Source organism: Streptopelia decaocto (assembly GCF_964273445.1).
Source record: "Streptopelia decaocto genome assembly, chromosome: 2".
NCBI classification, from domain to species: Eukaryota; Metazoa; Chordata; class Aves; order Columbiformes; family Columbidae; genus Streptopelia; species Streptopelia decaocto.
Genome location: NC_138655.1, coordinates 87,616,401 through 87,739,567, shown reverse-complemented (window position 1 = coordinate 87,739,567; position 123,167 = coordinate 87,616,401). Strand labels below are relative to the sequence as shown.

At 40.9% G+C, this 123,167-nt stretch overlaps 4 protein-coding genes and 1 long non-coding RNA gene across 6 annotated transcripts; 1 reads left to right on the top strand and 4 right to left on the bottom strand.

Moving 5' to 3' along the window:
• Nucleotides 1-21,539: 21,539 nt before the first annotated feature.
• Nucleotides 21,540-47,663, top strand: WRNIP1 (WRN helicase interacting protein 1). The gene is made up of 7 exons (XM_082044164.1): nt 21,540-22,152; nt 31,692-31,883; nt 32,856-33,100; nt 39,670-39,899; nt 45,051-45,206; nt 46,010-46,089; nt 47,008-47,663. The coding sequence occupies exons 1-7, from the start codon at nt 21,619-21,621 to the stop codon at nt 47,281-47,283; spliced, it is 1,713 nt and encodes a 570-aa protein (XP_081900290.1). The 5' UTR covers nt 21,540-21,618; the 3' UTR covers nt 47,284-47,663.
• A 271-nt stretch (nt 47,664-47,934) lies between these two features.
• On the bottom strand, nt 47,935-54,969 carry LOC309435662. Its single transcript, XR_014183207.1, has 3 exons — nt 54,573-54,969; nt 52,967-53,057; nt 47,935-50,642 (listed from the first exon to the last, which is right to left on the bottom strand). It is a non-coding gene; the product is annotated as an uncharacterized lncRNA (long non-coding RNA).
• A 1,120-nt stretch (nt 54,970-56,089) lies between these two features.
• Nucleotides 56,090-76,442, bottom strand: LOC309435836 (uncharacterized protein). Its single transcript, XM_082044578.1, has 16 exons — nt 76,257-76,442; nt 76,073-76,152; nt 73,723-73,828; nt 73,100-73,277; nt 71,874-72,011; nt 70,706-70,823; nt 70,328-70,470; nt 68,091-68,258; nt 66,683-67,082; nt 64,885-65,073; nt 63,143-63,318; nt 61,016-61,153; nt 60,047-60,164; nt 59,316-59,458; nt 58,405-58,572; nt 56,090-57,694 (listed from the first exon to the last, which is right to left on the bottom strand). The coding sequence occupies exons 4-16, from the start codon at nt 73,265-73,267 to the stop codon at nt 57,293-57,295; spliced, it is 2,469 nt and encodes an 822-aa protein (XP_081900704.1). The 5' UTR covers nt 73,268-73,277; nt 73,723-73,828; nt 76,073-76,152; nt 76,257-76,442; the 3' UTR covers nt 56,090-57,292.
• Nucleotides 76,443-77,409: 967 nt separating this feature from the next.
• LOC309435835 (uncharacterized protein) lies at nt 77,410-104,882 on the bottom strand. Its single transcript, XM_082044577.1, has 15 exons — nt 104,727-104,882; nt 103,233-103,409; nt 102,238-102,324; nt 101,712-101,849; nt 101,019-101,136; nt 100,207-100,352; nt 98,960-99,127; nt 97,511-97,918; nt 86,863-87,039; nt 85,696-85,779; nt 84,150-84,287; nt 82,049-82,166; nt 81,331-81,473; nt 78,663-78,830; nt 77,410-77,924 (listed from the first exon to the last, which is right to left on the bottom strand). The coding sequence occupies exons 2-15, from the start codon at nt 103,398-103,400 to the stop codon at nt 77,523-77,525; spliced, it is 2,463 nt and encodes an 820-aa protein (XP_081900703.1). The 5' UTR covers nt 103,401-103,409; nt 104,727-104,882; the 3' UTR covers nt 77,410-77,522.
• Nucleotides 104,883-107,058: 2,176 nt separating this feature from the next.
• Nucleotides 107,059-115,318, bottom strand: LOC309435657 (serpin B10-like). 2 transcript variants are annotated; one of them, XM_082044165.1, is made up of 8 exons: nt 115,239-115,318; nt 113,985-114,162; nt 112,555-112,668; nt 110,767-110,901; nt 110,286-110,403; nt 109,766-109,908; nt 109,031-109,186; nt 107,059-108,103 (listed from the first exon to the last, which is right to left on the bottom strand). In XM_082044165.1, the coding sequence occupies exons 2-8, from the start codon at nt 114,150-114,152 to the stop codon at nt 107,699-107,701; spliced, it is 1,239 nt and encodes a 412-aa protein (XP_081900291.1). In that variant the 5' UTR covers nt 114,153-114,162; nt 115,239-115,318; the 3' UTR covers nt 107,059-107,698. The 2 variants fall into 2 exon arrangements, with proteins under 2 accessions (XP_081900291.1, XP_081900292.1); XM_082044166.1 differs by having other exon boundaries at nt 114,101-114,162; nt 115,239-115,280.
• Nucleotides 115,319-123,167: the final 7,849 nt, after the last annotated feature.

Below are 123,167 nucleotides of genomic sequence, written 5' to 3'. Positions count from 1 at the left end.
ATAAGGAAAGCAGAAATGTGGTCAAGAAGCACAACACTCCCGTTTCTTTTACAAGGACAACAGGGTCTTTCACTCCCAGACACTGTAGTTGTGGCAAACATGTAGAAAGCCTTTCTAAAGGAAATTCAATAGCAGCCAACTGATCTCTTTGGGAAGGATTTATGACAAAGCCAGGCAAGCACAGTTTGCAGAAGAATGTCTCATGCCTTATGTTTCAGCAGGCTGCTCTGCTGTGTTGTTTAATTGCTTAGTTTGTTTTCCAAATTTTAGCCCATCTCAAGCAAGACAAGGTACTCCGTTCTGACAATTTCTCAAATACCATCCCAAAGAAAGTCAATGAGAATTAAAGACCCATCGCAATATGCAAAACCTGGTTCAGAAAGTCAGCAAACTAGACTTTTGCAAATTCTGAAACCTGATCTTCATACCTGTTTTTTCTTCTCTCTTTATCTGGATATTCCCAGAAAAGGACAACTCCCACTATAAGCTCACTGGCAATCCAGAATATGTCCACTCAAGTCACGCACATGTGAATTAACATTCACAGCAGCTGGCTGGAGTCTGATGATTTCTGATCCCTTGCATGTCTACCACAGAGCACATTTACTTGGTATATGATGTGTAAAAGAATGAAAATCATCTGGAAAAGGCAAGTGACTCCTGTATCATATTAATCCCCCAAAATTTCCTCCCCATCCCTATAAAAACCACAAATGACCTAACGTCTTGACTGCTCCTTGTAGAATCCAGCTCCATTTTCATTTCTGAAGATAGGTCTCTGTTTTCTACAGAGAAAGATCAGTAATGCTAAGACGTGGAAGTAAAGAATGCAATCACTTGACAGCAATGAGGTTAATCTGTGCTGCCCACAATACAGAAGTGAGTGTGGGAAAGACAAGTGTTCTTCTAGTAAAAATTGCTGTGAAGGACTCTAAAACATAAAGATATATTCTGTCTTGTAGAACATGCAAATATCTTCCCTCCATCCCGAATGCCATATTCCAGCACCACTAATCTCAAAAATCAGCTCTTTCATACTACTTGTGTGGTGTGAGCTAGCCAGAGCACTAAACCATTGCAGAATGAACCCTTAACAGAGAACAGTGAAGAAGCCAGTTTAAGTGAAATGGAAAAAGTCTTCAATGAACAACATATGAGAGACTTTGTAAATCTATGGGAAAGCCAGAAAGGCAGATGTAGAAGGAGCTGAAAGAAATTGTGAACATTGAGGAGACTACAGAAAATCGGATTTCTGTGGGGAGGGAGACCAGAACTGATTTCACACTGTTACACCAGGAAATACATAATCAGCAAAGCTTCATAAAGCTCAGAAACCATATTGCTCCAGGGTGACTATTGTCAATCATTTTCAATCCAAAAATCAAGAAGATCCTGAGAGGACAAAGAGCGGGGGAAGGGGGGTTGGGGGGGGAGGGAAGGCAGCAACAAAAACAAGGCTTAAAACATGACAAATAAATTTGAATGTAATAAGCTTTACAGGACTGAAACATGCATCACCTAAACCCTTCGAGGAAGGACTTTCAGACAAAAATTGAGATTTTAGCTACATCATTCTTTCAGAAAGGTTTTTCACCACTGGAGGTCACTGTAAACTGCAGTTGCTCTTCCTCAGTCCCTCAAAAGAAAAAAAAATACACTATATGCAAGGTATGCAAGATCCACATTTTGGGGTGAGACAGAACTGAAATATCTCTTGCAGAGTATTTGAAAAATACATGTACCTAATCACTGAGAATCTCTCAGACTTACTTTTGTTCCAACTTATTCCAAGCAGAGCAATTGGCAGACTGTTGAGAGCTCAAACATGCCTGCATAAACACATGGACCAGTTTTGCATCTGTCAGCCTTTCTTACCGGTCTTGCAGACACTTCCTGAAAGCCAGCAAGCTAACAACAGGGAAAGATGGGGACACAATGGGAGACCTACTATTGCAGCTCATAAGAATCACAGGGCTCTTTTTAGAGAACTAATGCAGGATTATCTGCATTAGGATCTCTAAAAAAGGACAAATATTTGGCAACAGTTCCTAATAAAAACAAAAGCCCGCTAGTTTTGGAAGTTTACATCCTATGTAATCCATAGATCATAGTTCATCTGAATGCAATTTTCTTTTTTCATTGCATTCAGATGACCATTACTGGGAACAACCTTTCAAACAATTCCTAGCCCACCCCATTCAATCAGATAGCAGTGCATATATATATATACACATTACAGATTTTAAGCTGATGCTCAGACAGTAAAGAGATATTAATCCAAGTTCCTGTCTCACATATGGTAGGAGTTCTACTGATACAAATATCAAAAAGAAGAGCTGATGTTCACAAAATGCTGGGTCACTTTCAGGGGAAAAAAGTATGAAATCACTGGAATAAAGATAAATGAGCCCAGCTAGATCCCAATGGCTTAAAAATAAAAATCCAGCTTCATAAAGCAAAGATTTTATACTTCAGGGATACAACTGAAACTCCCATTTGACCACAATTCTGACAATGAATCAGAGGCAGCTGGGCAACTTTTATCTGAAATGCACATGTTATTTAGTGAAATTCCACTTTTTGGTGGGAAGAGGGAATCATCCTAATGCAGGTTTCTTTATTTTCTGCTCTGTGAAACACAGCAGACCAATTCTTGGCTTTTGTCAGTCAGAATAACTCCAAAGAAGTTTGGCCTGGTTTGTTCTAAATGGAGAACTTCTATAAAAGAGGAACAATCTGGATCTCCGACAATTTAAAATTAAATTTAAATGAGGCCAGCTTTTCTTCGCTCCTCTGATCTATCTTTTAGATTTCCCTCTATTCTTTTACACTTTAACCTATTTCAAGGAATCAGCAACAGAAGACTTATCACACAATCCACAGTACGGCATAATCCTAACAAAGACCAACCAAGCAAAAAACAACAAAACACAAACGAACAAAAAATTGCAGAATGAAACTTGAAAAAAATCCTTAAATGTGATTAAATCATTATAGTGACTAAGCAAAGGCTAGCTACAATGACAAGTTGACTGAACAATAACTTCATTGCTTTGCTGTGTCATTCTCATTTTGCTTTTGTTCACACATAGAATATGAGCCCCTTGAAACAGTAATTGCCTTTTTACTGGCTGTATGCTTAGACAGCCTCAGTGTAAATAAATACATAATACCTAACAACCTTGATTTAACAAAACATTGCAGCACATGCTTCACTCACTGTAAACAATGTGTAATCCAAGACCACCCACATGGTGAATCATCTCCAGCCATATCCTTTAACATGTCATTTTAGCTCACTGGAAGGTAGAAAATCTCAGCTTTCCACTGGAACAAACAGTACATGCTTGTTTGCAATTATAATTGACTAACAGATAGCAGTACTTGAAATGTGTTATATAGTTCAGAGAGCTATGCTTTAGTTTCATCTAGTTCTTTCTAATACTGAATGGTTCTCTTGGACTACAGTGGAGTACCACAAAGACCAAAGGAAACATGCCTTTATAGGCTGAGAAGAAAAAAAAACAGGACAGATGCTGGGCAATGGATAAACAGATGCTCCAAATAAATGCTTTGTTTTGTTTTTCCATAAAATGTTTATTTTGAATAAATCTCAATATTTCATTTTCCATTCCAAATTCATGCTGATAAAACATATCTAACGCTAGAGACATGCACTTCTTTTCTTCCTGATCTTCATTGCATTGATGGGTCCCTACAAATTATTATTTCCAAGCTAAACCACAAAATGTAGTTTCTAAAGTCAAATGTAAGTGAAAGATAATGTGGAGGGTTTTTTTATTTACTTCTAAGAGTCTGATTTTTTCTTTGGTGAAGATTTTGGAAAACCTTCCATAGCTCCAGACACTCCATACATTAAGAGTATGATTCCAGCTGTAGGAGATCCTGGGAACTATGGGAGACTTGGCAGATCTACAAATAGAGCTTAAATCATTATTGCCCACCCACATTCTTTCAATTAAACATTCCACTGATTTTGGAACCCAGAGATAGCTACGAAGCCAATTTTCTCTACCACAGTCACAGGATGCTCAAATGGAGATGAGTGAAGAATTTGTGGAAACAGAAAAAAATAAATCTCCCGAACATTTGGCAAATGCTAGCTAATAACATGAAGGCTTTCATACAATGTGTGTCAGAGAATACTATTCCAGACATAAGAGATAGGTGTGACAAGGCAGACATTTCTTTCATTGCAAGGGAGTCACGCTGCAGCAGCAGTATACCTCAGGCTCTGGCCTGGAAGTCAGAAAGTCTGGCTTATAGCCCTGCTTTTGTCACAGATCTGCTGGGTGACCTTGGGTGCATCTTTCTGTCCCTCTGAGGCCCCTGCTTCTCCACACAGTTCTTTAACAGCCTGCCTACTTAGACTGTCAAGTCACTGATGTGACAACTGTCACAGACAGCATCCATAAATAATCTCCAGTGCAGCAAAACTTTGGATTGCCTGAGGATGTAAGGAGCAAATGCTCATTCTGAGCTGGTCTCCTGAACTATCTAACCATGTAAGAAATTACCACTAATGAAGCAGAAGGACCACATACAGCATAGGCATCAGCCAGGAATCGTGCAAAGAGGCATTATATAAGCTGTCTTTACAAGTCCCATACTAGTCTTCACAAACATTTTGAATCAAACTGTTGACAACTGGTGGCAGCCGGAAAATAATTCAGAGAGATTCTTCAAGAAGATCATTAAATAAAATCTGTTTGATTTGTTCGGAATTCCAGCCACAAGTTCCTAGCTACAGATGTTCATGCTTGTTCTCTGGAGTAACTACCTGATAAACAGTTGTTAATAAGTGACTTACAGTTGAATTTACAACTTATATTTGTTGTACAACTTTATTATAAAGATTTGTAGTACATATCTAATTACTCAGCATGATGTGTACAAGGTGTTCTCCTTACAGCAAGGAAAGTGTTATGAATACTGTGTTTAATGAAGTTGGTAACTAAAAGGATAGGAGAGGCAGTAGTTGTATGTGGAATCAGGACAATGAAGAGAAAATGCCTTCAAAAACCTTGAAAATTTAAGTATTTGGATAAATTCATACCTATGCATGTGTCTCTATTTTAACAGACAGCAAGTTATTCTACAACTGAAAATGAAGCACACACACAATGGAGTTTAAAGATACAGATCTTGGATGCAGCACTGGAAAGGCAGAAAACAGGGAGACAGATCTGCCTTTTAGCAGCTAGAATATTATCTTGAAAGAAGGACAGTATAGAGGAATAGAAGTGACTAAAATAAAAATACCTCTTTATAGAAACAGAAGTTAGTATCTTTAGTCAATTTGTATGATTCATTTGTCCTAATCTTCTGAATTTAGTTCATTTTTCCATTTTAGTGCTGCTATATGGACTTATGGTTTAAGAGTTTCCAATTCTTTAGACGCCCTCACAAGCAAGCTACCTTTCCATATTGTCCATTTTTATTCCTACAAAACAGGTTTCCTACGAAAACATAGTAAAGCCCTGTTAACACACAAATTGGAAGAAATACATAGGGTAGGTATAAATAAGAGACCTAGGATATCTCTGGGATAGTCTATAACATTCAAGACCAAGAGACTTTAGGCAATTTCTCCAAATTAAGAGCTACCAAACATAGGTCTACCATGAATTTCAGAAAGACAGCAGAAAGTGTCAAAGGTCAACAGAAAATCATCCTGCACCTTGTTGTCTCCCTGCCAATGGTTAAGATAAAGGTTCTAATTTTCTCCTATCATCTTCAACTACAGTCACTATTTAAGATATGAGGTCAACTAGACAGGCTCATAACTAGAAAGGGCCCTAGCTGAAATTAAAGCTATCTGCCCATGCAGCTGCTCCATCACTGTTTAGTCCAGGCGTGGAGTTAGGGAGATCTTGTGTATCAGCATGTCTGCTTAGTTAGCCTTGAAGACATGGAAAAATACTCTCTCCTCTCCTTTTAGTATCAATAACAAATTCCTTTACACATGTATTATAACAACATCCTGCAAGCTTTCTTTGGCATAAGGTCATATTATAGAGCCGCATTTTCATTTCTCTCAGGAATTTCATTTGTAAATGTCAATCAAGCACTTAAAAGTACTTGACTACATAGTACTTTAAAAAAATCCTCCCTTATATACTACACAATGCATGCCTATCGAACAGTTATGTTTTCAATATAAGCAATTAAGGGATTTATTTAACTCGCGAGTGAAAAATAAGCCATTTTCAACAAACACAGAAAGACCAAACACCAGGAATTACATTGGATTGTCCATATAAGGGGAAAAACAAGGGTCCTCAGCTCATCAAAATGGTCATTACACGTGAGGTTTCTGTTTGAGGTGACAGAAATGTGACCTCTCCTATGCAAGGGCCCTTGTTTGGAACCCTCACGCTGTACTCCGCACTGGAAAGTCACTTTTACGGCACCGTGACTTCTGCTAAACGTGTCCACTAGACATTGCACAAGGGTGCCAGAAGAGAAAGGTCACAGGAACGGTCTGGATGTATCTCCCTGCACCTCCGTGTACATTACAAATTGGCTGGGCACGTAACCTGTAACGAGACACCTTTGAATGATCGTGGCCAAAAGAATTCTTTGCTAAGCTGTGCATCTAAGGTCAAAGAGGAGTTTTTAAAGGAAGGAAGTATTTTTCAAAACAGACAAGATTCCCCATCTTTGACACTGAAATAAATACCTGTGCCTTTGCTGTACCGAAACTGATCTGATTTTTATATGTTTTACCAGTCACATGACTTACAACAAACATGCCATTATGGTATTCATAGGATCTAAATAAAAAACAAGGAGGATGAACTGGGGGAGGAGGGAGTCAGTTTCATGTAAATAAACACCAGAAAAATAAAGAAAACATCTAGAAGCTGCAATAGATTTTTGACATTTTAGATCCTGGGCCAAATGGTGTGCAGGACCTTTGCAAAATAATCAGCATTCATGAAATGGCTGGGATCCCGAAGGCTGAGGGTTCAGAGGCATGCCTCCCGTCAGATCTTGGCATATAGCTCTGTAAAGAGGATACTAGACAGATAGTCAGCAATTTTCATTTCCATATTACAGATATCTCTACACAGATGTCACTGGTTGAGAGCATGACCTGAGGAGACTCTTCATCCATTTCTGTACCTGCTTCTCATTTTACTTCTCCCTTATTCATCTGCTTAGACAATGAATTCCATGGAGGGGGTCCAACCTGTAATGTGCCTCACACAATCTCCGTTAGGGTCTCTGCTTGCTCATAATAACACATATAATTATTAACAAATGCCCTTTACAACCCCTTGAAGAGACACAGGCTTACCAGGCTTACTGCCACTGGCAGTAGTATTCTGCTGTAGTATCACATACAGAAAGAAAAAGGATTTACTAAAAGTTACTTGTTATAGTTCTGAATTTTCTTTTTTATTAATGCTGCTTTGAGGATGGAGCATCACAACCAACGGGTAGCACTATTCCCTCATATTCCCCTAGGAAGCCACTCACATTTTCTACAGAATCACAAAAAAGTGAGCAAGACCCATAGAATTTTCAGATCACATCCCGCTTCTCTCCTCACTTTGGGAGTTCAAGGAGCGTACCATTCTCAAATATGAACTCTGGTTCATATCACTAGCCCTTCTGATCACACCAGCCATGTGTCCAAGCCAGGTCTGAGAGCCCCAGGACACATATCATCATGGAGAGGAACAAGGGAGCTCTAGGAACAGTTTACTTGCAGTTGACAATAATACTTCTCTAGAAAGAGAGGGAGAGAAGGATGAATCTGGAATGGACATGCCATGGGGTCCTGAGATGACACAGCAATCTTGGTCTCTGGCTGCTGTTGGCTCATTTCCTCCCAAAGACAAGGGTTCAGATTATCTAGGAGTCCCTGCATGAGCACGGCCCTACTACCAGTCCCTGGCAAGGACACTTGCCCTGCTCTGGAAATACTTCTGACTCCACGCCACCTTTCAATGTGTGAGGACTTACGAGATAGCCTGGGAAACCTGCACTTCATGAGAGACCTCTCAGCACAAAAGAACAAATATAACTTACATAGAGAGCAATCAAAAGATAAATGTCTGACAGATGTCACCATTCCAAACTTCAAAAGTGGGTTCAAGATGTGTGCAACAAAAGTGGCAAAGAGATCTGACAGCCACTGGTTTATGTAAAATTCAGGGAAAAAATACTTCAGTGCAGAAAAGGACTAGAAAGCAATCCTTGGTAGTCTTAACACAGACTATTTTAAAATCCATGTTCTTTGCAATGCAATGGATATAGTTCTCTTGCTAATAAACACCATTTAATACACTGACCTTGGGTCCTAAAAACTGGAAAATAAATTAACAGTAGCAAAGCAGTAGAAGTGCAATAAAAATAGGACAGTGGAATGAAATGAACTTATTTTTCCTTTCAAACTACAATTCACCCAAGAAAAAAATGCAAAATCTTAGTGAGCCAGGCATGAACAAACAAGTGGATCTTTTTTTCAAGCTCATCTGTGAGTGCAGTAACTGCAGAGACAAAATGCAAACCACCAACTACAGACTTGACTTTTTTTTTACTTGCCAGTGAATCTACAGAAACCACTTCCTATAAAGTAGAAAGCACTAGTATGTTTTTTACATGTCTATTAATTATCTTCTCTCTACCACTCGTTTTACTCAGTAACTGAATGTAACTGAACTTTAGATTCAACGGAGCTGTGTACCAGGGACAACATTCTCTTTGACAGTATGGTACTGAACAGCTAGTTCTTCATCTTCTATCAAATTGGTTAAATAATGGACTTAAAGACCATTACTTAAAGTGATCTTCTTTACAAAAAATATCATCATTCAGTAACTGACACTACCAAATTCTTTAACAGCATGGATAAAGAAATGTCTAACATGTCTTTAATTTCTGAGTGACCCCTTAGTTTTTCCTTTCTTTCTATTTATCCATGCATGTATGTCATAGAAGCAGAACAAGGATACACTAAAACAGCATTAAAAACCTTGATAAAATCTGGCTGGTTTGCTTTTACTAGAAAACTATTAGTACAGATTTCTGAGAGAACAATTTCTCTCATGGATTAGAAGACATTCATACAATGAGTTTCTTAGGTCATCATGGACGAGTATAAAATGATTTTTTTATTTTTGTTTTTTTTTTCTTCAATTTCTTTATCAATCTTGTTAATCCTGACTGCTGATGCATGTAGTGATATTTCAGTTATTCTCCTTATTAATGTCCTGTGAGCTCCTCACACAATGTGTGAAAAACTCTTATATATTCACATTAGGTCATGACCCTTTTGGCTAATAGTACTAGAAGAATATGCAAGTGTGAGATTGCAGACTTTTTAGGTCTCAAACCTTTGACATTAAATCAGTTTTGAGATTCTGCAGATGGATCTCTTTGCAGAAATAGAGGAGAATTTTGTTTCCAGCAGACTAAGTAAAATCCTAAGCATTCTGGCAAGCTATATCCTTGGACCTATTTTAGAACAAGTGTCTTCCTTTTTGCCTTTCTAAACTCATAATTCTTCTGTTTAAACAATGTCTCTTTTTAAGAATTATTCTAAAAGCTCTTGAGTTAAAACATAATGGGTCATCACTTCACTATATTACTTTCTGGGAAATCACTGCAAACGTACATACTATCTTTGACTGCAACACTCAGTACATACTAACCAGTGATGCTGCTTCTTTGGGGAGATAATGCTACGTTCATTTAACGAGGACAGGAGAATAACAGGCATGAGCCTTATTGGGGATTTCCAAGTCCCACACCACGGGCTCCCAGCGTGGCCAAAAAGGGTAACCTTGGGGCAGTCCCTTGTTCTGCACCCGGTAGAGGTCACTAGAGGATACCTCATGTTTTAATGGCAAGACAAAGCACTCCAACAGCAAGGGTAAAGATGCACCTTCCTGAAAAGCACATCAGCAACTGTCTAGGATTTACTGCCAGAGAGACTTTCTCTTAAAAGAGAGGAATATGTGTTGCTCCACGAAAGAACAGGTTTAACTGGCTACGTCTGAACACAAGCAGCATTCATCCAGTTAAACAATATCAATACTGATAAGTGAAATATATCTAACTTATTAGAAGTATATCTACTACCTGTGCATTTCCAGATGCAGGGATCTGTTTCTTTCTTCCACAGCTTAACACAGTCCACAAGGTGTGCCAGATATATGAAGCCAAAAGGCAGAAACTATCTGCAATCCAGGCAGCATTTCTTTGCACGGGTAGATCCATCCCTTTATTTTTAATCAACTGATTAACTTGGTTCTCCTGCTCTAGCAAATGCAATTTGGCAGGCACCCTCAAAACCCTCCCCAGCTCTGCAAGTACCACCTAGCTAGACAAGGCTTGGACATGCAGCAGGATCCCATCTCACACTTCAACACATTCCCTGAACCTATAAGGAAAAGAAGTGATGGCCCACTGACAAGTGAGAAACAGGTGCAGGGATCTACACATGAGATGTGTATTGCATGGACTTGAAACGTAATTACTCTGACACCCCAGAAATTCTCAAACGAAAGTGAACTCTTAGCATAATCCCTTTGCAGTTAGCAGTTCAGGCCACTGGTCATCTTTTTTTCCCTTTTATTAAGCAAGAAATGGGAAAAAAATACCCAAAGAGCAAAATTCAGGACAGTCACTTAAACTGTGTCATGGTGCACATGCATAGGAAGGTCAGTTTGAAATGGCCATGGCTCTCCTGTCTGCAGTCCCTTCTGTTCCTGTCCTTGCAGTTTATCTACATTGCTCTCATATCCAAACTACCACCATGCAGAACGCAGGTCTTAGCTGTACCCCATCTCATATCCAGCATCTTCTCACCTGTCAGCCATCAAGTCCTTGATCCAAAGGATGGAAGTGCTGGGTCATTTCAGCTATATGGATGTGGGACTTTCAATGCCATCAAGGTAACTTCTTTCCCCTAAAATTTCAAGAAACAGACTGCTTCTGCTGAATTTTCCCACGCAATCCAATGTGATGCAAATCCTGCATGGAAAATTTTGACTTGAGGAGCCAAAACCTGGGAAATTTTTAAACAACTGAAAACTGGATCTTAAAATGGGAAATGGTAAGCAACTTTAATAAAAAAAAATCCTGCTACCAACTCTATTATAAACCTTGTGAAGCTGTTTTACTTCTAGAGGTAGAAAACTAAATATCTGAGGAACAAAACATGTCACGGTTTATTGTCTTACATATAAGGATTGTAAAAGACCATTAAATAAGGTCTTAGGTCTATACAGAAGGAAGGAATCGTCATACATAAGAATTATACATGTCCTGTGCAATAGGCGCTCATAATTACAGAGCACTAACAGACATTGTAGAATATGAAGCAGTAAGATGAAACAGTGTTATTTCCCCTCTGCTTGTGTATTTATCTGATCAGAGGTGAATAAGTAAAGAATTTTAAACACTACCTCTGGCTGTGAAGAAATGTGAGCAGCGGAAATGTCAAGTACTAAAACTTCACAAATCAAACTGAAATTATGACATCACTTGACAACTGTCAAGACATTTATAAGTTATAATGACTCTTGTCCTTTCCTTAGACAACTTCTGGCTTCTGAGACTTCAGAGCATTCTCAAGTCACATTTTGCATTATTATGTAGTTGTTATATTGTGGAGGGTTTAGTTGTGGGGTTTTTCAGTTGGGAAACCTTGATACTCCTCTCTTTCTTTCTGAGAAGGACAGACATACACTCTCACAAGTACAGAAATTGGGAGCATTAAGTAAAACAAAGCTGCCTGAAATAATGGAATTGCACACGTTGCCACACAGAATGTCACGGACTTGGGACCTGAAGAGTGCACTGCAGAAAGGATATTCTGCAAAGCTGTGCCAGGCTGAGTTTGGCAACATGATGCCTGATGACAGCATTCCAAGCAAGCTGAAATGAAAAGGAGGTTGGTAAAAAAACTGGGCCCAAACTTGGCTGAAGTCCACTTCCACTTTTCTAACCATACTGAGCCAAGCTTTAGATGGGGTGCTTTATTTCAAGGCTGAAGTAAGCCTTGAGGGTTTTGATCTCTTCCTCACCAGTTAAGAAGTCTCACTGGAAATGTACATAATCCCTTGCAGGATTTTGCTAAAGAGTCCTTGATTAAAATTGTAAAATAAGAAATAGGTTTCAGTCAAAATATTTAGATCAATATTTTGAACAGTGTTCAAGGGCAGAGAAAAGTTATTTTGGGCTAATTATGCAACAGTGATCATTTTGTTCCATGTTTGAAATACTGCCATGACTCTGGCCTTGCCTGGAAGAATGAACAGTTGTTTCCAACACAGAGGCTGCAAAGACAGTAACTGCTAGAGAAACTGTGGTCATGGTCAAGAGGGAGAAAAAAGGCTAAAAGGAGACAAGGCTGATGACATTCTGACTGGAGACAAGGAATTAGAGGACAATTAGCCATCCCAAGGCCTAGCTTAGCTGAACACCAAATATTCAGTCTATCCAACAGTTCCAGCTGGCCTAAAGATTTAAAAGTTAGTCCTTAAACTGTTTTTGGAATATTATCAAAAGGATACTTTTGCAAGGAAAATTGTATTGGAGGGAAAAAATAAAAAAAGAAAACAAACACCTGTACTGAACTGAAAGTACTCAAATGTCTCCAGAACTTTAAAATGAACTGGCATAGCAACTATCTATTCAAATAAAAGTAGCTAGTATGATGTTTAATACTTGTTAAGTTATTTTTTCCTTAAAAGATCAGGACTAAGAAGGCCTGAAATATGGAAGTAAGGAAAGAGCAGCTCTGCTTCCTGCCACGTCCATTCTTTCAAGGAGGACAGCAAGGGCAATAGAGCTACTAGAGGTTATTGCTTATACAACAGTAAGTTGCAGATGACGAAGTCACATTTTTTACCAAAAGTTAGGATTCACATTTTTGTTTACTAAGTACGGGAGAAATTCTATTCTGGAACATAAGACTCTGGTATAACTAATTAAATGCATCTCAGCATAGGAACTGAACTGCAGTAAATGACGACAATACAATTCTGCAAATGTAAGGTAAAATCACAGTAAAAGAAACATTTAAATTAATGAGATTCACTAATGCCTTTTCTTTGCATTTTGCAGTAGACTGTAAGTTTGCAAACAGTCACCACCACTCAGTGGACAGCAAGTAATGTACCACCCATACTAGTTCAGCTGTATCTGAGCTCTAGATAAAGGTCCTTCGCAATGCTCACACCTCCAAGGGAAAGCTTGCTCATGTACACGCATGTGGAGTATCTCTACTGTCACAGGATATTGCTCAAATGAATGTACTAGCACCACATAGCAAATAAGCAAAAGAGATGGATGGTAAGTCAAGGCAATGGCCAAGACTTGTAGATGCAAATTGATCAGACAATCACAGGAACTGCAATCGTAGCTGTAGCAAGAACTTTAAGAGTAGCAGCATTACGCTTGCTGAGAGAACCTGAATTTCAAATCTCTTTCCCTGGGTGGTCTGCCAGAGTTCAGAAAGCTTTGAAGCTTAGCTTAGGACTACATTTAGCTTTTGTTGAATGTTTATTTAATATCACTCTCCTGAAAAAGCAGTCATGTAATAATTATCTGATGTGGGTGAGTTACTTTTGTTATTAACTTGGTAAACGTGAGCCTAGGAGCTTCTGTGGTTCTGAACATTACTAATGAAAAAGAATCAAGTTGCACACATCTGAATCATGGAGCCAGGGTCTAAAAACAAGTCCCTGACCCTGAAGAGGATAATTTTACAGTATTTAAAACTCAACAGTCATTGGGCTGAGGGGGTTAGTGCCCTAATTTCAGATCGTTATTCAAAATTAAACAGTTCGAATTACATTCTCACACACATCATTGACTAGTCCACTGAACAACGGTGTGCAGCTTTGGCTGGGCCATCAGAAGCAGTCTAGGTGAGGAACCTGAAGCTCACTGGGAGCTAATGCTGGTGGGTAAATTGTGCAGTAGTTTCTCAATCAATTTACCTTTGCATAAGCTGGTGCTATTGTCAAAAGAGGTGGTTTTACCTGCTCTCAGCTGCTTGCTCCTACACTGTGCCACCCCATGCCTTGGACCAGCACAACCCTTGGTGTGGCTGTTCAGTGCAATGGGTCAAGAACAGACCTGGGTATTTATGCTTATTTTTAATCTAGTTCTCACGCATGAAACCTGCTTTTATAAAACAACATGTCTTTCACTTGTTAATGTATAACCTGAAGCAAAACTTCATTCCTGAATACAGAACTTAGCCAAGATACAAAGATATGGGCTGCCAACAGTACAAATCAAGGTGGCAAGAGGACATTCTGCATAATACACATGTAAAACAGGTAGAGGGCAGTTCTGCCATGAGTTATTTAGAGCCATCCTCCCCAAAAGCAAATGGTCCAGGTGGAGAGCTGGTGTGGCAGAGAGTGCCATCTAGAGGACTGCAACACCACAGCTTGTTCACAGCTCCACGGACGTACATTGCACTGTGAAGTCATTATTCATAATTGATGGTCAGCAATTGCTGGGTTTGCTTTCTGTAGTAGTACTTTAATGGCCCTGAAAGTTTTTTTTTTATTATTATTAGGTTTTAGTTTTTACAAGAAAATACTGCACTGAAAGATAAAAATTGTGTTTGCTTATTTTATTAAAAAATATATCTAGAAAAATAGCTGTTTTGAGGAAGGGGATAATTTTCTTCTCTAATTATAATCAATCAGTTTCAGACAGCATTATGTTTTCCAGCAAGTACACACTTTCACCACTCTCTTCTAGGTGGTCTCTTGAGTTGTAACTCACTCCCATTGAAGCAAATAGATGTTTCATCACTGCTTTCAAAGTGAGCAGGACTTGACCCACAGAAATTGCATACAAATGCCCACAAGCATACACACGTAAATGCATATATCTGAGCAAAGTTTACTGTATTTCCTGCCAGCACAGTCTTCTTCCTTCCTTTCATGATCAGTATAATAAAACTGTTCATCAGGCAAGCAGACCAAGCTAAGACCTTTCAAAGGAAGGTCTTTGTTTTCCTTTAATCAACATTAACAGCATAGCCAGGGCCCAATTCTCTACCCCTTGAGAAATTCTTAAAAAAAAAAAAAAAAAAAAAAAGTGTGAAAGTTAAGTTTTGCAATTAACTTATAAGCTTGTAAAAGCTTAGGAGAAATACAACTAATGTTTATGTATCTGGAAACCTCACTCCAGTGAGGTATATTACCAGAGTTCAGTTGGACTGCCTTTCACCTTTGAAGTCTTGTCCCCAGGAGACTGATGAGCTAAAATGGGAATACAGAGCTATTTCTCCAGCTTGCAACTAGCCACCAGCTGTTCATCTTCTAAACGTATTCCTTTCTGCCCTACCGCACCTCCAAACACTCCCTGCCTTCTCCTACAGCACTCCTAACAAAGAGCCAGTTCCAAGCATTAGATTGAAGAAGCAAGCATCAAGCATTTTTGCAGCAAAAAGTGGGGGAAAATCCCCCTACCCCAGCTACTATCTGAAATTTGTCATCAAACTAAGATACATTAACATCAGCAAAGCAGCTCACATAGCCTTTTTCTTGACCCTAAAGGGACAAAACTAAAGGAAGAGCTAAATGGCAACAACAGGAATTTTCTCACCTGTGCAAGTTGTGATTTTCATACAGGAAGAAACCTTTCTTAAAAGAGATACTATCCCCCAAGTCCCAACCACTCACTTTATTTTTTTAATTCTCATTTTCTCTGTAACACTAAATGAAATCCTCTAAAATAAACACAGACCACATCTGAGACATGCTTTGTTTTTTTTAATATATAGATAATTTTCTCCCTTACAATGTAAATATTGTAGTAGCTTACTGAAGACTGCAATAATTTTGTATGAAGGTGACCCAGCAGATTAAGAAATATCAAAAATTCAGCTTCTTGAGTTGTGAACACAAACACAATCATCATGACATTTACTTTACATCAGTGCTCCGGGGTATCATATGAATGAAAACATATTCAGAATACTTGAAAACCGCTCTATCATATCAGCACAATCAATACACAAAGAGCCACAGAACAAATTTTTCAAGTCTTATCACAAACTAGTGTGTAAAATCAATTTCTTATTGCCCTATTCCAAGTACATTTTCATAGTTCTTTTCTAAATGACATAACAATAAAAATACTGGTTCCTCCGAACTCTCCCATAGAAGGATAATAAAATCACAAGGAAATGTGTTGCTATTTCTAAACACATTTTGGCTGATCACAGGGTCATTTTCCTGCCAGAGACCCCATGCTGTGATGCCCAGCACCGTTCTTACAGGAGACAGGTGCAGCGCAGAGCTAGGCTGGATGATACTCAGCCTTGCAAGCACAGCACGCAGCATGTAACCATGCTCTGCTCCCCCAGTCCTAATGGGGAGCAAAGGACAAAGCTGCCTTGGTTCCTCTGGGAAATCTGCTCTTCCAATGGGATTCATTCAGTCTCCACTAACTCCAAAGCTGTGAGATAGGACAAATGCTTTTGAAACACAAATCCAACAAAATACATATTTACCTTCTGATTCTGAATAGCTGCGGAACCACACAACTTCTTTACAGCTTCTGAATAGAAGTCCAGCTGTAAATGAACCCCAGAATAAAAACACACATGCTTGCTTCTGTGAATCCAAAAGATTAAAAGATGCTGACCAGTCTCTCACAGCTGCAACACATTTTCACAAATGGTAATGAAAAATTCAGCTCTACTGGGAAACACCATAGTAAACTCTTTAACTAGCTGAAAGAAGAAAGGGAGAGTGCTTTGGAAAGATAAAACTAATTATGCAGTTAGTTACCTTTTCATCTTCTCTTTCAGGATCTGATTCACTGAATGTTTCTTCCTGAAAGCTTCTAGTTCTTTCCACTTTTTCCATGTTCTGAAAAAAGGCTGTTTTTTCCAGTTTGTTGCTGTTTTGTCGTGTGTTGATCTCTTCCAGCCTGTTAATCTTAATTAGCTTCATACTATGCCCCGTTAATTTACTCTCTGTTTTCCTCTCCACCTTAGATTCATAAACCAGGGAACACTCATAGCTTCTGATTTCTCCACCTTCTTGGCTGTAAAAAAGAAAGACAAATAAGAAACATCAGTGTCATTCATGCATTTTAGCTTAGAAAACTGACATTGTTGCAGTATTTTATGTTACAACTCTCATACTTTCTGAACCAATACACAAATACAGCACTAGCTGTTCAGAGATGTCATTCTACCTACTCATCTACATGCAACACCAAATAATTCAAGCAGGCTACAAGACCAATGTAATTCGATTTGTTCACAGAAAATATTTAGCTCTATCAAATCAAAACGTATTGCTGTTGCTTGCAAGACCTTGCTTATGGGTTACTCCCCAGTTTTTAAACACTTCAGTGGTTCCCTGTTGCTCAATGTGTTCTCCTTCTCTCTGCTGTAGTTTCAGAGAGTTGACAGTTGAGGACTCTGTCATAAAGTCCATTAAGATTTCAGATATTAAACAAAGTGGTTTAGGCCTGAACACAGTCTTCTCTTTCCACTATCCTATACCGCAGAAATAGGTAATTGCCAAAATGGTGGTGATTTTGGGCCTTATGTTGAAGGCTGCAGAAGAGATAAGTCCTCAGCTGGGTTCCTTCCCGCTGTAGGCCCTCACTATGTGCCTAGTACTTGTGCGATGTAGGATCATTGAGGCTTGTCTAGTGGCAAGATTGGCTGGAAAGTTATTGCAAGTCAAGCTGTTAGTTTAGATTAATTCTCTATAGAAGGGCTTTTATTTCACAGCAAGGTGGTGGGTTCTCCCTTCCAAGTAATCACTCGGTTACACTTAGAAAAGGTGTCTTTTTGCACACTGATTTTAAAAGAGTAAGAGAAACTACTCTAAAATTTCACTTAGCAAATCCATGTAGACCCAGGAAACAGAGGACAAAAACATTTTCATTGTTATTATTGCAACCCTTCCTTCACTGTACTGGAAACCTGGCTACAAAAGCATAGTGCTAATGCTTTCACTCTAGAAACCTGAATCTGGTCAATCTCGTCACACAGCTCATGGTTTTCATTTTAACTTGCATAAATACCATAAACTATGTGGTGTAATTAAGAATGTATATACAACCTTACAGTCATGAGCAGCACAGAACAGCTTTCACTATACAACAAGAGACCCAATTAAATTAGTTATTTTTACTTGAACGCCTTCCAACAGAAAATGTTCCTCACTGTGTTTTGACCCTACATCTGCACATGCAACAGATTAGATGTATACCTACACTGACTAACTGCACTGCCCATGGCTAGTCTTCCAAACTCTTCCCAGATGAGAAAGATGCCATATGCTATCATGTGTGACACAGGAGGTGGCTTGCCAGTGGTGACATTTATAGATGATGGACAGCAAAGGACAGTGCAAGCATGCAGCTTGCAAATCTGCCTTCCAGAGAGCTTCCTACCACCATGGTGTTGCAGCCCTAGAGCGTGCTGTTAATATGTGAGATGCAGGGACACAAGCATGGGATTCCCAAGACATTCATCATTCAAAGAAGTTGTGCACCCAGTATGTCAAAATCCCAAGTCTGCTCCTTCTAGGCTCTATCACCAGTGCTCTTGTCTCTGATATCCTTTTTCATCCCCTTCAGGCAAAAGGGCACTTCATGAGATTTTCTTCCCCTTTTTCTCAAGAGCAGGGTTCTTGAGTTTTCCTAAACACACTGACAACTGCAGTTGACATACCACAAGGGATCAGTCTAATCTTCAAGCCTTTATATACATATCCTTTGATCTGCTCCACACCAAGAGGTGATGCAACATACTCCAAAGCTGTCAGAAAAACAAGCAGGTAATGCCCTCTGCTCCCTCCATGTCTCCAGCAACTCAAATCCCACAGCGTTTTAGAGCGACCTGGCTGTGAAGACTACGTCTGGCCTGACATATCTGCAACCAGGGAAAGATGATTCAGGTTCTCCATAGCTCTTCAAAGAGCACATCATCCTCTAGGTTAAGATCACCAAATGCGGCCATCCATCTCAAGAGAATGACATGTCCTACTGAAAGGACATGTTGTTCCTTCAAGCTGACAAATGGGTCAGTTATCTGAGAAAATATTAACAGGATGGCAAGCCCAAAGGTATTACTGGGCTCTGTTACCAAGCAGAGACAAGGACTGAGTCCAAATGTGATTGCCCTCTCCCCCATTATGACCTTAATGTATCCCCAAAACAAGGGGATATATCCACAGCTAAACAACAGAAAGTTTCTGAGGAGCACACAGTGAGATTTGTTTGCAAGTGCCCCCTTCACAGTCCCAGAGAAGCCATCCCACCTGGTCATGTGCCACTGAGCAATGGGAGGCTATGGCCTCCCACCTTACTAAGAAAGAAAGAAAAAAAAAGTTCAAGTGGGTATTGAGCTCCGTTTCCCCCAAAGGACCACGAAAACCTCCGCCCCATCATTGACATTCCCCAACTTTGGCCTGGAAGATGCTTTCTTCTGGGTCACCTTCAGCAAGCCAATCTTTCACTTCAAGTAAAATAGCTTGCTTCATGAACCACACCTTCACTTACACTCTCAGAAACCACACAGGTCATAAAAACACAGAAACTAGTCTAGCTGTATGCACAGGGGTTATATATATATACAGTCCTACTGCTTTTACTGCCCAAACACGGAAAATAAATATATTTGCACAATAACAATTTAAACAATAAAGTACAAAAAAATTACATAATACAAATATAAACAATACAGTAAATATTTATAAAACTGGTCAGAAATAGAAATGGGCAGGCAAATAGGTATCAGCCAAAAAGAACCCACAAAAAACCCTTTTTCATTTATCATGTTTTTAGATTGTAACCTCTTCAGCCATAACTAGGTTTGCATGACAGGCCGTAAAGCACTTTTCTCGAAACTCAGTCCATTGGTCTCCATCTTCAGTTCAAATAAAAATCTTTATTTCTGACCCATTGGCCTTTTGCAAAACAGTCATTTTCAAAATCTAAGCCTGGGGACAGGTACCATTAGCCAGTAGCCAGACTTGTTTACCTCCCAGTACATCTTGACATTAGACTGACCTGAATTTTACAAGCTGGGAATGATTACGTAACAGTATATAATTAAACCTAAATATATAATTTAAGAAAGAAAACAAGATGTAATGTGGAAAGAATTATGAGTGGGTCAAGTTCAGGTGGTAGATTAGGATGCAAACAGTACCGCTTACCATGTTTTTCTTTCAAATAGAACCTGCCCTGCATTCTGCATAATACAAGAGATGTTTTTTGTCAAAAGAAAAAAAAAAAATTATTGGCAGCACTTCAACTGACCATGAATCACAGAATCACAGAATGTTAGGGATTGGAAGGGAGCTCAAAAGATCATCCAGTCCAATCCCCCTGCTGGAGCAGGAACACTTAAATGAGGCTACACAGGAAGGCATCCAGGTGGGTTTTGAATGTCTCCAGAGAAGGAGACTCCACAACCCCCCTGGGCAGCCTGTTCCAGTGTTCTGTCACCTTCACTGTGAAGAACTTTCTTCTCAAATTCAAGTGGAACCTCTTGTGTTCCAGTTTGAACCCATTGCCCCTTGTCCTAGCATTGGTTGTGACCAAGAAGAGCCTGGCTCCATCCTCGTGATACTCACCCTTTATATATTTATAAACATTAATAAGGTCACCCCTCAGTCTCCTCCAAGCTAAAGAGCCCCAGCTCCCTCAGCCTTTCCTCATAAGGGAGATGCTCCACTCCCTTAATCATCTTTGTTGCCCTGCGCTGGACTCTCTCCAGCATTTCCCTGTCCTTCTGGAACTGAGGGGCCCAGAACTGGACAAATATTCCAAATGCGGTCTCACCAGGGCAGAGTAGAGGGGAAGGAGAACCTCTCTTGACCTACTAACCACTCCCTTCTAATGCACCCCGGGTACCATTGGCCTTCCTGGCCACAAGGGCACAGTGCTGGCTCATGGCCACCCTGCTGTCCATCAGGATCCCCAGGTCCCTTTCACACATTTCAATGAACAACCAGGTGGACCCCCAAATACACACACTTTAACAATATTGATCAGCATGACGTCAAAGTAGCTCCATAGTGCTTCAGGACATTAGAATGGGGCTGGTGTGGCCTTGCTCTTCTCCCACCCCTTCCCCAAGCCAGGCTGCACAACCCCACTGAGGCAGCATCTGCACACCACAAAGCCAGCAGTGACAACCCCGCACTGTCCTGGAACGAGGGACCACAGAGATACTGCACATAGAAACACAAAATGGTTTGGGTTGGAAGGGACCTCCATAGCTCATCTAGTCCAACTTCCCTGCCATAAGCAGGGACATCTTCAACTACATCGGGTTGCTCAGAGCCCCGTCCAGCCTGGCCTTGGATGTCTCCAGGGATGGGGCATCCCAAATAGATTTTTCAACATCTTATGTCAAGGTAGAAAAACGGTAGCACGGGTTACAGACACAACTAAGAGCGGATGAGCCGCTGCCCCTGAGGAATCTGCCCCGCGATGCCCTGGGCTCGGGGCGGGGAGCGGGGCCGGGCGGACTACAGCTCCCGAAGGGCTGCGGGCGCCGAGGGCCGGCGGCCTCGCTTCCTGCCGCAGCCGCCGGTCGCTTCACGGGGCCGTCCGCGGCGGGAGCCGATGGAGGAGCCGCTGGTGCAGTGCCCCGTGTGCCTGCGGGAGCTGCCGGGCGCGGACATCAACTCGCACCTGGACCGGTGCTTGCAGGCCGCGGAGGGCGAGGCCGAACCGGGCTCGTCGCCCCCCTGCAAGCGGCCGCGTCTCGCCGCCGCCCCGCCGGGGAGCCAGCCGCAGGGGGAGCCGGAGGAGGCCCGCCCGGCCGCCGCAACCCCTGTCTTCTCCCTCTTCCACAAGGGCTGCGGCGGCGGGCAGAGCCCGGGAGCCCCCGGCAGGAGGAGCGGGGCGGGGCGGGAGGAGGCCGCCGTGAAGCCGGAGGATGGAGTCTCAGCAGCGGGCAGCGGGACGGCGCTGCGCCGGGCCAGCCTGGAGGAGAAGCTGGGCGGGAAGCCCCTGGCCGAGCGGCTGCGGCCGGACACGCTGGGGGATTACGTGGGTCAGGAGCGGGTGCTGGGAGCGCAGACCCTGCTGCGGTCGCTGCTGGAGTCACACGAAATCCCTTCCCTCATCCTCTGGGGGCCGCCGGGCTGCGGGAAGGTGAGTGGCGCTGCCGGGCCCCGCCGCCGCTGCTCCCGCCCTGCCCCGGGCCCGCCGGGGCGGCGATTCGCGACCGGACACAAGTTCGCACCGTCCACCTCGGGCTGGATGGTCGGGCCCTCTCTGTTCCATGCAGCTTTCGAGGCTGATGAACTTCAAGGTTTATTTTTCAGAGCGCACTCTTTTTTCCTGCCTTCTTCACTCCTTCTCTAATGGCTTTATGTTGGCCGATGCCTGCAAGTGTTTTCTTGTATTACGAAAACCACAACTTTCCTCCTGAATAAAATAGAAGTGGCTCATCACCACCAACTCTGCTTGCTGCAGCTTGCACTTGTTACTCACAAACTTGTTGATTTCACGTAATTTAGATTGGGTAAACTCCAAAGCCTTTAATTAAAACACAGAAGCTGAGAAGCTTAAAAACGGCAACAAAACAGAATCAGTAAAACTGTCTAGGAAACAAGGTGAAATACTGGCAGATTACTAGTGTAGGGTTTGCTTTAGCTCATAAATTCTGGCCCTTGAGAATGCAGCTCAGGTGTGGAAGGGAGCTGACACTGTGGTCAGGCACTCATCCACCCATATGCAAACCCTCTGAAACTAATGTCTTTGAAGGATCTGGCTGCTCTGCAATCTTGTTCTGCCTCTTTGAAGATACTGGGAGCTGACCATGTTGAATCCCAAAAGACACTGCAATTGCAGCACAGCAGTGAAGGGATCCACATCTGCAGTGAGGGGAGACCAAATGAACGCCTCAGGTGTGATCAAGAGCAAGCACTGAAAGATCTCACCTTCATTTTGTCCTTTTTCTGTGTTCCAGATTTGTGGAGGGGTGAAGCTAAGCAGGCAAAATATATAGGTATCTCTGTCAGTCTAATGTGAGCACATCACTAAGTTTGGCATATTAGATAGATGTCTTGATTATGTGTGAGAGTATGTATGGGAAATCTGGGATAGGGAAAATAATGACCAATTAATTAATGCTAGCAGAAGAGTTCAGGACAGAGCAGCAGCTTGTTCCTCTCAGCATACTTCTTTGAAGATAAACTTTCTATGTATGATATTTGAATAATTATACCAGTTAATCATAATTAATAAGGAGCAGGTATAAGAATAATTCATAGATGAATGCTATTAGTAATGATGCAACAGGTTGCTTAGGCTAGATAACATACACCTGAAAAGAAGCAGCTGGTGAACTTGCTGGTGAATTGCCACTTTCTTTAAAATAGCAAGGTAATTCAGAAAGAGATCTGAGGAGATGAGGTAAATAAGGGTTGTTTCTAAAAACTCATTAAAGGGAAGGTGGATTGACAGAAGTAAGGTGGCCAGAGAGAGAAGTGAAATTGAACTCTTTAATAAATAGGAATCTAGCTTATTGAATAACATGTTCAGGCACCTGCTTCTGTATTTATTCCTACTCTTTTGCCTTTCGTTGCTTGTGATCTGTGTCAACAGTGGCTGCTTGTTCTTTCTTGAAGCTCTTTTTCCTTAGAAAAAATGTCTGTCAGAAATACAGTGGTAAGAAAGCAAAGGCCACATACACTCCGAACAGAATTCAGACTAAATACACAACTGAATTCGGTGACCTTTGGGATGTGGTCTAATGAACCACTTTTTTGGCTGTGGAAATGTTTTTTTGTGAGCTTGTGACAGCTTACGCTTGTGTTTCAGGTCTTCTTTGGGAACCTCCTACGGTACTAAGACTGTCTTTGAATAACAGGTGATCTGTTTCATGCCTTCACTCTCTCATGACCTGTCCTCCTCACCCATATGCCTTATGCAGAGTTGTATTTAGTAAGGCTGCTCATCAGTCATCCAGCTTGCTTCCCCTCAAGACTGTGCCTTTTGCCTCATCAAGGAACGGTTCCATCTGTTACATTTTCTCTCTTCGAGTACTTAAGCTGTTGGGTAGCTTATCTCCTTTCTGCATTACTCTTTTTGAACAAACAGTTTTGAGGCTACATGTGGTCAGCTAGCTCTTGATGGACCATCCATTCCTGGCTGAACCAGATATTCCTACTGCAAAAAGTTGACCTTTTCCCTTCACCTATGCTTATCAATATTTCTAGGGTGGTGCTAGAGTATGGTTTCATCTCAGGCCTTCTTGTATGGTATTGTCTGTCTCAGGTAAATGACTGAAAGTTCCATCCTTTACTTGGAAATTTTTTAATTCAATTCCTGTCCTTACATATTTAGTGTGCAAGGCAAAATAGTTGCCCTAAGGATGGAAACAGAAGTCTGTGGTTGCCTGCCTGTCTCATTCACTTACTATTTGGGCTGTACATGTGTAATAAGTCTTAAGTAAACATTTCATTAAGAAGTAACCTGAAACAGGTGGAGATCGGACAGATGAAGCCTATTTCTCTTTTTATATGAAGAATCACGTAATATAGTGTTTGCAACTTGAAAGATCTTGTGAAGGAGTAGTAAGTATTCTCGCTGCCTCCAGACTGATTGGACTAATAATCAAAAACTTCTTCTGTTAAGTATGGTCTTTTTCAGTGAGAAAAATATTAAGAAACGACTGTGTGTTATGTAGCTTCAAATGTAACAAGCCCATGTGCTAAGCTCTGCCCATAAGCAACTAGCCTTACATTAGAGGGTAGGTGCTAAAATAGCAGTATAATTAGATATGTTGGTCTAAATTCAGAAGTGCTGTGTAAGATGGTAGTAGACTCCTTAAACCTCTTCACACTCCTGCTGCCCTTGGAATCTGGTTGTTGCAGCTCATCTATACTTTCTTCCATTTCTACAGCCACATACAACACTAACCAGTACTTATTTTGAAAAGGGTAGAGCTGGACTAAGTAAAAAAAACAACCAAACAAAAAAACCTGGAGATGGAATTAATCCTTGGAGCCAAATTTCAAATTAATTTACATATTATTTATCAGTCTGGACTTTTATGAAAAGTAGTAGCTCAACAGACTTTCTCTAAGCAAGAAGAGAATAATCTTGGCCATTCAACTGCTATAAATGCAGTATTTCATATTGTACGTCAAGAGTACTTCTGGAGAATTTTTATCATGAAAGTGGTAAAGCTAGGTACCTGAGTAAAAACACATGTGCTTTGTACTGCTCTGCCCAAGTTGATTTCAGCCTCAGCTGCACTTGAATATTCAAAGAAGCACAATCAAAACTGAAAAACAAAATCAGCGTATATCTATTGTGAGTATTTTCTTTTGAGTTTCCGTCTGTATTGCACCTGTATTGCGTGATCTTTGTACTTTTGTCATCCTAGTTTCTTAGGAAGCCATGATGCTCTGGGTGAAAAGGATTTGACTCTGTTTTTGGTTTTACTTTTACAAGAACATGTTTTTAAGAAGCTGACCAGACACAGGCTAGAAGAAGAAACACTGCCTCGAAGAGATGCCATGGTTATTAACTTAGAAACAGTTAGCTTGTTCATCCTGACTATGCAAATTTTTAAAAGCGTGTATGAATCCTCGTGTAATCTGAGTAAGTTGTACTGTGATTTCTGACACCTTAATGCAGGGATTTAGATTTTTGCTCGTCTGCCATGAGGCACCAATTTTAGTAAAGAGTTAGTGGAGGGTCACAGCGTAACTTGAGCACTGAATAATTTTGCTGCCACAGATATAGTTTAAGCCTTATAAACCTGAACATTCTGTAGTTAAATACGGTAAACATTCCCTCTTAGGTTTGCTGTTTAACAAGAACAAAGTAGGCAGCATCTGGAACCTGCTCCCTACGGAAGATAAGACAAAGAACATTGATATGTGATTTTCTGGGGTCCATATCTGCAATCTAGTGCTAAGATAAAATATACTGTGTTGATATGAGTACAAAACATAAAAAAAACCCAGTAAGTGGTCTTTAAAGTTTCTATCAAATCTCAACTGAGTTTATGTTTTATTTCTAGGACTCCTTGTATTTCTTTCCTATTTTTTTATTCAAGACTTTGCTCTATGACACATTGAAACACCAACAGCAAGCCCAACTTACATATTTTGCTCCCTGCATATTTATGATCTCTTCCCTCCAGCTTTTTCTATTTTGCTAATTCAAGTGATTAACCAAATGGCTATTTGATTACTTGAGTGTGTTTCATCTTCTCTTATTCATACTGCTTGGGGCACTAGAATGGGCTCCCCAGTGAGGTAGTCATGACCTCAAGCCTGACAGTGTACAAGAAGCAATTGGACAACTCCCTATGACACATGGTGTGAATTTTGGGGTTGTCCTATGCAGGGACAGGAGGTGGACACAATGATCCATGTGGGTCCCTTCCAACTCAGGACATTCTACGGTTCTGTGATTCTAAGTCTTTGAATGCAGTGTGCTTGGTTTTGCTTATGCCAGCCTAAATCAGGAATAACTTAAGGTAGCTCTCTAGGAAGAAGAAAACTGGAAGAGAAAATACTATTGTATTTGTAATGCAGATGTAATATGAGGAGACAAATCTAAATGCAGCAAACGGAGGCACAGCTCCATTTCAGTAAACATTATGCAATGACCTTGCCTCTGTTTATGTTTGGTCAGACTTGGATTCTGGAAGTGCTGTAAACCACATGCTGTGGCTGTTGTTCCATGACGTCTTACTCCTCCAGTAGTCTCACAGGGGGGCTATTTGGGGTGTGAGGAACCAAACAAGATGGGTAAGAATAGCATCTGCCCTTATATAAATGCCAGCTGCTGCCACTTCTGATTGCGTTTATCTCTACAGACAGTGTCCCTGGGCCATGTTCATCTGCTGTCCTGCCAGTTTCCTTTAGACACAGCCTGGTTCATCTACTGTGATGCAGTGTGGTAGCTTGGGGTCAGCGCACCAGTGTTGTGTAGGACAGACCCCAGCTTTTTAAGCTGTGTCCCAGGGAACTGCGCCCCTGGCTGACATCCAAGCATGCTGGCGCTACTGGTGTCTCATTCAGGACAGCAAAACAGTGTGGCCTTTCGTGACTGGTTGTCAACCACAGTATGGCCCTGCTGCAATCAAAGGGAGAGCTGAGGGTGAGGAGAGGCTGTTGGTGGCAACACCATGTAAGCAAAGATATGGAAATCCTGGCCATAATGAAGGAAGAAGAAAAAATACATGGAAAGTCATAGTCAGAGGTCAGCAGAAAAAAGCAGGATGCCAGTTCAGAACTCTGATAACATTGTTTAGACACTACAAGTCTATCAGTGTAGTTAGTCTGTTGGGCTCTTGTTTTGTACTAAGCTGTCAGTCTCTTGCCATCCCTGCCACAAACATAATTTACACTGTGGTTTGCTCTGGAACAAGCCAGCAAAGTCATTTGGTGGGGAAGCCTAGATGCCAACTAGATTATCCCTGCTCAGGAATAATCCAGGCTGTGCTGCAGTTTATACCCTAGTGTAGATGTGTGCCAGATCTGCTTGGGTCACCTAAACATGGCCTAGCAGACCATACAACCTTTCAGACTTGTTGGAAGGGCCCATCCAGGTGCAAGAAAAGCTCTTGCACCAGTGTGCTTCTGTAAGGTGTAGTGTGAATGTCACCTCCTCATGAAAAGGCTGTGAGAAATGAAAATGACTCGGAGGCTGGAACAGAATGTCTGTGAGCTGTTCTGTACCCCTTGCAGGAGCTCTCTGACATGACTGCTGAACACAGTGTAGATGTAAACTGAGAGACCATGGGTTTTCTGTGATTGACATCTACAACAGCTGTTTTGATGAATTTATGTGATTTAAGAATCAGTAAGGAAAGTCACTGTGAACAGGCAACCATAAACAGATCCCTAAATGAGGTCTACCTGTTCTTCCATAAGACTGAGGTACGAATGACCTTAGTTTTCAGAGTCAACTTCTTGACTGGAGCCTTTGTGACTATGATCTGACCATATACGCTAATCTCTTCCCATTTTTTTCAGTTCTACTTTCTGAAGAGAGCTAGGCAGTACCACTCTTTATTCCTGGAAGGGACTTTGGTGAGCTAGTGCAGTGGGTGTAGTTTAATGGCCTGGTAAGGAGATGCAAAAATGAAAAGACCACATTGCTTCTGAGTGGGTAATGTTAGTCATTGAACTAGGACAGGCTTAATTTGTACTTGATTTTTACTGTTCTCTTCCAGCCTTGGGTGTGAGGTTGCACTGACTGGTGGCAGCACAGAGAACAGGGCAACAGGTTACACTCAAAGAGGGTTGCCCAGTCAATGAGACATGTGGACATACAGATAATTCTTGTCTCCTGGTACAAACATCCAACTAACCAAAAAGAGCAAATCTGATTGACTTATCTGCTCTGACAGTGAGAGGTGTGTGGAGCCAAGCACACTTTGTGGGCTGCTTTTATTTCATCCATAACTCATATCAAAACCTTGAAGAACTGGTAGCATAGTTGCTGGAAGTGAGCTTGCTAGGCTATTTTTTTTGTTAGGTTGGTGAGGTTTTTTTAAAATCTCAGTTAGCTGCAGCCTTTGGGAAAAGATATTCTCATTTGGGCTGACATGAAGAAATTTGCAGGACAGTGGAGGAGCGTTTCAGTCATTTAGTATTTGTTTTGTGTGCAATGGATCTGCAAATCAGTGACCACAGGCTCAAGTTGAAAATGTTATTCATTGGTGAGTAATGGTTCATTAGTTCCTTGGTAGATATGTTTCAAAATGGCTCTTGACAATGGCACTTCTTTAGCCTGTCTAAACAGGTAAGTCAGTATGGTCTTACAATTTTCAGCATAAAACTTGAGATGATAGGTGTGGGTTTGGACAGTTTGGTGGGATAATAGAAGAGAATTGAGATTGATTTCTGAAAGGGGCAAGGTTATTGCACTGCAAGCTTTGGAAGGTATAGTTTTTAGTGAAGTTAACAAAAGGTTAATTTGCAGGATCACTCCTATCCTCATTGCTATAAATACTACTTAATTTACGGGAAACAATATTTCTGCTCCTCCTCATGTGGAAAAAAACACAATGTAAAGGAGGAACACCTGTCTAATAAAAGAAGCACAATATCTACTTGTTTAGATTTCCTCTTCCTGCTTGTTTTGCTGGTTCCGATACAGATGTATTCATTCATATTAAATTGCAACATTAGTGTCACTATTTTAAAATACTTTTTTTCTAATGTAACAATCACATCTACTTCAAAATTCATTTCAGATGATGAAGGATATTCAGTGTGTATTTTTCTGCTCATTCCATATCAGATTTCTAATTTTCTTCTTGTCTTTCAAATACATTGCACCTGAGTTTAGTCAGAGAATCTAGAGGTTTAGCGTACCAGTTGCAATTCTTCTGTGCTAGTGCCTTCATACTCAGCCTACCCTGCTTATATTAAGTCTCCACTGGGTTATATGTTCCTTAGGTTGTAACCTGATAGTAACAAAGAGGGAGAGAAGAGTGTAGCATGTTACTGACTTTTGCTTGGCATGGTAGGAGAAAAGGCAGCAGAAAAAAATTGAGCTCTTGGGAAATAATAAGCTTTCAGACAAATGAGGAAAGTTTGACCGGAGCGTGATGGGCAGTTTGACTTGCCGTATGATTGATTGTGCAGAACAGAGGGAAGAGGCCATGAACATGCCTGTCCATGTTAAGCATTGCTTTTGAAAGGCCATATATGTTATTCTTATTACAACCTTTCTTGACCGAGAAGTTGGCAGGGAGGGAGAGAGGCATGCTGGCTGAAAGCTGTGCAGCAGTTCTCAAGTAGGTTCTTGGTCTAATAGTAACTTTCAAACAAATATCTTTGTAATTTTTTTCCTGAATTAGGGGTAGAAATATGGATGACTGTGCATGCGTTTCAAAACAATTCCTTGCTGTTTGTTTGTTTAAACAACAAAACTATCTGTGACCTGGTGAACACGGGCCAGGATGAAGTATGAGCTACCAGTTCAAATGGAGGTACAAGAATAGCTACTTGATTCCCTCCCCCTCACCTCCTTCGTACCCCTCCCACTTTCAGAGAAGGAAGAGTTACATTTTTGCTTTTTCATCCTCAAATTTGATATATTAGGGGTTTCCATGCTTTCAGTGATTCTTCAAGGCATGGATGCATCCTCTGAAAGTACATTCTGAAGGAAGGGCCTTTTGTAAGGAAACACTAACTTTGGTTTTATTTTGTTAGCTTAGTTTCAAAGATAGTTTCACTTTTGTTCTTTGGTTTCCTAGATCTTCCTGATATCTGTAGGCTTTGCTGCAAGCACTTTCCAGCGTGTCTTCCCAGTCTTGTCTTCTCCAGCAATATAGGGAGGGGAGCGGCAGGGGCAGGTGCTTTGAGCTTTGGGAGTGAGAGAGGATCTGACACGGAATGCGAGTCTTGTATCAGGACGTGAAATGACACCTCTTCTGAGGACAATCAGGAAGCCCTTACTAAACATAAAACAAGAATAAATAGTGATACATCCTCCCCTTTCCCATCTGGGGCTGGTTGCCATTTCAGGGATGAGGAGATCCATTAAAGAGGCAGAGCAGTGCTGTTAGGGCAGTGAATGAGGTCTTGCCAACCTCACTGGTGGCTGCGTGGTAGATGGTTGCTTCTGGAGTCTCCCTGCAAGAGGATCAGGTTGGCAGCACCTGCTGCTTTAACCTCAGTACTTGGAACATCTTCTGAAGCGGTTTTGTTGGCACCTGTCTCGCTCCTCATCTGCTGAGGCTTTCCTGTCTTCAGTCTCCTTGAGCTCATTCTTTAATAAGCAATCACCTGTTTTTCTCTAGCAGTGCTTTCAAACAGATACATGCTCTGCTTGGGACGTGCAGATAATGCTGCCTTTACTAAGTGTTGCCAAGGAAGATCTGAAACTTATGCCTGTGGTGTGTTCAGGTGTAGTGAATCTCTCTGGGAGGTAGTACCAGAACTTGCTTCTGTGCTTTGCTAGGCTAAGTGAAATTCCCTATGAACAAATTCTGCTCTAAAGGAGTTGTCTATAAGGAAAAACAAAACAAAACAAAAAACATAGCTGCTTAGTAAAACGACAGTTTGTCCAGTTAGCTGTCCTTTACTTCCCTGGGCCAGCATTCGATTACTGTTGACTGTTTATATTTAAAGAGTTACATTTTCTTAAGTATACATTTATTTTTTCAGTACTAACATTCTCTTGCTTTTGTAGAGAACTACTTTCTGATCAATTTCATTTTTATGTACAGTGGAAATAGTAAAGGCTTTAATTAACAACATTGTAGGTTTTTATTTCTTAAATGTGGTTGCAGGTGTCTCAGGGTAGTCCAGCTCTTTATCCATTAACATATGCTCCAAAATAACTGCACAGCGAATTGCAGTCAGCACGTCTTCTGTGACACAAATATATTTGGTGAAGAGTTTTTCTTCTGTGGTAGAGGAGACAGCTGTCATTGCTGGCCTTTTCAGTATTGTGACTGAAGAGGTTTGGTTCGTGAAAGTGCAGGCATTCGAAATGCAGTGGTGGAATTGACAGCTACCTCTAGCAGGAAGTTTTCAAGTCTTCTGTGTGCTAGAATAGCATGAACTAAAATACCTTACTCTATAAACTGTCAACACTGTCCCTATGTCCAGAACATATAGCATTGTTCTTTGCATATTTCCTTTTAAAAAGTATTTTCTGTGTCCAAAACAATTTTTACAAATTTTTTCCTATTGCTGTTTCAGACTACACTGGCACATATCATAGCCAACAGCAGCAAAAAGAATGGCACGAGGTTTGTGACACTGTCAGCCACAAGTGCCAAGACAAATGATGTTCGAGATGTCATCAGCCAAGCCCAGAATGAAAAAAGACTCTTCAAGAGAAAAACCATCCTCTTTATTGACGAGATCCATCGTTTCAATAAATCTCAGCAGGTATTACACCACACCACGTTTTGGAAAAAGCCTTTGTCATCACTTTTGTCAAATTTCCTGCTTTGCCTTAAAAGGATAGCTTACTTTGGGCTTTTGATTTTAATGTTAATGCTTTTAGTAGATGAAATGGGAAAAACGTAAAAATTAAATTCCTTAACTAACTTCTAATCAATGTTTAATTATTGTGATTCACCGTTATAAATAAAAACTGTGCTATACTTGTAGTTAACTTATGTGCTGGCCTGCATATGACATTTTTCTGAAATTTAATTTCTGCAAAGTCACGTTAGTAATGTTTGCCGTACAGATCTTGATTTCCACCCCCTCCACAGGGGTAGCATTCTGCATTACCTTTAAAAAGGTGTGATTTGTGGATGTGCCTAGAGTGTTTGGTTTCATGTTTTCCCCTCTTCTCTGCAAGAAAAGAGACCATAGTACCACTAAAAAAAAAAGCAAACCAGACCATAGTCATACCATGGAAAGCTTGAATTCTGTACTACAGATTGCAGTTCCTATATAAAACCATATTCCAATCTTTCTACAGATTTCTGAGCCATCTTGTGTAGAGAACTGTAGCCCTAAAGATTGGTTCAAAGAGTTTTTAGGAGTAGCCTCACTATTCGTTATATTTCACAAGGAAATTTCATTATATCCTATGTTCGCCAAGCAATGAACCAAAGCCACAGAAATAAAAATATGCAGACTTTTGACACTGTTTCTTGTGAACTGGTAGGGCCATTCTCATTGCAAACATAAGTTATTAAGGTGAACAGCCCATAACGTGCTGTGTGTGTGTGCAATTAAATCATTTAGATAGTTAAGCAGATGAGCTGCCCTGTCAGTGAGGTTATTTGTCATATCAACAGGGAACCCAAAGACTCACAAGACATGAAAAATGTAGCCTACTCACATGGAATGTTTCAGGCTGTCATTAATCGAGATCAGCTTTTTCTGCTTCCCTCCCATCCTCAGGACACTTTCCTTCCTCACGTCGAGTGCGGGATGGTGACTCTGATAGGAGCGACCACAGAAAACCCTTCCTTCCAAGTCAACGCTGCTCTTCTGAGCCGGTGCCGGGTGATCGTCCTGGAGAAGCTCTCGGTTGAAGCAATGGAGGCAATTCTGATGCGGGCCGTCAGGTCCCTAGGGGTCCAGGTTTTGGGCCAGGGTGACCAGCACAGCAGCTCTGCGACTGGCAGCAGCAGCGGGAGCTCAGAGTGAGTACTTTATGGGCTGCAGGGTGTTAACGCACACAGCCTGAGGAATTGACTGCCTGCCAGGGAGAGAATGAAGCAGTTGGGGGTGGGAAGAGAAACCCTAGCCACTTCTGACAGTAAAGAAAAGAAGTGACAGCATATGGCAGGGGCAGGGGGTGACAAGAGAGAAAGAATTCAAAGCACTGGCTCTCTCCATCCAAAACATAATCTCGCTGTCTGGATTAGGAAAGAGTTTTATACTTGGATCTGTAGCTCCTGACTCACCCTCCCAGGATATTTAAATCCATCCTGCTGCTGAGGATTTGCTGTGGAAGCCTTCAACTGGGGCTCTGTCATGTCCTAATGTGTGTTACTTCTTGCTACTGGTTGTAAAAGCATCACATTACTATTAAGTGGTGTATGGGGCATCCCCTCTTAAATTGATTTGGAAGTGCCTGACTGAAGTTTGTTGGTTTTTTTTTTAATAAGATCAGGGAGGATCTTTAGTTGCAGGATAAGTGCTACGGTATATTTTATCGTATGCTGTGGGGAGAGGGATCTGTTGCCGTGAGGTGTTAATAGATTGTTTTAAGAGTCTTTGTTTTGCACTGTTCCTTGTTGTCCAAGCCAGATAAAGTCATGTGAAACATTTGGGAGAGTTTTGGAAAAACTCCAGATTTGTCCATAAGGGATGTTATTTGCCTTCTGAAATGGCTAGCTGGCAATTAAGGCTTGGTACTGTGCTACTTTCACGCAAGTTATTACACTTCCTTCCTGTTGATGCTTGTCTACACTTCTAGTAATCTACAGTGTATTGACATAGTGGTAATTGGGCAGGTACTCCATATAAAATACATGAGAGGGAATCCTCTTTGTCCTTCAGCTTTATCACAGAATGTAAGTACTAGGAATTGCTAACCTGAACACTAAGGTCAGGGCAGGGGAGGAAAGCTATTCCCTTTTTATTTTTAGGGTACTGTGCCTCATGCTTTACTCATTTGTAGTAATGTGAATTTGTAGTAATGTGAATTTTAGAAGAGCGGCAGTACTGCATGTCAGCCTTAATGTAATGGCACAGCTGTGGTTGTGGCTACACCCTGATTGGGGTTCAGAGACTTTCGTTTCTGTGCAGGATTAAAGTACAAGGCATAGTTTCAGCTGCAGTTGTTTGGGTTTGGGTTTCACGAGACTCTCCATATCTGTAACCTTCCGTTAGCTGTGGATGATTTAAACAGCCTGGTGTGGTGCTTCATCAAACTGAAGGAAGTCTGGCAGGCAGACTGTCAGACCAGCACAGTTTCAGAAATCTGTCCATGGAGAGAGAGGACCCCACTCCAATGGCTAACATGGGAACCAAGAAGTTAAACATAAAAATGCGGTTCAGAATTTAGAAGCATTGTTTGCAGTTGTGTGTTAAGTCTTTCTTGTCTTTTCTGCCACTATCTGGTTCTGGTCTGTACATGATACATACTGTTGCTGATGCATTTGTCTATTTATAAGCCATCCTGTCCCTTACTGTGGTTCTGGTTTTGGTCTCCTTGTTAATTCCTTCTTCTTCCTTCTCTGTCCATACCATTTCTGCTTGTTCATTTTCTCTCCACCTGCCACCCTGCAGGAACAGCTGTAGTTCATCTTTTACCTCTTCACCTCCCTGCCTCTATGAAGCAGGGCTGTCGTTAGATGCAGGCAGATAACAGCGTTCGTGTTGTTTCCTGAGGAACAAATCAAAGTCACCGATTACAGTTTAATAGGTCATTCACTGTGCTTATCTTTGTTCCAGAGTTGGAAAAGGAGCTGTAAGGCACCATGTCACCAAATGTGGGGCATGCCCACTTTGCAAATGCTGCAGAGATCTAGAGATACGTACGTCGAATGTTGGATTTCATTCCCCACATGAGCCTCCCTTCCCAAACATGGAAGTGTAGTATGAAGTCCTGCATGTGCAATTTGCCCTCAGTTTATCAAACTGTCTTGGTATCACATCACTTGTCTGACACCGTGGCTGACCTAAATGAGATTTTGAAGAAGAGGATGATTCTTTGTGGTCTCTCCTATTACCTTGAGGAATACGGTGAGGGTAAATCTTCCTCAGTCTACAGGCATCTTTTGTGCCCAGTGAGAATGTAGCCATCACTGAGTGATTCAATTGGTTTCGTTGTCTCTGCACTCTGTGCATATGCAGCAGTTATCAAAAGGAAAGTGTGATCTACTCAAATCTGTTTCCTTGAATTTTCTTGGTGGCTTTTCTTATCTTGCTTCCACCATTTCTGCAGGTTTCTGATAAGGTTAGGTCATCTGGCTTCCCTTTCATCCCACTGTGGCCTTTTCTTGCTGTAAAGCTGAAATAGAACTAGCAGGAGGTGTTACGTACTTTAGTATCTTTCTTTGTTATGTCATCATGCTCCTAAAGCATCTTTGACAGTTTTCATATTAGTTACTGGATTTATTTAAGGTAAGATGTGCTTTGTGTTATATTTCCATCAACTTTCCTGCCATCAAATTGTGCCTCTTAAAGCCTGCAGTAGATTAAGCTGAAAGATGGAGGAATATGAAAGGAAGAAAGATACTTGTGAAGAAGAAAAGTAAGGAGATGTCAATGTTAAAGACACTTTATATTGCTGAAAATTTGCTTGTGCTTTCTGCAATTCACAGTGTCTCAGTAATAGCACAAACTATTCCAGGTGTTCACTGATACACTACACTTGCACTATGTCAGTGATGGAGGAAATCAAATTATTCTTTTCTTGGCTTTTTATTTTTATCATTCAAGTTCTGCCCTCGGAGTGGTATCTCTAATTGAAGTTGGACAGTAAACTGGATGGTGGATTAATGTGTTTGAAGTTAGACAGCACAGGAGGCTCACAGCTGAGGGAAATGAAAGGATCTCCAGTTTCCCGTTGGCAAGCCCAGACCTCAGGCAGTTCAGTTTGTTAGTGGCTGTATTACAAGTCCTGACAGGTTTCCAGTTCACTGGTTTGTAAATCACAGTGTTGAAGATGGGCTTCTTTTGGGTGTTCAGTGTTTGATACCTTTTTGAAAATTATTCCCTTTTGGAACATCCATCCAATTTCTTTGCAGGAAAGAGAGTTGCGGGGATGAGAGGCAACATTCAAAGACAACGCTGTAAAGCAGTAAGCAATACATGTCATAGTGCAGTATTTCAGATGAAGAACTGTGTTTTCCTGAAAAAGTGTTGCAATCTGTCAAGGAGTGGATGTAGTGAGAATAATTGACACTGAGAAAGTTAAGAAAATACTAATTTATATGTGAAAGAAGCAATGGGTTCTTCAGCTCGCTTTCTGCTCAGATATTTAAAAATCTTTCATCATAAAGGTTCTCATTGCTTGGACTTCCTTATATTTACTCTCTGATATTGCTTACACCCTCTTGTCATTGGATCAAACGGCTGCGGTGTTGTACAGGTTTTTTGGGTAGTTCATCATAGGTTTCATGTTGGTTCTTGGCACAAACTGTCTTGAGGGTATGGAGATAAGAAGGAATTGGAAGAAGGATTTATTATCCTGTAGTGGTAGTTTTCCATTCCTTAAGCTAGTATATCAGCTTATGCTCAGTGAGTAATGGATCCTAGGGTGTCCCTTCTTGTTTATGTTTTTGTCTCCAAGTATCATCAGTTACAAGGTACCAACATTGAGCACTGGCATCCAGTGGGTGCTCAGTGTTAATTTTGGAGAGTGAAAAAAACCACGAGATTGCCCATCTGCAAAGGGATCGGGAGCTTTGGAAGAGGCCAGAAGGCATGGGAGTTATTCTGCCTTGCAGTTGTAGGGTGTGCCAGAAGTCAGGTAAAGTGGGAGAGTGTAGGGCGCGTAAGCTTCTGAAGACAGAATGGGCTTAAAAATGTAAAATACAGTATGTGTCTTTTGGAAACCAAGGTATTGAAATAATTGTCATCCTGATTTCAAAATTGGGCTCCTGTCTAGTGAAGTTAAATCATCAAAAAAATTGAATTTAATATTTTAATTCCTCAGGAAAAATAACTCAGTTCAGCGATTCTGATTATAAAATGTTTTATTTTGAAACACTGAGTGTGAATGGAACTGAGATTATGGAACAGGGAAGCATTATGTTATTTTCAATCAGTGAATTTCATCAATATGCTGTGCAAATAGCTCGTCTGTGGAAATTTTCTCAATTTATTCTCATTCTTTATCATGTCCTGTATGTAATGCTATTATTGTAGACATGGACTGGGTCAGCCTAATACGTAAGACATAATTAGGAGTGGAATTTCTGCTATCAGTATGTTGTAACTTGGATTTCACCATGGAAGTGAACAAGGCCTTTCCTTATAACAAGGTTTTCCATACTTCTCGTGCATATTTGTTTCAATTCCTGCAATACTAATTGCTTGCATTGAGTCAACAGGCCACTTAGAGTCCTGTAGAGAAACTGAAGAGGTGGAAATACAACTTTACTTTTTTTCCCAGCTTCCAATTAGCAAATAAATGGCAAAAGTGCTCTGAGGCCTCAGCTTTGTTTGGGACAGACTGCTTGTAGCTTCTTGCAAGCGTAATACCTGCCTTTCAGTGCTCTCAGCACTCCTCTTCCACTTGCAGTCGCTGAGTGCAGTTGTGGGTATCGGTATGAGGAGGCCTCAAGCACACGGTGTTCTTCTCTGCAAACAGGAGGCAAAAAGCTTACTCCTTGCAGATGAAACCTTCTCTTCACTCTGCCCTGCTGGTGTATGTGAAGTGTTCTCTCAGCGTGCAGCAGATTTGGTTTTGTTGCCTGTTGGTGGAGGTATTAGCAGCAGGCTGTCTGTTTGTAGTGCTTGCTGGGATTTTAAAAATTGGGTTTGCTTTCTTGGCTGGTTTCTTTTGTGGCACATAGAAAAATCTGGTGACCATCTGTATTGCTGAGGGGTCAATTTTGCTCCCTGATTTTCAAGGAATTTGATACATGAGATACTTGACCAATCGCTGCACTGTTATATTCTTCTGCTTCCCTGTTCAAACACGAAAGTGTTTGAAACACCTTGGAGATAGTGCAGTTATTTTGGAGTGCCACTGTGTATGCATGTAACATTTTTTTCCAGCTTTATCAAATACGTGAAAAATAAAGAGACGGAAATAAAATATGACAACATGTATATGTGTATATAGATAGATTTATTTTTCCCACGGGATGTGATTCCTGCTGCCTACTCTCTGTAGTGTTGAATTATGGCCCTAGAAGATATTTGTTGGCCTTCACTTACAGTGACGTGGATTAAGATTGAAGCCTAATGAGCTTTTCCCTCTCACATTTGGGCATGAGAGGGCTCAAACACTGACTGTTGAAGTTTTTCCAGCACCTACCATCTTGTGCTTGTCACAGAAAAGAATAACATGGGCTTGCAAGGAGGAAGAGGAGGCAATTAATGAAGATTAGTGGATACATGTGTCCAGGAGCCCTGGCGTTGCCTTTTTGTACACCACTGGTAATAACACTAATAAATCTTTCCGGAGAATAAAGTGCAGGGCTGTTGTGAATCCTTAATTATTTGGCACACAAGAGCTTCATAAGAATTGCCTCTCACACCAAGCTCTGTGCGTTAATTTCCGCTGATACGTGTCTCTCTTAATTTTCAGTGCAGCTACTAGAAACAGCTAAGTTAGGGCCATTACCCAGTGCCGTGCTTTAACTCCAGTAGCTGCTGTTCCCAAATCAAATCAGTGGTACCCTCTGCCTGGTGAAAACCTTGGCCATTACCTTGTCTACGTCACTAAAGTTTGAGGGCCAGATGCTCAGCAGTATGCATTTCCCATGCAGAGAGGAGAGCTGGTTTACATGTGCCCCAGCAGTGGCGACTGCACCCCGGCAGGTGAAAACCTGGAGAAGGAGCTTGGGAACTTTGTTATTTTCCCAGATTTTTCATAGATCCACTGTGAGATCTCAGGAGAATCTTTACCTGTTGCTGCATTTCTCAGCTCTTTCTGTCTTTTTCAATCAAATGGAGTGTTCAGTGGAGTTTGGCCTTTTTCATGTGTTTGTATAGTCCTGGCACGCTTTGAGTAGTAGATGGCAAGAACACTGACAATGTAAACAATCCTTCCAACTCTTGCTTTTTAAAGAACCATACGATAGCAGCTCTTGCTGTTGGTAGTTGGTTCAAAACATTATGTGAATTACTTTATATCTCACTGTATTCCCTCATGTGCATTTGGATAGCTTCCTACCTTTTAATTGTCCCTCCAGCAAGGAATTTGAAGTGCTAGCTATGAAATGCTGATGGAGTAAACTTTGTGAAGTTCAACTGACTGTGCCAGAATTGTACTCTGGCAAAATCATAACCCTAGTTTCCATTTAATGAAATGAGTAAAAATAGGGACGTTAAATAGATGAGAACTCCTGCCATACCTTTTTGATGTGCAGTTGTATTTAACATGCATACGGGCAGAAGGAAGAGGGGTCGGCTCCCACGGCGTTCTCCCAGGCTCTGCAATGCTTAATCGTGACAGAATGGGTTAAGAACAAAACTTAAACACAGCTGCCTCTCAACAAACCTTGTGAAGAAGTGCCACCTCCAGCACAGTGTGCAAGGAGAGGAGCGTGATGGGGGCTGACAACATGTGGTTGTTCTGTTGCAGATTCCCAGTGTACATAGAGGAGAAAGCTCTCAACGCCCTGGCCTACCTCTGTGATGGTGATGCAAGGACTGGACTGAATGGACTCCAGTTAGCAGTTCAGGCCAGACTAGCAGTGGGGAAAACCACTCCTTTGCATGGGACCACAGGTGGCTCTGCGGATGGCATTCTGATAACAGAAGAGCATGTAAAGGAAGGGCTACAGCGATCGCACATCTTGTACGACCGAGCAGGTGAGTACCTGAGACAGTTTCTGAGATGCAGCATTCTCAAGAGCTGATAGCCTTTATATGTTCTGTTTCTTCTCCCCTCTTTGTACCAGCTGCTCTGGTAAAAGTGTTTGAGCTGAAATTTGGCCTCAAAACTACTTTTCCTTTACAGTATTGCAGGCTCACCCAGAAATTCCTCCTAAACAGGCATTCCTCTTGCCACTTAGGAAGTGTAGGTTAGCTGAAAGACATATTTGCTGCCCTTCAAACAGTTCTATTGTGAAATTATTTGTTCTTTAAGGTTATTAGAATATTGTCTTTTAAGAGGGTTGCAATGGAAAGAGAGAGAAGTAATTTAATGAGGAGGTTTGTTCTTGAAGGGCTTTAAAGCTCCCATTGCACTTCTACTCCTTTGAAAGACTTGGAAGTGCTCACATTCACAACAATGTGTTATGTGAAAACTTGAGCAATTTACTTTGTTTTTAGAGTGGCTCTTTGAGGTAGTGACTTTTATAGCTTACCTAGGGCAGGTCCCATAAACCTAATTACATTTTAGGCTTTCTAATGTGATAAACGCTCTTGCTAAATCTGTGACTTAGCAATGTTAGGCATCACAATATTGACCACTATACCATTTTATGTGAGAGGGTTAAAAATCAAAGAGTGAGTATTAAAAGATGGGGTGAATCCCCTTGAATGTGTACAGTAGTTCCTCAGCAATACTTCCATCATAGAATCACAGAATCATTTCAGTTGAAAGAGACCCTCAAGATCGTCTATTCCAACCATAACCCAGCTCTAGCACTAAACCATGTCCCTAAGAAACTCGTCTAAACGTCTTTTAAACACCTCCAGGGATGATGACTCCACCACTTCCCTGGGCAGCCTGTTCCAGTGCCTGACAGCCTGTGCAGTTTAGTATCAAATGATTATGCCAAGCAGTATTTGGAGAACTGATTGATTTTTGTTTTGTCACTGTATCCGTTATACTCAATTAACTGTCACTACTCAAAACTTGTGATGAGAGGTTTCTCGAGGTAGTTTGTAACATACATGCCTGCTTGCAGCATTCTTGCTGCAAAGAGGAAATGATGGCTCATTGTCAGGAAAAAGTCAGCTGGGCAGATATTGATATGGTGGCAGCTGAACAGTGGAGGGTAGGGGGGGGGGGGGGGGAGAAGAAAAATTGTATGGGGTCAGTGGCAGGAAGAAGTCATGATTAGGAGAGAGCAGAAAACCTGACCAGTTTACTGGTGGGAGTCTCTCGCATTGTGTGATTCCCTTGTGCATTTGCTGTCGCCCTGTGGCTGCTGCCATGCAGAACGCTTGCCGTGGTCATTGCTCCGGGCCCTCCTACGCATGTGTGCTCCCTTGGAGGTGGCTGCAGTGCCTCTTTCTGAGGCTTGCGGAATAGCACACGTCAGCCCCTTCTCCATGGCAGAAATCCTTCGAGCTCTGTGTAGAGGTTTGGGTTTTTTAGTTAAGAGATTTTCAGAGGGGAAAATGCTGTTTTTCTTGATTGTATGAATGCCAAAGAACCTGCCACAGATACTGTCACAATAGCAGGTTACCTGAGTATGTGCCTTTACAAAATTTCTCTCTTCTGCAGAGTAGTCTGCATCTTGGTTGATCATTTTTATCTGTAGTAGAGATACCTAGTTGTCTTTTTATGTACAAAGGGCTTCTGGATAGAGGCTGCTGTATAAATAGAGACATTTTTGTAGCATGTTTTAGTAAAAACTTTTTGAATCCCATTTCTTGAGTGGAATCTGCAATCTTCTAATAAAGTGCTTCAGCCTTATAAAATGAGGGGACATACATGGTGCTGTCTAATCATGACAGCAGCCAGCTATGACTTGAGTAGTGCTCAGAGTTATGTAAATATGGAATTTTGATTTTACATAATTATTTTTGCTCACCTTCAGCAAAATTTGGCAAATATATGTAGTTGGGCATTCTTTTTTGTACTTTCACCAAGTAGTCTAGGAAGGAAATTATTCTTAATCCAGTCATTAGGCTGTTGTTCTGATCTGTGTGCAGGCATGTAAAGGCAAGATCTTTGGGCAGATAGTCTGTGCATTTTAGCTGGAAGGACAAAGAAACAGCTCTAGTCAAGTTTCACAGCCAGCAGCCGCCCTTGCAGTGCGAGCGGAAACAAACTGTTCAGTCAGATTATAGCTTTCAGTTGCATTTTTTAAATTTTTGATTTTTTGAGAAAATGGTGCAGCAACCAAATTAATTAAAATTAACTGCAAATGGACAAAGACTAGATATTTAAGATAGAGTTGTATTGTCTCTTCTTCCTCTTATGTATTGTGTCTCACTGCTGACAGTGATTTACTGGCAAATACCAAAGATGTAGATCAGAATAATTGCAGGATTTTAACTCATTATCTTTGTGGTAACGTAGCTTCACTCATGGTAAAGACTGGGAATGCGTTAAGATGGAGATAATTTATTCTGTAATCTGTAACAGGGTTGTTCCTTCCTTTTCTGTGGAGAAGGTGTCTCGTGCCATCATGTTTTTTGCCAGCTTAACTGTTTTCTTCTGGGCCAGAATGAGAAGTCTTTTCACCCATGCTGTCTTCTAGTCTTTCATCTAAGGCTTTCTTCTCTCTTTTATTGGTGAGCAGTTGATGTTTACCTCTGGCTAAGACTGACAGGAATGTGAGATGGGGACTGTTATTTTACTTTTGCCTTCTGCCTTTACAAATAGGGATCGCTGAAGAAGTCTAGAAATTAGTTATGGTCAGTGAATGAGGCCTTTTCAATGTCTTTTACCAATAAGACTTTAGATAAATCAACATCTTAAATAAACTAGCTAGAAAACTCTTCATGAGCACATAAACCAATTTAGGGGCACAAAACTGGGAATCAAGAAGATTTATGCATCTCTATAGATTAGACACTCTAGAAAATCCTGTCATCCACAAAGCCTCCTCTACAGTATCCTTTTTCTCTTAGGAAAGCTATTTGCCTTTGTGGAAGCTGCATAGAGCAAATGTATTTTAATTCCAAAAACTCTTTATGGAATGTTGATTTCCAGAGGCATCCAGGATGCAGAACAGCGGCAGTAGATAAGTTTGCGTGTGTCTGTCTCTCAGCTGAATTTAAAAGTCCAAAATCTGTGTATTGGCTAACCAACCTGAGAGAGCAAACAAATAAAGGTCTAGATAAAGTTCTGTCTAATTTTTTAAAAACTGCTTCTGGTATCTTACATAGAAAACATGTAAACTGTATCTTTAAACAAGAAACATAAACCCTAATTGTCCAATGTTTGTAATTGTATTTTGCCTTTAATTGAAACTGCACAATATTTCTGAAGAAGTCCAAGTCTCATTTATAAGTATTGTCATCATGTTGATGACTCAGTCACTGACATTAACTTTGTGAGGAAGGAGATAAAGGGAAAAAACTGTCCCCTTTCTCAGTGACATACTCTAAAAATATCCCACAGCCTATCCGCTGGTTTCCTTCTGCCTCTCTATCTGGTACCCTCAAGTGTGACACTTTACAGTAGCCCAAACAGCGTATAAAAGCACTCCAGCAAAAAAAATCTGGGCAAGCGCAACCTCTGGGGATATTTTCAGGGTTTCTTCCTTGCTTTTAAGAGACCAAGAGACGCCTCTGCCAGGAGGACGATGCGAGTTCAGCTGCTTGGGTTTATTGCTGCTAACTCAAGTGTTATGACGGAGCACAGACATGCTGTTTGTGTTGGCACAAGGGATGACTGCGTGCCACAGGGCTAGCGGCGTGGAGTCCTATCAAAAATAGCTGCCGGCCTGTGTATGCCTGGCATTCCCCACAGAACCATGCTGCGGTGTGAACAGCCATGCAGGAAGATGGACCCAGGTTCTCAGCTGGGAGGTGGGGGTCTTCTGGCTTTGGAAAGGGCAATTGCAGTGGCTTAGGGGCTTTGCATGCGGCCTTTTATTTTGCGGTGTCTACAAGCAAGGGTGGTGTGTTCTGATATGGCCCTGGGGCTGTAAATCCTTTTAGCAGTAGGAAGAAGAGAAATATTAACAGACGGCTGTGAATGCAGCCAGTTGCCTTTATAATACACAGTTAGCTGTGAGCCAAAGAATACCAGACACTTTAAAACATAAGGAGACAGATTATGTGGAGAGTTTAACAACAATACCACAGCAAAATACTCTTAGAAGTTTGATTAAAAGTAATGCATAAGAATCAAAACAAGCTGCACGGAGAAAACTTGCAAGCAGGAATGGTCTCATTTGTTGTTTGTAATGCTGACCCTCTATTTTTAACTGTAGCCCTACAAGAGTTGTCAAATGGCTTTGTTTCTCCGTGGAGTCCGTATCTAATCTTATATTTAGTGTTAAAAAATCTGTGTAAATAATTCAGTCTTCCCACCTCTTACTTAGCTGTCTGGCATTTCAGGTAATTGACTTCTTTGTTTCATTTTGTTCATGTTTTTTTTGTTTGAGCTGCTTAGTTTTCAGGAACCCTCCAGTAGTGCAGGTGTCTACAACTGAACCAGACATTCCATAGGGGTTTGCCAGGGTTGTGTGCTGTGATCCTGTTTCCTCCAGATTGTGTTATGTGCCATCATTGTGTATCCACAGCAGTGTTTCCTTTTTTCCCCCATATAATACAGCAAGCATATCTGATTTACTGCATGCTTTATTTTCAAGTTTTCATTGATGTGAAATTTGTTTTTTCAAAAATATCATTATTGTATGGAACTGGATTTCTGTCATTCTTCTGTTGCCTTCTCAGAGCTGTGTGCATGTCCAAAAGCAACAGTGAGTGGTTTATATGTGCTCTTTGTCAATTATGAGATATTCACATAGAGTTTTCTTCCTAAATGCTTAAAATATCAGGTGTGAAGTTTGGTTGGTTTTTTTTTCTTTTGAAGGAAAGATCATTAGGTTACCAAAATCAAATCGTTTGCCTTGTAATGTATAAAAAAACAACCTCCTTTTCATCTGCTGTTGCTCTGTTATGTAGTTAGTGTAACGACCCACGTGGCAAAGCAGGAATGTGCTGAAACCATCAATGAACACAATAAACACGTATAAATACAAAGAACTGAAAGAAGCAGGTTATGTTTACCTGCTGTGATCTAGTAAAATATATTCTGCTCCCTTAAATGTGTTTAACTTAATTTCCTCCTAACAGCTTTGTGTTTCTCTTCTCCCCCATTCTAAATAGGAGAAGAACATTACAACTGCATCTCTGCCCTGCATAAGTCTATGAGAGGCTCAGACGAAAACGCTTCCCTTTACTGGCTTGCTCGAATGCTTGAAGGTGGTGAGGATCCGCTCTACGTGGCAAGGAGGCTGGTGAGGTTTGCAAGTGAAGATATAGGTAAGTATTTGTGGTATTTTGTGTTGGAATATTATGTTGGACGAAGATCTGCAGGCTTCTGGTTTCCAAAGACTGGCGTGTGGGGAAAAAAACAACCCCAGAACTGCTATGTGCAAAATGGGTACAAAACACTGAAATGCTCCACAATCAAAAAAAACTTTGTATCTGCAGACAGGGACCTACATGTGATATCATTGTGATGATTACCTGTTGCAGGAGAAACAAAGATTTTTGAGTTCAGGTTTTGGCAGTGTATTAATATGGATTCTTTAAACAATGGTGATTGTAGGTCAACAGTAAACTTGTGTCACAGCAAATGCATAGTTTAGGGGTGTCTGTATTTTTTTAATGATTGCAGAAGGTTAATGTCTACCCTGACTTGCAAACCTCAGATTTGGTAGCTGGTTCCCTAGGTATAAGGTCTCTTGATTGACTTCTTGAAAGTAATGGATGCAGCAAAATTTTACCACCGATGTGGTGGGTGAAGAGTTAGGAGATCTGGGGAAGCTGTGTCTATGTAGCAGTATTTCCCCATTTCTTTCTCACTTCCAAAACATAAGTGAACCACACACGGGCAGCTACTGCTCAGGCTGCCACCGTGTGGCAACAGATTCAGTCGGTTAAATCATAGCCATGATTTAGACTTTTCTTTTTTGGGGGGAACAGAAGAAGAAAGAAGGTGGATGGAGGGAGTACATCTTATGGATGCGAAACATTGTCCTAGAAGTTACAACATCTGAGAAAGCAACTTTGAAATGTGCATGGATAACCTGATCTGAACCTTATCTGATCCCTTTTTGTAGGGCTGGCAGATCCTCTGGCTTTAACACAAGCAGTTGCTGCTTATCAAGGTTGTCACTTCATTGGAATGCCAGAATGTGAGGTAAAGGTTTCATTAATTTACTGATCTGAAAGTACTGCAGGCTGTAAAACATAGTTGTAATGATAAAAATAAACAGAGATTGCAAGGACAAGGCAAACTTAGTGACTTGTTCCTTCAACATGCCCCTTCTTTGACAAGTAAGAGAACATCATAGATCTTAAGATAGATGTTGTACTTTGAAATAAAATTCACTGCATATTTATAGTTAAAATGTGGTATGCGAATTAACATAATTTTGCTCTCTCCATTTCTTTTGCTCTGTTGTAAATCATAGAATCATCACAGAATCATAGAACACCAGGTTGGAAGGGACCTTAAGGATCATCTGGTCTAAACTTTCTTGGCAAAATTACTATCTAGACAAAATGGCCCAGCACCCTGTACAGCTGAATCTTAAAGGTGTCCAATGTTGGGGAATCCACCACTTCCCTGGGGAGATTATTCCAATGGCTGATTGTTCTCATTGTGAAAAAATTCACTCTTGGGTCTAATCGCAATCTCCCCAGGAGTAACTTGTACCCATTACCCCTCATCTTTTCCCTGTGACTCCTTGTAAAAAGGAAGTCTCCATCTTCTTTGCAGCCACCTTTTAAATACTGGAGCATTGTGATAAGGTTTCCCCCAAGCCTGAACAAACCCACTTCTCTCAGCCTTTCCTTTGATCATCTTTGTGGCCTTTTCTGGACCCTCTTATATAAAATTACATACTCTGATATTCTTAAGTAGCTATTTTTTTCTAGTAGTGAGAATCATGAAGAGCTGCATTGTTGTTAAGTACTAATGTTCATACTATAGTAGCAGGCAGAGGTCAATTAAAAACATAACCCCTGTCATGCTACATGAACAACCTGAATAACAGACCTTCTCCCAGAGAACTTAAAAGCAGTCATTTAACACTTTCCCTTTTCTTCTTTCCAGGTCATTCTAGCACAATGTGTAGTGTACTTCGCCAGAGCACCGAAGTCTATAGAGGTCTACAGGGCCTATAACAATGTCAAAGAATGTCTGAGGATGCACACGGGACCTCTGCCACCTGTTCCGCTGCACCTGAGAAATGCCCCAACAAGGCTTATGAAGAACTTGGGCTACGGTAAAGGCTATAAATATAACCCCATGTACAAGGAGCCTGTAGAACAGGACTATCTACCAGAAGAGTTGAAAGGAACAGACTTCTTCAAGGAACAGAAAACATGACTGCCTTGCTCGGGATGGATTTTTATTTTATGACATGTACATTTGTATTGGGATGGAAATTCCCCTTACAGTTTCAGCCATCTGTTACTATGTCAGAAAGTATTAAACCACTGAGCCTTTCAGATACTTACTTAACCTCCTGATTTTACTACTGTTATTCTGAGGGTGTTTTGTAAAGAATTTCTGTTGAGCGGTCTAGAAATGCAGAAGTAAGCTTTATCAGTGTAGTGCTGTCACCCTCTGATTCAAATGGAGAAAAAAATGAGACACCTGTGTTTCTGGCTCTTCCTGTGAGACAAAGAGTATTATTGTGCTGCTTTTTAAAATCAATGTCTATTTCAGATTTTGAGAATGTTTATTTAAAAAAAAAAAAAACAAAATTGTATTCCCCCCACTAAAATACAGTAAACAAAATATAATTACAGTTTAATTCTTGCTCTTATGGTGTTTCATAGACTAATTTTGTACAACATTTATTAAGCCAATAAATTTCTTAAAAATAGCATCTATGCATTTGTTTAATATTCTTAATGACAATAGTGTGGTTTTGAAAGCTTAAGGTTCTTTTAACTTTGCCATCCTTACTTTCCAGAGCAAGTTTAAATCATTTTTGAAGTAGAATATTCATGAAAATAGCTGAATTATGTTAGTTTTTGAAGTTGTATCACTTAGAATTGTTATTGTGTGATGACGTTTTGGGAAGTGCTTTTGGAAAGGAGATTCCTGGTACTGAAAGACGCTCATATATTTCCATTTGTGCATCAGGGATTCCACTAACTTTGAACTGGAAGCAGAGACACACAAATTGGCTTTCTGCTGTTACAATAGAGGGTTTGTCTTCCATTTCCTACTGAAAACACATCCCCATCCAAGATTGCTGTTGACTGGAGATTTCAGTAAGTGGAACGTGTGGTCATGGCAGTGTCCTTGATGTTGACAATGTTCCTTCATTTGAATGAATCCTAAATCCTTTTCTTCAATCCTTAAGTGTGCAGTGGCCTGGTGTGCTGAAAAGCCAGTGACTGCTAAAACGGTGTATGACTATGGTAAGTAGCAGTTGCGTAGGAGAAGATGACTGTGTTTGGCTAGAATTGCAGCAGATAATTAGCGAAGATTTTCATTACTGAAGTGCTGAGGAGCTACTGGGAAACTGTCCACACTTGTCAAAGTGCTGTGGAGCAAACGGGCCACCAGTGATACGTCTTGGCTGCAAGTTACCACTTGCACAGTGGCTCAGAGCAGGTACAGCTGGATTTCGTTGGTAACTTCTCAGATTTTGCTTGCTACATGCCCCATGTACCCTTGTTACTGGGTTTATACTGGTTACCTGGTGGACTTCAAGGATTCCTGTCCTGATCCTGCTTAGTTTATGAAATGTGATCAGATTAAACCTTACAGTGCTTTATGTATAGCTTCTGATCTCTTGCTGTTCAACTGAGGATGCCACATCCCTGTTAAAAGGAGTTGGCTCTGCTGACTTCCATGAGAGGTGTCAGCAGGTTACTAACTCTCCTTCAAAAGGACTGTGTGCCACAAATATGATATTGAATCATTTGGGGATTTTCTGATGGGTTGGCTGAACTTGGCTGGTCCTTCGCTTCACATTTACAGTATTGCATATGACAATTTTTTTAAACTTTTATTCAGCTACCAGGTTCATTTTGTAAATAAGTGATTCATTTTTTGGCAAAAGAAGAAAGCTGGTTTGCACTGGAGTCATGTGGAGCTCTTTACACCTCTCTCGAGCTGTAGGTGTGGTACAACCCTGACCTGCTGGTCAGCTGCCTGGTACACACTGACCCCCATGGCAGGGAGTTGGACTAGATGGTTTTTAAAGGTCACTTCCAACCCCAGCCATTCTATGATTCTATCCTATGATTCTAATTGCAGGTGGGTACTTCTCACAGCAGAGGTATTTGGTGCTGTGCAGAGCTTAGATCAGAGGGGATGCCACAACCACACATCTGGAGTTCATTCAGAGTAACTTTTGCAGACCAGGAGGTCTGTGGTCTAAGGATGCAGTTCCAAGTCAGGAAGACAACTTTGACTTTCCTGCATCAGGAAATTCAGCTCGTTACTCTTTACATTCCCAGACAGATTGCTGGACCTTGGCCTTGATCAAAGGTTTTCAATATATAACCTGCAAAATTTTTTTAATTACTGTCTTCTCTTGACCAAATGGTAGTTCTAGTGGAGATTAATTTTGTTGTGAGGCTCCCAGCTTGGTAGTCTTCATATTAATTTCTTCTGCGTGACAAAAACTTAGGACTTAAGCCGAGGATTGTGGTCTAACTGAAATGTTTCAGAAATTAAACTGATTGCATGACTGCATATTGTTAGAGGGTTTGAGTCTGATTCTTTAATGTTTCTATGTGTTATGGTTCCTCAAATAAGTACCTGTATTCTTCACAGCAGAATCGTCTAGCAGGGTGGGAGCTGCTGTTCTGAGTTTGTGTCTGCACTTTCAAGACATGTAGAAAGATGGGGACAGAGGTGAAAACATAGATTATATTAATCCAGAATACTCTTGGCAAAACTACTTATGCTATTAACCAATGTTCATTTTAATTCTTAAGATACAGACAGTTAATACAAATATTTCTTTAAATGGCCTGTGATTTGTAAGCTGACCCCAGTTTGCAAAACAAATTAAACAATGGATTGGTAAATATTTTTTTTTTTCTTACAGGTGTAGGAGAGGTTGGTGTGCTTCCCTTTGCTGCAGCTGGCACTTAGAAGTGTTGGGCTAATGCAGTCTGAGGTATTTTTCTATTCTCTTTTTCTTCTATTAGCAAAAAGAAGAGGATAACCTCACCAGATTTTCTTAATTTTGCTAGTACCCACTAATGCTCAAATCTAATTTCCTATGAAGTTTTACCCAAGGGAAACCCCAGACTGTAGTTTCTTGCCTCATGATGGCAGAAATCCTTACTCAAAGCCTGAACTTTCTATTTACAGCTCCTCTTTTAGTTATTTAAGACTTGATCAAACTTCCCTTGTTACAGTAAATTTTATCCCAGATGGTACAGCAAAAGCTGCACAGAAGTTTTGCAGAATGATAATAATGTGTTTTGCCCCATATGCCTTTCTAGTCCTCGCTGTTCTGGAGCAGCTTGGTGTGCTCAAGGTGGACCCGATGAAAATCCTCTGCGGTGGTCTGCACTCAGCAGAGACTTGGTTGAGTTTAGCTGATAGAGTCTCTATCAGCCAAAAAAGTCTGTGGCTGTAGAGGCTACAGCCAGTCCAGCTGTGCAGAGATTAATATTTTCTTTGCACTGTTGCTTGCAGGCTGCTGCAAAATGGTAAACAGAGAGTCCCTCCTATGATCTTAGTGCTCCTGTGACGGTCCTATCTCTGTCCTGCAGGGAAAGTGCACAGGAAGAAAATTGGCATTGATGAATTTGTGGCTGCAATGAGGAAAACGAACATACGCTGCTGCATGGAGAGAGCGGAAATGAGGCAATAAGAAAACATGCAGGTAAGGCAGAGTAATTGAAAAGCAGTTATTGACTGTAGTTGTTTGTCTCCTTAAATGTGGCCTGAACATTTCTGCATCAATAGAAGCAGGAGGTGACAGGAAACTGCAGCAATGTGGTATAGCCTGCAACAAATATCTTGGGTTTCCAGTAGAGAATGGTCTAGGGGTGATATTTATGCCTTCTCTGTAATCAACATGAGTTTTCGTTCAAGCAAAGACAGATTTTTCTGCCCTGGTCTGAACAGACTGTGGGTTCTCCCTTCATAAAGGAGAACCCTTCTCCTCTGTGCTCCCTTCTCCAACCATTGGCCTCTAAGCACTCGTGCGTTATCCATACAGTGCCATACTGCAAGTTTTCTCTGACTCGGCAGTCCTCCTTCTCTTATTTGGAAGGGGACAAAGACTCATATCCCCATGCAGAGCCTGGGATTTTTCCTCATCTACCAACTCACACCTCCATCTACAATACGTGCCATAAATATTGTTTTATAATGTTTTGTGTCATTAAGGAAAAAGGTTAAAAGTTCTGTTCTCCACACTCCCCTACTGATGATGAGGCTATGCCTGTTCATGGACCAAATCGGAAATTCTCTAAAAACTGCAGAAAAAAAATGTTTATGTCAGATGTATCACAAATAAAGTATGCTGTACTAATAGATAAGGTACGACCTAAATGGGTACGTGGGGATGGAGATGCAGTCATTGTCTTCCCTCTAATTTTACAAACAAGTTATGCAACAGTAGAAGTTGCAGAACATTGTTATATAAAGTACCCACAAAGGATCATTCCTTATTTCTCATGTTACAGAGAAAATACTGTAACAGTAAACCACAAACTGTTAAGTCTCTCAGCTGTCTAGCAGGGGCATTGTTTTCTCTGGTAAAAAATAACTGAGATGAGTGAAATCATAATATGATTTTTTTTTCCTAATTAGTAATTAGGAAATTACTATTAATAAAGATTATCTGACCTGAAAAAAAGCAGATGAGGACCTTCATGGTAGCACCAGAGTCATAAAATATATGACATCAAAAATTGTACTTGAAAGAGAAGAATTTCTCACACTTTGTAAAACTTTTCCACAAGCTTTCATGATACAGTGTACAACATCCAGAAGATGATTACTCTTGGAGCTCTGAGATTAAATGCAAACTGACTGACCAGGGTCATACATGTACTAATGCAAGAAGTAAGGCCTTCCATGTCTGTGAGGGCTTAGATGCAACAATTTACATTCCATGGTATGCATATGAGAAGTCATTGCCTAGAACAGAGGATATATTGCTTAGTTATAAACCATTAGTGGGCTATAATTATTTTTTCAGGACCAATTTAACTCAATATTTACTTACTAACAAACACTGAAGAGATGAACAAAAACATGGGTTTGTTTTGCTTTGCTGGGCTAGGATTTGGAGGACATGAAGTGTTGCTATTTGGGTCAGATATTAGAGAACTTTCCTGGTGCATGCTTGTGGAGTATGCTAGGCAGGGGATTTAGTGATGAACACCAGCAAAGTGTGAAGACAGGTTTAGAATTACTAGTGAGACATTTCAGACTCTTATTCTGGGTAATGTCAGCTTTTATATATTGCAAGAAATTGAAACTGCCAAGATAAATCAGCTGTAAAATATGTAACAACTATTCTCTTCTGGGGTTGGACACTCATTGCCAAAGGTTTTGGTCAACAGCTGCCCTGTCTTGTCTAAACAGTGGGTTAGAAAACCAGCAGTAGGCTTGGTATTTTTCCATAGCATCTGATGAGGCCCAGAAGCTGATAATACTGATAGTTTTTGAAAGCTGTGAGGAAAGTATCTTTTTAAAGACGAGCAAGTCTTCCAACAGGATTCATTTATGTAAATTTGCATGGTTTTCTTTTTAACCCATAATTCACTTGGTTTTGTTGTTTGGTTGGAACTTTCTTGTTGCTTGACTTAATGCAACAATTAATTAGATTAGTATTTTATCTTGTTAGTCCTCTGAAAGGCATGTGGAGATGCCCTCTGAAACAAACCCAAGGCAAAAATGTCCATTTGCTGTCAGGATGAAGTGTAAAGTCTCCAGGTAGGATTGGCAAAGATGCTTTCAACAAACAGCAGCCAAATCTCCCAGTGAGATTGCTCAAAAAGCACTAGATGAAAGAAATTAAAAAACAGTGAAGTATATTTCTTTGTTTTCTGGCTTTTGAGTCCCTGGGGCTTACCTTTCAAAGCTCACTTAAAGGCAAGAATGGTCCCTTCATAAGAATTGTGTCCTGATACACTGGTGTATTTATTTATCGTCAGAGTGTAGAGCTGTAAGGAAATACCAAAAAACTGGACGTAAGATTTGGATCCCATGAGGTGACAGTTGCTTCCTCTGTAAGGAGCACCATCAAAATCTGCCATACCACAACATCTTTTTTCCCCTAATATAAGTTGTTCCACTAAGAAGTAGTGCAGACCATGAGAAAGGCCACACCATAGCCTGCACTGGGGAAATCAATACACATGAGAAATAACTTGTCAGTACAAGTTGTATATATAAGTTGTTCCTCCCAATAGTAACATACCAATGTCAAAGATATGGATGGCAAGACCAGAAACATCAATTAAATAATGCCCATAATGAATTCCATTGCAGTTTTTTTAGAAAATTATCTAATGAATATTGTTTCCATTATTTAGTTAGTTTGACTCTTGCAGATAAGAAAATAGATAATATAGTTGGAAAGGAGTTGTCCAGGCTTTTACACTAAATATTTATATGAAATCATTACTTCTATTTTAGTTTTCTTGTACTGTTTTCCGTGCACAAGGAGTTTAAATCCTTGGTTAACCTCTGGGCTACACTTTTTTTCCCTTTTCTGTGAGAGTTTTTTCTCATATTGAGAAAAAAGTATTTGGCCAAAATGGCTATCATTTTCCATGGTATGAATTAAAAATAAAAATGATTATACAAGCTGGTTGCTTGAAGTTCTATTTAACCTGGAGATACAACATTTTCTGGCTGACACGATGAATTCATTATCTGAATTGCCAGCAGCCACTGCGCATGTTCAGCATCTTTCCAGACAGGCTGCACTTTCCAGGATTTTGGCTGTGGTTTTTGTCTTCTATTGTTATAAAGTACTCAGGGATTGCATAGGCCCATTAATTAATATAGATAAGATTATGTATTTACTTCTTACCATAAGATGACATGACAGAGCTAGACAGGTTCGCTACCATAAAAAAAAAAAATTAAAAATAATTTTTTAAAAGTTCAAAAAATATATAAAAGCCAGTTTCTGATTTCAATTGCACCTTCTTAATAGGTTCAAGTGAATTGCACTGGTCTTACCCCTGTCTAATGAAACCATGTTAAAAAATCAAGACAAATATCTGTCTCCAAGACATCTAGGGACTTAATCAGGTTTATATACTTTACCAGCATTTTGATCCTATATAAATACATAACAACAGTTAACAGTGAAAGTATTACTAAACATGCTCTGAGTCAACTCATCTATGTAAATTTATCTCTAGGATAAGGTGATTTAAAACTCCTTATCCGCACCATGATATTTATTTTCTAGGAAGAGCAATTTAAATAGTCTGAATCAGATAAAAAGCAGCCAAATGGCCATGGTGGGTGGTGCTTTTATTTTGAAGTTACTGAAATCAAAGGGCTATTGTAAAGAGTCTATGTAAGCAGCAGTACAAAGTCTGGCTTACTCATCATATCACAGTGAGGAAATAGTGCTCTAAGTTTTGGTCTGCTTAGGAGAGGCCAAAATGGAGAGTGAACTCCATCTGCTGTAATCTTCTCTTCCACTGGAAGAAACTCACCTGTTGTGTTCTTAAAACCAGCAGCCTGTTGCAAATTGGTTTTGAACAGGGAAGTTCTTGCTCCAGTACTTATTGGTTCCCCCCTGGGAAATGTAACTGCAGTCACACTGACTTTCTAATTTTGCAGTCTCCTAGGTTGATAGAAACAAAAGAGTTTATATATGGAAAGTATTTCTGTACATTGTGTGTGTGGATTTATGACTGCTACTTAGCTAAGACTAAGGCTAGGCTTGTCATTTTACAGTGAGCCTTCCAATGTGACATTCTCTCATCTTGTACATTGTATCTTTAACCCATTAAAATTACAGTTTCTTCCTTAATATTCAGTTAAAGCACCTCATACTGCAAAATTACCAAGCTTTGAACACAGTGAGACGTGTGTTCATTCAGTAGTACTAAAAATCAAGTCCTTTCCCTGAGCTAGTTGAAGCAGCATTTTAATTTTTTAGAAATATGACTACAGTTGGCATTCCACTTTTCCCTGTTGGAGTCAGACCTTGTCAGTCACTTGTGACAGGAGCACAGAAAAAAATATTAAGGAAAAACACCCACCATGGTTTTACTGTGGGACATAAACTGTGGGAGAGGAATATTTGCCAGTAGGTTTGCTTGTTTCAGTTTTTAAATGGTTGAATGTAAAGCAAATGATGCTGCCTTTATTGAGATTCTTATTGCCAAGATTTTATTTTGTGCATCCTGTCTGTAGAAAACCAATGTATTAGTTCAGTTTCTGAATACTGAGACCAAAGTAATACAGAAATACATGAGTCTCTTCATAAAGCTACACTGATTTGTACTATTATGCAAGGTTTTATCTTCCCTCTAATCTCCTAGTAATTACCGCCCTAAAGCCTTCAAGCGTCATATATCTTGCATGCATTGACTGAGTTTAAGCATATAAAGATAAGGATGTAATTACAACAGAGTTTTTGAACCTCACATAGTCAAAACCCATCTATGGCAGCAGCAGCTTTATTTGCTAAAAGGCTGAAGATGAAGGCCCAGAAACCCAGAACTCAGGCAGTGTCAAACCACTCCAAACTTTTACGTTAGTTTTGTGCTAATATTTTTCTCACTTATTTGCAAAGCATTGTTTTTTTCAAAGCATTCAGCACAGAAAGGGTTACATTCACATCTTCACTCTGCAATACAGGCTCTCCTGTACAAATTTACCGGAGCCTTCGCAACTGCGGTATTGCTAACACACAGAACATGGTTACTAATGTGCCGACCAAGTGCTTGCATCATTTCATATAAACCGTTCCTCTCTCCCCTCAGGTGAGAGCAGCTGGGGTGACTGCACTTACAGGGGAAGCTGGTGGTTGACACAATCATTTCTTCTACCGAGTAATTTGTTTTTCAGTGTTTTCACCTACTCCGAACAGGCCAAGGCCTTCATACAGCTGATCACACCTGCTGCACCAGTGGTTGTCTTTGGAGCTAGCCTTGAGGTAGACAGTTATTTTTGCACTCTGAAATACTAAACTGTATACGGAAATTTCCATTCTGAACACAAGTTTAAGGAAAATACTTTTAGTTGTTGCTTAATGACAGAATTAATATACAGTTTGCAATTACAGAAAGTGTTGTGCCCCCCTTAGAACTGAGGTTGTGCAGGTAAACATTACAGTACCCAAGATATACATGATCCAAGAAAATATCCTCCAGAAATAAACACAGCATGCTAACAGTATGTAATTACAGTGGCTCACAGGTGTAAGGCTGTTGTACAGTACAAAAGGTTTGTGTATAAAGAGGTAGTGGAAGTCAGCTCAATAAACACTGAATCATTTTACATAAAGAGACACATCAGATATTTATTGCAGATTCTAAACAGTCATCCTCTGGGAAACTGAAGTAACTTTAAGGATCACATAGGTTCTGGCCAGAATCTAATGTCATACTGAAAGTTTCTGAACTTGCAGAAGCACCCCTGAGCTTCAGGCACCTAAAACCTCTCAGTCTTGACACATTTTCATGTTTTCAATAACTAAAATGGCACCAGACTATACAATTTAAAAATCCTCTTTAAACATGTCACCTAACGTTGTTTTTAATATCTTCGCCTCCTCTTCATTCAAAGCTGTATTGCAAGTTTTCTGACTAATGACTGGAAGGGGTTACTTTTATTTAAATAGCTTAATCCTTTCTCTATTAATAGATGTCTCTAAACAAATGTTATCTGGCCTTCTATTTCACGACAGAACTGGGTAAACTCAGCTGTTCAGGAACATGCCTGTGGTGGCTAGAAATATTTTATTAAGATATCTTTGAAAAGCAAGACTTTAGGAGAAGAATAGCTTTGCAAGAACATCCTAGTATCCATGCATAAGGAATGACCAGATGATTATAAATTATTACAAGAGGGGGCTGTCAACACAGAGAAACCCATTAAAGTATACATGAAGGATGATCCTGTTGTTTAAAAGACAAAAGTTTCTTCCAAGAGTATTTCTATTCCTAGTCCAATTTCAAAAGATTTCTTCTCTCCACAGTTAAGATTTTCCTATTTATTCAAGATTGTTTCAATCTCAAGAAAGAAAAATAAATTACTCCTCAGTTTCTCTGGGATTGTTTCAATGGTAAAGGCAGAATCTCAGCCAAAGTTACGAGGAACTCAAGACCAGAGCACTAACTTTCTACATCAAAATCCAACTCACTCAGGAGCAAAGATTTCACTGGCTACAGTAGGAACTGCTCTGCAAATGCCAAGTTCTCTTTCATGGCGAAGCATATTTGCCGAAGAACAGTATGCTTTGCGTTGGGTTGTGACGAATAAAGAAAAGGAAAGGATGGTCAGCATTGAAATCCTCTTCGATCACCATGCAGAGCATAGCAATGCCAGCAGTGGCAGCTGCAGCTTCCGTGCCTTCCTCATTCACTTCTACAAAAGCCTTGTGGACAATTTTAGAGAGGAAGAGGTCATGTGCCCCTGACATTCCCGACAAGTCAGCCTTGCCACTGTCAAATACATCCAACAAGCCCATAGCAGCTAAATCTGATTTAAGGTCATAGCTTTCTTCTAGCTTAAACTTTGGCAAATGCACATGAACATCAGTGGAATACAGATGCTCTGCACATGTCCATTCCTGGAGCTTCTCTAAAGTGAGCTGCTTCTCCAGCTAGAATTAAAAAGACAGAGATCATTACATATCACCAGTGTAGAAGTATTTCATTTTCAGTAACATTTACAAGGCTTTACAAAGTATTATACAACTCTAAATCAACTATACAAAAATAACCATACCCAAATGCTATTAAGTGGAGTCAGTGCATTTTTTACTATACAAAGTAATGCAGACATTTGCTTCTTGCTGCAATGTACAGAACGGAAAAACACACACTGATGGCAACTAAACCAAGTAATTCTTACTGTTTTATCTAACTAAATGGAGTTACATAATTTTAAAAAGTAACAAAAATAATCATCAGAGACCTCAGAGAAGCTCATGTGTTCCTGGTCATTTAATGGAAAACAGTCTCACTGAGTCTAAGAAAATAAAGACTTTGAGAGGTAATTAAAGAAAAGTTCTGTCATTTAAAAAGACAAAAAAAAAAAAAAGCAAGTTTATTCTCATAGTTAATTTTGATTTTGCCACTTCCCTCATGGTTCAGTTCAGCAAGCCAAAGGACACGGGAACACAAGCTACAAAACCAGAACACAACTCTTCTTTCTGATGCAGCACGTGCACCTATTCTTTACTGCAGTGCTAGTAGAGTATGGCCTAAAAAAATAGGCTTGACAGAGACTGTCTGAGAACATGAGTTCATTAAGGCTACAATTTTGAGTGGCTGGACTTATCCATTAAATAACTGCATTAGCTTAGATTACCTTTTGCAGTCCAGTGGAGTCATCTTCAATGTCATCAGGTAACAGGATGATCATACTAAGTTCTCTTCCCTCATAAGGCAGCTCTAAAACACGGATCTTCGCTTCAGGGATATACCCAAAATGAAATTTCTTTTTCTGATACATCATTTTCACCATCTTGCTTTCATTCTGGATGGATAAAAGGCACCAAATGTAACAATCAAGCAAACACTAATTTAAAAAAACTGATGGAAAACAAGTAAGTTAAAAATTGCTTTCATGCCAAAACTCTTCTGCCATCATATCAGGTGATTATAAAACTGCCTTTGTCAGACTCCTGACTGCCTGTTTAGCAACAGTTTAATCTGAAGACATAATGAGTTTGTATTATACTCATTTCTTCTTTGGCTTCTATAGCACAGGCCTCGCAGAAACAGAAACAATTCCTTCAAGTTGTTCTACCTTTATATTGTGCTAGCCCCAAAAATTACACCATGAGAAGTCAACAAAGATCAGCTCTGTTCAGCATAAAGCAGATGGCCATATACAGTATCTCGTACAGCTGTTACAAGCAGAATGTAGAACAAGGAAATGGGGCTTAACCAAAATGTGGCTTAACCATTTTAATACTGCTCACCTAGCATCACCAATAGGCACAGTTCACAGCAGTGGAAGCTGTGAGCAGACAAACTCTGCTGAGAACAGGCAGGGTCCTAATCTATATGTGAGAATTTTCTCTGATAGTGTTGCAGTAAGTGAGACAACAAATGGCTGAATACAGAAAAATACTAAAATCCATAAAAAACTCTTTTGTGTGAACTTAAAACATTATCATTCTTATTATTTTATCTGTAAGCAAAGCTTCGCTTTAATACCTATATTGTTTGACCTCTCTTTTTTAGATATATACTACCGAGATGTATCTGTATTACCTTATTTAACCGAAATGGCATGTCAGTGGTGTTGGCTTCTGTAAATTTCTCTGCCCAGTTCCCTTTGAAATAAATAGCATTCACCAGTACAAGCCTTGTCATGTTATCAACTGAGCCTTCAGATAGCAGATTAGGGATTTTACCTTCAGAGGGGGCAGAAAAAAAGAAGTCACAACAAAATCTTGTAATAAGGCAATGTCATATAAAAGAGACATGAAGAAACTGATGCCACAGAAGTGCTACAAATATAAAAACCTTAGTCCATTCCTGTAACAAAGTGTTTGAGTACCTGCCTCTTTGGTTCACCATACTTTTTAATAGTGCATACTACTATAAAACTTTTGATATGTAGTAATTTGATGCAAATGTAATATTTTAGCTTAAACTGTCACGTATGACTCATCATACAAGAACTAAAAAACTCCCACAGTTAGGATTACTGAATTTAGAAATATATATATGATATGGAGTAGGACTGTCTAAAACAAATTCTCCAATTCATTGGTATAAATCTATGTTTAGGCATCTCTTCTGCACTCATTGGCCTGAACACAAGAAAATGGAAATGTAACTGAAGATATGGAACTGTATAAATATCTTGCTTAGGCATTTTCTGGTTTTGTCAATGCATCAATTGAATATCCCAGGGTAAACTTAAACTGTTCTAAATGCAGCAGAAAATAAAGCCTATTCCTGCTCTTGAAGTTACTTCATTAACCAAAGTAGTTTACCTTCAGTTTTTTCCTCTACCCAGTGGTTAATTTCTTTCCTGGCTTCATCAGGAGCCTGAAGAAAATCAACTGCTGCCAAATCAGCTCCATATAATTTCTGAGTATTAGTCAGGAAATCCTAGATTTTGGAGTGATAAGAATAGTTTTCATTGCATGCAGATAAGAAAACATCTCTTTATGTTGTAGCCAAGGGGCATGTCAAACAGATTATCACCTGCTCTGAGGTGAGGCTCTAGCAGTGCACTGCCTGGGGAGTTTCTGGAGTTGGGTTGGTTTCCCCCCGCTTCCCTTTCAGATTAAGCCTCATAGTACATCTGCCACGTATACAGCTGGTGGGGTGCTTACTGCAGGTGTTGCAATATTTACCTGCCACTCTCCTGAAACAGGTTCAAACACAGCTAGGATAAAACAAAACTCTCTGAAAGAGCTGAAGAGGGATAAAAATAGCAACCTCAGTACACACAAAGGTGTAATTTACTGGTGAAGAGTAAGTATCATGTTGCTTAGACATGGTGGGCTTCCCCTCCAAAATAAATAAGCATTTTCAAAAATATTTAAGTGATAGTGGTACTAGACCAACAAAAAGCTGGTTGCAACAACCACAGAGCTGGTTGCATCCTAAAAAGATGATTGCAACAGACAGAGCTGGTTGCATCCTAAAAAGCTGGTTGCAACAGAGTGGGATGTTATGATAGTTACTGTAAACTAAGAATCTAGACAAGTGATTTTTCTCTTGAGCCCAAGAGCAGCAGAACCAAATAAGCAATGAAAAGGATTTGCTATGTAACATCCTTTAGGTGAGATGCACAGATGCCTACATGGAAATGCATATTTATGTATGCACCACTTTTGTCAGCTGCCCAGTGACATTTAGAAATACGCCTAGAAATATTTCTACTTCATAAATACTCAAGTAGCTGCATTTTCCCACCAGGTTCCACAGCACCATCATGATCTGCACCAACATACCGCCAAAAAGCTGTAGGACTTCTCTCCAAAAAGCCGATTGGCGAGCCGTAAGAGATAGGGAGCATTGCTTCTGTTTATATCTGTAGTCAGAGTCTGAAATCTTGAATGAGTATCTTCAACTTCATCAAAATGAAGCGTCTGAAATAAAAAGGTGAACTAGCTGCTGCTAATACTGTCTTTAAAGAACATGCATTATCTATCTATAGGGTGGGTCTGATACAGCAGGTAGGCAGGTTGAAGAAAGAGAAGAGGCTGGAAGCTGCTCAGAGACTTCTATAAACCTCAAAAAATGAACAAAACTGTTTCTTGGTGGTAGGTACACTGCCTGTGTCAGCTGCTTGTATTAAGCTCCTGGTTTCTACGTAGTCACAGCTGAAGCTAGTTGTGTTGTTCATAACCCAGGGTCCTGTCCACATGATATCTGAATGCCTCCCCTCCATGGACCTCTGGGCACAAGGACTCATTCCCAGGTGGGAAGATGAAAAGAGAGATGATGCCATAGAGATACTTTAGGCTTCTTGCTTCTCCCTTTGGCCCAAGGGAACCTGGGGTCTTGCTTTTCAGAACATACAATCAAAACTAACACTGGGCTTATGTGAGCACTCAAGAAAGGTGAGGTCTTAAGAAAACTAAGAAAAATTATCTTTTATGGTTTTATGAAAATATAACTGCTTATATATTTATATAAACTGTATCATCTTGAAAACCAAATGCATCACTGCACTTTCTCTTTCCCAGCACCTGCTTCCCCAGAGGGAAGCCGGCGAGCCAAGGCTTACAGATACAAAAGCAGGAGCTGCCAGACATCACTAACAGGGAAGACTAGACCAAAGCAAGGACGTGTGCTTTAAAACTTAAATCATCTCTGCAGGGAAGACCGCTGTGGAACAGCCCCTGGATTCAAAGGAAAGCCCTTGTTTTCTCTCACTGTGTTTTTGGTCAGGGCTTGCTGCCCACATTAATGCAAGCTGTGTTGTACATACAAATAGCTGAGCAAAAACATCACACAGGCAACTTAAAATAGGATTATGAACACAGAAACGAATTTCTATATGCTTGCAAACAGCCCTTGACAGTTAGCGACCACTGCCTCCTTAATTAGCTATGTTTTCATAAGTAAAGTATTGTGGTACAGGAACATGCATTATTGAAGGTGACTGTGCTGAAACACGTATTTTTCCTTTTGCTTGATTTCTGCTGTCTGTAGATTTATCCTAGGCGGGGCTGTCAGTTTGATTACATGAAATATATGTTCAAAGTCTGTTTGTACAAGTAGTGAGAAAATAATTTTATTGTCTTACTCAGTAAGCCCTGCACCACTCAACAGTGTAAAACAGTTCCTCCTAAAGTCCAGAATACAAAGGTGAAATTATTCATGGGCAAATACAAGATGATGACTGCAATGAGAAGTCTCATACGCCCTTCTGCGCTAGCAGGTATCAGCCTAACAAAGGAGGAAAAATAATAATGACCAAGTCCCTTCCATGCAGGAGGCCTCAGGAGAAACTGGCACACTCCTACCTGACCATTTTTACAATTTATAATGAGGGTTTTTAAAAAATATTCTACCTAAGGCTATGGTAAGAGTAAGCATGTGGGATTAGCTCCTCTGAGGAACCCCAGTGCCCAGCTGTTACTACGATACTGATACTTAAGTAGCATCATCATGTATTATCACAGTGGTTACGCTTTAAATATAAAACTACATATTATTTTTGTGTTTCTTATAAAATACACAGTGTTATCAGTAATAAGCATACCATTTGCAACCTTATATTACAAAGCAGTAGTTCTTTGTCGAAACATCTCATGAAAACTGGTAAGACCTTGCTGCTGGAAACTCCAATTTAAATGGAGACTGATTAATTAAACTAGTTTCCTACTTCAAGAATTAACAAGTGAAATTAAGTGAGAAACAAGGGCCATAGCAAATATGGAAAGAGGGCTCTGGAGCTGGGCAGGCAGAAGGTAACTGCAGAAAAGACCTTAAGGAAGACTCAGTGAGCATGAGAGAAATCTTGTTCTGACCACATAAAAATAACACCCTCCTTCCATTTTCCCTCCTCTAAAACACAACAATTTTTAATGTAAATGAAAAGCAATATATATTTATTTATTTTTACCAACCTTCATCACCTGGGCCTCTGTATTACCTTTGGCCCCTAAAAGGACCATGGCCAGAGCAGCAGAGACACTGACAGGGGAGAAGAAAACATTTCCCGTTGGGTTGGTCTCATTAAACCTTCTGAGCAGATCGAGTGCAAATCTGGTGTTGGCATTACACAGGTTCTCCATGGTTATAGCTGGAAAACAAAAGCCAGGAAAGACTCTGGGAAACACTCTGCAGAAATCTAGTCTAACCTTGTGTGACTCACAAAGACTGGATTAATCTGTTTGCAGCTCGGTGCAGAAACAGGAAGAATTTCATTGTCAGTACATGAAAAAAAAAAAAAGAAAACAGTCACATTGAAAAAGTGGGGTTTTTTTTCCACTTAAATTGTATATCCCAACCTTCCCTATCACACCAACTTTAAAGGCATTATTTTTTAAAATTCCCTGCCTTCTACCTTGAAATGGGAAGGCACGATTGCAAATTAAAGTCTTTCACAGACCCAGCACACTCCAGAGAGCTCAGTGATGCAGCTTTCTCGCAAGTCTTCTACCCGCATCCTGCACAGTGAGCATTCACAGCAGCTGCTGAAGGAGACGTAGACAACTTCCAGCAAGTTGCCCGTCTTCATAGCACAAACCATCCCACAAAAAGGTATCAATCCTGCCAAAGACTGAACTATACACTTACCTTCAGCAGTGCAAATCACCACTATTTTCAGCAGCAGGTCCTGCCAAGAGCAAGTGAGCTATCTGCACACCGCATCCAGGTACAAACACACCCAAGTCCCAACAGGGCTGGGTGGCCTTAAACTCACGGGCAGAGAGCCAGGGGGCTCAGTAGCTCAGGGTGACATACCAAGAAGGCAAGAAGCAAAGCACAGAAAAGACAAAGTTTCAGGGCTTACTCTGTGCAGGCAGAGGTGTGTTTCATTTTGGTGGGATGTTCCCTAGGAGGTACTTGGGGTGAGGTGGGCTGGCAGGTGTGAGAGCTGAGTAAGGTGCAAAAACCTACCCAAAAGTAGTACTGCTAGATGCTGTAAAATCTTCCTGCCCTCCCAGCTCAGATTCCTGCTACTCTTTGCTTGCTTGAAGCAGAACTTCTGCATTTGGCTGTTTCTAGCATGTTTTCTCAAGCAGTTTCATTTTAGACACAGGCATTTCTGCATCTGCCCCCAGCAGCGATGGCAGCAGCCTAGTAATACTGTTCGGTACAAGTGCTGTCCAGGCCCAGATATGTGGAGGAATTTGGGTATTTCTAGCATAGCTTGGGTGTTTCTAGCACAGTTCTTCTACAGGAACTGTGAAATAACACTAACTGCTTTCACCAGAATATGAACAAATTCCCTGCGTCTTTGCAGGGAACTTTTATCTAGGTCTATGCTAAAAAAAAAACCCAAACAAAAACCAACCAAAACCCACAAATAAAACCAAAAAACCTCCCAACCCCTACACACAACGCCCCCCCCCCCCAACAAACACACACTAAAGTGTACTTTCACTTTCATTTACTTACCCCACCCCACTGTGCAAGCGTTTCACTGGAATCGGCCGTTTTACAGCCCCCACCCCAAGGCTGCCCCAGAGCCGCCCTGCAGACCCCGCCGCGGGGGACAGGACAGGACGAGGGGAAGAAAAAATTCCGCTTTTTGCCCCGTTACCCCCCTATTCCTCTACAAATCACCCGCGGGCACAGGTCCCCACAACTCTCTCCCGCCCTGCGGAGCGCCGGCACAGCCGAGAGCCGCTTCCCTGCCTACCTGGCCGGAGAGGGGCTGCGGGAACCGCCGATCCCCGCCGCACCGGGACGGGGCGATGGGCGGGCGGCCGCGCCCGCAGCGGGGAAGGCCCGGATTGCCCCGCCAAGGGGAGGAGAGAGCCACAGGAGCGTGATTTAATAAAACAAACAAACAAACAAACAAACAGACAGACAAAACTAACACACCCTCCTGCACAAGCGGTACAACGTTGGGTCGCTTTTTTGCTCCGTGGAACAAGCTCACGGGGCCCACCCAGGGTAGCGCGTCTCCATCTTCCCATCGTGCTGCTCTATTTACGCTCAACGTCTAGGGCACAGTCATCTTTACTTTTTTTTTTCTCTTTTATTTTTCTTCTTTTTATATATATATATATTATTAATGTAAAGAAAATAACAGCATAGAAAGTTCTCTTTGGTTTAACCCCATGTTTTTTCTCCATCAGTCCATCACCAGGATCACACCCCACGCATCCTGCCTGTTCCGGCTTTGTGTGCAGAGCACTGGCTCTTTAACTGGAATTAAAGGTGACTAACCTGGTGGGTGGGTTTCCCCTCCCCCTCATATAATGCTTTTATTTTCTTCACTTGAGACAGCTGAGTTGCTATGCACAGAGTTAAGCCCTGCACAATCTGGCACCATTTGGATGATGATCACTGAACCTTGATTTGGATTGGTGCACAAAAACAGAGTCCTGCCCAAAACCAAATGCTTGGCTCAGCACCCCTTTGCTGTAAAGGCTCTTTGCTACAAAACCTCAAACTTCATGGCAACACAAGTAAGCACCACAGCTTTGCAGTATTCAGAAAAATCTCATGTCGAACAGTGAATTACAAACAAGCTACAGAGAAGGTGGTTGTACTCTGTCAAAGCAAAAAAGTTGTTATCTTCATACTACAGATAAAAATATACATAATTTATGGTTGAAAAAGAGAAGCAGAGGCCCACAGCATATACAGTTCTTTTATTATTTCAGGAACAGAAACAGCAAAACAAACCACTGTAATCAGAAAGCTATTTCAGCTGTGTCTTTGGTATTATACAGTTAAACTGTTTCAGAAACTATGAATAGGAAAAATACAATAGCAAAAACTTAAAGCTTCGTCATTTAAATATTCCATAGGTACCATATGCTTTTTCATTACATTATTTGTTAAAAGACTAATAAGGTAGGTGATGGGTAATAAAATCAGGTGATCCTCACCACCTGAATACCATACAAGGATATTTGGTATGAAGACGTACTTTTATTCCCATTTTTGCCTAAGTGCTTGTCCAGTTGTTATCCAAAAAATACTGTCTAGTCAGGATGCTTAGCAACACTTGGAACAGGCTGACAAAGCCTCCTTTCATCTCTAGGGAATGTTATTAAGACATTAAATAGATGAGCCTGGAAGAACAAAAAAGGTAACTAAAGATGTACTCCACTCTTATCAGAAACAAAACTAAATTCTTCCTTTCCTCTGAGACATCACTGCCTGACTTGCTGGCTGGTGGCCACAAAAAGTGACGTGCAATGCAGACTACAAGGACAGATAAAGCATTCACTGAAGAAGTGGGATGTTTCTTTTGCCAGCAAGAACTCAGAGAGCTCTGCACTAAGGTGCACAGGGCAACACAGTTGTAAATGGCTGTGTGTAAGTGGTTCTGTTATTCTATTCAAGCCTGGGATGAAGGCCATAGAAGTGGATTCAGGCACAGTTGAAAGAGACAATTAGTGCAAAAAGAGTAGCCCTATTCTAAAGAAACAGAATGTTATCGTGTAATGGCGGCTCTTCTGCCGAGACATCTCCTTTTTAGGGAGAGCAAAATCTGCCACAGAACAAAATGCTGGAAGTTTTGTTGTGCCGGATGAAGAAGAGGAAGGGATGATCAGCTATGAAATCTGGAACGATCATTGCACAGCGCAGCATCATCACCCCTGCTGTGGCAGCTGCTGCTTCAGTGCCTTCTTCATTGACTTCCACAAAGGTCTTGTGAACCACTTCAGAGAGCACCAGCTCTTTGCCAGCTGAGATTCCCGAGAAGTCTGCCTTCTCTAAGTCAAACGCATCAGGCATTCCCATGCTGCTCAGAAGGGGTTTCAGATCATAGTCTTCTTCCAGTTTAAATCTGGGTAAAGACACCCTCACCTCTGTACAGTCCATCATTTCAGGATTGATCCAATCTATCAGCCTCTCATATGTAAGTTCTCTTTCGAGCTGAAGAAAAACCAAAAGTTACATAATGAAAATGAAAAGAAAGTCAGTTTCACATAGCCAAAAGTGGCAATTATTGTGTTTGTCTACATAGTGCATAATATGTATATTTTTTTCCAGTATTTAGTGTCTCAAGCCAAAAGTACAAGTTATACTTCTCACTAGAGAATATAGCCCCAGCCAAGATCAATCCTACATGCTTTTAGGTAGGTACAATAAAGATCAGTTCCACATAAAGTTTACTTGTTTACTTTTATAAAACGTTAGATTGATTTGGGTTTTTTGGTGGTAGTGGTGTTTTGCTTGTTTTTTGAGTTTTTTTGCTGTTGTTGTTGCGGTGCTGCTTTGAGTTTGTGTTTTGGGGTTTGTTTTTTTGTTTGTTTTGTTTTTCAAATGGGAAGCAAAGACAGATAAGACCTGATATGAAAAGGTCCCAAAGGATCTGATCCCAGTTCTTCGGTCTTTTAACCACAGGATCCTCTTTCAGGTTGACAGGCTGATGAAAAAATCTGCTCACAATGCCCTTTGCAGTCAGTGTTAGAAAGCCCTACAAATAAATTCCTTGTCCAGAACACAAAATAGCCAAAACTTGTATAATATGTCCATAACAGAAGAGATCCTACACTTTCCTGTGAGCCTGTTTGCAGGTGGTGGACCAGAGAAAATCTGCCAGCTGTTGAGAACAGACCTCCTAGGAGTTCCCCAGATCCTCTTTCACTGTAGATAATGCTCACCATGCTATGCCTTTACCATAACCACAGCTAAACTCTGCTTCTGAGGAGGGTCAGGTCATCTTCCAGAGCCTCTGGCCGAGGGGCAGCACACAGCTTGACCAGTAGTGGCACAAGGCATGCCAACCAGTTTTTGGGCTGGGAGATGTGGGACATTTCAGCAGGTGTTGAGTACCAATGACATAACAGCTTTTGAATTGAACTGCAGGTCTATAAGCAGTATCAAACTCCCTTCCCTGGAAGGATACAGGCTGTCTTTGCATTTAGCTCAACAACTTACTCTTTCCAAGCCAGTGGATCCATCCTGGATTGTATCAGGGAGCAGAATGATCATGCTGAGTTCATTACCGACATAAGGGAGCTCAAGGATTTTGGTCTGGAAGTCCCCAATATAGGTCATGTTAAATCTATCCTTCATGAACATCATCTGCACAGGTTTGGTCTCGTTCTAAAAATGAAGAGGTGTCAATAGTTAGTACTGAGCTAACATGCTGGTCTCAAAATACAAAGCAGGCATTCAGTTACCTGGAACTTTTTAGAATTTGATGAAGAGAACTAAGCACATAACAGAGTACAGCCCCACCACTGTCTCTTAAAAAGAAAGAATTTAAGAAGTAAGAGTCCCTGAGATTAAATTTTTAATTACTAATATGGAAATGTCTGTGAAGTTTCCTTTAAGGCAAAGAGGCAAGGACAAATACTTGCTCACTTAAGAACTAGTGACAAGTACTAAACAGAGCTGGTAGGAAGCAGGGCTTGTGTTCCTTGCTTTAAATGAATACAAAGTAATTTCAATTTAGATATTTTCATTTTTAGTCCATGTAGCCCTAAGTGATACAACAAAAAGTAATTAAAATATTTTAAAATTATAAAGGCATTGATGTGCTGGAGAGAGTGCTGAGAAGGGCAAGGAAGCTAGTGGGGAGCCTGGAGCACAAGTCTGATGAGGAGCAGCTGGGGGAACTGGAGCTGTTTAGCCTGCAGAAAAGGAAGCTGAGGAGAGACCTGATCGCTGTCTACAACTACCTGAAAGGAGGTTGTAGCATGGAGCGGGTTGGTGTCTTCTCCCAAGAAGCAAGTGACAGGATGAGAGGAAATGGCCTCAAGTTGCGCCAAGGGAGGCTTAGACTGGATATTAGGAAAAAATTCTACACAGAAAGGGTTGACAGGTATTGGAACAGGCTGCCCAGGGAAGTGGTGGAGTCACCATCCCTGGAGGGGTCTAAAAGACAGGTAGATGTGGTGCTCATGGTTTTGAGATGAACTTGGAACAGCTGGACTCGACCTTAAAGGTCTTTTCCAAGTAAAATATTCTGTGATTCTATAAAAATGCCAAGAAGCTGAGCATATTATTCTGAATTCCTAGAAGTCACATGGATAGTAAGGAGGGGAAAGGTTTTTCTTCTAAGTTTTCTTCTCTGCTATTTCCTTCCATTTTCACATGGAGTAGGAGCTACTATTGTTTACATCATTACTTTCCTCCTTTTCACTTAAGAGTTTCATTCCTTTCTCCTTTATCTTCATGAGATAATGATGATGCAAGCAGTTTTTTGTTTTTCAGGTAAAGCCCATTGAAACAATGCCCACAGGATACAGCAGAAATTATTTTGCAGCACCAATGACACATGTAAAGGATGGAGAAGCAAAAAAAAAAGGCCATAGAGCATATGAAAATCATTCAGTGAGTCACAAGTGCAAGACTCACAGAAATAATGTTACAGGATGCTGGAAAGGCTCCTGGGATGTTAATGTAACTCATTGCTACTGGACAGATTGTAAAATAACTAGCTTAAAAACTTCAGTTTACACCTTGGATTTCCAGTTGCTCATTTGAGCCTACTCATAGACTTCTACAGCTTACCAGTGGCTAAGCATTAGTAGGATAAAAGTACAAACTTAAACTGTTCAGTTTTACAGGGCAGTTGTTTACATATCTAAAAGCAAGTTCCTGGGTGAGCCAAGGCAGCATTTCCCAACCTTACATCTTGCAACTTTCTCTAATAGTTACCTGGATCCCAAAGACTCTGATCTTAAAATAATAATTGATTGAAGAAGACTTACATTCAGAAGTTTCTTCACATGTAGAAGTGCTCTTTTCAGCCTAAAACCTAAAGGAACCTTTCTATCTATACCAGTTCCATGCTAAAATCATCAAGTTCACTGACTGCTGTGAAATTGCTCACAACTCTCAGCCTGACAGCTTCACTCAACTGCTTTCTTCTCAGTTCTAAGTTCTGTAACTTTGTAGAGGGCTACCTCTCTCAAACAAGAAAGGTAAAGGAAAAAAGAATGAAAGAAATACTTGTTATATTAAAGTTTCTAGCAATTATGTGTAACTTAGCAGAAACTAAACAAAGAGAGTGTCCATATTAAAGGGAAGAGGTATAAGGAATTTCATCCAGGCTATCCAAGGTGATTTTGCTTGAATGACTTTTTTTTTCTTTCAGAGTTAAATATATTCATTTTTTTGAGTACTTTAGAGTAACAATGTCTTGTCAGTGTTTTAGCACATCATACCTTGTTAATTTGAAATGGCCTTTCTGCTGTTCTCTCTTTGTTGAACTGCTTTTCCCAGTTGCCTTTGAAGTAGATGGCATTCACCAACACAAGTCTGGTCAGTGAATCAAGAATCCCCTCCACCAACAGGTTCTGAATTTTACCTTTATGATACATAGAAAAAAAGCATTTTTTAACAGCTTGACATCTAATTATTATCTAATATAGTATCTACTCTGTAATTAATACACAATAGATAAGAGAATTATATACCAAACACAGCAAGAGCTCAATGTTTGGGTTTATTTTTTTTAATTCACAGTACTATATCTTGAAATAGCTGTTTACCCAAGCCCTGTCTGCCATTAAATACAACAGGGCATTCTGCAAAGCACTCACCTTCGGTCTTTTCCTCTACCCAGCCATTTATTTGTTTTCTGGAATCCTCCCAAGCATGTTTGAAGTCAGTCTGTTCTAGTCCAGCACGGTAGAATTTCTCACTCGACTCTATAAATGACTAATATGGACATTCAGAACAGGTTTGCAACAATATATTTTACTCCCATTCAGCCACAGATGATTCTTAAATATACGGAGAAAATCTGCCCACTTTCCTCCCCCAGCTTCATATAGAACCATTAAAGTTTTGTCTGATGCACTCCTGTTAGGTTTCATACCACCTATTTGGACTAGAAATTGTCCACTGATCATTATTAAGTCAAATGGCTTGACTATGCTAGAAAGGTCTACATAAGTTATTTGAGATATGATGTAGCTAGTTGGGGGTTCTTCAGTGAGAGACCACATGATTTTGTAAGCTTCTCACTACAAAAATTTCATTGTTAAGCCTCACAGACTAAGAGAAAGCTTTTAGTTCAGAGAGGAAATTGATTTTTCTCAGAGAGGAAAACAGATACCTTATCTTTGATTTAATATAGTTAGAACTTTATTACATAGATGCAAAATTTTGGAGTACAATCCATGTCATTTTTATCTACCAGACAAATGGAACACCAGCATTATTCATAAGAAGAATCACTGTAAATCACTCCTGGGGATGGTGGCCTTACATCATCTTGCTTCTAGAGAAGAATCTAAAGGAACGTGTATAACACAAAATCTATTATCTTTATTTAGATCTTCTGATAAGGGAAATCTTAAAAGTCACATACTCCTCTCAGTATGTTCTCTGGATGACTTACATAACAGAAAAACTACAAAATACTGCCCATGCTGAAGAGCAATATTATTTTTTTTATCAAGGGAAAAGAGATATGTCAACCATTTCTACCACAGCCAAAAATATGAATGGATCATGGAACCCTGCAGATTTAGAGTCTGATAGATTTTACAGTGCTTTGCACCAGTTGTGTATTCAGGTCACAAACTACCTAAAAGGAGCTCCTCCACTGAGCTCAGATACCAAGCTTTGGCACAATCTGTCACATTGGTAGGTCTCAGGCTAGAAAATTTGGAAATTAAGACCCAAAGCCTGCCTTTGACCTCCAAAGGAGACAGGTAGCAAGTACATTATACTAAAAATGCCACAAATCTAATGGTTGCTTACCGAGAGAAATTCAAATGTCTTTTCTCCATAAAGTCGGTTAGCAGTTCTCAGTATATATTTGGTGTTTGAATCATTAATTTCAGAAAGAAGTGACTGATACTCATTGTGAGCATCCTCGGCTTTGTTCAGAGAAAGTACCTGTAGAAAGACAAACAACCTCAGCAGAGTCCTTGCCTTGTCTAAAGACACTTGCTTCAGCACAGTTGTTTTTTTAATGACTTCTGGGTTTAAAAACTGTGACTTGATGCCTCCCACCTGAGGCTTATCATGCAAGTCACGTATGACGCGGCCAGCCAGACATTGTAGGTTATGATTGTATGATTCTAATAAATTAGGAAGCAGAAGAGTCAGCAGTATTTAGTTTTCTTCACTCAAGCCAAGCATTAGAGGACTGCAGAATGGTTGAGGTTAGAAGGGACCTCTGGAGGTCACCTGGTACAATGACCCTGCTCAAACAGGGCCATCTACAGCTGGTAGCCCAGGCCTATGTCCAAACAGCTTTTTAATATCTCCAAGAACGGCAATAATAGAATATGATACGGTATACATAATAAAATACAATAAAATATAACATAAATTTAATATAATTTTGGAAAAACTTTTATAGATTTAAATGAAAGCAAAACATGCATTTATGCTCCTCTTCCACTTTGCAAAAGAGGCAAACATAATAACAAAAATGACTGACTACACATTTAATACTGCCAATTGCATACGCAAGAAATATGCCAAATGCTACTTGCCACCTGAGCAAGTTTATAAAAAATTAAACCAAGGTGGAGCTACCATTTTGACATGTATACAGGATGGATTTTACTAATTTTTTTAAAGTGTGCTTCGCTGCATCTTCAAAACATGCATAGTCTGATATTAAGCCCCAAAAAAATACTACAAGAAAGTATTTTATCCAAATACAAGCCTACAAAAAAAAATCTGAGGTACCTCTTAATGTCATACTAAAGGAAGATCTCAATCTCAAAAAAAAAACCCCAACAAAACCACAAAAAAAACCTACAGAACAAAACCCAGGAACCACTTAATTTCATGCTGAAGGAAGCTTCCCCTATAACAACAGTTACTGCTTACATACTGCTTTCTTCAAAAGAAGACCTCTGACCTCCGAGACCAGAATGGGAATAATAGTTTAGCATAATTGCAGGTCACAGACAGATTTGTTGTTCATGTGGTCTCATCAAATTCCATACACTAAGTTTATTTAGACATACCTTTGCTATTTGGGCTTTGGTGTTACTTTTTGAACCCAGCAAAATCATAGACAAAGCAGAAGAAATACTGAAAGGAGAAAAGAATAGATTCTGCCTGCTTTTGTTCTCACACAGCTTTCTTAAGAGGTCAACTGCAAAAGTAGTATTTGCTGCACAGAGGTTATCCATGGTTCAGAGCCTGGGAGATAAAAAATAAAACAAGAACAGCTCAAATTGATTAGAATACAAATTGATAAGTTATTTCTGTCTTTTACATTTCCCAGCATAAACTATGCAGCAAATGTTATAATTAGGCTGGAAAATTATGAACTCTGAAAAACTCATTTGGAGTAACAAGCACCTTAAATCCCATACTATGCACTTGAGTTATTTTAGGGATATATTGTTTGATTTTTCAATCCCATACCTGTATCAGAGAGCAATTCCCACTGGTGTCATTAGACTCCTCACTGGGTAAATAATATTACATCTTTTGAGGTGGTCATATACAAAAGTATTTTGTTTAGGATTTATTAAAACAAGTCTCTTTTGACTTCACAAAGACAATTATTTGCCTTCATAGGAATACGAGAGTATGTTAGAGAATAGTTAGGCATGAGAATGCCAGAGTTATAAAGTCTTACCTTCTCTAAGTCTATAAATCTTCAGTATTACCTTCAGCTTGTATGTGTGTACGCTGTGTCTTAACCCTAACAGCCAGTCTGGTAGAAGTCAGCAGAATTACTTGACCTACAAGATTAAAAAGAGAAGAAAAAAAAGTTATTTGGTCAGCATGACAGATTACTGTAATTTCCTGCTGTAGTACAAAGAGAAAAATCAAAGTCCATTTCAATTCCATTTTATTGCCTACAACACGGAAACACACTCAAAAAAAACCCAACCAAAACCTGCTTATAGATAACTATGGTACACACACTTCAACACGTCTAAGGATGCCAGTCATACTCTACGTACATCAGCTGTGTAGGTAGTTAACTAACCTGAGATTTTGTCCACACACCCACAAAAGGAGCAATGAATACTACAATGCTGAGTTCACTACAGATAAGTATCACCAGGCATTGTAAGATATCCACTGGTAGTTAAGGTTTCTGTGTTTTGTTATTCCTTTAAGGCAGTGCCTAGTGTTAATGTTGCTACAAAATACAAAACCAACACCCAATTCATATTACTGATTCATTTTCTCAAAAAAAAATACAGGTAAAGAACAAGTTTCTGCATGTATAGTTTTCCATCTAAGTAGCTTTGCAATAAATAGTAGTAACTTTTCTCCTGGTTTTGTTTGTTTCTTTGTTTTTTTGTTTTGGTTTGGTTTTTTTTTGGGGGGGGGGGTTGTGGTTTTGTTTGGTCTTGTTTTGTTCTGTTTTTTTCCAGTTATGGGAGAAAAGTGAGATTTGATGAAAACACTCCTCCAATTCCATCTGAAATGAGTAATTTAACTAAACATACTTCACTGCATAAGTAGGAAGCACTTAGCATTTTCGGTTCATGTTAGTCACAATGAAGACCAGAATTTTCCTACTGTCCAAATATCTGTCAGATTGCTAGCAATAAGGTTTTTTTGCCCTGGAGGTCAAAACGCGCAGTAATGGTAGTAGCAGCAAGCAGTATTATCTAGGAAGTTTTTGCAGGACTTCATGACAGCTCAGGACTTACAGGCACACAATGCACACACTATTTGCCTACCTGAAAAATCAGTGCATTTAGTCAAATTGTGAGTAATATTTCAACAGCTCAGACACAAGAGTAGGAGTTCTATCAGTACAATCATCCACGCTTTCTCTGCAGCTGCGGAACAGCAACATAACTACTGATACCCTTCTCATCAGAGTGGTTTTAGAGATGATACAAAACACTTTAAGGAGCAAAAAAAAGTAGGATACAAGCACGTATTTATCAGTCATTTGCAAACTGCTTGCTGCAAAACGCTCAGTGATCAGAGGGTTTGCCCATTCCTCACTCTGGTCTCCCTGTGGGCTCTGTAGGTCAGTGGTGAGGAGATTTTGGGATGCTCTGACCCTCTGTCTTCCTATCGCTATGAATTTGCAGCATATATCACAGAATCACAAAACATTAGAGATTGGAAGGGACCTCAAAAGATCATTTAGTCCAATCCCCCTGCTAGAGCAGGAACACCCAGATGAGGTTACACAGGAAAGGTGTCCAGGCAGGTTTTTAATGTCTCCAGAGTAGGAGACTCCACAACCCCACTGGGCAGCCTGTTCCAGTGCTCTGTCACCCTTACTGAGAAGAAGTTTCTTCTCAAATTTAAGTGGAACCTCTTGTGTTCCAGTTTGAACCCATTATATCCTCAGTGGTAGACGCCTATGCTTTAGGACAGACTTTACAAGCAGTAAGGCTTGTCTGAACAAACAGGACATCCCAAAGGCTGTATCTAGATTCAACAGTTCATATGTGTCTCCCAACGACTGTTTTTACCCTGGGGGAACCTGGCCAGAGCTGGGCGCAGCTCTTCTCCTGCCTGCAGCTGAAAGAGACGTCCCACCCAAACTAGAGCATGGATTAGCACCCAGTACATGCAGATATCTCCCCACCGAGCCTCAGCTGAGTCACAAGGCGACTTTTTTGAACACAGCCAGAGGAGGAACTCGAGGTGAGGAACATCGGGCGGTGTCCATCTCCACAGAGGAAGCTGCGTCTACAAGCACAGACGTCCTTCTTCCCACTCCCCTGAACCAAAACACCCCTTATGGAAGGAACAAGGCGCCATTTAGGATTTGGAGAGTTGGGAGGGGCGTTAAAACATTCCGCAGGGTAAAACCTCCGACAGCTCCAGGTAATGGCTTCGCACCTCTCCAGGCGCCGGAGACGGGCAGGGAGGACTCCCACCCGCCCCAAGATCAGGCAAAAGAAGCCGAAGGTTTGGCACTCGCCAGGGCGTCGGCTGGGGAGTAGGAAAGGAGCGCAAAGACCCTCCCCCGCCTCCTGACTGGGCTTTGCACCGTGAATCACGTTAAAACTCCACATTTCCGCGGTGCCCCCGTCACTCCTACATACGACAAAGCATTCCATGCACACCACCGCGACTCCAGCTGGCAAGAAGCAGAAAGCACGTCACGAAAGAGGAGGGGGAAACAAAAATAAAAAGCAACGCCGTACAGCCTCTGTTTTTTTCAAACAAACAAACAAAACCCACAAGCGCAGGTTTCCCGTAGAAAACGGCATCTCCCGGAGAGCGGAGCCGCCGCACTCACCGCCCGGGCTCCGCGCTCCCTCTTGCCGGGGCCACGCCGTTCCCCTTCCCTTTCCCCGGAAGCATTGCCGGGCGGGGGAAAGGGCGGGCGCTCGGCCCCGCTGTCAGCCGGGACCCGGGCTCCATCCTCTGGGCACAGTGGTTCCCGGCCGCAGCCGCCAAGGGCCATTGGGGCGTTGCGGCAAAGACCCTTTAGAGCTCCCCTTACTCGCCGCCCCCGCCATGTATCTCCGTGGTCTTCACCTCGCCACAGCCGATGATTTCCCACTCCTGCTTCCCTCTTGTGGCAGAGTTGGGAGAGTACACTACAAGTCCATGAGGGGTCATTATTAATATTATTATTTTTATTAATTATTTTTGAAGCGGAGGTTGTTTGAACGAAAGTGAGGTGTTGCTGTAACCGGAGAGCATACGGGCTTTGGCCCCTCCTCACATGTCTGAGGGTCTGAGTGCAGTAAATAGCCGTCACAGAGGTCTATTTTTTTTTCTGCTCTGTGTGTGTTTATATTGTTGTTGGTTGATTTTGTTTTTTGTTGTTATTTGGTTGGTTTGATTTATTTTTGTTGTTTGTTTCGTGTATGGGGGTTTGTTTGTTTGTGGTTCTTCCGTTTTGTTTTCATCTAGCAGAGTGGCGCGTGATGCCAATGAAGGTGAAATTGGGAGCTGATGAAGACTCAGAGCTGGGATGTGGAAGGAAGGCGAGGGCCACAGGCCTTGGGTAGGGAGGGTCTGCCATGTTTTGTATTGCAAGGACCTAAAGAAGGGCTGAACAGGAGTAGGGTCTAACTGCTGCAGAGTGGGACTAAGTGCTAAGACCAAACGTGAATACAGGGCTCTAGTCAGAAGGGTGAGGAGAAGACCTGTGTTAGCATACATACACATCACTGTGAGGGGAAGGGTTAGAAATGGCATAGCTGGTAGGGGTTAAGGGGCTGAGCTACACTAGGGGGCCTGGTCTGAATGGTGACCAGGTTTGCTTTACAGATGCAAGGGATTGTGTGCTCCCCACTGCCATGGTTGTCCCTTAGGGGCAGGAGAGAAGCATAGGTGGAGCTGTGCCATGGGGCCCTGGAGTGTGTGATCAGATGGAAAAAAAAGGGTTCAGGTCCCACTGTCCTCAGTTGCAGCAGGAGTTTTCAGGTTTTGCACTTTGCCTCTGAGCTGGCAAGCGAGTTATCTCCTGGTCTGCAGGGCAAGGAGTAACTCTGACTAGGGTGAGCAGAGTCTGCCGAAGAAGAGGATGGTTTGAGATGTGTTGTGTTTGATGAAGAAGAGGAAAGGGTGATCAGCTTTAAAAGTCACTATTGGTGCTTTTGATCTCAGCACCAGGACACCTGTGGCAGCTGCTGCCTCAGTACCTTCTTCACTGACCTCCACGAAAGCTTTGTGAATAACTTTTGAGATAAAAAGATCCTTCTTAGCTGACATGCCTGTGAAATCAGCTTGAGTGGGGTCAAAAGCATTCCGTATCCCCATGCTGCTCAAAGTGGATTTAAGGTCATAATTCTCTTCCAGCTTCAATTTGGGCAGGTACAGATCCACTTCAGCTTTTATCATGCTGGTTGATTTGGTCCATTCAGCCAGTTTCTCATAGGTCAGCTCTCTTTCAACCTGCAGGGAGTGAGATCAGAGTGTCAGTGACTTATACTCTATTTGTTTAAAGGTGGTGAGGTTTAGGCCTGAACTGTGAGAGTAGTTAATTTTTTTTTCCTGGTGTGAAGAGTATTGCTTTTTTGCAATGTGTGACTCATAATGATATTAATAGGTGCTATCTATGTTTCTGTATGGTTGATTTTTCAGTAGTGGCAAATAAGCAGAATGCATGGGACCTCACGTACACGTAAAAAGATGTTTGCCCTGATCTGTTTAGAATCTTAAACTGATCCTGGCATGATCATGAATGGCTTTTGATACCTTCTGGGTCAGGGCAGTCAACACTTAGTTTGAGAAGCCTCACCACAAAATATCAGGTGCAAATCCAGACTGCAAGTGACATGAAAATGAATCAATACAGCCCTCAGAAGAAGATGACTCTAGGGCACAGTGGTTCGGATTTGGTCCTTGCTTTCCTTATGCTATTCTAACAATAGGAAAGAGGACCCAAAGTAGGCTCAGATGGTTGTATGGACATACTTTTTCAGTGTACCCCTAAGTAAAATACTATGTTTGCAATATTGTCAGATGCCCTGAATCCTGAGGGCATGAGAAACCATGGTGTTATCATTTATGAAACAAAGTATGCATGCATCAGAACCTATTCTACTGTGATTTTGATGCTTATTCTTTTTCTTTCATCTGTTTCTGTTACTGTCTCATAGAGTATGTGGTGAGATGGTAGGTCAGTTTTACCAGCTCCAGACCAGTAGTGTTATCATTGATGTCATCTGGTAGGAGGACGAACATGCTGAGTTCATTTTCCACATATGGCAGCTCAATGATTTTGAATTTCATGGTTGTTTCATGGAGTATCAAAAATGTATCTCTCATAAACATCATCTGTACTGGTTTAGTCTTGGTCTGTGAAAAAATTCAATCATAAAAAAGAGTGTTACTTCAGTCCTTAAAATGGTTGATAAAGATTACTTGCTTCATTGAACTCAAAGCAAAAATTTGTAAACAAATACAATACTGAGCAGTGTTTGTATTACTCAGTACCCTTTCCCTTGGACAATATCATGTACACCCCCTTTTCAAAGTCATTGTGATCTTTACAAAAAACTGGCATAGACACATACCTGCCAACTGAATCACTTGAAATATATTTCTCATTTTAAAATAAAGGGGATAGCTTTGATAAGCAAATGACTACTTTGTTTCATGTTTTCTCCCAAATATTACACTTGTGGAGTGAGGACCTTGACTGGAGGGAAAAATGTTGACTTTCTTCCACTGGATGCTGTCAACTCTTTTGCCTGTTTTATCCATCCAGGCAATGCTGATTGTCTCACTTTACCTCTGAACCATATTTTCTATGACCTGTGCTGGCTTTTCCTCTTACCAAAACCATCGAGAACTGGATTACCAAATGAAACTAGATTACTCAGTAGTCCTCTGAACTCCTATTATGTTCGCAGAGTTTTTTACTAATATGTCCACTATCCTTTATGTGTGAGTTACACTTGAGTGCAGAAGTTTATCTGTTTGTTGGTTTTGTATCAGGTAACCTGTGAATTAAAACCTCTCTGTGCACCAATGTATTTGGTTTACATGGCGAGGTTTTGGCAGTGGTGGGGCTGCAGGGATGACTGCTGTGAGGAGACATCAGAAGCTGCCTCCATGTCAGGCAGAGCCAGTTCCAGCCAGCTCCAGGACAGACCCATCACTGGCCAAGGCTGAGAAGTACTGATATCATATTTATTAATGGGTGAGAACTGCTGCCCAATAGCAGCTGGGAGAAAGGAGTGAGAAAACATGAGAGAAACAACCCTGCAGACGCCAAGGTCAGTGAAGAAGGAGGGCAGAAGGTGCTCTAAGCAGCAAAGAGGTTCCTGTGCAGACCATGGGGAGGCCAGCTGTCCTCCTAGAACCCATGGGGATCTGTGGTGGACCAGATCTCTCCCTGCAGACCATAGACTCCACACCGGAGCAGGTGGATGCCCAAAGGAAGCTGTGACACCAGGACAGCCTGTGCTGGACGAGGCTCCTGGCAGGACCTGTGGCCTCAGGAGAGGAGTCCACACAGGAGCAAGTTTTCTGGCAGGACATGTGGCCCCACAGGGGACCCACGCTGGAGCAGTTCATTCCTGAAGGCCTGCACCCCATGTTAGGACCCATACTGGAGCAATTATTGAAGAACTGCAGCGTGTGAGAGGACTCGCATTGGAAATTAAGGACTGTGTCCTGTGGGTGGGACCCCACAGGGGAAAAGTGTGAGGAGGAGGGAGCAGCAGAGACAAACCTTTGAATGACCACAATCCCCACTCCCTGTACCCCTGCTCTGCTTTGGGGGACAGGTAGAAGAGTTGGGAGAGACGTTCAGCTGAGGAAGAAGGGAGGGTTGCGTGGAGGGTGTTTTATATTTGGTCTGATTTCTCATCCTACTCTGGTTAATTGACAGAATATAATTAATTTCCCTGAGTCTGTTTTGCCCATGATGGTAATTGGTAAATGATCTCCCCGTCCTTATCTCAACCCATGAGTTTTTCATTCTATTTTTCTCCCCCTGTCCTGTTGAGAAGGGTGAGATACGGCAGCTTGTTGGGCACCTGGCTGCCAGTCAAGCTAGCCCACCACAACCATCCACCGTGGCAGATCCTAAAACCACACATGTAGCGTAGTAGTTTCGGATACACAGTCACATCATCAACACAATTGCTTCACATTGCTTGGCATACAAAAAGTATTTGCACTCATAATCTCTGTCAAACAAGACGTATGCTTCCATTGACAAATATTTTTGCTTGCCTTTGACACAGTCCAAAAATAGGCATGCAGTCAGCTACTGTGAATCGTCGGTGCATGAATGTTTAAATACTGTTAGCTCAGTAACGTGCCCTCAGTGTGTACTGAATACATCATACACACACACTCAGCTAAAATGACAAACTCCCATGAAAATTCCCTCTGAGGTTTTAGGCAACACCCAGGGTGTGTGAGGAAAGAAGAGTTGGTTCAGTTTCCTTGAACTCAGAGTACAGACTGTTTCTGAAAAGCAGAAAAGAGACGTAGGTGTGTAAACATTGCTCTCAAAAGCAACTCAGTCCCTTTTGAAAATGGGACCTTGGTACTTACGGAAATTTCCTCTTGTCCTTAAGCTACTTAACCATAGTCTTCTCAACTGTTTTGGTACTGAAGAGGTATTAATTAAAGTGAAAATCATATTTTCATGGCCATCTGTAAATAAGATAATGCTGACTGATTTTCACAATTGCCATTCTTGCTGAGTTTATACCACGTGCCCAGCAGTGAGTAGTGTTGCAGTGGCATATGAAATGCAAGTGAGATGTTTAGAGGTTTCTTGCACTTCTGTAATAGACATATTGATGTATGACAATAGGCACACAGACAAGGAATTTACCTTGCTTAATCTGAAGGGCATCTCAGAAGTATTTTCCTCCAGAAATTTCTTTTTCCAGTTTCCTTTGAAATAAATGGCATTTACTAAGACCAGTACAGTGCGAGAATTGAGAGATCCTGCAGGCAGCAGATCCTGGATTTTCCCTTCAAAATCAGACAAATAGGACTGTTATTCCAGCGTCACTGTGTAACTCCCCAATTTTAACTGTGCCTTCTCTGTGTCTACCTATCTAGCAAAAATGTTTGCATTTGGAAGGCTTTTTTAGTGTACATTTTTCATGGTACACATATGGTAAAAATGGCTTTTGAAGCATTTCTATATTTTTAAGGTATTTATTGCAATTTTGATAGTAAATGACATTGCAAAGCAGGTAATGTGGATAGCTTGGATGTTCTGTGAAGGTGGTTGCAAGCAGAAGAATGCAGAAGTAAAACCTTCACTAATCGGAGTGGAGCAACTCAGTATCTACCTGTGTCTCCCTCTAAAGAGAAATAATTCAGAAGAGGCCACATACAGCATGAAGAATCAAGGGAAAGACCTTGTAAGGAGCAGCAGTTAGGTTTGGAGAGAGTCGTTCTTCAAACCATTTAACTGCACTATGCTCATCACCTCCCCTAATTCCCATCTTTAATGGATCCTTGGCTGCAAGAGCAATATATGTGGAAATACAAATGCTTTGAAAGTGAAACAAGACAAAAGGCATTGTAGTGGTACTTACTCTCAGTTTCATTTTCAACCCATGAATTGATGAGCACTCTGGCTTGTTCTGCAGCTGTCTTAAAGTTTACAGCTTGTGGCTTTGCATTGTAATAGTTTGTAATGAGCTGTAAGAATCTCTGAAAGACAAGATTGGAAAATGTATGCTTATTTAGTTAAATTTGGGTTATAAAAATGTTAGAAATAATAACTTCCACAGATTATACAGTCTGCTAATACATAATTGAAGAAAATATAATTTGTTTGAAATGGGATAACCCTTAAAATAAGGTCTGATACCTTCTATGCTAAATGTTAAGTGAGGACTGATTAAACTTCAGTCTCAAGGAAACTGATACTTCATACTTTTGTGTTTGAAATCCAAAGTGCAAATTTGTAGTTTTGAAATATCTCATCAAACAAGCATACTTCACTTAAAAAAAAAATTCTCAAGATAACCTTTTTATATAAATTGAATACTTTTTGTCTGCTTTATGACATAGGGCTCAGCACAAGAGGGAAGAATAGTCTCATATAAAGTCAAAACAAGGTTTTTAGATTTGCTTCAGAGGTGCGGAACATGCCAAGAGTTTGTGAGGACAATGAAGGATCAGGTATAAAGGGAATATTATGGCAGAATAAAGTCATGGCAGAAACGCAGAGTTAATGTTTGCATTGGTGTCTGCCATGAAACAGTCAATGGAGATTCCCAGCAGGAAATTCTCTACATTCTCTGTAAAGCATGTGAGATTATGGAGAGAATGAGCAATAAGCATTCAGAAGGACAAATTGCTAATTACTCAGGAGGGTGAAAGAAACTCCAAGATCAAAGAATAGTAATCTCCTTCAAAACCACCTTCCAATAAATTGTAAGATGATTAATATAATGTCAGTTTTAAACAAGATGTCAAAGATACAGGTAATTACAAACTCGTGAGTCTGTACAGGGTGAATTAATAGAATAGGTCTAGTGGGTGTATGGATAAACATGAAGTATTGGAGGAGTGTCAACAGCATTTTGTAATAGGAAGTCCTAAATCACGAATCTGTTGGGAGTTTTTTGAAGGTGAATAATATGTGAATAACAAGGTTGAGCCATTACAGTCTATTTGAGTTACCAAAAGGCATTTTGTAAGACTTCTCACCATAGGCTTAGCATGCATAGGACTACAGAGATAGGTCTTGTTTCTTTGAACAACTGGAAACAAAGAGCAGGAGGAAATAGGGTTCACAGTTATTACTACTGTACTACCACAGGGATATGTGCTGGCATCTGTGGTAAAATATTTATTCTGTAAAATACAGCTCTAAATATTTACGTGAAAATATCGATACTAAAACAGTTGTAAATGATGTGGAACTCCCAGTGAAGGGGATGCTACAGGGAGTGATAATTTCTGTTCAGGAATGAGATATTGAAGATATAATGGACAGCTGCATGAAAAAAAGTCTGCTCAATAGTGGCCCAAAAGACAAATACAATTTTAAGATCAACAAATGAAGGAGTAGGGAATGAAAGAGAGAATATTAGAATACAACTGTATAAAGCTGTGGTGTGACCATTGTCTGAGTTCTCTGTGCAGCTCTGGCCTCCCCGGCCTCAGAAGTTTAAAAGATACAGAGACAGGGTATGAGGATGACCAGAGATATGGAAAAGCATCCTTTAGAGGAAAAACAAGCCAAAAATTATACCAACAGGTAGCAGGCTCAAAATCAGGTACTTCCTACAGTGTATGGTTCGGCTGTGGAACTCCTGGTGCTGAGGGTTGCGGTACATTCAAAAGGAAAGTCTGCAAATTTCCTGAAAGAACAGGCCATCAAACAGGCCATCAAGTTCTATTAAGCAGACATTCACTCTGGTTTAGGAAGATCCTGAGCTGCAGATCGCTTGGTGACCACAGCAGATTCTGGATAAACATCACTACACAGCATGCCTTGTTCTTCCTAAACTGTTGCCCACTGTTAGAGATAGACGGACCTCTTATCTGTGTGAGGCTAGCCCCATATGGCTGTTCACATGTCCTCACTGAAACCACCGTACTATCATTTGGAAAATTTTTATCATCTCTATTGATAATCCCTCTTAATGTCAAAATATTCTCAGGTAGAGATATTCAACTCACAGGTAGTAAGGGGTAGGTCTTTTCCTCATACAATTGGTTGGCACTCTTCAACAAGTAGGTGCTTCTGGGTTTGTTGATGGCAGACAGGAGCTCTTTGAAAGCAGAGTGGATGTTTTCAGCTTGATTGTGCTCAGGATCCTTGGAAAGAGACACCAATCAGTATGGTTTTGGGTTTGTTTTTGTCTTTTTTTTTTTTTTTTTCTATTTGAAGTATTGCATCTGCTGCAGCTGCATGTATTTAAAATGTCCGGGTTCTTTTAATTAGAAAGGAGTTTCAGGGGATGGAGCTGTTTTTCGAGTATGTTGCATGTTTGTACACTCTGTATACTTACCAACTATTAGGTTTTCTCTGTTTGACATGAATTTTGTTGCTGTTTGGACTTTGGAGGGAGGTTGTCCTGGATGTCAATGCTGATGATTTTAGGGAGCATGAGCTTGCTTGCCAGCTGTTGCCAGCTGTTGCTTTGCTAATGGAGGAATAACCTGCTACTTGTCAGCTGCTCCCCGACAGCTGCTTGGGTGCAGTCCCCTCCTCCAGGGCACATACCATGCCCTGCACATAAGACACTGAGAGCCTGTGCCACTGACTCGGGGTGACTTGTCGTAAGGTTGATCAGGTGACATTCCTTGCTCTGGTCTTTTCTTACTCAGGCTGAGATGTGGGCTGCTAGCAAGGAGCTAGAGGACACAGGGTAGGAGACACTGGGTTTTGCAAGGGGATGGGAACAGATTGAAGAGGTAATGGAGGGAACTGTCTGAAGGACCAGATTAGGCAGACTCTGCCACAACTCAGAAAGTTAGTGAATGCTAAAATGAATGTGAATGTAATGATTCATTTTGAAGATTCATCCCCCACCACCTAGGGAGAGAATATCACCTCCTCGCCCCTTTTATTTCAAGTTTGTCTAATCTATTTTGTTTGAGCTTTCTTTTAGTTCCTAGGCTAAACAAACGTGACTTGTTTGAGTTTACAGGCCTTTTGGTGCTTAGGGAGTTCGTTTGATGAAAAAGGTCTGGGCATTTCCTCCTGGTGGCAACTCTCCGGGGAGCTGATGAACAAAGGTGAATCAGCATGCGTTAGATTAAAGTGGAATTTTGTTTGCCTGATGTGTCCATACATGAAAAAGGTGGAAGGGAGTTTAATGGGTAGGGCTGCAGTCAGGTGTGAACGTAGTAGTTGTTTTTCACTACAGAAAAAAAAAAAAACAAACCACAACCTGAAACTGATAAGAGATAAAATTGTCCTACGCACATTAGAACAGTTGATTTGTTGATCTTGCCATAGACCATCTAAAACCAAGTAACACAGTATTAGGACCAATCAAAATTATGTTGGTGTCTCAATTCAGATTTTGAAGGCCTGAGTTAATAAGTTTTATGGTAACATTATCTCCTTATCCACTTTTTATATGTATAGTTCTTACTGAAGTGAGGCAGTAGATATAGACTGAAGACAAGCAAATGTTGGAACGCTAAAGCAGCAGTTGTGATTAAGTATCCCTTTCTCGGAGATTTTTTTCTCTGAGTCTTTTGTTGTAATAAATACCATCTTTCTTTTTTTCGGTCTCCCCAAAGGCCTTGCTGTCTCAGATGAACCTTCTTCTCCTGCAGTCTGGTTAAAATGAAGAACCTGTGGTAATGATAAATGTTCATAAATACAGCTTGGTTTTTAAAGATAAATGTATCCAAGGGTTGTGTAATTATGTTCGTTTTCTATGGTAATTCACCAGCCACGCCCAATGATAGTCAGTCTATCCAAGTTATTGAGGACAAGACCTTATTCTCGATTTTGTCTCTGTAACTCATTATTATATAGATTTTAGTGACATTTAATGCTTAATAATAGACCAATATTATGGCTCAAATATGAATTTATTTAGATAAATGATCAGTTCATGCTTGGCTACATGGAATTTATTTTAGGATCATGACCAAGCACAACAAAGAACGTAGTGCAGTTCAGAGTCTTACCACTGGGAGAAAAATGTAAAATTCTGTGTTTAATTTGTTTAAGTAAATGCGTATAACCTACAAGAATACAAGACTGAAAAGTTCTGCAACAGTGTGCAAAAGTGAAATAATGTTTTCAGTACCACTATGTCTCCATTATTGATTGGAGGATCACCTTATTTATGGACAAACTATGTCACAAGCAAAGGTGTTTGTACTGCTCCAGTGCAGCCAAACGTGTTCAGGAGAGCTTTCTAACTTGGGATGCAGTATGAGAAAGCAGGTAGGTGCATTGCTGCCAGAACCAAGAGGGGTCTAGAAACTGTGATTAATTTCTAACACTCCCTGTTCTAGATTATTTTAGCTCCGTATTAATTTTGCTACCACAGATGTCTCTTTATGATTTTTTGAGCAGTATGTCAGGTGAATTATCATGCTCAACAGGCAACTAAAATAGAAGGCAGAGTTCAAAGCAAGACCAGCAGTAGAGTCTAATGTCAGTGGCTTCCCTCTGGCAGATAATTGCAATGCTCTGGGAGCTGTAGGTGTAAGCTGAAGGCAGGGGTAGTGCAGATCAGGGACGTCTTGGAAATGAAGGAGGAGAACAGTGGCCTGCAGAGCTGCTGGCAGCCTGAGTGGGGTTATTTTCTGTACCAACATTATGGCAGGACACTGTTCTCCCATGTTGTTGCCTCCTGTTCCACACAGGCAGAAGAATAACGCAATTTATGTGAGGTGTTATACTGGACATTTCAGAGCTTACCTCAGCCATCTGGGTTGCAGTGTCACCTCTTGCACCCAGGTAGACCATGGCGAGAGCAGTTGCAATACTCCAAGGAGAAAAGAAGATGTTTTGGCATTTGGAAGTTTCATTCAGCTTTTTGTAAAGGTCCAGAGTGAAGCTGTTGGTTGACACTGAGAGAGACTCCATTGATACAGCCTGAGACAAATGAGTGTCAGAGAGAGGTGATGACTACTTCTTCACTTCTTTTAAAAATACAAAGCTGCTAGTGGGAGATTTCCTGCACCCTCTCAAATACGGTGGGGGGGTGCCCCTGTAATGGGTAAAATGCTGCACAGAGACCGAATACAGGCAGCTAGTGGGTCTCTTTTTAAGACCTGCATTATTTCTCCCTTCCCACCACTCCTCAATGTCCTCAGCTTTTTATTTATTCTTCATTAGATGAGCACAATTTTAGCTAGCAATGTTTTCACAGACCAAACTTATTTCAAAAACCCATTTGCTTAAGTTTCATAGAATTATTCTTCAGTTCTGTGGGAGTGAAACAGAATAATTTCTCATGTGCTGCTTTGAGCTTTTTTCTATTTCTTTAAACTTCCTGTGCTATTATTTTCGGCTGAAAAAAACGCATGGTGGATTCATGCAATTCACTACATGTATCTTGAAGGATACCAGAGATCTATAGATTTTTTCTGTGTTCTTGATGTAGGTAAACCCACATTTGAAGCTGTAGCTGGATTTGCTAATTACTCTTTTTCAAGTTAACTCTTCTATCTTACATCCAACCTCAAATAATTAGTCTTTTAAACAACAACAAATTTTCCCTGTTTTTTTCCCATGCCTTTTCCCAGACTTATCAGAATGTACAGATTTTGCATCCTTTTTCTGCTTCTTTTTCCAAGTATGTTTTTACAGGACAAAACCAAAGCAAACAAAAAAATCCAGCCTCAGGAATAAACTATTTTTCCGTACATGGATCTGGAACAAACCTGTGCTGCTTATTAGCAGATTTTAGATCAATCTAATACCGTTAACAAATATTAGGATAAACTCAGAAATTTCCATTGCCTTCAGCAGTATAAGGACTACTAAAACATACTAAAGTCAATGTAAGATGGCATCAGGTGAAAGGTTAAGCATTAGATCAACTTTTAAATCTATCTTCACCCACAATGTACATGTTTAATCAAAAACCGCAGTCCTCAAAGCTGCCTGCCATGCAGTGTTAGAGCTGCCAAGAATCTCTGACATCTTTGAGTTTTGGTTTCAAAGCTTTCCAGGGTTCCACCACTGCCTTGGAGCATTCTCAGGAGCACTTCAGAGGTGAATGCCCTGCAGCCTAGCTCATACCTAAGCATTTTGGGACCTTGAAATCAGCTATATCTCTTACTGCTGTGCATGGAGATGCTGATAGTCCCAAAGCATATCTAGGGAACCTGGCTGAGCTGAACATTTTTGCCTGAAGAATTTCAAACTGATGTCTCCAGAGGGTAGATGAACTGAATCCGCATGGAGCAATCAAGCATTTCTCAGGCTTGAGAAAGAGAACGTGAGGCTCACTGGTCTACTAGCCACTTCAGTCATCTGGGAAAGGAAAAGTCTGGATGCCTGATCCAGTAGTTATTTGACAGTAATAAAGCAGAGACTTGAACCAACACGCCTCATGCTGAGCATCCAAAACACTGTGCTACAGAGTCATACTGTCTTGTGTGTGTAAACCCAATACTAGTAGGTGTGTATTCCCTTCTGCAGCCTGTTCTTAGTCCTCTGGTCCTAAATTGTCTAGTAGCCTGCTGATTAAGGCACCCTTCCTGCAGGTAAGGAAACTTTCTACCTTCCCAGGCTGTGTAGATTTTGCCCCACCTGGAATTGCATTCTGACCCCTGTGCCTTGGCACAGGTTTTTCCTAAGGGCTACATTTTATACTAAAAAATGAGCATTCCCTTCCTCTGCATGACTTTTAAGCCATCATTTAACCACTCAGTACCAAAGAATTGAACGTGAATTTGTAAGGCTTCCAAAATAAAGCTAGTTGTTTGATATGAATATTTACACTACCTGAAATCCTGAGGGAGAGAAGAGTGAAGATCTGTCTTCAGTCAGGATCTGTGGTGGTTTGTGAAGCAATGAATACTTTTGGAAATGTAGAAATGCTTGCACCTCCCTTTACTTCTCTACATCCTCATCTTGTATTAATGTGCGTGTCCTACTTCTCCTCTCTATCACCTGCTTTCAGAACTTGGAGAGACTTGCTCAATTCAAGGCCACTGTCTGTGGGTGGGTATCCTGAAACTTGAAGGACAATGTGCCTTTCTCCCACAGGTAGCCTCCACAACCTTGGCATTTGGCCTGCAAAAATGTAGGAATTGAAGAAAATAATTCAACCACCCTGTGTTGGCAAGGGACATGTTGAAATAATTTTACAGCTTCCTTTTCTTTTTACTCTGCAAATTGGGGAAATTAATAGGAACTGATCTCAAAGATATGGTAAAAGGGAATATTGAAATAGGCTATTAGTCTTATTCATTCTGTGGCTAAATTTGACAGGGGAAGGATTTGAATACTTGTGGCCCTCAAGTCACATAAAGCCCTTATTTTGTGATATTTTGCATTTTTTCTCTTCTGTTTCAGAAATCAGATCACGAAGGTTAGAAGGTATTTCCACAGTCACCTAAAATAAGCGGTGAAACAAAAGTGAACACTGGACTCGTTTAAACTGGTGGATGTTGTTTTAAGAGACTGCTGTTCCTAGCAGAGGGGATAAAGGTGCTTTAGGCACCTACAGGCCCTGCACTGTACCAAGCTTATTATTCCTTTTGGTGGATTGAGAGAGTTTAGGTCACCCACCAAAAGCTGCAAAGCTCTGCTTGTAATGATTTCTTTTACTGAAACTATTTGTTGCATTGGTGCAGAGAGCCCAAACAATAGAATGTGTAAAATTGGATATCAGCAAACATGTAATACAAAACAGTTACATGTACACAAATGTTTTACTTTAAACCATTGTAATTTGCAATTCTGCTGGCTTACTCTGCTCTTATCTGTGTGACTTGGATTAAACTGCATTGATAAATTTCCTTTGCAATCATTATATGTCTTTTCTGCTACATTTATGGTTAGTTAGGAATGGTGTCTGCCCACTAGTGTGGCACATGCAAAGTAAACCAATTACCAGCATGAAGGCAAACTGTATGGAAAAAGCATCAATATAAAGTATACACATCTGTATTTTGAATTAGAATTACATTTTTGCACTTATATTTACTTCAAATCTGACCAGTGCATAAGCTATACAAGGTTTCAAGAGTGGTAATATGTGCCTCTCTTTTTTCACACCTTTTGTTTTTAAGTGCGTGCAGGTTTTGTACCTGGAATACCTATCTTATTTTCTTGCTTCAGAAATGTATTAGTCTCTATTATGTTCAGTTATGTGCTTAAGAAGTATTTCTACTATGTATCCAAACCTCCTGCTGTCTATTTTTTTAGCTAAATGAGTAGGAGCAGCAAAGATTGGCCAAAAATACAGGAAAATGAAGAAAGGGTACCCAAACTGTGTAGACATTCTTTGCGGTATATTCCAGCTGCTGCAAGATCCTGTTTAGTAAGAGAGAGTGGGGTTTCAAAGGGGAGCAAGTCAGCCAAAGATGGGGTGCTCTTGTTTTTGTTGTGCCAGATGGAAATAGTGAGATGAAATAGTGAATTGCTGCAACCAGAATGGTAGAAACAAGGTGTCATAGCATCACACCACCTGACCTGTTGACCTGAAGTGGATTGACCTCTGGCAGATGGTCATAAAAAGTCTTTGATAAAACCGGTCATTTTCCTCTGACATACTGATAAAGTAATTTTGTCCTTTTTTGAAGCCATCGTTCATCCTCATCTTGCCCAGCACGGATATGAGGTTGTATCTTTCTGCTTGTTTGATTGTCATACTCACATACCTGTGCTATGTAAAGGGTCCACTCTGAGTGGGCCATTTGGGCATTTATTGAAGATCAGTCTTCTTTTAGTTACATCTAGTAAAAAGCAGCACAACTTAATATCAGTGCTAGACTAAGTCAAATTACTGATTTTAGTCTGCAGGAAATCCCATTCAGCTATGTCCCCCCGGGAAGAAAATGAGATCAAGTATCACTTCTGTTGCAATAGAACTCTAAAGTATTGGATTATACGTAACATTTTAAAAGGGATTTTTGTGTGCCTGTTACTGATGGTAAAATAAAACTTTTAAAAATACAGATGCATTTGCATTTCAGTTCTAAAGCAGGAGGTTTTTGTCTCCTTCTCTTGAATTCTAACGCTAGACCAGCACTGTAAATGTTCTTGTCTCTATTATTGTGTGCTGTGTCTGCCATTTCTGCTTGTCATGAGGTCAGCCTACCACAGAGGTGTCAGGGATTATTTTATGAAGCTGAGATTTGCACTGGAAGATAAAAGGCCCATCTTTCATTTTAATATAAACTGAAAGCATGTTAATACACTGTGTTTTGACAGGCATGGAATCGCCTAGTGACGTGCTCACAATGTATTTGTATTGAGCCCTGTCTCAGCAGTTTCCTGTACATAATTCTTCCTTTAGTTTTCAAAGCTCCGAGACATTTCAAGGAGGATTTTGTGAACTTGAAGTTACAGATTTTGATGAGAGAGAACAAACCCAGGGCTTCTTTAAAGCAATTATTTAGAAATGCAGTCATGTAGCTCCTATTACTTAGCTACCTTGAAGCGTTTCAGAAAGATGATTAAATAAATACCCTTTCCCCAGTATGGAAGACTAAAATGAAACTGTCAAAAGCATCAAGCCATCCTTTGTGGCAGACATGAGAGAAGGGATAGTGCTTGGGATAGTCCTTGCTGAGAGGAGCCTTTGAGCACCATGAATGCCGTAGGAGCTGCTGTACTGCAGATCTGTCTTCTTTTCCCTTCCCTTGTCCAAGCCTGTTGCCAGCCAGACTGTTACCTGCAGAAGCCCTCAGACTTTTTGGAACAACAACAGTAAGCATGGTTAGCACATTGCACTGGAAATTCAAATTCCCAGGACCACCTCCCTTGCTGTATCCAAGTGTGGCATCCCAACCTAACAGGGAAACAATTGTGAAACAGCAGAAACGAGAAGACTTGCAACTTTTAACTTGCGGCACTGGCAGATGCACCTTCCAGATCTCAAAGGCCATTAACAAGTGTGAGGACTGAAAGTAACTGCAGTGGACAGGGCTCGCATCTGTTGACCTAATTTGTCATCTGGATATATTTGCTGCTTGCTAGGGGCATGCATTTCGGATGTTGTAGAGGGTCTACTGAGGCTCACTTGTCCCTCCCCCTGCTGCTCTTACATGTAGGCACCAATGATACTGCCGGGGTGACCTGGAAAGTACGAAACGTGACTACATGTCTCTGAAGGAAGTGGTTAAGGGCATGGGGGCCCAGGTGATGCTCTCCTCAATCTTTCCGGTGAGGTGAATGGGCCTGAGGAGGACTTGACAGATCCTGTGCTTTAACAATTCATTGCACTGCTGTTGTTGGTAGCAGGGACTCAGTTTCCATGGCTGTGGGGCTTCTCTGAGGGTCACCAGATGTTTGGAAAAGAGGGGATCCACATGACTGAACAGGGAAAAGTACCTTTGTCAACAGGCTGGCCAATCTGGTAAGGGGAGCTTTAAACCAGATATGGAAGGGGAGTGAGTGATCCCACAGCAAATGAGGTTGTTAATGTGGTAGGTACACCGAGGGCCTGGGGTGATGAAAGCAGGAGGTACATTGTGATCAACAAAACAGCTAAAGTGGAATCGCTTTAAACACAGGCATGTAAAGAATGAAGTGCTTGCAGAAGAGCCTTAAAGGAAAGCTCTTAAGCCTGTACAGGAGAATCGTCATGCTTGAGTGCCTCTCTGAAATGCCACTACACTAATCCAGGCAGCATGAGCAAGAAAGAGGAGCAGTTAGTAGTTTGTATGTGGTAACAGGGCTGTTACCTCATTGGGATCATTGAGATATGGTGGGATAGGTCACACAACTGAAAGGCTGCAGTGGAGGGATACAGACTTTTGAGGAAGGACAGGCTGGGAAACAAGGAGGAGTTGCCCTTTGTGTGAGGGAGCAGCTGGAATGCACGAGCCTCTGCCTTGGCACAGGTCGGGAGTCAGTCAAGAGCTTGTGTGTCAAGATTAGTGGGCAAGACAACACAGGTGCTGTTGTAGTGGGTATCTGCTACGACTTCCTGATTAGGAAGTAGATGAGGCCTTCTTCAAACAACTGAAAGAAGCCTAGCCCTTCTGGGGACCACCCTGATATCTGCTGGAAGAACAATGCAAGCAATCTAGGGGATTTCTAGAGTACACTGATGACAACTTCCTGGCACAAGTGATTGAGGAGCCGACAAGGAATGATGCTCTGCTGGACCTGATACTGAGAAACAAGGAAGAACTGGTCATGAATGCGAAAGTCACTTTGGCTTTGGCTGCAGTGGCCATGAGATGATGAAGCTCAGGATCCTAAGAGGAAGAAGCAGGGCAAAAAACAAGACTGCAGCCCTGGATTTCGAAAGACCTTCAGAGATCTGCCTAGAAGAATCCCATAGGTTATGGCCCTGGAGACGAGTTCAGGAGAGCTGCTTGATTTTCAAGATTCACCTCCTCCAAGCTCAAGAATGATCCATTCTGACAAGTTGGAAATCTAGCAAATGTGACAGGAGGCCTGCATGGATAAGCAAGGAGTTCCTAACTGAACTCAGACATAAAAAACAGGTGTATAGGATGTGGAAGCAGGGGAGGTGACCCAGAAGGAATATAGAGTTGCTGTCTGATTTTACAGAGGTAAGGTTAGCAAAGCCAGTGTTGATCTGGTATTGAATCTGGCAAGGGTCGTGAAGAGCAGCAGGAAAGGACTCTACAAGTACAAGACAAAAAGACCAGGGAAAACATAGGCCTGCTGCTGAATAGTGCGGGGCAAATGCTGGCAGAGGACATAAAAAAGGCTGAAGTACTCAATGCCTTCAGTACTTCAGTCTTTACTGGTAAGACCAGCCTTCAGTTAGAGTTAGATAAGTGAGCCCAGCCAGGCCCAGAGGGTTGTAATTAGGGGCATAAAGACCAGTTGTAGTCAAGTCACTAGTGGGGTCGATCGATACTGGGGCCAGTACTGTTTAACATCTTCATTAATGACCAGGATGCTGGGACAGAGTGCACCTTCAGTAAGTTTGCAGACAATAGAAAATTGGGAAGAGTGACTGATACACCAAAGGGTTCTGCTGCCATTCAGAAGTACCTGAACACAGTGGAGAATTGGGAGGAGAGGAATCTTGTGAAGTTCAACAAGGGAAAATACAAAGTTCTGCATCTGGGGAGGAATAACCCTAAGCATCAGTACACACTGAGGACTGACTGTGTGGAAGGCAACTCTACAGAAAAGGACCTTGGGGTCTTGGTGGACAGCAAGCTGACTGTGTGCCAGCAGTGCACCCTCACAATAAGAAGACCCAACAGCATCATGGGCTGCATGAGGGTAAATGTTGCCAGCAGGTCAAGGGAGGTCCTTCTCTACTCAGCCCTGATGAGACCATGGCTGGAGTTCTGTGTCCAGTTCTGGGCTTCTCAATGTAAGAAAGATATGGTTTTCCATATCTTCCCACCGAACAGAGCCACAAAGATGATTAAGGAGTGAAGCATCTTTCATATGACAATAGGCTGAGAGAGTTGGGAGAAAAAACTCAGGGAGATCTTATCTATAAGCATAAATATCTTATGGAATGTAATGAAGAAGAAGAAACCAGACTTGTGGTGCCCGGTGAGAGGACAAGAGGTAATGGGCACAGATTAAAAACATGACATTCAATCTGAACACAAGAAAACACTCTTACTGTGAGGATGGTGAAATAGGTTGCCTGGAGAAGTTGTGTAGTCTCCATTGCTGGAGGCAGACATTCAAAATCCAGCTGGACGTGGTCCTGTGCAACCTGCATTAGGTGACCCTGTTTGTGTAGGGGGTTGGACCAGGTGATCTCAAGTGGTCACTTCTAGCCAGAACGATTATGTGGTTCTGTAAGGGTTAGCCTGACTTGAGAGCCAGATGCTGGTTACCATTAAAATAGTACTGGAAGTCACAAATTAAGCAGCTTCTAGTGTTGCTCGCAGTAGATGAGCCTTGAAGAGTGTCTCCCCCTGGACGGGTTCATTTTCTTCCCTTTCATCCTTTTTACCCACATCTCAAGTATGTCTTACACTGGAAGCTGTACTCTTTAGCATTGTCTCCCAAGCAAAGCTGAGACTGAGAGTGTCATGGTACCAACACCGTCCTGTTTGACTCTGCACCTCTTGCCAGCTGGTGGACACTGCTGTAGTTCCTCAGAGAGCCCCAGAGGTATCACTTTGTAGAGTCCTGAAGTGGAGGATGAGTGACAGGATGCACAAAAATAGCATGGGAAAAACTTTCATTTGGCTTGGCATGGAACTTTTCCCACATCTTTGGGCAACTTTTTACCTCACATGAAGTGACTCTTCAAACTGCATGTACACATTTTAGGAGTTCTCAGTCATTTCTTATTGTTGAATACACACAGCAGAGAGACAAGATCAACATGCTGCCAGGCTAAGAATTAACATGCTTACCACCCTGATGAGTCTTTGCTGGCCAGGTGTCACTTAAGTGGAGGAGGGCTGGTCTTTGTCGCTCCCTAGAAGAGGCTCAGCCTCAGTGTTGTTAGCTGTTGCCTTTCAATTGTATTTTTTTTAGAGTTGAGATTTTATGCCTCCTCATGCAAGCGTTTCTCCTCCTGAAGCCTTGCTATGCTGACTATTTTATCTTTTGTTTGTAGTTTTGTTTTTCTTATTTTGCACTGCCTACACTTGTGTGCTTTTCCACACCTAAACAACAAATTTCTTAGTAAAGCTGAGTCAACAACACACAACTGGGCTGCACCAAGGTAGGGCCCGGATGACAGACAGCTGAACCCAGAGCTGAGGGTTACAGACAAGGGAGAGCACCTGTTTTAGAGGGAGCACTTCGTACAGGGAAGAAGGTGCAGGTATACTTTTTTGGGTGGAGATATATTTCCAGATAGAATACCTTTTGTGGAGGTGGAATTTTGCAGAGAATAAATGTTTTTATAGTACCTTCCTCCTGCACTCAAATCTTGTTGCCTTAGATAATGTCCTCTGACATGTGGTTAGAGTACCACAATGGCTAAAAAACGTTATGCTGTTGCTTATGACCACAGGAAAGCACAACTGCTGCCTTCCCAAACCAACAGAGGGAACTGATGTGCCAGTACAGCATTGCTTGTTCATTATTGTACATGGGCAAAAAGGATGTTTGGAACAAGCTCTTCTGGGCTATAGCCTCTTTGTGTCTAGTGTGTGGTGACAGGTTTGTTTAGTAAATGCCTAGGATAACATGCTGAATAACAGGGTTTTGGCTGTTTGAAGCCTAGTGGGAATAAGACACTAGTGTTTTAAAGTTTCTCAGCTTTGTTGATCAGGATGATGTGGTGGTTGATTTGGAATGGCTGGAATGGAAATATGCTCCAGCTGTGCACCTTACAGGATGCTCTAAGAGAACCAGGTAACTCGTCAGTGTCTTGAATAACACAAGTACAACTCCAAGTTAATTTATTTTATTAAATGCAGGTCATGGTAAAATTTGAAAGTAAAGCATCAATCAAAATCTCACTGGTGTTTCTGTCAATGCTATGATTATTTTTGCTGAGATGCCCTCATAAGTTACAAATCCTACATTGATCAATAATACAGGTATTGTTGGAAGTTGTGCAGATATTAGCCAGGAAGCAGGTAAAATAAAAAGAGGAAGCAGATTTGAATTCTGAAGGTTTTTTATTGTATATCAGTAAGAGTCAGCAAGGTGTCATGTTGCTCATAGTTTTCTTAGCATTTTTGCTCGTTGGAAGTCTCATCAACCTTAAACTACAAAGTTTAGAAGAATGAGGAAAAAATACAAGGTGATTAGAAGTCAGAGATTAAATGTTAAGGGCTGGACTGTTTTCCCTTGCTGCCTCATTTTTTCGTAAGCTGCAAGGGCAGGAGAAAAGGAATGTAAAGTGTCTATATAAATCTGGTGAGACGGGGGAAGGTAAGGGGCATTTGGAGGTTATTGTGGGTTTATATTAAATTTTGATAATTTCCAAGAGTCTTTAAATTTGAAATGAACATAAGGAAACTGTAATTGTAAGGCAAATGCACATTTTCCAATGAGAAAAGGAGAGCATACAGATTTCTCCAAGGTTGTTGGTTGGGTTTGGTTTGGTTTTTTTCAGGGATTTTTTTCCTCTCTGGGAGGTTCGAGAAGATGAATTGCATTTCCCTTCAAGTCAGCATTTGGCATAGGGCTAGATGATGGCCTGTGTGCAGAGAGCTTTTATGGCTCCACCTTACTTTCGAACAACAAAGCTGGAACAGCAGGTTTGATGCAGGGGAGCAAAATTCTACACTGTTTTTTGTGAAGGGTTGTCTCATTAGGACAACGGAAAGAAGCAGCAGAGGGGTAGTCTTTGAAGCACAGGGTGGTTTCCAGGTGCTACCTTACTTGGGAGGGAGAAAAAGGAAATACACTTTCAGTACATATGGCTATATGGCTTAACATTGAGATTTTAAGACTGCAGATCACATTTTTCCATCATACAGTGAACCTTGGGTGCTATCTGGGAGCAAGTAATAGCTCATTATGGGGGACAGCAGAATCTGCCAAAAAAGAGGATGCTCTTGGATGCATTGTGTCTAATGAAGAAGTGGAAGGGGTGGTCAATCTTAATTTCCAGAACACGGTTAATAGGTGCACTTGTTAGTGATATAATTACAGCAGTAGCAGCAGCTGCCTCAGTGCCTTTCTCATCAACTGCAACAAAAGACTTGTGCATAACTTTGGAGATCTGCAGACCACCCTTCTCAACCATTCCGCTGAAGTCAGCATTGTCATGGAAGGCAGCGCGCATTCCCATTTTGATCAGATTATCACCGAGGTCATATGTCTCCGCCATTTTGAACTTAGGTAGGTACAGATCCACAAGAGTTTCGGTCATCTTCTTGGAGTCAGTCCATTCAGACAGCTTCTCATACGTCAGTTCTCTTTCCAGCTATCATTTAAGAAAGAGAAGGAATTTGATGTTTGCAAGGAAAAACCAATTAATTAACTATGAATTCATCAATTTTATGTCAATTTAATGAATTAAATAGTTTTTAAATGGCAAATTTAATGTTTAGCTGAAAGCATGGCATATAAATTGGTTTTACTGATTATCAGAGGTGGGGTGTGCAACAAGCATTTGAAACTTAATGCTGCAAGATTTTGAGCACCACCCCTGCCAAATTAATTGCAAAAGAAAGACAGGTCACTCAGCACCTGCCACTGACATCCCCTGAGTAGGTCTTTCCTCTCTTTTAATTCAGTCTTGATGTCAAAGATATTGCTGGGAGATTCCCAGTTGTGCAGCAAGTGGTTTGGTCCAGTTCTATATAAACAGATGTTGATTTTGCACGTATCTCCTTTGCAATTTCAAAGCAAACTGCTTCCAGCAGATTTTTTCCCTGCCACTCTGTGTCCTGGATACTATGTCACCAGAGTTCACCTCAGATCAAATAGAGGAAAACAATGAATGGTATTCTTGACATAATAGATGCCAAGAATTTAAGAGTCTTGCAATTGTAGCAACTACAGTGGCAAATCTTATTATTGTAGTAAATGCAGTCTCACCAAAAGCCTGGCTTTCCAGACAGAAAAAAAAATGGGGGGGGGGGGGGCAAACAAAATGAGAACACAATGGTGAATAAACTTCCAGGCCATGGAGAAGAGATGTCTGTTGTTTCGTGTAGTACTGAATGTGCAGTGAAGGGAGATTTAACTCTCATGTAAAACTGGGTGTCAGTCATAGGGTTGTTGAAGAGCCAAGCATCTGACTATGCCCAGTGTTGACTGTCTTCAGTTCTTACCAAACTAAGGGCTGTCAGTATGGATGAACTTTCTTGGGATTAGGCAGATATCAAAGGAAATTAATTCAGCTAGTGGAGCAGATCAAACAGCATGTCCTCAGAGAGGGGGATATGGTCACCAACCTGTCTTTTTTGTTGTTTTTAATGACTGGTTGGTGATACAAAATGGATGTAGCATGTTTCTTTACCTGTTCAAGACCCGTAGTGCTGTCTCTGATGTCATCAGGAAGGAGGATGAACATACTGAGTTCACGTTTCACATACGGCAACTCAATCATTTTGAAATTCATTTTTTCCATGATGAGAACTGGAAATGTAGCTCTCATGTACATCATCTCCACAGGCTTGGTGTTTCTCTGTAAATTATTTATAAGAAAGAAATTATTCCTTGAAAAAAAAAAGGATGACGATGACTCCGTGCAGTGGAGGGAGAAGAAACTTTTGTAAACAGCTTTTATAACAGTGCTTTGACATTCATTTTCTAAAGCTTTTCTTGACTGGAAAATATTGCCTATCTTGTTGTTTGTTCCAGAGCTTTTTGCCAGGGCCTGAACTGACTGATTTTTCTATTATCCCCAAAACATGCACAGCAGCCCACAGAGCAGGGAGGAAGAGAATTAGAAATATTTGCAAGGATTAGGGAGATGGAGCATGTGTGGGATATGGCCTTACAACACTATGGTAGAGGAAAAGCTATGGATTAAGAGGTTCTGTGGTCTCCTCCCGCTAGCAAGAAAAAGTGACTAGCTGATTGATCTTTATGTCACAACCAAAGGGGCTCATGATGAAGAAGGTTCCTGGCAAAGTCACCTTTGCAGGAGTGTGTAACCTCTCTTAACATCTACATCGATTTGTTCAGGGAAGCAGCCGGTATATATGTGCCAATCAGAAGGCAGAAGCTACAGCTGGTGGAAACTGCACAGCGCTCTTGTCTTTTGATGTGAATTCATTGACATCTTTTCTGGACACATGCCATTAACATTTCTTCTAGTCGCATGCAACCGTGCACCCATTCAGGGCACTGCATTACAGCTGTATTTGAGCAGATACATTTGTGCCTAATTGGGCTGCGCAGCACAGGTGCCTGGGCACCATTCTTACCTGTGACATGGCATGTAGCTCTTCTCCATGAAGCCTGGACTCTCAAAATCATGTTTTTACAATCTAGCCCTTTTAATACTGCTTTATAAAAAGGTCTTAAGTGACTCTAGTGCTTTTGGAAACAGTAGCTGTTACCTGAGTCTCATTAATATTTACCAGAGCAGCATCTTAATGTTGCAGTGACTTGAGCACAGGCACATTTTACTGAAAGCAGCTTTTCACAGAGAGCCTAGTTACCACAGAGATACCTAAGAGACTTACAAAATTGAAAGATTTCAGCAGTAGCTGTTGTCACCAGGCTGTTTACAGTAAGAAGGATACCAGAGACGCTTACCTTGTTCAGTCGGAAAGGTTGCGTTTTTGTATTATTTGCCTGAAATTTCTCTTCCCAGTCTGCCTTGAAGTAAATAGCATTTACCAGGATCAGCCTGGTGAAAGCGTTTACTGTCTCCGGCAAAGGCAGCAAATCCTTGATTTTGCCTTTTGAGATCAAAAGAGTCATGTTTCATTCCAGTCTAGCACAGCGATGATTTATTTTGATTGTTTTTTCTCTCAGCTCAACTCCTTAGTGAAAAAGACCATACCTCAGTGCCCTACTGCCTAAAATACACCTCCCCCTGCACCCCCTGCCATCAATCAGTTTGTTTCCAGTTTCAAAGATGATTGCTGCCCTGTTCTCAGGGGTAGCTGACAGGGATTGACTCCTTTCCCGAAAAATGTCACAGCTTCATGGCAAGCAGCTAGAAGCAGAAAGCCATATACTGCCTTGCCAGCTGGTTACACCAGGTAAAAGGAGGCCAGCACCCCTGTCCAGTGCAGGATGGCACATCTGGGTAGGCATCCTCCCCCTACCCTGGAGCACACTGGTAGGCAGAGGTGGGTGCAGCACCAGGGCAGCAGCTGTGCTTGAGGAGCAGCTAGTGCAGAGCACAGTGGAGTCCATGGGAGTCTCCCCAAGGAGCTCACTGGGGTTTGGATCAGGTATTTGAAGCTGTTGGAGTTTGCTGCTCTTTCTCTGTCCTCCCACTGCATCTCTGCTCACTGTCTCCATCAGAAGGCATAGCCTGGCTGCTGCGGTAGCATTTGAGGAAGCAAGGGCACCTACCCAACATCAGGCTGACTTAATAGGAAAGATGCTCAGCTTACCCTCAGTTTGAGTTTCAACCCAAGCATTGATTTCCCTTCTGACTTGTTCATGTGCTGTCTTAAAGTTAACCTTCTGTGGCTCTGCTTTGTAGTACTTCTTACTGAGCTGTATGTATGTCTGCAAAATAGAAAACAAACAAATAAATAAACACCAAAACCAAAACAAACAAACAAAAACCAAAATTGAATAAGCTCTATACTATACTGGATTTTTCAGTCCCAAAGGGAATTTGTTAACCCTTAGACTTCTTGATAGCTTCTTGGGCATAGAGAACTGCAGGATCTTGCTTGTTACTCTCTGTTGGACTGTGAGTTAATAGTTAAGAAATAACCAAAGGACAGAAAATTCCCTTCTTTTGCTCCCACTTTTGCTTGGGGAAGCAAGGAAAGCTGTGCACATCTCATGGATGTGCTTGGTTTCGTGTCTCATTTACAGTTGTATATATTGGGGATTCCAATAATAAAGCCATATTGCCTGAAAAGGAAGCCCTACACTATAGTCAAAGGGAAATGCATTGTTAAATACTGTGAGCAGACCAACTGGTATTTTCCAGTTAAGTTTATCACTGGAGTCCAGGGCTCTTCATTTGCAGTATTCAGGATCAGCTTCAAATCTGTTCTATTAATGACAAGTAATTCAAATGAGAAAATTGTTTTGCACCTTTTCTTACTTCTCTCTGAGATTTAACTTACAGGTAATAATGGAAGGGTTTTTTCCACATAGATGCGGTTGGCACTTCTCAGTGAATAGGTGCTTCTGGGTTTGTTGATGACAGTAAGGAGCTCTTTGAAGCCAGAATGGATATCTTCAGTTTGCTGGTACTCAGGATCCTTGAAAAGAGAAACCATACATTCAGCAATTGTATTTTCTGCATGAAGTTTTTAAAACATGCTAAGTAATGTATATGGGGAAGGAATTTGGGTTCCTCTCTCTTTTTATTTTTCCAAGTTTACCATCACTGCAATTTACAGGGCTCTGTTTATGACTGGACTGATTTGCCATATAGAAAACCTTCCAGACTATCCCAGTGACATGTCCTTCCATACTTCTGAGAGTCTGACTGAGTGAAAGGAACTGAACTTGCACCTGTTGTGAAGTATGTTGGGTTTTGTACTTTAAAGAGGTGTGCAGACAAGAAATACTGAACTCCTAAAGCTATGTTTTGGATATTTTGATTCTGGAGATTCTTTATCTTGGGATTTCAGGTCTAATAGATACCATTTTTCTTTTCTTTGTTTTCCCCCGACAAGGTCTGGCCACAGAAGAAGATCCTTCAGCTCCTGCTGCTGGAACAAAATGAAGAACCTGCAAGCAGAGTTTCCAAAGGTAAGAAATAGACATGAAGGAAATGGTGTGACCTAAAGACAAATGCACATCTTGTGTACATCTGATTATCTTGTTTTGTGACGTATGATAATTCGCAGTGCTATCTGATTCTTAGGTGACTAATCAAAGGGATGCTGAAGCTGTAAATTCTATACAATAACAATGAGTAGCACTGTCCCTCTCCCAAAGCATCAACACAGTGCTCCCGTCTGCATGCTGCAAAGCTAAACTCCTTTCCACAGCTGTTGCTCTCAGCAAACTCAAATGATTCTCCGCACGATAATGGTACAGAAGGCATCTGAACAGGAGTGTGATGACCCAGAGAAGACTGGGCAGTGCTGAGCACCACAGCTCCCTTTGAGCCCTTGAGCCAGCAATGTGGCCATGTAGCATTAGAGCATGGATTGGGTTGGAGCATGTGGAGTTATGAAAACCCTTCCTATTTTCCTGTTGGATTGTCAAGCAGTTGTTTATGAAAGTGTAAATCAAAACAGAAAGAGGCATCCTGGCCAGGGCAGAGAGGGAGGGTGCTGGGATCTGAAAGCCCTCTGCCGATTAGAAGATACTAGTGTCAACTATTTGAATCTGAAATGGAATCTCCCTTCTGTGGCAGAATCATAGAATCACAGAATAAATTAGAAGGTACAGGAAAATTTAGAAGAATTCAGGTTCAGAGAACCTCTGTGCTCAGTGTGTGATACTCACAGAACATTTTCTCTTAGTGGAGAAGATGAAATTAATAAAATTTACCATTCAGTTATTGCATGCTCTCGTCTGCCTTGGTTCTTTGTCATTGTGGTGTCAGTTTTTTCTATTTAATGCTAAATTTTGCAGCCAGTACAGGAGTTAGATATTGTATGGGGTGTGTGCTTCACAGAGCAACTTACCTCTGCCATCTCTGTTGCTGTATTGCCTTTTGCACCCAGGTACGTCAGAGCCAGAGCAGTTGATATACTCCAGGGGGAAAAGAAAATGTTTTTGCCCTTATTGGTCTCATTCACCTTCTTGAAAAGATCAATTGTAAAATTGCCAATTGATGTTGACACCAGTTCCATGGCTGCAACCTGGAAAGAGGCAACAGACAGAATTGTACTATTTGAATGTTTAAAACAATATATGCAGTGCGTGATAGTGAGAAATGTTACATATGCAACACAATACATATGCCCCCAATACAACTAATAGCCTAGCTGTATGTTTTACCTTCCACACAGATACTGTTTGCCACAGTAAACAGTTAGGAGCAGCCATTTCTTGTAGGTATTTTGTTACCCAGATAATATTTCCTATAGTTGGGGCTATATCCTCTTTTATACAACTGCAGTTTTCTTTGTGTTTCTTTCTGCTTTTGGTTTTAAAAAGTGCAGATTTGCAAACTGCGTTGGTTTTTTTGTTTCCCTTTTCATCCTTAACTAATGATTTATTGAAGTAATTTTCCCAGAGTAAGTTAAAGGAAGTTTTAGTACATATGTTCACAACATACCTGAGTTTACCACTACTTCATTTTGGATCTGTATGGGATTGAGAACTGATACAGAGAAAGTATTTAGGCATAATTCTTAGACTTGTATGCTTGTCCTGGCCAGACAACCATTCTGAGTAGTATGATGCATGGCAAAGCTGTTATTCAATGGAGTTTTATTCGTTATTTTGAGCTACCGCCCCTTCTATATGTTCCAGAAATTTTATTTTGCCCAGAAACTTGCAGATTCGTTGAGGATATGAGTATTCCAGACTTTAAGATAGTCCAATAGTACCCGCTTCATGTTGTTTTCCAGTCAAGAGACCAGATTGTGTTATTATTATTAATACTGGTATATCTATGGAATGGAGCTGCAAAAATTTTGAGGCAGTCTCTGTAGTCTAAAGGTATTTACTGAGTGTTTGCCGACTGCAGTGGTTGCCAAACCACTACAGTTCTTCTGGCAGTCAATGTGCTGTCAGTACAAAATCTGTATTACAAGGTTGTTTCCTTTTCTTGGAGAACATGACCAAGAGAGCATCAGGATGGACATTTCTATATTTTCCACAAATGAATACTACTCTGAGTCCCTGGCCTGATGATGCGCAGTGGCTTTGCAGAGTGAAAATGATCTGTTCCTAATCTGAAGTATGGCACTCTTTTGTCAAACTGAAGATTTCATTAATGAGACAGTTACTACCCAAAGAAAATTCTGTTTTTGATGATCAGGTCTTCCCTGAACTAGCAATATTCCTTAGTCTCAGAGATTTTTCTCTAGGGGTTGACATCTAGAGAAACATGAGGCAAGAATAAAGCACTATAACACTGGTATGGTAAAATTTACCTATACAGTCATTCAAGCCATAGATTGGTTCTTAAAAGCATCAGAAAAATTACTTAAATTGGTTTAAATATTTACCTCTGATCCTGTGAGTGAGAAGATTCAAGTCTTGTCCTCAGTCAGGGTCTGTGTTGTTGTGTCAAGCAGTAAACACATTTAGATATATAGTACTGTTTGCACCTCCCTTTCCTCCTCCCCTACAACCAGGTTGTTTCCGCCTACCCAAAGCTCCTTTCTACCAAATCCCCAAAAGAACTTGCGCAATGTTGTCCTCCTTGTTGACCTTGTCACTTTTCAGTTTTAGACATTTCAAAAGGACAATGTGAGTTATAATCTCAGCTCTATTGTTACACCACAATAGCCTACTGACAGAACAGCAGAACAGCTCACCCCTTCCAGCGGTGTTCTGGAGACAACTGGTCTGTTGTTTTAAATAAATGACTCTAGTAAAAAAGTTGCACAACCTGAATGCTCGTTTTTGGTTTCTGTGTATCAACAGATATTGTAGGCCTGATTCTCTTCCCTGGCTTTGTGCAACTGTGAATCCTGGGTGTCAAATGAGGCACATCAGCATAAAACTTCAAGACCTTAGTGACTGAATGGGACTCTGAGAGATCTTCAGACTGAAGATCATTAGGAGCATAAGCAGAGGCAAAACCATGAAGGACCATTCAGGGTAAGGGATAGACACCCCACTGATTGTGTTGGTGAAGAAATCTCAGTGCAACCATGGCTGGGAAACATTTGAGATAAACACAAAAAAAAATGAGTTAGTGCATAGCACTTGCATGTAGTGATGGAGGGCAAGGACTGCAACAACACCACTGGGCAGGCTTGAGCAAGGGCGGAATGAAAAAAATACAACGTTGGCAAACATGGCACAGTAGTTGTCACTTTGCAGTCCCCGAAAACAGCTGGGCTGCTGTTGGATGGTGAAGGAAAGAGAAGGTGGTGGCAACAACTGCAAGAGCCTGGGGGGCAGGGGAAGGGGAATGGAGGAAGGGAAGGAAACTACTGTGTGCTAAGCATTTTGCTGCAAGCTTGGTTACGGGAACAGTGTGGGTCAAGTCTTCTAAAAAGTGGTAGAAATCAGTGTTGTGCAAGGCAATGAAGAAATGCCAGAAATTAAACAAGGTTTGTTTTTAGTACAATGAGTAAATTACCAAGAAATCAGGATAGGAGAAAGGTCAGCTGAATGGTTAGGTGGTGGGAAAGCCCAAGCCAAGAGACTCCAAGTTCCAAAGAAGTGTGCTGAGAGTGAGCAAGCTAGCCCCTTTGCTAGTCAAGAAGCAAGGATGCCAGGGAGGATGAGAAAAGGAGGTGAGAAGGCAAAATGGATGTTGACAAGAGAGAGAATCACAAGTGTTATTTCAAAGAGACACCCAAAGGTCAACCTTCTGCTTGGAGCAGGGCCATCAGTAGATAAGGTCAGCCACAAGCTTCCAAGGATCAAGATTCTCCAGTGCTGTGCTGCTCACCCTGAGGGAATGTTGTTCCCTAATATGCAACTTGTCCTCCAAGTTTTGTGGACTTTGCCACTTACTAATGATCTGGTAACACCAAAAGAATGTTAACTCTGTCATCTTTGCAATCACACTTGAAACAGTTGAAGGAAAAAGAATAGGTGACTAACATTTCCATTGACTTTAAAGGCCTGTGATTAAGTTTGGATGTGTGCTGTCATGGTTTTGTTCCTCCTTGGCTTCCCAGGTGTGGCTTTCATGCCTTTATTCCTGAGGCACATCAGGAAGTGCTGAAGGGGCTTGGCTGTGGGGGCCTGAAGCCCTTAAGTTAGGTGAAGCAGGGCATGGCAGAATTGTACCTGAATGCACAGGGATTCTGTTTCACAGCTGATTCAGACAGAAGACAGCGCTGTTGAGGTTGTACAAGGTTGCAGGAAAGCACGCACTTCACAACACTTTTTCTATGTGCATTCCTGTCTGGGAAGCAGAGCCAGAAGGGACCCTGGAAGCAACTGTTTGCATGGAAGAAAACAGAAAGGACTCAGTGACAGCCAGCAGCATCCTCTCTGACAGGAAAAGGGAGTCCTGCCATCCCAAGAGATATTTCTAGTAAGATGCTAGGGGTGTGTGCAAGTCCTATATGAGACCTGTTCCGTTCTGAATTCAGAGAGCTTGGGAGCATCCTCTACAAATATGCATGTCTAATTAGGACACTACTCATCGGGAGAAAGAGCTGTGACAGGAGTAAGTGTGAACTGGGAGATTTGCATGTGATCTTCCATAAGGGACTTCAGAAGCTATTACTACAGGCTTGATTCTTCAAGTTGATTTTGCCTCAAACCAGAGAAATAAGTGACAAAGCAAAATGGGAACAAAACAGTGCAGTGCTGGGCTGGCAACAGTGTTGAATGCAAGAAAGGTTACAAAGGAGAAGGTTTCAAGGCACGTACATTTTATTTTCCTCCAATTCTATATTGTTCAGTATTTTACAATTGCTGTGCGGCAGAGATCAGAAAGTACATGTGTTAACCCCTTTTGCATTCAAAAAAGAAGCACCAGTATTAGGAATACAGCAGATTTTGCAGGTTTATTTCATTATCAGTTGTGCCAGGCTACAAAGTTTGTATAAAACTGAAAAGAATGGGGGTGAGGTAGCCCTCCTGGGATGACCAGCTTAGCGAGCTGAAACCAATGGAGATGCAGCAGCATTCCACAGGAAGGAGGTTTTTCCTGTTTCTTGTCTTCTTATGTACCAAAGCAAGTGTGTTGGGGATTACTGTTTCAGATTAACGTAGTCTGTTCTGCATTGTGGCAGTTCTGGTTCGGAAAGTGCTGAAAAGAAGCCTCAATGTTGTTCTGTGCGCAGCTTGGTGCTTATAGTGTAGTGCTACCATTTTCAGGTTCTTTGGCTGGGAAAGTGAGCCAGAGGCTTGAATTCCAGGTTATTTTAAATATGTGCTCTCTTCTAACATTGAGAGATTTGTGAACAGTACAGGAAAATGAAGAAGTGCACATGAGATGCTCATCATGGTGTGTATTTTGTTCATCATTGTTGTTGTGAGGGCCTGTTTAGTAATGGTTGGGTTTCTAGGGGGAAGAGAACCTTCCCAAGAAGAGGATACTCTTGGTCTTGTTGTGCCTGATAAAGAAGAGGAAAGGGTGATCTGCTACAAAAATAACAGCAGCACCAAGACTTCGTGATGCCAGTGCTGCTGAACTGGCAGCTGCTGCCTCTGTGCCTTCTTCATTTACTTCTAGAAAACAATTGTGAAAAACTTGTGACAAAAACAGCTCTCCCTTCTCTGACATTCCTGTGAAATCAGCTTGACCTTTAGTGAAGGCATCTTGTATCCCCATCCTGCTCAAAGTAGATTTGAGGTCGTATTTCTCTTCTAATGTGAATCTGGGCAGATAAACCTCAATTTTTGTTTTCTCCATTAATTCTGGGCTGGTCCATGCAGACAAGTTTTCGAAAGTCAATTCTCTTTCTAGCTGCAGTTAGTAAAAAGAAAATCAGAAAATTACAAAGTGTTCAAAAACCTGTGCCCTACAGGCTATTTCTTCTCTTTTCTTAAATGGAGAACTTCTCAAGCTGTTTTAAGAGTACAAACAAAAACAAACAAACAAACAAAACCAAACAAAACAACCAACCAACCAAAAAACCCAAAACACAATGAGTAGTGGAAGACCAATTTGGAAATATTTTTGACTAAATGAGTATGTTGTTCTACAGTAGGTCAATGCAGTATTTAAGCTGTTCTCAGTAATTGTTAGGTAATATAGCAGGGTTAAATACTTGTAGAATAAAAACATCAGTGTCAAGTGACAGTAGTCTGATTGATTTACTGGTCATATTTCTGTCTTCCCTACATTTTAGAATTTACTGAAAAGAGCTTTTTTTTCTCCAGAACACTCACTAACATAAATGAGAATGTAATAAGTTTATTATCCAAAGGCAGGATCCATCTCTTTACAGAAGGTGGCAGTGTCCATGTGTTTTAGCTCTGGACTTCCTGGAAAGTAATGGAGGCTGTCCAATTTGTGGTTGGTTGTTTTTTTTTAGAATGAAATCATAATTGTACAGATGGTGAATCTCAGCAGGCTGGCTTTGTGTCCTTATTTTTGTTCAGCTAGAAGAAGAGCCAGTCTTTCAGGGTCTTGGTTGCCTGTTGCCAGGACTGATCAATATTAGAATCCACAGAAATGCCAGCTGCCAGGAAAAAGATCTAGTCTGAGCTCCAGGAGGTTTAAGTTCATAGTGCTAGGCCAAATTTGGGATTTACTTTTCCTTGAGCCTGATCAGTACCTTCCTTCCTAGAAACCTGACTGCAACATGGTCTTTTACCTCACACAGGCATAAAATAAGAAAATAATGACACTTTTGTTTTTTCACGTGATCTACATTCTCAGTTGCTTTACCTTTTGTAGGCCAGTGATGTCACTTGGTAACAGGATAAACATGCTGAGGTCATTATTGACGTATGGAAGCTCAAGAACATCAGCCTGGATTGATTCTATGTAGGTCCAGTTTAATTTATCACTCAGGTGCATCATTGGCACTGGCTTAGTTGTATGCTGCAACAAATAAAATTAGATGTTTGCCATTTGTACTCTGACTGAACACAGAAGGACTGAGTTAAAGTAGCACAGTGGAAGTTTATTGTATTTGCTGTAGAAGCTGCCCAGTGTGTCTGAGACATCCTTATGGCTCTAAGTCATAGGACACAGGTTCTACAGAGGACCTCTGGTCTTCTGGAAAGGCACTTGGAGGCTAGGCAGGCTATCTAAGCTGCGTCAAATAACATCTATTATAGGAAGCTGTATTCCACTCTGATTTGTGGTATGGTTAAAAATGAAAATGTGAAAAACAAACTCATCCGTCTTTGTTCACCTCTCTGTTTTCGCTGCCTTCAGAGAATGGAAACTTGTTTAAAAACAGCTTCTGACAATTTTACTTGTGGCTCAGGTGCTAGTAAGTGTGTGCAGTGTTTATGCTGAAGATGTGATGAAGAAAATAAGCTGTATGCATTAAGGGAAATAGCTTTCATGCCAGATTTCATGTGGATTTAAAGACTGACAGGAATTTCTCTCCCTCATTTTTTTCACTGCTTTTTCCACCTGCAGTCTAGGATATAGGTCAAGATATTCCCATACCGTGTTTAATCTGAAAGGCCTTTGCCTGGTAGCTTCAGCATCGAACTTTGTTGCCCAGTTTCCTTTAAAGTAGAGCGCATTTATCAGGACCAGTCTTGTGAGCGAATCTACAGATCCAGGAGGCAGCATATTTTGGATTTTACCTAGAGAAAACGAAAGGGTGTTTACACATTTGTGCAGTTTTACTGTTTCAAAGTGTTGGCACAATTTCTGCAGATACAAGCCAGGGAAATTGTAAGTGCTGATACAGGATGCTTCTACCTTAAGATTATTCGCAAATGTGTGATTACTGGGGTAACCTTGATTTACAAAGAAGAGTAAGCCTCCTTCCTCACATGTTCAGATGAAGTGTACTAATTTTAGTAAGTGCTTGTCAGTGAATGACTGCTTTAGGAAAACTGATCTATTTTACCTTTCTGAGGTGAATGGGTTACCTGCCTTGGGCCTCTTGGGTACAGAGACTTTGCTCAATGCCAAAGCAGCATATTTTTGAGTTGGGAAAGAAGAGGCAGGAGCTTACCTTCAGTCTGTTGTTCGACCCTGGAATTGATCTCTCTTCTGATTTCATCTGCAGCTCCCACAAAGTCAACGGATTGTGGCTCTGCATTGTAGTATTTCTTGGCTAACTGTAAGTATTCCTGCAGCACAAGAGAGACAGCTGTCTTATGTTTGTTGCCTGCCAACATGAATGCTAATAAATAGGTAACATGATAAAAATGCCATAGACTACAAGCACATCTTTTTGCTAAAGGAACAAAGTATTTTTTGTGGAAATACTCAATTTAAATGTTTATACTTATCAACGCCTGGAAATCACCCTCAAATTAGATATATGTCCCATAAAACTAGAATGTTAGTGCCCAAAGTCTCAGGAAGAGTCTCATAGAAAGGATAACAACATGATTTGCAGATGTAGTGAAAATATAGTTTATGGTATGTTGTCATAGAGAGGTCATAAAGGTGAAATAGCACTACATAATGTGAATAAATTGCCTACCTACCTTACTGAAAGGCAATGTTTTTTCTCCATATAACTGGTTGACACTTGTAAGCAGGTAATTTTTAGTGGGTTGGTTGATTTCAAAGTTGAGTGCTTTAAACCCAGCATGGATATTATCTGATTTGCCAATTTCTGTCTTGGAGAAAAGAAAAATTAAGTTACTCATCCATTGTGTAAAACAGTTCAAGATTTCTAATTTTTTCCTTCATGCAGCTCCATGTAAAGTGTTTCTATTGAGGTAATCTGTCACCTGTATTGCAACACAAGAGGTATTCTAAATTAGACAGCTATTAAAAGAATAATTTGAAATGATTTCAAGTTGTGGATATAGTATAGACACAGTAAGTGCTCAGAATGTAAGTGGTAAGAGCCTGAACTATGTAAAACAGTTAAAGGTTTCTAAGTGGAGACTGTGAAACTAAGTATATCCAGAGAGCGAGAGACAATGTAATTGTTAAACAATGCATGAAGATTTGGTTGTGTGACTCCTCTCATTTATGGAAGTTGAGTGTGTCACATGGAAATCTTGCCCTTAAATTTCATAGTTTTGTTCTTAATGTTAATATTTTGTAAATTTTCTTCTGTTGCAGTAATTGCAGTAAATTTGTTATGTTGAAATAACAGGATTAAATGAATGTGGGCTCAAATTCTCAAATGAGCTCGAGGAAGTTATGCTATGAACTAGTAAACTAAAAATCTGTGCTGTATTCATCTTGTCATCACCTCAGATTCAGAGGCATGAACAGACACTTAAATTTCTAAACTGTTAGAACAGTCCCTTTGCCCTACCCACAGCGCTCTGTAATTCTTACAGTTCAAACAAGCATTACTCATGCGGAACAATCCCCCTCCTGTTCATGCAGTGCAAATGAGTTGTTGACGTAGTCCCTAAAATAAATCTTCCAGCCATGGGATTAGACTGTGAGATGCAGATCCACGCTCCCATTCATCAGAACTTGTGGCTGCTGGGGCTTTGTGGGCAGACTGGAGGGAAATGGCTCACGCCCACAAAGAATAACAGTGATGGGAAAGAGCTGAGAGAAGAGCTTGATGCCACCATGGTTGAATTGTCAATGAGGAAAAACTGCCTTTGCTGACTCAGAGGGATTATGTTTGCTTTTCCGTATTTTTTTGCTATCTTAAATTACATATACTTTGACACAAGACACCTGACAGTATGTCAAAGAAATATTTTAGGAATATCATTATTTCCATTTCTCTAAGATTCATTGCAAGCAACTCATCTATCTTGTCAAATTCCAACATATCAATTTATTTTGTTAACTTCTCAACTGAAATGGAGACTAATTTCTGAAGTGTATCAAGCATAGGTAGCCTGAAAAAGTTAATGTTTTGGGTTTTGTTGCCTTGATGCTGCAATCAAATGTGTAGGAGGACAGCTTTGTTCTTGTGATTAGCTCTCTGAGACAGGGACTGTGCCTGGTCAAAAAACATGTTGCTAAATAGCTACCTATTGAATAGTAATAATTTGAGAAAGAAATCTCTCCTCAAAGCTAAAGGAAAATATAAGAGATGCATTGACAGAAAATGGTAACATGAAATTCTAAATTTTGCAAATTTGAGGTTAGTTTTTGCAATTCTGCCTAAAAAGGGGAAGCATGTAATAAGTATTGCATTAGGTGAAGGTATCACAGGATGCTGTACCAATTCATTGTGTACACTACATCTGAGAAAGGCAAACGTAGGCAAATGCAAATGTGGAAGGAAAGTACAAGAAATACAAGATGTGAGTATGCCCATAGCTTGATCACTAGACTTGGTGACATACCTTCTGGAAACAAGCACATCGATTTGATAGACGCTCTTGTGTTTGGGAATAGACTTGCATTTTTATGGTTGTGGTTATGTTTCTGGCTCCATCAGCTTTGTTAAAGTGAAGTACCTGTCGTGGAGAAAGCAATAATAAATGCAACAATAGAAAATTTACTATTTCAGTAAAGTCTTTCAGTGATGTCATGGGACTGGTGATGAAGAGAGTCAAACTCAGATTTTATTCCTGAATCCAGTCCTGACTGAATGTGAAATCTTTGGTTAGGTCTTGAGGCCCATGTGTACAAAATGGCTTGAGCACGCTAAGCTGAATGCTGCAGGGCAAATCTGTCATGTACCTGGCCTTTCTAGATAAATTTTCCTGCTTTGAGTTATGCCCTGGGCTGACCAAATAATACCTGAGAGAGACAGTTATCTCCAAATGGAAACTAGCAAAGCAGAAGTCTAAATGGAGAGCTTCTATGTGCCAGAAAGCATGAAAATGATGGGGGCAGTTTCATGCTTAAATCCCTTGCTCTGGCCACGTGCACCTTAGCCAGACTACAAAGGGGTGCATCCAGCCTTGCAACATTTTTCAGAAGACGTATGCTCTTTGTTTTGTTTTGTTTTCCCATCTTCCTTACAGAAGATGGCTCCTTTCTTTATTACCCTGCTGGCCCTCTTTTGTCCTGTAAATCAGGAGTTAGATCACTGCCTTAGCAGGTAGGACAACTTCTTCTCCCTTGGCAGATGCAAACTCACAAGCCTCACCTCCTACGATAGGAACTAGGTAACTATGCATTGAGGCTGTTCTCACTGCTGCCTGCTAAAGCTGTGCATTTTGCACAAATTCAGTTGAAGGATTTCAGCCGGTGATTTTGCCTGTAAAAGACATACTCCAAAGGAAGGGTTGTAGTCTCATCCTGTTTCTTCTCATCGAGTTTCTTCTCTAACCTTGTGGATGTGGATTTATGTTAGCAGACTGCAAAGCTCGCAAGAGCTATAGGGGAGAGTCTTTTTGTGGGGGTCACTTCCAATGAAACATGAGGCAGGAATTGTCTGTGGCAAAGTAGAAGGAGAATTCAGGTCTCCCTCTCCCTGGTGAGTGCTCAAGTTACTGAGCTTTGGGATAATGATACCTTATTTTTGCTGGTGAGATTTAAAAGGAGACACTGTCGCCAGTGCCGCCTCTCTCATTTGTTTGGGTTCCTATTTCCAGAGGCTAGAGTAGGCTATTTCTTTGACCTCCACAAGTAAAGAACTGGCCTGTTAGTTACAGTGCCCATCAGGGGTAAGACAGAAGCTGGCATATGTGTGTAAAGTTTTGATTAGAGTAATTTTTCTGCTTATGGCTTTCCTCTGTTTCGTCATAGTAAGTTTCTTGTATAGAAGATGTTATTCCAAATGATCAGCCCTTTCAGACAGCTACCTTTTGAAGCCCAAACTCACCTTTGCCATCTGATCTGCAGTGTTACCTTTGGCTCCCAAATAAACAGCAGCCAGGGCAGATGCAATACTGACAGGGGAGAACAAAATATTCTTGTCACCATCTTCCTGACACTCACGTTTGAAAAAGTCAAGAGCAAAGCTTGTATTTGCTTTATTCAAAGCTTCCATTGTTCTGAACCTGCACAGAGAGGGAGAAAGTATGCTATTAGTGAACGACTAATTTGATTGCTGTGTGTCTGCAAGATTCTCTTCAGTTTTTGAAGTTTCTTTTGAGATTTAAAGGCTTTCTAAAAGTATTTACCTATATGAAGAACAAGGAGGATTAACTATTATTAAGTCATATAAAGTTGAGCATGTCCTGTTTCACCGATGACACTTGCTATCATTTGGGTTACAGAAAAAGCAGCATTCAACCTTATTTTGTATTTGTTCACCAGGACTGTTGTTACACTGTCCTTTACAGCAACTTGGAGAGACAGTTGATAATACTACTTACCAGTGCCTGGGCTAGCCGATATTGAGAGATTATCTCTTACGACAGCTTTTATCCTTCAGTTTATACAAGAGCATTTTGATGTTCATAGCTGCAGTGAACAAATACTCTTGTAACAGTAACAGTCAAACTATTCCTTTAGGATAAGACAAAATACTCCTTCCAATCTTTTAGACAAGCACTGCCCTAACTATTGCATCCTAAATTCCCTTTTTGACTTTCAAAAATGTCCTGAAACTCTGTCTTACAGTGCTAGCCCAGATCATAGCTTCCCAGTTCTTCTGCAGGACAAGCTTTCCATATTCAGTAGACCACAGATGCTTCTATTTGTAATTTGCATTGCAGGTTTAGCTGAGAGCTCTAGGCAGGGACTAGGAGCTATTCTGGTTGGTATAGTATGGCCTTAAAGACAGTTTGTGTCCTGAAGCAGTTTGCACACCAGGAGCACAGGAACAGCTCTGAGAAGCACAGGAACAGATTAGCTGACTTAAGCTGACAAGCAAACACAGTGCTGTGATAGATATGCTAGCCAGTGAGCTCTAGAATTTGTAGAACGCTGTACAATAAATTATTCTTCCTGTATTTTTTTAAGACTTACATCTTCTAGACCATGCCTGTGCCATCTTAGTAAATTACTTTCTGAAGCATTTGTTGTCTCCAATTCAGATCCCTGACACCTTTTTTTTTCTATGCATTTGTCAACAAAGCAACATCATCCAAGAGTATATGTAATAAATAATCTCTAGAAATAATTACAGTACCTTGTTTTGTGCAGGGAGAAACACTGCTGCTCTGGGTGTCTCCAAGGTTTCTGCAGTTCACGTGAAGGATAGGGTGAATTTATACTGTGTTGGGCCAGTTCTGCAAAGGTTCTTATGACTCATGACTGTGCAATTCATTATGCCTTGAGGGCCACATCCCTGTGGAAGACCTGAATCATCTCAGAGTGGGATGTGAAGTGATGGTATGACACCATATATGAACCTTAAAAAACTGACTGCATAAGTATTTCTATAAACAATTTTGTGGCAACAGGTTAGTAACAAATTGAAACTGCACTACTTTAAACAACCTTTCTTTTGTGGTTTAGAGGGTTTAAAATTGTAGTTGTTGACCTACTTCTTTTATGATTCCTCTAATAGAAATTATTTCTGAAGAACAGACAGACAGAGAAAGGACAGGACTTCCTATGCGTGAGTTATTCTCTTTTCTGTTTCCTACTGATAAAGTATTTGTCACTCCTAGTGGGTTTCTGTTTTAGAAAAATGGATTTTGTTAATTTTGAAGGATTCTAAGACTGTGCAATAAGAGAAATATTGTCACTGTGAGATAGTGAAGGTTGAAGAAGAGTCACCAGACCCTCGGCTTTATTATCAGTGGTGACATCACTAGAACCTGATGTGAGTCTTAGATTAGGCTTCTTTTTCTTCTTCTGCTGTTTCTCCACCCTAATCTGAAATCTGCTGTTTGACCAGTGTAGCACCTCAGAGATATATTCCTCATTTTCCATTCCAGAAATAGATATTCTGTCAAATCCTCTTATTCTTCTTGCCTTGGCTACCAAAATACCTCCTTCCCTACTTTGGTCACAGTCATGCTGTCTCTTCCTCTGTTGTCCTTGTTGTATCTGTTCATCTCCACTCTCACCTCTGACTGAAAAACCTCCTGTAATTCTACTCTTGCCCTTTATTTCGTTCTTTACCTCTCTGCACTGCTGATATTGCCACCTTGAAAACCTGGATAGGAGCTGCTTATCTCTCCAGGGCTGCCTCTTTGACACTGAGCGAGACTTACTCACAAAGGTCTACCTCCTTGGTATAATCTTCTGAGACCTTTCTTCTGACTTGCTGTCTATGAACATACATTTAACATGGCTTAAGTTGTAGGTCTGTGGCTGGCACAGAGGATCTTCTAATGAGGAATGAGCCATACAAGTAGCTGCAAAATTTGGTGTAGGGTATTGGAGGGTGCAGCAGCAAAGGGTCCCATGCCAATTATGAACCTTCTGCATCAATATAACTTGGGAGCCAAAAGCTTGGTTAAAGTCACTTTCCTACTTCAGGAAGAACCCCACACTTTTAATCTGATGGTCTTTTTCTGCTCCTCTGGTCTTTTGAAATTGTAGCTACAAAAAACCAGAATGTTTCAGTGTGAGTTGTAATTAGATGCATGTGATAGATTTTCCAGAGAGCAGCATAGTGTAGGAGAGATGTTCACTGCAGAATTAATTGCTTCCATTGCGCCCAGGAAAGTTGTGATCTGTTTACATTGGCTCTAAGTGATTCTCAAAGCCTAAATGATTTGAGTAATCTCTGCAAATTTACCCGTGCTGTTGAATGAATGATAGATACACTGGATAGAGTTCAACCCTTAGAGCAATTTCTGTGGGTTTTCTGGTTTTAAAGCAGGGAGTAATTTAATTTGCTTACCCGTAATACTACTTGCTGCTTTACAAGAAGTGACTGAGGTGTCCTGTTTATGCAGAAGTGCTGGGTTAGGCTGAACGAGAGGCTTGTGCCTTTGTACAGGGCTTTAAAGCTGACTTTTAAAAATACTTCTTGAATGGCATTTCTGGTCATTATTAAAAAAAAAAAAAAAAAAAAGCAAAGCATACTGAGTAACTAAAATTATACTCATATCAAGGAACTACATATGCTACATCAACATGATGGATTGACAACATTTTCCAATATCCTTTTAAATTAACATCACCAGAGGGGAAAGTAAACCTGTGAGCTCTTTCATTGCAGCTGTTCGTGTTTCCATTTGGTCAGGACAAATATTGGCAGGGCAGCAGTGCCCTGGCCAGATTTCAGCTATATAAATGCATTTAGTTTTCCTCCGGTTTCAGTTTAACTTAGCACAAGTCATTGTGACTTTCTTACACAGTGTGTTGCTCTGTTCATTAACACCAGGGTTCAGGAGTAGGCGTAGTGCTGGATATGTAAACAGAACATTTTTAGGTGCTCTTTAAAGGTTTTTGAGGGTCTTGAGATAAAGACTTTCTGTCAGAGAAAAATGGTAGCTTCTGCTTCACAGAGTATTTTAGGATACAAATTTCCATGGCTGGTTTTCATATTCTTTGTTAACTTATTTTAACTATCAACTCTGTATAGCTCTTGGAAATCTGATTTAATTCAAAACTAATGTGTTCTCTGTTTCAGGTAGATCAAAGGAAAAAGTGACATTTGAAGAGAAGCTGCTCAGTTTCCCTGACATCTTCAAATATTTTTTAGTAGTATAAGCACTGTTTATTTACTTGGGAAGGAAGAATTTCTGGTTTATATTTTTTAAATTTTTCCAGCCACAGCAGGCCAGTAGATTTTAAACATGAAAGGATGTTAAATGTTTCTAAACCTTTAAAAGGACTTCAGGAGATAAAAGAGGCATGGGGAGGATAAGAGTTTTGAAAGCCGAGATAACTATCTGTTGTGTTCCTCCTACAGTAGGTTTGCAAGCCTTCCCTTGCCAAGCAATCTTTGCTGACATACTCCAGCAGTGTTTAAAACCTTGTGAGTTTCCAGAGGGTGTGGTGAGGTTCCTGTATAAATATTACTGAGGCATTTTGCTCCCCACCTCCAGAAAGCAAAGGTGTGGTGAAATTGGACTCTACTGGCACAATTCATCATACTTTACTATTACTTCTACATGCTTTGGCTTAGACACTGTAATTAATAAAGGTAGTTTGTCCTGAGAAATTTAGCCCTGTTAAGAACTACAACACTTCTGAGAAAGGGCCGATCTCTATAACTGAAAAGAGATCATTTATCTTTTAATGAATGTGCACACTGTTTTCACATGTGCAAGGGTGCAGTTTTCCTTTGAATGACTCAGGCGGTGAGCACTTTTTTAAATATCCCGGCTAGTAGTTAACATCAAAAATATGAAGTGTGGCCAGAATTTCTCAATCGTGATACCCAGTACTGCATTATGAGTAATAATGTATGTGTGGCCTGTATGCACTTTAGCCGAAACTTGTCATTTTTCCGAAGAAACCTCTCAAAGGGTGTAACTGTATGTCAACTGTGCAACTACTGAATCAGGAAGCTGATCCCTGCTTTGTGCTATTTGCAGTTTCCCAGGCTGCTCTCTGTGGCTGGAGGAATTGGGCCCTCACCCCACCTCCTGCAGGTGCAGCTGAGGTGCAGCTTGCGCTCTGTAGTTGAGCAGCACGCAGTCTTATTGCATGGCAGATGATCCCTCTAGGCAGCAGGAGTGGGAACAGCCTCCTCCCACTTTCTTCCTTAGTCCCAAACCTTCCTCTCCCTGATATTTCTCCTCTTAGAAACAGGGCCTGAACCCAGCCCTGCCCTCTTAACTCACTGCCCCAAGGAGTAGATAGAGATTGCTGAAGGGCAAGGAGAGTAAAAGGGGGCATGGTGAGGGTGGGGTGGTCAGTGCCTTGGGAAAAGGGAGTTACTAGACAGAAATGAACTGTGACCAAGCAATGAAGCACAATGAGAAAGAAAAGAGGGAAGAGGAAAGAGGAACTGCTCTTACACATAGTCCTGTGAAGTTTAATGATTCTTCCTCCACCCCCTTTGTTCGCCTTTAATTCCCACATCTCTGCATTCCTTACAGGAACTCATCTGACACCTCACTATTCTCCTGCTCCATGCTGACCTTACCAGAGCCACGGCATTGAAATTTCACTTGTGTGACTAAGAAGTCAGCCTTCCACTGTAAGGATTTGCTCGCCTCCAGGATTCTGTTCCTGTTGTCTGTAAGGTGCTTATAACAGAAATTAATTTTTTGCCTGCTTTGATTTTGGGCTGTGGGTTGCTATTGTTAACATTTAGAAAACATAGGAAAGTGCTGTATGAGTTGAAGAAATAAAAGCTCCAAATTGGTTCAGAATATTTTTTTCTCGGTAATATCATGCAATTGTGAGCACTTGCTCATGTTACAAGACAGAGCCCTATGATATTAGAGTCTTTATTTTGTGATATTTAAGACTATAACAATGAGGAAAGGGAGGCCAGGTGCAAATGATAGCACATGGATATCCACGTATAGCAAAATGGAGACAAAGTATAAATTATGCTACTAGGGCTAAAAATGTGTAGCATGAAGCCGTGTATTATCTCACCTTTGCTCCTAAACATCATGAACCATCCAAGGAACCTGCTGTTCACAGGGTGACTAAGCACTGCTTGGGATTCGCAGAGATATTCTCTAGACTTTGTTTCAGAGAGTGTTAAAAGTGGGAAGGGACAGTGAGAGCTTTGTAGCTGACCATTGAAGAATCAAAATGAGGGCTGATGGGGCTTATTCTCACATGTGGCCAACTCTGATTTGGTGAGAGAAAGCTAAGCTGGCTGAATGGCTTATACTATTTTTACATTACTGAGATGTGGATTTATGTTTAAAATTACATTAATCAGAAGATTGTGTATTCTACAATCTTAAAGCTATACAACATTTGACAGGGAAAGGCCATGAACAACTTAGAATAGCTTTGAAGACCAGATGACTGTCAGCTGCCCGTTCTAACACAAGTTACTCTCTAATTCTGTGAACTTCAGGAGACCAATTTTTGCAGATAGCTGACTTTGAGCAATATTGCTTACATTCTTATGTATTTGAAGAATTAGGACTGGAATAAACAATAAAGCCCTGAGGTCAAATTCCGTCATCTCAGTGGAAATTCATTATGTGAATTACCTTCCTACTGTAAGACTTCAGGCAGATGAACAAGTGTGGTCTTGTATCTGCACAGCTCATTAATCCTTTGAATTAATTGTGCCCCTTTGTATGTGTGCAATGACAAATACATAAAAGGTGTGGTGGCAGAGCACGTAAAAGCCTCTTATGATGGGTCCTAAAGCTGAGAATCCGAGCTTTCTTCCATACTTGTGCAGAAAGAAATATTAGGGGTAAAAGAGAGGTCAATCCAGCTGCACTTCATGACACAGAGGAGAGTCAAAGTCTCTGGGACATGGTGCTGACTAATTTGCTTCTTTGTGGATGGAGAGAGAAAGCTGTATCCTCCTCTGTTGGCACAAAGGAGAGGACTTGTTCCATGATGGGTGGTGGTGGTCTGACATCTGTCACCCAACCTGGGACTTCATCCAGGCCTGACATTTATGTGTCTATTATTACAAAAGCTACAGTGCCTCAGGTGTGGAGTTTTTGACTGTTAGACAAATATTTCTGGGTCTGAGATCTAAGGACTCCAGCATCCATTCCTTCATGGGTGTGTGATTTGCCAAGTCTAAAAAATGGTTTTGAAGTTTTCAGTCTCTGAAAACATAGGGCTGAGAATGTTGAGGAGGGTTAAGGAGGTGGCTACTGAGGACAAGAATATGACTGCTGGTTTCTGTGCTGGCGGAAGTCAGCAGAAATAAGGAGGCCACACTGAATCTGCCTACACACAGGAGTAGATACACTTCTTTGCATCTTCTGTTTGTGAAGAAGTATGTATTAATTGATAAGAAATACAATGGCCTATAAATAGGGCAGTTTTATAACGAATCTGCTGAAAATTAAGTATCCTGAGGATTTTAGGTACCCTATTTCCATGACCAGATAACAGAAACTCCAGAGCAATAGTAAACACATTGTTAGCTCTCTTGCAAAAAATTTCCCCATTTGTTATCTCCTGACCAGCAATTGACTAAGATACGGGAAATTAAAGGAAAATATTTGAACTATTTATACACCGGTGGAGGTGGTGTCTTGTTATCTTCCTTCTTTTGCAAGATTGTGTTTGCTACCAGCAAGTTATGTCCCCTAGGTACGGCCAAATTGTGTGTTATCTTGAAGGGGAGAGTGAGGGAGAGAGGGAGTAGCCGAAAAAGGTAGAACAAACTGAATACTGTGAGGTGGAACTGAGAAAACATACCATCACAGACGACCCAGCACTGCTGCCATGCTGTGCATACTGGAGTCTAGAAAGAGCATAGCTTTCTTGCAGTAACTTCACCCCAAAAAAATCTTCCTTTCACTCTTCTGGTACTTCTCTGTGACAGTTCCTCACAGGCCTGTTTCCTTTCTTGTTTCAGTGACAAAGGGAAGAATAATTCATTCCAGAGAGAAACTTTAACTTGCCATAGACATTGCTTCTTTTAGTGTGATTATTCTCTTTAGTTACCAAATAAGAGCCTGTAAAGCTTTATAAATACACCACAAAGATAACTAGAAAGCCCATTCCTATTTCCCATTCCCATGTGTTCTTCAAGGTAGTGTTATGGTCTCAGTGAGGTGTAGATTCTGCACATATCCAGCTGCCTTCCAAACTGCTTATCGCCACTTGTTTCAGAGAGACTGGATGAATCATGGTTTGTGCTGAAAATGTTGTATGTGACTAGTTGGAGTTGCATGCTTGAGGGATTATGGGTCATGCTGGTCCCTTCCTGGCAGAACACTGGTCTCAATATTCTATCGTAGCCCATTGTTAGGACAGACTCTCATTCCTCATCTCTCTGTAAGCAATGAATCAACTATGATAAAAGAATCATAGAATATCTCATTAGAAGAGACTCATAAGGATCATCGAGTGCAATTCCCTGCTCTTTGCAGGGCTATCTAAAACTAAACCGTATGACTAAGAGCATCACACAGATACTCCTTGAACTCTAACAGGCTTGGTGCCATGACCACCTCCCAGAGGAGCCTGTTCCAGTGATCGACCACCATGTCATTGAAGAACCTTTTCCTAATGTCCAGTCTGAACTTCCCCTGACACAGCTTCATGCCATCTCCTTGTGTCCTGTCGCTGGTCACCAGAGAGAGAGACCAGCACTGCCCCCTCTGCTGCTCCCCTGAGGAAGCTGTAGCCATCATGAGGTCACCCCTCAGCCTTCTCTTCTCCAGGCTGAACAAACCAAGTGACCTCAGCTGCTCCTCATAAGTTTTGCCCTTGAGGCCTTTCACCATCTTGGTTCCCCTCCTCTGGACACACTTTCATAGTTTGATGTCTTTCTTATACTGAGATGCCCAAAACTGCAAGCAATACTCGAGGTGAGGCCGCACCAGTACAGTGTAGAGTGGGATAATTGCATCCCTTGACTGGCAGTTATACTGTGCTTGATGCACCCCAGGACATAAATGGCCCTTTTGGCTGCCAGAGCACACCGTTGACTCGTATTCAACCTGCCATCAACCCAAACCCCCAAATCTCTTTCTACAGGGCTGCTCTCCAGCTTCTCATCCCACACTTTGTACATATAACCAGGATTACTTCATCCCAGGCACACTTGAAATACTCCAGATGAAATGCACTTGCTTAAACGTGTTTTTATTATGATTAAGGGAGCAAAAGAGTATGTACAGAAGACCCATCACATATGGATACATGGAAAACAATTTGAATAGTAATATGCCATATTTGGTCAAGACAATTGAGCCAAAAAGGCTTAAGGAGAAATACGAATTGTAAGATTTCTATAATGCATCTTTAGAAAGTGAAGAAGAACCTTGCAGTATCAGGAGCACAAAGAAAAAGCAATTGCCTTGTCAGAGTAGGAATGGCTGGTGACAGTTTAGAATTTAATCTGGGAGTTTTCAAGTGATTAATTGCGGAGGAGTCACCATGAAGCTTGGCCATAGAAAAAGCTGGCTTCATTGGAAGACTGCATTTTTTTCCATAAAACTCCTGCTGATGAGTGGGGTTGTGATTTTTCAGTGTGATGAATTGGCACTAGTATTGTTAACTTTCACCAGGAGCATCTCTGTTCATGTTTTCTTTG

Excerpts from the sequence above, each read along its gene's own strand:
- WRNIP1 (XM_082044164.1), top strand. The coding sequence starts at position 21,619 with ATGGAGGAGCCGCTGGTGCAGTGCCCCGTGTGCCTGCGGGAGCTGCCG. Across the intron at positions 22,153-31,691 it reads GGCCGCCGGGCTGCGGGAAG|ACTACACTGGCACATATCAT; the intron begins GTGAGTGGCGCT and ends TTGCTGTTTCAG. Across the intron at positions 39,900-45,050 it reads CATCTTGTACGACCGAGCAG|GAGAAGAACATTACAACTGC; the intron begins GTGAGTACCTGA and ends CATTCTAAATAG.
- LOC309435836 (XM_082044578.1), bottom strand. The coding sequence starts at position 73,267 with ATGGATAACCTCTGTGCAGCAAATACTACTTTTGCAGTTGACCTCTTA. Across the intron at positions 72,012-73,099 it reads CCAAAGCCCAAATAGCAAAG|GTACTTTCTCTGAACAAAGC; the intron begins GTATGTCTAAAT and ends GTCTTTCTACAG. Across the intron at positions 63,319-64,884 it reads CGCAGCCCCTCTCCGGCCAG|CTATAACCATGGAGAACCTG; the intron begins GTAGGCAGGGAA and ends TTTGTTTTCCAG.
- LOC309435835 (XM_082044577.1), bottom strand. The coding sequence starts at position 103,400 with ATGGAACTGGTGTCAACATCAATTGGCAATTTTACAATTGATCTTTTC. Across the intron at positions 97,919-98,959 it reads GCACTACGGGTCTTGAACAG|CTGGAAAGAGAACTGACGTA; the intron begins GTAAAGAAACAT and ends CTTAAATGATAG. Across the intron at positions 77,925-78,662 it reads ACACTACTGGTCTGGAGCTG|GTTGAAAGAGAGCTGACCTA; the intron begins GTAAAACTGACC and ends CACTCCCTGCAG.
- LOC309435657 (XM_082044165.1), bottom strand. The coding sequence starts at position 114,152 with ATGGAAGCTTTGAATAAAGCAAATACAAGCTTTGCTCTTGACTTTTTC. Across the intron at positions 112,669-113,984 it reads CTGCAGATCAGATGGCAAAG|GTACTTCACTTTAACAAAGC; the intron begins GTGAGTTTGGGC and ends TCTCCACGACAG. Across the intron at positions 110,404-110,766 it reads AAACATTGCCTTTCAGTAAG|GAATACTTACAGTTAGCCAA; the intron begins GTAGGTAGGCAA and ends CTTGTGCTGCAG.